The sequence below is a fragment of the Antechinus flavipes genome, chromosome X (genome assembly GCF_016432865.1).
Source record: "Antechinus flavipes isolate AdamAnt ecotype Samford, QLD, Australia chromosome X, AdamAnt_v2, whole genome shotgun sequence".
Lineage (NCBI taxonomy): Eukaryota > Metazoa > Chordata > Mammalia > Dasyuromorphia > Dasyuridae > Antechinus > Antechinus flavipes.
In genome coordinates this window covers 34,719,456-34,859,442 of record NC_067404.1, presented here as the reverse complement: position 1 = coordinate 34,859,442, position 139,987 = coordinate 34,719,456, and the positions used below count along the sequence as shown (strand labels likewise).

General features: G+C 43.1%; 1 protein-coding gene and 1 long non-coding RNA gene across 4 annotated transcripts; one reads left to right on the top strand and one right to left on the bottom strand.

The window, feature by feature from the left end:
* The first annotated feature begins 53,281 nt into the window (after window positions 1-53,281).
* LOC127542615 (uncharacterized) lies at window positions 53,282-66,594 on the top strand. The gene is made up of 3 exons (XR_007948764.1): window positions 53,282-53,409; window positions 63,722-63,868; window positions 66,367-66,594. It is a non-coding gene; the product is annotated as an uncharacterized LOC127542615 (long non-coding RNA).
* Window positions 66,595-69,569: 2,975 nt separating this feature from the next.
* Window positions 69,570-127,285, bottom strand: VSIG4 (V-set and immunoglobulin domain containing 4). Of its 3 annotated transcripts, XM_051968167.1 has the most exons (10): window positions 127,123-127,285; window positions 123,333-123,689; window positions 81,271-81,549; window positions 80,162-80,230; window positions 78,982-79,068; window positions 78,734-78,820; window positions 76,815-76,868; window positions 76,194-76,295; window positions 71,894-71,915; window positions 69,570-70,274 (listed from the first exon to the last, which is right to left on the bottom strand). In XM_051968167.1, exons 1-10 carry the CDS (start codon window positions 127,184-127,186, stop codon window positions 70,055-70,057), a joined length of 1,341 nt encoding a protein of 446 aa, XP_051824127.1. In that variant the 5' UTR covers window positions 127,187-127,285; the 3' UTR covers window positions 69,570-70,054. The 3 variants fall into 3 exon arrangements, with proteins under 3 accessions (XP_051824127.1, XP_051824128.1, XP_051824129.1); XM_051968168.1 differs by lacking the exon at window positions 78,734-78,820; XM_051968169.1 differs by lacking the exon at window positions 81,271-81,549 and having other exon boundaries at window positions 127,123-127,277.
* Between the last annotated feature and the right edge of the window lie 12,702 nt (window positions 127,286-139,987).

Below are 139,987 nucleotides of genomic sequence, written 5' to 3'. Positions count from 1 at the left end.
ACCCCCTGTTGCTAGAGAGCCCTCCAAGGGCCTGTACCTTTGGAGTGCTCTCACTCCTGTGCTGCCTGGTGGGAGCAGCTTTTAGGATCAGGATCAGAATACGGACTCCCATGCCTCTCACAAAGGAAGGTTATGTGGGTGCTGCCAAGCGGAAAGCCCATCTCCAGGCTCCAGAGGGTCTAAGATTAGGGGGCCCTAGGATAGCGGAGTTGGAAGGAACTTTGGAGATGACCTGTGGAATCTCAGAGAGAAGATGGGGCTTGTCCAAAGCCTCCCACTCTGGCTGATGGGATCAGCAGCAGGATTTTCCCATGACACACAGCACTCGGGGAACTTGAATAGGGCAGAAAGTGCTTGGGGGAGGGAAAGCTATGGCCCCAGGGGGCCCTGGGATTGGACCCCCTTCCCATACAACCTCCAGGCAAGGAACCACGGTTCTCAGGCATGGGTTCCTTGGGCAGTTGGACAGGGCCTCTCCCAGGAGCACACTGATCATTAGCTGGGCTTTACCCAGCTCCAAAGGGCTATGAAACCCCTGAGGGCAGCAGGGGTTTTCAGGCTGGTGAAGGCACCATGGGAAAATAAAACACATATTGGGGCTAGAAGGGAAAGAGAGTCAGAGGTTTGGGGTTCAAATCTTGCCTGTGCCGCTTCCTTTCTGTAGGATCGGGTATCATTTGTCCTCCAGGTCTTTGTTTCCTCCTAAATATCCAGCCTAAAGCTAGGGGCCCATGTCAGTAGACAAGGGGAGAGCCCAGAAAACACAGTGTGGGGTTCAGCAAATGCCTCATTTCTCACTGGCAAGGAGGCCCGTGGCAGGCTGCCCAAGCCCACCCTCCAGAGAGGGAGACTTTAGAGCTCATTTGGGCCAGTGCCCTCAGCGGCCCAACATTCTCTCTCGGGACTGTCTCAGACAAGTGGGATGGAAAGCAGGGGCAGCTGGGAAGGGCGTCTCCTTTTCTCTGTCAGCACCCTCAGGGGTCAGGTGGAGAACAGCAGGGCTGCTGTTACCCAGAATTCTAATTTCAAACCTCAACGTTCCACCACTAACCCCAGCTTGGCCATTCATTCTGTGTGACCCTGAACAAGCACACGCCCTCTCTGCCTACAGGAGGCTGGACAGGTGGTTCCGAACCCTTCCCAAGCCTTCCCTGGCTTTCTCAGAGACAGCCTAAATGGCCCATTGGAGAGTGGGACCTGAGGCCTGGAAGACTTGAGGTCACATCCAGCCCCAGGTGCCAGTCATGGAACCCTGGGCAAGTCTAACTGGCCAAACCAAGCTGAGTGAGCTGCGCAGTCACTGCCTCGGTTTCCTCAACTATCAAATGGGGATTATAATAGCACCTACCTCCTGGGGTGGCTGTGATGATCAAATGAGATATTTGGAAAGTGCTTAGTATAGGGTGGGCACTTAGTAGACACTTAATAAATGTTTCCTCTCTTCCTCCTCCCTCCCTCCTGGACTCCCTCTCATCTCCCCTACTTTCTCCCTTCTTTCCTTTTCCTTCTGTCCTTCCTTCCTTTCCTTCCCTTTCTTTCTTCTTCCTTCCTTTCCTTCCCTTTCTTCCTTCCTTTCCTTCCCTTTCTTCCTTCATTTCCTTCCCTTTCTTCCTTTCCTTCCCTTTCTTCCTTCCTTCCTTTCCTTCCCTTCCCTTTCTTCCTTCCTTCCTTCCTTTTCCTTCCCTTTCTTCCTTCCAGACCAGAGGCCCCTTTCTGCAGGAGGAGGCCTCTCTGGGCCCCCACCTGCTTTTGCCCCTCCTCTGAGCTTACTTTCCCCCTGTTCCATATATATTTTGTACTTTCCTGGTTGTGAACATATCTCAATTAGACCGTGAGCTGCATGAGGGCAGGGACCAGGTTTCTGTCTGTCTTTGGCTTCCCAGTTCCCGACACAGTTGACCAGCCTTTGAGGTCCCTTCTAGTTCTAGCTCTCTGATTCTATATGTGACCTCAGGCAAATCCCTGCTGGCTTCTCCCTGTGCCTCAACTTCCTCCTCTGTAAAAACAAGGAGACTGAACCATGCAGTTTCTAAGGCCCTTTTCAGCTCTGAATCCTATGAAATGAAGTAAACTCTCAACTCCAATATATATTAGCCGCTTGACCCGGACAAGTCACTTCTCCAACTCATTGTGCCTCCATTTTGTCACCTGTAAATTGGGTGTAATAATCCTGATTCTGTACAAGACCACATTCAAATGTTTGAACACAGCCTGGAGGTGAGCCCGGGTTCTCCAAGGCCGCCCCGATGGATCACAAGCCCGGGAAGTGTCCACCAGATTGGCAAGGCTCTCTGTGGGGCCCTGGCAGCACTCTCTGTTTGTCGAAGGCCAACCCTGTTAAGCCCAGAAAGTTTCATCACGGGTCGGCTAGTCACCTGGTATTGGGCCATGGCCACTTATAAAACAAAGAACAAAGTTCAGAATGATGCTAAGCCACGTAGCTCCCTTCCGCGGTGGCGATAGCAAGGTGGTGGGAAAGGGGTCAAGGGAGCTCAGAATATGCTTTCTAGATCATCTATTAATGAAAGGTAGTGTGGCACAGTGGACAGAGGGGAAAAATCATGCCCTGCCTCTAAAAGCTACTGACAGTATGACTCTGTGCTACCCGTGGTATGTGACCTCAGACAAGTCGTTTCCCTATCCAGTGCCTCAGTTTCCCCAGCTAGGAATTTCTGGGAAACTCTGAGCCTCAAACCTGCTCCTATATGTTGGAATTTTGTTGTTGGCGCGCTAAGCGCCTGCTGTTATACAAGGGCCACTCCTGGGGGAGGGGGGGCAATTCCCTAGATAAATGAAGCAGCTGAGCAGCTGAGCAGCGGGCAGGCTCCCAGGTTCTCCTCAGAAAAGTTTTGTTTGGTCAAGGGCAGCAAGAAGCAGATCACGGGATGCTTGACACATTTGGTTTCTGAGTGCTCACGAAAGCTTTTTTTCCCATTTGATTTGTTTATGAAATTTTCTTGCTGTCTTTTGGGTTTGTTTATTTTTTTTTTAACACCACATCTGTTTCCTTATTATACCCCGGAGAACTAAGGGAACCTTCCCTTGTAAAGAAAATCCACTAAAGCCAACCAACCGAGTCAACAGCTCTGGCGATGGCTGCTGCCCTCGGTAGCGGTACTCTCCCACCTCCTGGTCAAGAGCAATATCCGTGTTTGAGCATCATTCAGTGAGTCAGAAATGGCTTTTCCTTTGGACTGCAAAGGTCCAAACAAAAATGGCCAAGAGGGAGCTGAAATCAAAGGAAATTGTAAGAGAGCTTGTTATTGCTGTTCAGGCTCTTGCTGACTTCACAGGGTTGCATATTTTGGGTTTTTTTTGGTTTGCTGAGGCAATTGGGGTTAAGTGACTTGTCCAGGATTATACAACTAGGAAGTGTTGAGTCTCTGAGACCAGAATTGAACTCAGGTCCTCCTGACTTCAGTTAGTATCCACTACACCAACTAGCTGCCCCCCACTGGGCTTTTCTTGGCTTACATACTGAATTGGTTTCTGATTTCTTTCTCCAGTTCAATTTTCAGATGAGGAAACTGAGGCAAAGAGGATCACGTGACCTGCTAGGGTCACAGAGCTAGTCACTATACTTTGAATTTGAAGATTGTCTTCCTGACTCCAGGTCTAGCACTCTATCTACTATGGCATCTTGCCACACGAGGTCCCTCTCGAAGAGGACCAGAATGACATCACGACGTCAGAGTCAAATATGTCCGACTGTGGTTGATCAGACCAATACGAGCCTGGAAGGCTCTATCGCAGGCCAGGCACAAAGAATATTTTGAGGCGCTGCTCTAACTTTGTGCATTTCATTGTCCTTGAATGACTGACTGAATGCTTAAAGCGTTTATTAAGCACTTGCTGTGTGCAAAGCACTATTCTAGGCACTGGCAGTGCAAATAGAAAAGTCAGACTGTCCCACTCAGGAGCTGCCATTCTAACAGGGGAGACAATGCCAAGGGAAAGTTCCCCCAGCAACACATCAGATGGCAAGCTCTCACCATCTGTAGGGCATCAGCCAAGCAGATGGCCAGGCCGCCTCTTGGATGTCATTCCCATAGATAAAATCATGTCAGGACTGGACTGGGCCAAGGACTTTCTTTTCTAGGTCTTCAGTAACTGTGGTCATAGCACCTTAAGGAGCGTTGCTGGGCTACATCCCCACTGACCTGGGCTGTTTCCCAGGACGATGGCTGACAGCCCTAGGCGGGAGGCCTAGGAGACTTACTTTGGGAGTCCAAGGACATCAACTGGAGCTGAGGGGAGATAGTGGTCAAGGCAGTGATTATGGCCTGACAGACCTGACACATACATGCTGTCTTCCATCTCTCCGCAGGGTGCCTTCTCTGCCCCTCTGCAGGGTGCTTTCCTGCCCCTCCACAGAGTGCCTTCCTGCCCCTCCACAGGGTGCCTTCTCTGCCCCTGCCCCTCCACAGGGTGCCTTCCTGCCCCTGCCTCTCCACAGGGTGCCTTCCTGCCCCTGCCTCTCCACAGGTGGTTGCTAATTGAAGGGGATGGCTGGACCTTTCTCCCCAGAAGGTGCTTCCTCAGGGGATGGCTGTGGAGACTGAACTGGAAGCAGAACTGGCGGACTGTGAGATGCTGCCATTGCAAGCTCCCGGCGCCCACCCGTGGGAAGCTGGCGGTCAGTCCGCATTTGTCGTTAGTGGGGATAAGGTAGGTAGGCTACTTCAGAGCAATGGTTCCTTGCTTCAGTGAGGACCGCAGGCTCTGGGTTGGAAGAAGGTCTGAGGCCTTGTGCTGGTATTCCCAAAGCTCTAGCCGGGTCCCAGCCTGAGGGAAGGTTGTGATCTTGAGCCCGTCAAGCCATTGGGCCCAGACGAGTTATATCTTTAGACGGGAATAACTTTGAGGGGCCAGTTGGACTAGACGTCTGCTGAAGGCCCTTCCAGATGGCAGCTCTCCAATTTTGTGACCATGTTCAGCAGTCCTGGGATGGGGGAAATGGGGTCTCAACTTTATCAAGAGATAATCCACGAAGGAAAGGGAAGGGAATAAGCATGTGTAGAGTTCCATTATGTGCCAGACACCATACTGAGGACTTTTACAAATATTATCTCCATTGCACACAGAGTAGCTGTTGCTACTCTTAGAAGTAGGTCTTCGTAGAAGAGCTCTCCAATAGAGTACCCCAGGGAGTAGCTTGGCCCTAGGATTTTTAATATTTTAATCAACCAATTAGATAAAGATAGAGAGGGCACGCTCATTGAATTTGCAAATGACCCCATGGAGTGGGGTGGGATAACTAACACTGCACTGAATGACAAAGTCAGCATCCAAGCATTGATTGGGCTGAGTCAAATCAGATGGATTTCAATAGGAATCAATTTTCCTATCAACTATTTTCCTACGTCTGCCCCATTTATTTTCTTGTAGATTGGCTGTAAAGGGAATTCAATATTCTTTCACGTCTAAACAAATGAAGAGAGGCAGAGCGGGGTTTTGAAAAATGGGCGGCATTTTCACTTCTTTTGTTGTTGCATTTTATTTTCTTTCGCATTTTTTTCCTTTTTGATCTGATTGTTCTTGTGCAGCAAGATAATTGTATAAATAGGTATGTCTATTTTGGATTTCCATATTTTATTTATATATTTGCATATATTTTTACCACGTTTAATATATATTGAATTACTTGCCATTTAGGAGAGGGGGCAGAGGGAAGGAAGGGAAATTGGAACACAAGGTTTTGCAAGGATCAATGGTGAAAAATGATCATTGAGCATGTTTTGAAAATAAAAAGCTTCAATAAAAATAGAATAAATAATAATATTCAATAAATAAAAATAAGATAAAAAAGAATAAATAAAATTTAAATGAATCAAACCTAAAAAAAGTGGGCAGGTAGGTGGTGCAGTAGGCAGAGGCACCAGTCAGGAGGATCTGAGTTCAAATTTGACTTTAGACACTTAGTGCCTCTAAAAAATGTAACTGGGAAGTACTTAACATAAAAATACAAAAGAACATAGTGTGATGTGGTTTTAAAAAATTGTGTGATATGCAAAAATGTAGCAGCTTTTTGCAGTGGCAAGGAACTGGAAACTGAGTGGATGCCCACCAGTGGGGGAATGGCTGAATAAGTTAGGATATATGAATGTAATGGAATATTATTGTTCTATAAGAAAGGATCAGCAGGATGACTTTTAGAAAGGCCTGGAGAGAACTCATGCTAAGTGAAGTGAGCAGAACCAGGAGATCATTGTACATAGCAAAACCAAGATTATAAGATGATCAATTTGGAGGGACGTGGCTCTTTTCAACATTGATGTGATTTAGGCCAATTGCAATAGACTTGTGATGGAGAGAACCATCTGCACCCAGAGAGAGGGCTGTGGGGACTGAGTGGGGATCACAAGATAATATTTTACCTTTTTGTTGTTTGCTTGCATTTTTTCTTTTTCATTTTGTTTTATTTTTTTCCTTTTTGATCTGTTTTTTCTTACACAGCATGATCATTGTGGAAATATGTATGTCTATTTTGGATTTCCATATTTTATTTATATATTTGCATATATTTTTACCACGTTTAATATATATTGAATTACTTGCCATTTAGGAGAGGGGGCAGAGGGAAGGAAGGGAAATTGGAACACAAGGTTTTGCAAGGATCAATGGTGAAAAATGATCATTGAGCATGTTTTGAAAATAAAAAGCTTCAATAAAAATAGAATAAATAATAATATTCAATAAATAAAAATAAGATAAAAAAGAATAAATAAAATTTAAATGAATCAAACCTAAAAAAAGTGGGCAGGTAGGTGGTGCAGTAGGCAGAGGCACCAGTCAGGAGGATCTGAGTTCAAATTTGACTTTAGACACTTAGTGCCTCTAAAAAATGTAACTGGGAAGTACTTAACATAAAAATACAAAAGAACATAGTGTGATGTGGTTTTAAAAAATTGTGTGATATGCAAAAATGTAGCAGCTTTTTGCAGTGGCAAGGAACTGGAAACTGAGTGGATGCCCACCAGTGGGGGAATGGCTGAATAAGTTAGGATATATGAATGTAATGGAATATTATTGTTCTATAAGAAAGGATCAGCAGGATGACTTTTAGAAAGGCCTGGAGAGAACTCATGCTAAGTGAAGTGAGCAGAACCAGGAGATCATTGTACATAGCAAAACCAAGATTATAAGATGATCAATTTGGAGGGACGTGGCTCTTTTCAACATTGATGTGATTTAGGCCAATTGCAATAGACTTGTGATGGAGAGAACCATCTGCACCCAGAGAGAGGGCTGTGGGGACTGAGTGGGGATCACAAGATAATATTTTACCTTTTTGTTGTTTGCTTGCATTTTTTCTTTTTCATTTTGTTTTATTTTTTTCCCTTTTTGATCTGTTTTTTCTTACACAGCATGATCATTGTGGAAATATGTATGGAAGAACTGCAGAAGTTTAACATATATTGGATTACTTGCTGTCTGGAGGGAGAAAAATTTGGAACCCAAGATTTTTTTTGCAAGAGTGAGTATTGAAAGCTATCTGTATATATTTTCAAAATAAAAAGCTACAAAAACTAAATTAAAAATTGTGTTGATTAGAATATGAACTTCACAAGTATCAGGTAGGGGAGCATGGCAATATGATAGTTTATCTGAAAAAGATCTGGGAGTTGACATGAACCTCAAGCTCCATTTGAGTCAATGGTGTGATATGGTAACCAAGAAAATGAAGGTGCTCTTGAGGCCTGGTGCTGAGGAACAAGCAATTAGGTAGTTCCTCTGGAGGACCTCCTGCTCAGACTTGATCCAGTACCTGGGGCCCAGAGAGATAACCTTGCCTGACTTGGGTCTTGGTTTACTATGGGTCTATCATGTATATTTCCAGGCTTCATGGCCTAGGAAGGGCCCTGGTAAGCTGGAGAATGTCCAGAGGAGGGCATCCAGGATGGAAAAGGACATCAAATTTTTTGCCACGTGAGGATGCGATGAAAGAGGCCGGGATGGCGTCTGTCCCTTGTCATATCTTTGGAAAGAGAGCCTTCTGGAGGGAGGGAGGGAGTTGCCAAAAAGCCAATTCAATTCTAGGTCCAGAAAAACTTCCCGATGATTAGCATTGCCTCCAAATGGAACTGGTCATTTCTGAGGAAGATGGCGGGCTCCCCTTCAGTGACCACCTGGATAACCTCCAACAGGAAGATTGGAGAGGGGCCTCTTTATTGTCTCAAAGCTGAACTTGAAAGTCTCCAGTCTGATGACTTCATTCAGAGTAGAAAGGAGTAATTGGAGGAGTTCAAGGAAGAGGCTGGATGACCCTTTGTTGGCGATAACATCGGCATTATCACAATTATCGTTATTAGTAGAGGCCCCGTAGAGAGGTAAAAAATTGCTGAGTTTTAAGTCAGGAAGACTCGGGTTCAAATTTCCCCTCAGACACATTATGTCCGTGGCTCCAGGCGAGTTGCTTAATCCCTGGTGGCCTCAAACAATGCCCTGGGATTTATCTCCAGGTCACAGGCAGGCCAGGCCACCCATGCAGCAGTGAGGGGGGAATTCCCCCCTGTGGGCTTAGCCAGATGATGGAATCCTCAGTCTTTCCTGTAGGCCTCAATCATAATCCTGGCTATCTAGTGCTTTCAGGCCCAACAGGGCAGAAGAGACTTTGGCTATTCTGCGAGTTAGTCCAACTCACAGCATGACTCTGGGACTCTGTCTGGAGGTTCTCAGAGAAGCCCAACCATGTGGGGAAGGTGAAGTTGAGAGCCTCCCCCCACCTGGCTGCCATGTTGGGAAGCTGAAGAAATGCCCCATGAGGCCCCGGCACCCTCCCTGAGGGAAGTGGGCTTCTGGAGAAAGAACCCAGGCTTCTGTTATTGAAGGCCCCAGAAGAGGGGAAGGAAGGTTGGAGAAGGGGCAAGTGGGGTTAAGGGAGGGGGTGCTGATGAAAAGCTCAACTGTCACTCTTAAGCAACTGAGGTGGCCTGGAGTCTAGGCTGTGGTGAACAGGACTTCCCTCTGATCATGACTCTGCAAAGCCAGGCTGAGGGCTTGGGGTTTGTGAGAAGGCTATTTGGAAACACCATCACGGGAGGGAGGTGGTGTAAGATAAGCCATACATCCCAGGGCCCCCCAACCCCCCAAACCCAAGTCAGGCAAGGCTAAGGCTCTGGGCCCCAGGAGTGGCAGTGGTGATCTCATGGCCATGAAATCCCAGAATTCCCAGACCTCCCTAAAATGAGGGACCTCCTCTCTGACTGTGAAGTGATCCGAGCTTCTGCAGCTCATGTTCACAGCCATCATTTGGTTCTTTCTCTGGGCCGAGATGGCCAGGGATGTCCAGTTGCCACCAGAGGGGTCCAGAAGGAAGCAAGATCTGGTTCTTACCCTTGTATCTTTTACTGGGACGCAGGGCCTACAGATAGAACTAAAATAAACCAGAACATGGCAAGTACGTAAGAAAATCAGCAACTATATTCTAAGAATATATATTCTATATTCTGGGGGTGGGGGGAGGGTATAGGGACTAAATCAGGAAAAACTTCCTGGAAGAGGTAACCTTGGAACTGGAAGTCAAAGGAGCATCAAGGAGAAGTAGATTTTTCAAAGGCAGAGACAGAAAGGGAAAAGGAAAAGGGCCATTGATCTTGATGCCCCATAGTATTTTTCCTTTTTTGTTTTTGTTTGATTGCATTTTGTTCTCTTTCTCATTTTTTCCATTTTGATCAAATTTTTCTTGTGCAGCATGATCATCGTGGAAATACGTATCGCAGAATGGCCCATGTGTAACATAGATTAGATTACTTGCCAACTAAAGGAGGAGGGAGGGAAAAATTGGGGAGCATAAGGTTTTGCAAGGGTGAATGTTGAAAATTATCCATGCATATGTTTGAAAATAAAAAGCTTATTATTATGTGCAAAGCACTGTGCTCTTTACAATTTGTATCACTTCGGATCCTCACGGTCACCTTGGGAGGCCGACACTATCATTATCCCCATTTTACATATAGGGAAATCAAGACAGAAAGAGATACAATGACATGCCCAAGGTCCCACAGCTAGGTTAATATCCGAGGCCAGATTTGAACTCAGATCTTTCTGCCTCCAGACCCAGAGCTCTAGCCACTGCGCCTCTTTCCTCAGTGTCTAGCACGGTTCTTAGCTAATGGCAGTATTTAATAAATGCTTGCTGTTTGAGAGCTAGACATCAGAGAACCACAGCAGGGATCATCTTTATTCTAAGTTCATTGCTTTCATTTTATGCTTTTGCCCAACTAGGGATTCTTCACTTTCATCCAGCTTAGTACAAGCCCTTTCTCAGAATTGGATTTTCCAGTGATTAAAGGGAAAACTAAATTTCCCCTAGATGTTAGTGAAAATAAAGATACAAGGTTTTGTTTTTCCTGTCCAAGATCAGAGAACCTTGAAATCTAGCCACAGACCCCAGAGGAGCCCTGGTTAAGAATTCCCAGGCCGGAGCCCCAGGAGGACTGAGAACGTCTTATCCAAACCTTCCCTTGGGATCCCAGCACAGAACTCTGTGCACGCGAGGAAGTTGATGCAATGATTGTTGATTGGTTAAAGGAGTCCGTCCCATCTACTGTTGATGTTGGGAAAATCCAAACAGAAATCAAAATGGCTCCTAACCTCAAGTAGCTTACCTTCTAATGGGAGGGCCAGCATTATTTAGGAAGATATAAGATAGTTATAAGGTGAGCTTTTTTTTTTTTTCAAGAAAGTAGACACTAGCAACTGGGAAGGGTGCTCAGTAGGAGTCTCCTGTAGGAGATGGCATTTGAGCTAAGCGTTGAGGGGAGCCAGGGATCCTAAAGAGGCAGAGGTGAAGAAATGCAGCCTGTGGAAAGCCATGGAGGTGGGAAATGGAGAGCCATGGGTGACAGATCATAAGAGGCCATTTTGGCCAGTCATTAGCTTTCCACACCAAACGGGGGATTTAGTGAGTGAACGAGGGTACGGGACTATTGGAGCAGGGAGAGAGTAAAGAGAGAAAAGGAACAGTTAGATGGCACAAAGAATAGAGCACTGGTCCTAGGTTCAGGAGGGTCTGAGTTCAAATCCAGCCTCAGACACTTAATATTTCCTAGCTGTATGACTCCGGACAAGTCATTTAACTCCATTTGCCTAGTAAAAGAAAAAAAAATGATTAAAAAACGAGGAGAGAACAGTTCTGAGTCTGTTGTCATTAGTTTAGGAAGTTGGCCACAGGGGGCCTGATTTTTATTGATGTCAATGGGAGAGGGCAGAGAAGGGTATTATGGCAACTGAATGGTCAGGATTTGGTCATTGATTGGCCACAAAGAGTCAAGGAAGAGTCTATGTTAAAAAGTTGAAATGATGATGGCCATCAGTCACAGCCTCAGTCCGCACCCTGCTTTAGACACCAGCTGTGTGAGCCTGGCCAAGTCACTTCTTTTTCCTGAGCCTTAGGTTCCCCATGTATAAAATGAAGGGGTTGGTTTCTACGAGATCTTCTAGCCCAAGATCCCTTCATTTCCCTGGTCTCCCACTCTCCTCCTCTACAATGATGCGGTTAGATTAGCTGAATTTTTTCCTTTCTTCCGGCTCTAGATCTAGGATCTCATGACTCGAGGACCTGGGTTTGAATCATGATGCTCCTGTTTATTATCTCATAGGTAAAGGGAGACAAGGGACTCTGTGATCACCTCTGAATATGATGATTCCTCCTTCTTTCTCCTCCATCTTGGCAGGACTAGCTATCAAAACCCTAACCAACTAAAGGGAGAAGTATGGGGGAAGAGGGAGAGATTCTCTCTCCAGAACTGTATTGGGAGAGCTCAAGATGGAGAGCTGGCAGATGTCCACAGTAGCCATGACTGAACAAGCCTCTCCTCTCTAATACTCCCAGCCTCTTCTTGAAGACCTTGGTAAAGAGGAAGTTGCTAACTCTCAAGGAAGCCCTTTCTACTTTGGGCAAGGCAGCCCCAACGAAGGGGAAGCCATGGGGGGAGGAGAGGAGGATGTAAGACATCTGGTGTCCTCTCCGATAACTAACCCAGCTCTTCTTTTTGATGTCAACAAAGCTTTTCTTAGCTTTCGATAATTTAAGGAAGCAGAAAAAAACGGAAGCATCTTGTTTGAAAGGATAAATCCTGCTAAACATAGGGCCCCCAGGCCTGGCTTTGAGTCAAGATAGGAAATAGTGATCTCTTTTTTTTTTTTTTTTTTTTTTTTACCCAGAAGATGTCTGCCTTTCTAGCAGAGAACCAGTTGATGTCGAGTTAGAGGAGCCGAGATCATTAAAGATCCAGTGGATCTTTCCGACTTCATGGCGGAAAAGTAATGACTCCCTCACTCTATGGCCCGTCCAGACTGATCTTTCTGTTTGTCACATGTGGAATTCCATTTCCCCTCTCCATGCCTTTGCGGTGACTATTGCCACATGCCTGGAAAGCTCCCCCTCCTCACCTCTCTATCTTGTTGAATCCCTCTTTAAGATGCAGCTCAGGTCTCTTTTGTATGAAAACTTTTCTGACTTCTCCAAGTGCCAGAGTCCTCCCTTCCTGACTACCTTGAGCTTGACTCATTTGTATTTATTCTTGTTAAATTTATTATGCATCCATTCCCCATGAGAATGGAAAGTAGAGATTATTTCATTTTCTATCTTTATGTCTCTATCAGCCGGCACAGTCCATGGCACAAAGGAGGACCTGAATAAATGTCTTTTGCTTATTGATTGATTGGAGGAGCCCCAGAACATAGAACGTGGGTGATGTGGAGCTAGTTGATACAACCCCCTCTTTGTAGAAATGAGAAAACAAGGAGGTTCAATGATTGGTCAAATCATGGACCCCAAGGAACAGAGCCCAGGGCTTCTTACTTGCTTAAACCCTTTCCCTTTCTAGTTCTTGGTTTTCCTTCCACCCTGGCCCTATTCATTCCCCCACCTCACTAACTATGGATAAACAGAGCAGTGTCTTTGAGCACTTGGGGCAGAAAGCAGATTTGCTGGGATTCTGGGTAGGAGAGCAGTCTACCATCATGGACAAAGAAGGACCCAGGAGATCTGGATTGTAATCCTACTTCTAACATTTACTAGGTGTGTGACCTTGAGGAGTTACTAAACCTTCTTGAGCCTCAGTATCCTTCTTCATAAAACCATGATAATAATTTTTACCCTATCCACCAACCAGAGGATCGAAGTTCAAACCTGACCTTGCTACTTAAGTGACTCTGGGCAAGTCACTCCTTTCCCTGCACCTCAGTTTCTTTGCTATTGAATCATTATGGGAAAAACAACAGGGGCAGGAAATGCAGATTAGAATTCTCATTCTAATTCATTTCTCCTCCCTGCATCTCTGTTTCTCCCTCTGTAAAGTGAAGAAGTTGGACCAAATGGCCTCTAAGGTCTCTTCCATCTCTAGATCTAGGATCCTATGTGTTTCTTTATACAAGTCACTTCCATTCCCTGCACCTCAGTTTCTCCTTTCATAAAATGAAGATGAATTAGCTAGCTGGTTTCTGAAGCTCCCTTCTGGCTCTGACTCATTTAATATGTTTTTTTTTATGTATTTCTGTATTATGTATCTATTATGTAAATAATAATGTGTTTCTTTATACAAGTCACTTCTATTCCCTGTGTCTTGGTTTCTCCTTTTGTAAAATGAAGATAAACTAGCTAACTGGCTTCTGAGGCTCCCTTTTGGCTCCGACTCCTTTAATCCCATGCTATGTGTTTCTTTATACAAGTGACTTCCACTCCCTGTACCTCAGTTCTCAGTTTCTCCTGTAAAATAAGGAAGTCAAGAGTAGCTGGCTTTTGAGATTCCCTTTTGATTCTAATCCCTTCAATCCCACACTACATGTTTCTTTATTCACTTTTATTCCCTGTGCCTCAGTTTCTCTTTCTGTAAAATGAGGGAGTCAGAGTAGCTGGCTTTTGAGATTCCCTTTTGGCTCTAAGCCCTTTAATCCCAAACTGCATGTCTCTTTATTCAAGTCATTCTCATTCCCTGTGTTTCAGTTTCTTCTCTAAAATGAGGGAGTCAGAGTAGCTGGCTTTCAAGGTTCCCTTTTGGCTCCAACTCCTTTAATCCCATACTACATGTTTCTTTATTCACTTCCATTCCCTGCACCTCAGTTTCTCCTTCTGTAAAGTGAAGGAGGCAGACTAGCTGATTTTTGAGCTTCCCTTTTGGCTCTGGCCCCTTTAATCCCACCATCCCTAAGTCGAGAAAAGGCCATAGAAACCCTATGGGACATTTGCTGTTGTTGGAAATCAACGGCCGTCAACCCCGCTCTTCTCCTTCCTCCCCCATCCGCCTTCCAAAATGTTCTTCAAGGTCAAGGCTTTTCTTGTGAAACTGTACTTGAGGGTGATAAGAACCAAGCCTGTTAGTTATTAAGATCCTGAAATAGATGCCCACATCACAAATGAAGTGAGTTTGCAAAATTTCCTCCCTCCTCTGACTCGTCTCCTCCCCCCCAATGCGTTTCGTTCAGTCCAGCTCAACAAATGTATATTAAAAATCTATCAAAAAAAAATAAAAAATAAATATTCATTGGGCGGAAAAGGCCTGTACTCAATTTGGAGAATGCAAAGTCACAATTTGAGCCTCTGAGGTCTCTGTGACCTAGCACGGAGAAGAGGGAGACAAAGATTAGCATGAGTTAGAATGTTCTGAGTTGGCGGGAGTGGGTAAAGAAGAAATGAGAAATTGTGGGTCAGAGCGGGGAGGAGAATCACATAGTGGGGTGTGGGGGGGGGACCTGGACGCATCCATCAGCCCTTTGAGTCTGAGAGCGGAAAATTCCAGAGGCCTTAAGAAGGGAGATATGCTGGTGAATGATGATGAGAAGGAGAGAACTGCTTTCCTATCGCCTTTTTATGAAGCAAATTATAATATAATATATAACATAATATAATAAGCTCCAAATCACCCCCCGAACTAGGTAGATATCACAGGTTTTGTTATTCTCCTTTTACAGATGAAGAAACTGAGAACGAGAAGCAAATTGCCCATAGTCCATGACAAACAAGTCATAGGTTATGTTTTTGCTGTTGTTTCAACCACATCCAAGTTTTCCTGACCCCCTTTGGGGTTTTCTTGGCAAATAGAGTGGAGTGGTTTGTTGTTTTCTTCTCCGGTTCGTTTTATAGATGAGGAAACTGAGGCAAATAGGGTAAATTGACTTGCCCATGGTCCCACAAGCGTCTCCTGTTCTCAAAGAATCAACTTCAATGAATTTGTTCTAGCAGAGTCTCTTGAAGTCTTGTGTTCTTTTCAGTAAAATCCTTTATTGGACCTTAGAGTAATGATAATGTCTAGTCAAGGGGAGAGACTTGATTTTTCATCTCCCTCCTGTAACTTGGGCTGCTAGGGGACATTGCTGTGGATAGAGTGCTAGGGTCAGAATCAGGAAGGCCTGAGTTTGAATCCGGCCTCAGACACTCACTTAGTTCACGTTTAGAGGATCCCCAAATCCGGCCCTGGCAGACAACATACATTATCGTTCTTGGATACCAGATGGCCTTTATTTCATTAGCCAGAAAGTACGTAAACATTAAGGAATCGCAGGGGTCCGTGCCCAACACAAACTGGTCTATCATCAGCTCCCCAACACATCTCGACCCCATCCCTTGAAGGTAACTGACTTTGGTTTTGCTGTCAGGGCAACATTTTACCATTCTCCTGAGTTCTCTTTCCCACAGTCCTATGCAGTCTCCTCAAGACTCATAGCACCGTGTGGGGTAGACACCTCAAAGGCAAACATATTCCAGATCTCGCCAGAGAAGTGGGTTCCTTTTTAATCAGATTGGAGCTGAGGAACTCATTTGCTTTGCTCTTCTAATAAAACATGTCCAGGAACCACGGGACTCGCCTTCTTCTCCAAGGAGTGGAAAGTAGCAAAAAACTGGAACTCTCTGGATAATGGTGTCAATCTCAAATAAAAACAGCTTCCTGCAGGCCACATATTGACTAAGGAAACCGCAAATCAATATTACCTAGGTTGCATTTTTGTTTCTCAATTGCATTTTAATCTTGCTCCTACAAATAGGGAGTTTTACAGGCATTTGTGGCCTGTAGGCTGCAGGTTTTACCTCTAAGATGGTCGGTCTCTGTCATCTGTATTCCAACCACGATTACATCCTTTGGAACTGCTTCTCGTTTTTTACATTATTTTTTAAAATTAGTGGCAATTGGGGTTAAGTGACTTGCTTAGGTCACACAACTAGTAAGTGTTTGATGCTGGATTTGAACTCAGATCCATCCTTGATCCAGGGCAAATACTCTATCAACTGGGCTACCCAGCTGCCGTTTCTTACCCAGGCTTTCTAATGGGTGTTGCCTCAGACAAAGTGAGACCTGGGTAGTTTTAAAAAGGCCAAGGTCTCCCACTGCAACATTTCCAGGCATTCTGGTCTATGACTTGCCACTGGACTCCGATGCCTCTGCAGGAAAGAATGAGTCTGATGACTGCACATTTAAATCTTGCCTCGCTTAAATCCAACTCACTTGCAAGTCAACACATCAGCCTCCTGATATCATCAGTCCTCTTCAAGAACAGAGGCAGAAAGACAGTATCTTTGATATGAGCGATAATGCTCTCTTTGATTCACTGTGGAAAAGTCACGGAGAGATCAGAAAGTGATGGCAAGTTGGGAGTTGGGACCCAAGCTCCCAATGGTCCAAAATCCTTTCATTTTCTGTTCAGAATTGGGCTAGCCAGAGAGGCAAGGAGGCTAAGTACACATCTGGAGGTCCCGTGGAGACAGACTGGTTCCAGATTGACCGACACCATACAACAGAACTAATAGGGGATAACAGTGGCTCCTAGCCACAAACTACCATTGAGGTTTAGCAATTAGGTCTGGCTCCCCACCGTGTCAACATCAAACTCAGGTAAGAGCCCTAAGAGGAACCCCAAGGAACATAACATAGGAAATGGGCCCCACTCACCTTCCAACTTTCCCTCCACTCAAATATGCAGAAAACCCAAACCTGCCAAGCATTTTCAAGATCAAACTGAGTGAATCATAAAAAACATACAGACTTCAGGATAGAGATGTCTTCCTTCCTTCCTTCCTTCCTTCCTTCCTTTCTTTTTCTTTCTTTCTTTCTTTCTTTCTTTCTTTCTTTCTTTCTTTCTTTCTTTCTTTCTTTCTTTCTTTCTTTCTTTCTTTCTCTTTCTTTCTTTCTTTCTTTCTTTCTTTCTTTTTTTCTCTTTCTTTCTTCCTTTCTTTCTCCCTCTTTCTCTCTCTCTTTCTTTCTGTCTGTCTGTCTTTCTGTCTTTCTTCTTATTTAGGCTTGTTTTGACTTGAGGTTAATGCTAATTCCATGCTGTGTTTCACTAAAAATGACACAGATTCTGTATCTGTGGCTCTGGGCAGCTTTCCAGGGGTACAAATTAGCTTCAAGTTACACATACTGAATGAAAGAGGTTGAGTGAGTGGAAGAAAAGGGGGAGAAGGGGAGGGGGAGGGCAGGAGGACAATAAAGAAGGAAGCCTAAGCGGAGGCCTTTTAATCCCACCTTCAATACTAATCTGCTTTGAGGGGGAGCAAAAGTCGGCCAGGAGGTGAAGGCGAGGCTGGCTGAAGAGCCACCCCCAGCGCCCGCCTTTTCACCCACATCTCAGCCCTCTTGGGAAACTCTTTTTATAGCAAAACCGCTACAAAGAGCGTTCCAAGTCATCATGGAACGGCAAGCTAACACCCGATTGATTGGGAAGCACAGTCTCAAGTTGGGGTGAAGCCATTTGGGAAGGAAAAAGGTTCCTTCCTGGGTGCCGACCCTGGGCCCGAGACCCTGGCTCCTGAACTGGGCCACTGGCTCCTGAATTGGGCTACCAGCTCCTGGATGGAGCCAATGCTTCCTCTGGGCGTCTTGGCACATCTGGCCCCGAGACCATCCAGCCCTGAGACCATCCAGCCCCGAGCTTCCCAGAGCCCGGATGCAGCCCTGTAGGTCACCGGTGTTCTTTCCATCATAAAACCTCGGAGCCCACATTCAGCCCCACAAGTTGTTAGTAGCAGGGTGGGGAGAAGGGAGGAGAAGCGATCACCCTGGTCTCCAAGCCATCTGGTTCCTATTTCTCCCCCTGAAGAGCGGGACCCGAGCCAGCTCTGACAGGCGTTGGGCCCAAGGTCACACAGAAGATCCTAGAGCTGGAAGGGCCATTCCTTATCCCTTGACACATTTTACAGAGGAGGAAACTGAGATCTAAGAAGGTGATATGATTTACCTGGGATCACGTAACTAGTAAATGATTGAGGTGCTATTTGAACTTAGGGCTTCCTGAATCAAAACTCTGTGCTCTAACAACTTCACTAGAGGTATTAAACATGTCCTGCAGATCACATAAGGCTGACAACTTTCCTGAATGAAGCTGACCAAACCAACTTCAAATGTCATTGGGAAATATTTAATATAATTAAAAAGTACGATAAAACCGAGATAACATTACATTGTAAAATGTAGTCAACCTGCAGCCTACAGGGATCCTTAGGTCGGCTTTGATGGCCCCTCCCAGGCTCCATCTGAGTCTGCTACCACAGCACTGTCCCACTCTCTCTGTCTTGGGCTCCCCTAGGGTGGACTCAGGTTCCACTGAGGACCCCCTCCCCTCCCTTCCGGGTCGGATGGACAGAACCCCAAGGGCTGATGGCAGAAGCTGGATGAAGGGGGATGAAGGGGGGATGAGTGAGCCTCAAAGCAAGGCCTAACTATTTTGCAATGTCTGAGTCCTGCTGCCTGGCTCACTTATACCTCTAGGGGCCACTGGTAGGCTTCTGGCAGAGAGGAACTGAGAAGTATCTGTAAATAGGGAAGCAGAGAGGAGAAGAGGGGGAAAGGAGAGGATGAAAATGATCATCCTAACTGCCATTTCTTTGCTTTTTTTCCATTTCTGTAGCCCCTGAAGGCTTATGCCCAGGGCCTCCTGCGGTGAGCTTGGGGAAGTTCCCAGTGGCACGAGGGCAGTGACTCTCAGTTTTCTAAGGCTCTGCCACTGGAAAGAACAGCATGGCATTTTCTTTGCTTCTGAGTCTGGTCCTGGTAGCAGCTTGAGACCCAGGAGCCTGTCCACTGAGGCTCAGACTAAGGAAGCACAGAGGGCTCAGACCCAGCGGGCTGGCTATTGGGCAATGGAGTCTTTGGCCAGAGTGGCCCATGGAAAAAGGAATATCACAGGCCGGCCTTAGGGTTGTGATTGGCATTCTTCTGCCCACCTAGCCCCTTCCTAGTGATGGCAGCCACGTGTCAGAAAAGGAAACAGAAGGGTGTAAAAACACACAGTATTTCAACCATCTCTAAATATTAACTTGACCGATACTGCTGTGAATGTGAGACCTTTGTTCAATGCTCAATGAGTAGCTTTACTGCTGGGGAACTGAATTACATCAATGGCAGTATTCTCTCTAGACATGACACAGATATCTGAGACAAAGAACAATCCCCCCTTCGGGAATAAATGGTTATTATCATAAGTCTGGGGATATGAACAAACCGTTCCCAGCTAAGAACTGCAGACTGTTAATGCCCGTATGGATGAAAGCCCCAATCATCAACAGTGAGATAAATGTAAATCACCACAACGGTCCCAACATTTCACTTTATATGTAACAAATTGACAAAGATGAAAAAAAGAAGAATTCGTAAGTATAAGGGTCATTGAAAGATACTAATGCATTATTGGTGGAGCTGGGAATTGGCCCAAGCATTCTGGAAATCAATAGGGAATCATGGGAAGAAAGAGCCTAAAAGGTGTATACCCTTTAACTCAGAAATCCTAAGGTGGGCATGTATCTGAAGAAGGTGAAAAATAGAAAGAAAGCTCCCCATATATAACTCTCTTCCAAGCCACACTTTGTGTTTGTAACAAAGAACTAAAATCCACGCCCATTGGCTTGGCAATGGCTAAAGAAATGATGGCACATGAATGTAATTGTGTATTATTTATCTATGAAAAGCAATGAAGATGAAGAGTTCAGAGAAATATGAGAAGACTCATATGGACTGAGACAAAGTGAAATAAAAAGCAGTGAATCGTGCTATTTTCTATTTTCCTTTCTTTTTTTCTTTTCACTTGACTGAATACAAAATGATTAATATGGAAATGTTTTATATGATTGCACATATATAACCTGTATATGATTGCTGATTGTCTTATAGACGAAACCCCAAAAATGTTAAAAAAATTGTTTTAACATTTCATTGGAGGAGATATAAAATATGTTTTTAAAAAGAACTGAGAATATAATACAGGCGATGTCCACAGAAACATAAATGCAAAACAACAGCCTTGGGCTTGGGGGGGAAAAGAAAATATACCTCCTTGCCTTCTTTGCAGTAGCAGAGTTGGGGGAAGAGAGGAGGTATGGGTAACAATAACTGATACATCACCACAAGCAATTGATAGATTTGTTACTTTTGATAAACTGCTTTTCTTTTTCCTCTTTCAATCTTATTCTTTGTTGCAAGGTATAGCAGAGTAGGTAGTGGAATAGAGCAGGTTATACTTGGAAATGAAAGTGATACAAAAACTAAATAAAAGATAGCATTAAAATGTTTTTAAGTGAGAGAATGTGTTAAGAAAGTGACCAAGAGAACATCGGTAACCAATGGCCAATGCGGAGATTTCCTCACCCATAGAAAATGTTTAGGAGAATAATCTGGACATGTATAAGGCCGTTGTGGTTAATGACCGAATGGGCTTTGACAAGCAGGCATTTGATTGAGAGATGTCAAGAGCAGAAGTTCTCCCTGGGCTGACATTTGTATCAAAGTGACCAAAGTGGTAAAGCAAAACCTTGTCTTATTCCAAACTCTTCCAAGGAGACGCTTCCCAGGTACATGTCAAAATAAGCCAAGGAATGGAAACACGGAGATAACTTTGTTTAGCAACTAAGATATAAAATGGGGAGGTGTAGGCCTCCTGTTGCTGGATGGCACCGTACCCGTTGCAGCAAGTTAAAAAAGACTGCCAATTCTTTGGCACAAGACAACTAGTTATCCCACATCTTGACTTTCCCCATTATGGTTTTGATGTTTCCCTGGTCAGCATGAAAAATTAAATGGGAATTGGGGGGAGAGTTATGTGGAAGGTACAGATGACATAGAAAAAGTTTAAAAACTCAGAAATGCATAAATGATATGGAGAGTATTCTAGAATATCAACATTTTATTTCTTAATGCCATAATAGTCCAGACTTTTCTGGTATGAAGGGAAGGCCAAAATTTTATGCAGATGTTCCAGATTGGAGATTGGGATTTCTAACCCCAGTGATGCGGAAGGGAACACTGTATAGACTCAGGAAAAGCCGGACAGATAAAGACTACCTCTTATTACCTATTATTATTGCCTTTAAACAGATGGCTCACAGCGTCACCAGTAAGGATGTTTTAACATCTCGGACAGACGTTGCAAAAGGACCGTAAGTTAGAGCCTGAATTAAGTAGTAGAAGGAGACTGGACTGACTTGCCTTGGGGAAATTAGAAAGTTCTTTTAATAATGTTGAACTTCTCCTGGAAACCCAAGGCTCATCATTTTTTAATATAATTATTCGACCAATGTTGATTAGTGAATGTGAATCATGGAACATAACAATCTCAGAAGAACAAGGAGTTTCTGAGACATGGAGGACCTTAAACAGAATGTCAAGGTATGGAGCGACACGAGAACGAAGGACAGCGGGCCTAAGAAAGAACAGAGCACGTCATACACAAAAGGGACCTTGGAGCACAAAATGCCCTTGGGATGCGTCAGGTCAGGTCTTGGAGTACTCCCAGAAAATAAGATAGAAATAATTAAAATCAGAAAAATCATTTTTAGCTTCCTCATGACAAGCTCATGTTCTTGTAGAGAAAGAAACTGAGACCCAGAGAAAAAGACCTTTTTAATATATCCTATAGTTAAGGCATCAGAGCCAAAATTCTACCTCAACTTTGAGCCTCCAGTCCCATCCATAAACTGTGGGGAATAGAGTAAAGAAAGGAGAGAAAGCAGGCACTATGCTGCCTCCTTCTTCACTGTAAGGTAAGGCTAAATCTAGATGTTTTAGGCTCTATTCCTAAACCATGCATTTAGAGCTGGAAGGGACTCTGGGACCATTCATTCCAGTCCCTTCACCTTACAAAGAAGGAAACTGAGGTCTAAGGAAATGATAAGATCTGCCTGGGGTCACAACTAGTAAGGGACTGAGGTGATATTGGAACCTAGGGCTTGCTGAATCCAAAAATCCAGTGGCCTAGCCACTTCCTTAGAGGTATCAGAGTTTAAGTGTCATTGGAAAGTCTTTAACAGAATAAATAAAAATACAATAAAACCGAGATAACATTACATTGTAAAATGTAGTTAACCTGCAGCCTACAGGGATCCTTAGGTCGGCTTCAATGGCCCCTCCCAGGCTCCATCTGAGTCTGCTACCACAGCACTGTCCCACTCTCTCTGTCTTGGGCTCCCCTAGGGTGGACTCAGGTTCCACTGAGGACCCCCTCCCCTCCCTTCCGGGTCGGATGGACAGAACCCCAAGGGCTGATGGCAGAAGCTGGATGAGGGGGGATGAGTGAGCCTCAAAGCAAGGCCTATCTATTTTGCAATGTCTGAGTCCTGCTGCCTGGCTCACTTATACCTCTAGGGGCCACTGGTAGGCTTCTGGCAGAGAGGAACTGAGAAGTATCTGTAAATAGGGAAGCAGAGAGGAGAAGAGGGGAAAAGGAGAGGATGAAAATGATCATCCTAACTCTGCCATTTCTTTGCTTTTTTCCATTTCTGTAGCCCCCGAAGGCTTATGCCCAGGGCCTCCTGCGGTGAGCTTGGGGAAGTTCCCAGTGGCACGAGGGCAGTGACTCTCAGTTTTCTAAGGCTCTGCCACTGGAAAGAACAACATGGCACTTTCTTTGCTTCCGAGTCTGGTCCTGGTAGCAGCTTGAGACACAGGAGCCTGTCCACTGAGGCTTAGACTAAGGAAGCACAGAGGGCTCAGACCCAGCGGGCTGGCCATTAGTAAATCGGGGAACATCATCTCAGAAAAACAAGGAGCATCTGAGCTGTAAAGGAGCAGAGCAGCCCAGGGAAAAAGGAATATCACAGGCCGGCCTTAGGGTTGTGTTTGGCATCCTCCTGCCCACCTAACCCCTTCCTAGTGATGGCAGCTGCGTGTCAGAAAAGGAAACAGAAGAGGATAAAAACACACAGTATTTCAACCATCTCTAAATATTAACTTGATTGTTGCTGCTCTGAATGTGAGACCTTTGTTCAATGCTCAATCAGTAACTGTACTGCTGGAGAACAGTCTCCAAATCCCATGAGATGGCAGCTTTATAATTCTTTTATTTCTTGATTGCAATATGCTCAGCTATAAGCCTCAGCAATTAAATTCAACAAATATTTATTGATCTCCTACTGTGATACAATCTGATCTGTGCTTGAACAGAGGGTCACGTCTTCACCGTCACGTAACTGATTGAAATTCGTAGACAATCCAGGCTCCTATTCTGCTTTCTATTTGTTGATGTATACAAATCATTCTCCCAACAAGGTACCTTCCAGGCACATATCAAAATCATCTCAGGTTTCATAAGAGATGGAAAGAAACAGGAAAAAAACCTTATTTCATAATCCTTTGATTTTTCATTTTAAGCAAGGAATTAATCAGGGAGGTCTAGACTGCGCAAAGGTGTCCAGCTAGGACCCCTAATTTGGAAAGGGTTGCCCCTTTATGTGGTGAGGTCCTTGACATACCCCATCTGTGGGGGGCGGTCCAATTCAAGATATTTCCAGATCTTCCAGATACTTAAAGGCACTGATATAGATAGATAGATAACTATAGATATAGATATAGATATCTCAGTACAGACACAGGAAAAGGTAAATAGAGGAAGATTACCTATTACTGAGATGATTTAAACAATTTATCACACTCACTCCCCAGTGTATATTTTTATGTTTTGGACAGACGCTGCAAAATGGAGTACAAATTTGGGCCTGAATCAAACAGGAGAGGGAGACTGAGCTGAATTGCCTTTGGGGAATTCTGAAGTTCCTTTAATAATGTCAAACTTCTAGCAATCAAGGCTTATCTTTTTTTAATACAAATGTTCTGTTGGTATTGATGCTTAGCTATGAGTCATGGAGCATGAAATAGTCTCTAAAGAATTTAAGTTCAGCATCACTCACAGGGCTATGCAGAGGCTCATGGTGGGTGGGAGCAGGCTGCCACACAGAACAAATAAATTATTATGAAGAAGAAACGGGATCTAGGATGTAATCAAATAAATGTATGATTGAAAAGAAAACTATTCATATCTCTGGAGCTGCAAAGAGACCTTGATGATTAACTACTGCAATTTCTTCATTTCATAGATATGGAAAGTGAGGTCCAGAAAGTTGCACAGTGACTGGCCCAGGATCAAAATAGGCAGTAATCACTGGAGATGACATTTGAACCCAGTTCCCCTGATTTTTAAAATGCTACTTATTTATTTGCTTGCTTCATCCACCCCCAATTTCCTGCTAGAAATCTTTATTCAATATTCTGCATCCTTTCCTTCTGTACTGTGGATTAACTCTTTAGAATTACACAGTGGAGAACTGACAGCAGTAACCCTGAGAGGTGAGATTTAAACACAGTTCCCCTGATTTTATTTTTAAAATTTTGTTTATTTCTTTTTGCTGGTTCTCCTACCCCCTCTAATTTCCTGATAGAGATTTTAATTAAATATTCTGCATCCTTTCCTTCTCTACTGTGGATTAACTCCTTAGAATCATCCAGTACAGAGCTGACAACAGTAATCATTAGAGGTGAAATTTGAACCCACTTCCCTTGATTTGATTTTTAAAATTGGATTTCTTTATTTTTGACTTGCTTCCCTATCCCCCCTAATTTCCTGATAGAGATTTTTATTAAATATTCTTTACCCTTACCTAATCTACTGCGGATTAACTCCTTAGAATTAAACAGTAGGGAGTTGACATCAGTAACTATTAGAAGTGAGATTTGAACCCAGTTTCCCTGATTTCATTTTTAAATCATATTTATTTATTTATTTTACCCCTCCTAATTCCCTGATAGACATTTTTATTAAATATCCTGTACCTTTACCTTCTCCACTATGTATTAACTCTGTAGAATTACATAGCAGAGAGCTGACTGATCAGTATGTATTAGAGGTAAGATTTGAACCCACTTCGCCTGATTTTATTTTTTGAATTTTATTTGTTTATTTTTGGCTTGCTCCCCTCCCCCCTCTAATTTTATGATAGAGATTTTTATAAAATATCCTTTACCCTTACCTTCTCCACTGTATATTAATTCTGTAGAGTTACACAGTAGGGAGCTGACATCAGTAACCACTAGAGGTGAGATTTGAACCCACTTCCCTTGATTTTATTTTTTTAATTTTATTTATTTATTTATTTGTTTGTTTGCTCACCTCCCTCCCTAATTTCCTGAAAGAGATTTTTATTCAATATTCTGTATCTTTACCTTCTCTACTGTGGATTAACTCTGTAGAATTACACAGTAGGGAACTGACATCAGTAATCATTAGAGGTGAGATTTCAACCCAGTTCCCCTGATTTTATTTTTAAAATTCTATTCATTTAATTTTTGCTTGTTGCCCTCCCCCCCCCATATCCTAATAGAGATTTGTATTAAATATTCTGTACCTCTACCTTATCCACTGTGGATTAACTCAGCAGAATTACACAGTAGAGAGCTGACATCAGAAACCATTAGAGGGGAGATTTGAACCCAGTTCCCTGATTTTATCTTTAAAATTCTATTTGCATATTTTTTGCTTGCTCCCCACCCCCCACCCAACATCCTGATAGAGATTTCTTTAAATATTCTGTATCCTTACCTTCTCTACTGTGGATTAACTCTGTAGAATTACACAGTAGGGAACTGACATCAGTAACAATTAGAGGTGAGATTTCAACCCAGTTCCCCTGATTTTATTTTTAAAGTTTTATTTATTTATTTTTGATTGCTTTTTTCCCCTTCTAAACTCCTTATACAGATTTTTATTAAATATTCTGGATCTTTACTTTCTCTACTGTGGATTACCTCTTTAGAATTAGAGTAGGGAATTGATATCAGTAACTGTCAGAGTTGAGATATGAAACCAGTTCCTCTGGTTTTATTTTTAAAATTTTATTTATTTTTTTTCTTTGCCTTCCCCCCCCCCTAATTTTCTGATAGAGATTTATATTTAATATTCTGTATTTTTACCTTCTCCACTGTGGATTAACTGGAGAATTACACAGTAGGGAACTGACATCAGTAACAATTAGAGGTGAGATTTGAACCTTGTTCCCCTGATTTTATTTTTTTAATTGTATTTATTTATTTATTTGCCCCTCTTCCTCAATTTCCTGATATAGATTTTTATTAAATATTCTGTATCTTTACCTTCTCTATTGTAGATTGATTCTGTAGAATTACACAGTAGGGAGCTGAGATCAGGAAATATTAGAGGTGTGATTTCAACCCAATTCCCCTGATTTTATTTTTTAATTTTATTTATTTATTCATTTGTTGTTATTTCCCCTTCTTAATTTCCTGATATAGATTTTTATTAAATATTCTGTACCATTACCTTCTCCACAGTGGATTAACTCTGTAGAATTACACAGTAGGGAGCTGAGATTAGTAACTATTAAAGGTGAGATTTCAAAACAGTTCCCTTGATTTTATTTTTTAAATTTTATTTATTTATTTATTGTTTGGTTTTTCCCCTCCCAATTTTATGATGGAGATTTAAAAAAAATATTCTGTACCCTTACGTTCTGTACTGTGGATTAACTCTAGAATTTCACAGTAGGGAGCTGACATCAGTAACTATTAGAGGTGAACTTTGAACCCAGTTTCCCTGATTTCATTTTAAAATCATATTTATTTATTTGTTGTTGTTTTCCCCCTCACTAATTTCCTGATAAGAATTTTTATTAAATATTCTGGATCTTTACCTTCTTTACTGTAGATTAACTATGTAGAATTACAAAGTAGGGAACTGTCTTCAGGAACTATAAGAGGTGAGATTTGAACGCACTGCCCCTGATTTAAAATTTTAAATTATATTTACTTATTTGTTGTTTTTTCCCCTCCTAATTTCCTGATGCAGAATTTTATTAAGCATTCTGTATCTTTAGCTTCTCTATTTTAGAATAACCTTGTAGAATTAGGCAGTGGGGAGCTGAGATCACTACCTATTCCAGGTGAGATTTCAACCCAGTTCCCCTGATTTTATTTTTAAAGTTTTATTTATTTAGTTTTGATTGCTTTTTCGCTTATACAGATTTTTATTAAATATTCTGGATCTTTACCTTCTCTACTGTGGATTACCTCTTTAGAATTACAGAGTAGGGAACTGACATCAGTAATTTTTAGAGGTGAGATTTGAACTCAGTTCCCCTTATTCATTTTTAAAATCTTTATTTATTTATTTATTTGCTTGCTTCCCCTCCCCCTAATTTCCTCATAGAGATTTTTATTAAATTTTCTGTACCTTTACCCTTACCTTCTCCTCTGTGGATTTACTCTGTAGAATTACACAGTATGGAGCTGATATCAGTATTAGAGGTGAGATTTCAACCCAGTTCCCCTGATTTTATTTTTAAATTTGTATTTATTTATTTATTTTCTTACTTCCCTCCCCGCTAATTTCCTGAAAGAGATTTTTATTAAATATACTGTACCCTTAGTTTCTCTACTGTGGATTAACTCACTAGAATTACACAGTAGGGAGCTGACATCAGTACCCATTAGAGGTGTGATTTGAACCCAGTTCCCCTGATTTAACTTTTTAAATTTTATTTATTTATTTTTTAATTGCTTTCTTCCTCCTCCCCAATTTCCTGATAGAAATTTGTATTAAATATTCTGGATCTTTACCTTAGCTACTGTGGATTAACTCTAGAAATACAGTAGGGAGCTGAGATCACTGACTATTAGAGGTGAGATTTCAACCCAGTTCCCCTGATTTTATTTTTTAAATCTTATTTATTTATTTTTTGTTTGGTTTTTCCCCTCCCAATTTTCTGACAGAAATTTTTTTTTCAATATTTTGTACCCTTACATTCTCTACTGTTCATTAACTCAGTAGAATTACACAGTAGGGAACTGACATCAGTAACCACTAGAGGTGAGATTTGAACCCACTTCCCTTGAATTAATTTTTAAAATTTTATTTATTTATTTATTTGCTTGCTCACCTCCCTCCCTAATTTCCTGAAAGAGATTTTTATTCAATATTCTGTATCCTTACCTTCTCCACTGTGGATTAACTCAGCAGAATTATACAGTAGAGAGCTGACATCAGAAACCATTAGAGGTGAGATTTGAACCCAGTTCCCTGATTTTATCTTTAAAATTCTATTTTCATATTTTTTGCTTGCTCCCCACCCCCTACCCAACATCCTGATAGAAATTTTTATTGAATATTCTTTACCCTTACCTTCTCTACTGTGGATTAACTTTGTAGAATTACACAGTAGGAAACTGACATCAGTAACAATTAGAGGTGAGATTTCAACCCAGTTCCCCTGATTTTATTTTTTAAAGTTTTATTTATTTATTTTTGATTGCTTTTTTCCCCTTCTAAACTCCTTATACAGATTTTTATTAAATATTCTGGATCTTTACTTTCTCTACTGTGGATTACCTCTTTAGAATTACAGAGTAGGGTACTGACATCAGTAATCATCAGAGTTGAGATCTGAAACCAGTTCCCCTGGTTTTATTTTTTAAATTTTATTTATTTATTTTCTTTGCCTTTCCCCCCATAATTTTTTGACAGAGATTTATATTTAATATTCTGTATTTTTACCTTCTCCACTGTGGATTAACTCTGTAGAATTTCCCAGTAGGGAGATGAGATCAGTCACTATTAGAGATGAGATTTCAACCCAGTTCCCCTGATTTTATTTTTAAAGTTTTATTTATTTAGTTTTGATTGCTTTTTCGCTTATACAGATTTTTATTAAATATTCTGGATCTTTACCTTCTCTACTGTGGATTACCTCTTAGAATTACAGAGTAGGGAACTGACATCAGTAATTTTTAGAGGTGAGATTTGAACCCAGTTCCCCTTATTCATTTTTAAAATCTTTATTTATTTATTTATTTGCTTGCTTCCCCTCCCCCTAATTTCCTCATAGAGATTTTTATTAAATTTTCTGTACCTTTACCTTTACCTTCTCCTCTGTGGATTTACTCTGTAGAATTACACAGTATGGAGCTGATATCAGTAAGTATTAGAGGTGAGATTTCAACCCAGTTCCCCTGATTTTATTTTTAAATTTGTATTTATTTATTTATTTTCTTACTTCCCTCCCCGCTAATTTCCTGAAAGAGATTTTTGTTAAATATTCTGTACCCTTAGTTTCTCTACTGGGGATTAACTCACTAGAATTACACAGTAGGGAGCTGACATCAGTACCCATTAGAGGTGTGATTTGAACCCAGTTCCCCTGATTTAACTTTTTAAATTTTATTTATTTATTTTTTAATTGCTTTCTTCCTCCTCCCCAATTTCCTGATAGAAAATTTTATTAAATATTCTGGATGTTTACCTTAGCTACTGTGGATTAACTCTAGAAATACACAGTAGGGAGCTGAGATCACTGACTATTAGAGGTGAGATTTCAACCCAGTTCCCCTGATTTTATTTTTTAAATCTTATTTATTTATTTTTTGTTTGGTTTTTCCCCTCCCAATTTTCTGAGAGATTTTTTTTCAATATTTTGTACCCTTATATTCTCTACTGTGGATTAATTCAGTAGAATTACACAGTAGGGAACTGACATCAGTAACCTTAAGAGGTGAGATTTGAACCCAGATACCCTGATTTTATTTTTTAAATCTTCTTTATTTATTTTTTGTTTGGTTTTTCCCATCCCAATTTTCTAACAGAGATTTTTTTTTCAATATTCTGTACCCTTACATTCTCTACTGTGGATTAACTCAGTAGAATTACACAGTAGGGAACTGACATCAGTAACCCTTGGAGGTGAGATTTGAACACAGTTCCCCTGGTTTTATTTTATAATCTTATTTATTTATATATTTTGTTATTTGTTATTTTCCCCCCCTGAAATTTCCTGAAAGAGGTTTTTTGAAATATTCTATACCCTTACTTTCTCTACTGTGGATTAACTATGTTGAATTACACAGTAGGGGGCTGACAACAGAAACTATTAGAGGTGAGATTTGAACCCACTTCCCCTGATTTCATTTATTTATTTATTTTTTGTTTGGTTTTTCCCCTCCCAATTTTAAAAAATATTCTGTACCCTTACATTCTCTATTGTGGAATGACTCTGTGGAATTATACTGTAGGAAACTGACATCAATAACCCCTAGAGGTGAGATTTGAACACAGTTCCCCTGGTTTTATTTTACAATGTTATTTATATATTTAGTTATTTGTTGTTGTTCCCCGCCCCCGCCCCAATTTCCTGATAAAAAATTTTTATTAAGTATTCTGTATCCTTACCTTTTTTACTGTGGATTAACTCAGTAGAAGTTCACAGTAGGGAAATGGCATCAGTAACCATTAGAGGTGACATTTGAACCCAGCTTCCCTGATTTCATTTTTAAAATTTTATTTGTTTGTTTTTTATTGCTTTTCTTCCTTTTATTTCCTGTTAGAGATATTTATGAAATATTCTGTACCCTCAATTTCTACACTGTGGATTAACCCTGTAGAACTGCACTGTAACCATTAGAGGTGAGTTTTGAACCTAGTTTCCCTGATTTTATTTTATAATCTTATTTATTTATCTATCTATTTATTTATTTATTCATTCATCCATTTATTTATTTGTTTGTTATCTTTTTTCCCCTTCTAATTTCCTGATAGAAAAAATTTTTTAATTATAACTTTTTATTGACAGAACATGTGCATGGGTAATTTTTACAACATTGTCCCTTGCACTCACTTTTGTTCCAACTTTTTCCTTCTCTCCCTCCACCCTCTCCCCTATATGGCAGGCAGTCTCATACATGTTAAACATGTTATAGTATATCCTAGATACAATATATGTGTGCAGAACCGAACAGTTCTCTTGTTGCACAAGAAAAATCTGATTCAGAAGGTAAAAATAACCTGGGAAGAAAAACAAAAATGCAAGCAGCCCACATTCATTTCCCAGTGTTTCTTCTCTGGGTGTAGCTGATTCTGTCCATCATTGATCAATTGGAACTGAATTAGATCTTCTCTGTCGCAGATCTGATAGAGATTTTTTATTAAAAAATATCCTGTACCTTTACCTTCTCCACTATGCATTAACTCTGTAGAATTACACAGTAGAGAGAGCTGACATCAGTAATGCTTAGAGGTGAGATTTGAATCTAGTTCCCCTGATTTGATCTTATAATCTTATTTCTTTATATATTTTGTTATTTGTTGTTGTTTCACTTAATTTCCTGAAACAGATTTTTATTAAATATTCTGTACTCTTACCTTCTCTACTGTGGATTAACTCTCTGGAATTACACTGTAAGAAACTGACATCAGTAACTCTTAGAGGTGTGATAAGAACACACTTCCCCTGATTTTATTTTATAATCTCATTTGTATAATTAGTTATTTTTGTTGCTCCCCACCCCCCAATTTCCTGATAAAGATTTTTATGAAATATTCTGTAGCTTTACCTTCTTTACTGTGGTTTAACTCAGTAGAATTGCACAGTAGGGAAAATTACATCAGTAACCATTAGAGGTGAGATTTGAACCTAGCTTCCCTGATTTTATCTTATAATCTTATTTCTTTATATATTTTGTTATTTGTTGTTGTTTCCCTGCCCCTAATTTCCTGAAAGAGATTTTTATTAAATATTCTGCATCCTTACCTTCTCTACTGTGGATTAATTCTGTGGAATTACACTGTAGGGAACTGACATCAGTAAATCTTAGAGGTGAGAGTTGAACACAGTTCCCCTGATTTTATTTTATAATCTTATTTATATATTTAGTTATTTGTTGTTGCTTTCCCCCTAATTTCCTGATACAAATTTGTACTAAATTTTCTGTACATTTATCTTCTCTACTGTGGATTAACGCTTTAGAATTACACAGTAGGAACCTATTCAACATGTAAAGGACTGCTTGCCATCTGGGGGAGGGGGTGGAGGGAGGGAGGGGAAAAATTGGAACAGAAGTAAATGTAAGGGATAATGTTGTAAAAAATTACCCTGGCACGAGTTCTATCAATAAAAAGTTATTTAAAAAAAAGAATTACACAGTAGGGAGCTGACATCAGTAATGATTAGAGGTGAAATTTGAACCCAGTTCCCTTGATTTTATTTTATAATCTTAATTATTTATTTATTTATTGCTGGGTTTTTTCCCCCCTTCTAATTGTCTGATAGAAATTTTTATTAAATATCCTGTACCTTTACCTTCTTCACTGTGTATTAACTCTGTAGAATTATACAGCATAGTACTGACAGCAGTAACCAGTAGAGGTAAGATTTGAACCCAGTTCCCCTGATTTTTTTTTTTTAATTTTTATTTATTTATTTTTTGTTTAGTCCCCCCACTACAATTTTCTGATAGAGATTTTTATTAAATGTCCTGTACCCTTACCTTCTCTACTGTGGATTAGCTCTGTAGAATTACACAGTAGGGAACTGATATCAGTAAGGATTAGAGGTGAGATATGAATCTAATTCCCCTGATTTATTTTTAAATTTTTATTTATTTATTTATTCTTGCTTCCCCCCTACTGTGGATTAACTCTGTAGAATTACACAGTAGGGAAATGACATCAGTAACGATTAGAGGTGAAATTTGAACCCAGTTTCTCTGATTTTATTTTATAATCATATTTACTTACTTATTTATTTGTTGTTGCTTTCCCCCTAATTTCCTGATACAAATTTGTACTAAATTTTCTGTACCTTTATCTTCTCTACTGTGGATTAATGCTTTAGAATTACACAGTAGGAACCTATTCAACATGTAAAGGACTGCTTGCCATCTGGGGGAGGGGGTGGAGGGAGGGAGGGGAAAAATTGGAACAGAAGTAAATGTAAGGGATAATGTTGTAAAAAATTACCCTGGCATGAGTTCTATCAATAAAAAGTTATTAAAAAAAGAATTACACAGTAGGGAGCTGACATCAGTAATGATTAGAGGTGAAATTTGAACCCAGTTCCCTTGATTTTATTTTATAATCTTAATTATTTATTTATTTATTGCTGGGTTTTTTTTTCCCCCTTCTAATTGTCTGATAGAAATTTTTATTAAATATCCTGTATCTTTACCTTCTCCACTATGTATTAACTCTGTAGAATTACACAGCATAGTGCTGACAGCAGTAACCAGTAGAGGTAAGATTTGAACCCAGTTCCCCTGATTTTTTTTTTAATTTTTATTTATTTATTTTTTGTTTAGATCCCCCACTACAATTTTCTGATAGAGATTTTTATTAAATGTCCTGTACCCTTACCGTCTCTACTGTGGATTAGCTCTGTAGAATTACACAGTAGGGAACTGATATCAGTAAGGATTAGAGGTGAGATATGAATCTAATTCCTCTGATTTATTTTTAAATTTTTATTTATTTATTTATTCTTGCTTCCCCCCTACTGTGGATTAACTCTGTAGAATTACACAGTAGGGAAATGACATCAGTAACGATTAGAGGTGAAATTTGAACCCAGTTTCCCTGATTTTATTTTATAATCATATTTACTTACTTACTTATTTGTTTGTTTGTTCGTTGTTGTTTTTCCCCTTCTAATTTCCTGATAGAAATTTTTATTAAATATCCTGTACCTTTACCTTCTCCACTGTGGATTAACTCTGTAGAATTACTCAGTAGGGAAATGATATCAGTAATGATTAGAGGTGAGATTTGAACTCAGTTTCCCTGATTTTATCTTATAATCTTATTTATTTATATATTTAGTTATTTGTTGTTCCCCCCCCCCCCAGTTTTCTGATAGAGATTTTTATTAAATATTCTCTATCCTTACTTTTTCTCCTGTAGATTAACTCACTAGAATTACACAGTAGGGAAATAACATCAGTAAGGATTAGAGGTGAGATATGAATCTAATTCCCCTGATTTATTTTTAAATTTTTATTTATTTATTTATTCTTGCTTCCCCCCTACTGTGGATTAACTCTGTAGAATTACACAGTAGGGAAATGACATCAGTAACGATTAGAGGTGAAATTTGAACCCAGTTTCCCTGATTTTATTTTATAATCATATTTACTTACTTATTTGTTTGTTTGTTCGTTGTTGTTTTTCCCCTTCTAATTTCCTGATAGAAATTTTTATTAAATATCCTGTACCTTTACCTTCTCCACTGTGGATTAACTCTGTAGAATTACTCAATAGGGAAATGATATCAGTAATGATTAGAGGTGAGATTTGAACTCAGTTTCCCTGATTTTATCTTATAATCTTATTTATTTATATATTTAGTTATTTGTTGTCCCCCCCCCCCAGTTTTCTCATAGAGATTTTTATTAAATATTCTCTATCCTTACTTTTTCTCCTGTAGATTAACTCACTAGAATTACACAGTAGGGAAATAACATCAGTAACCACTAAAGGTGAGATTTGAACCCAATATTCCTGATTTTATTTTTAAAATTTTGTTTATTTTTTTATTGCTTTTCTCTCTCTAATTTCCTGATAGAGATTTTAATGAAATATTCTGCATCCTTACCTTCTCTACTGTGGATTAACTCTGTAGAATTACACAGTAGGGGACTGACATCAGTAACCTTTTAGAGGTAAGATTTGAATCTAGTTCCTCTGATCTTATTTTTAAATTTTTATTTATTTATTTATTTATTGCTTGCTGCCCCCCCCCCCAATATCCTGATAGAGATCGTTATTAAATATTGTGTACATTTACCTTCTACTATGGATTAAATATGTAGAAATACAAAGTAGAAAGCTGACATCAGTAACCATTAGACATGAGATTTGAAACCAGTTCCCCTGATTTTATTTTTTAAATTTTATTTATTTATTTTTTGCTTGCTTTTCCCACATTTAATTTCCTGATAAAGATTTTTATTAAATCTTCTGTCCCCTTAACTTTCTCCACTGTGGATTAATCCTATAGATTTACACAGTAAGGAAATGACATCAGTAACTATTAGAGGTTAGTTTTCAACCCAGTTTGCCTGATTTTATTTTTAAATTTTTATTTATTTAGTTATTTGTTTGTTTGTTTATTGCTTCCTGCCTTTCCCCCCTAATATCCTGATAGAGATCTTTATTAAATATTCTGTACTTTTACCTTCTCTACTGTGGATAAAATCTGTAGAAATATAAAGTAGAAAGCTGACATCAGTAACCATTAGACATGAGATTTAAACCTAGTTCCCCTGGTTTTATTTTTTAATTTTTATTTATTATTTTCCCTCTACTAACTTACTGATAGAGATTTTTATTAAATTTTCTGTACCTTTACCTTTTCTACTGTGGATTAACTCTATAGAATTACACAGTAGTGAACTGATATCACTAAGCATTAAAGGTGGGATATGAACCTAGTTCCCCCAATTTATTTTTAAAATTTTATTTATTTATTTATTGCTTGCCCCCCCCCCCACCTTATTTCCTGATAGAGATTTTTATTAAATATCCTATACCTTTACCTTCTCCACTGTGGATTAACTCTGTAGAATTATACAGTAGGGAGCTGACAACAGTAACTATTAGAGGTGAGATTTTAACCCAGTTTCCCTGATTTTATTTTATAATCTTATTTATTTATCTATTTATTTGTTTGTTGTTGTTTTTTTTTCCTTCTAATTTCCTGATATAAATTTTTATTAAATATCCTGTACCTTTACCTTCTCCACTGTGGATTAACTCTAGAATTACACAATAGGTAAATGACATAAATAACCATTAGAGGTGAGATTTGAACCCAATTTCCCTGATTTTATTTTTAATTTTTTCTTTTTTTTTATTGCTTTTCTTCCTCTAATTTCCTGATAGAATTTTTTATGAAATATTCTGCATATTTACCTTCTCTACTGTGGATTAACTCTCTAGAATTACACAGTTGGGAGCTGACATCAGTAACCATTAGAGGTGAGATTTGAAACCAGTTTCCCTGGTTTTATTTGATAATCTTATTTATTTATTTATTCATTCATTCATTCATTCATTCATTCATTCATTCATTTATTTATGTATTTATTTATTTATTTATTTTTTGTTGTTGTTGTTGTTTTCCCCTTCTAATTTCCTGATGGAAATTCTTATTAAATATCCTGGACCTTTACCTTCTCCATTGTGGATTACCTCTGTAGAATTACACAGTAGTTCCGGACATCAGTAACCATTAGAGGTGAGATTTGAACCCCGTTTCCCTGATTTTATTTTTAATTTTTTCTTTATTTTTTTTATTGCTTTTCTTCCTCTAATTTCCTGATAGAGATTTTTATGAAATATTCTGCATACTTACCTTCTCTACTGTGGATTAACTCTCTAGAATTACACAGTTGGGAGCTGACATCAGTACCCATTAGAGGTGAGATTTGAACCCCGTTTCCCTGATTTTATTTTTCTAATTTTATTTACTTATTTTTTCTTTCTTTCCCTTTTTCCTTCTAATTTTCTGCTAGGGATTTTTATTAAATATTCTGTATCTTTGCCTTCTCCACTGTAGATTAACTCATAGTACGGAGGTGACATCTGTAACCTTTAGAGGTAAGATTTTAATCTAGTTTCTCTGCTTTTATTTTTAAATTTTTTTTATTAATTTTCTTGCTTCCCCCACACACACCCCCTTAATTTCCTTATAGAGAGATTTATTAAACATTCTGTATCCTCACAGAGCTGACATCAAAGCCATGGAAACCTGGGTTCCCATTTTGCTTCAGCCACATGCTGGCTGCGTGACCCGGTACCCGTCCTAACCCTCTATGCTCTAGGTTAGGGTTTCTTAAGTTTTTCTCTTCGACACCCCTTTTTTTTATAGGAGAAATTTTTATATGACCCCTGTTCCTGATACATAAGTCTCTAAAATAGATATACAAATCATGCATTTCCAGATAATTGATTATAGCTTCGGGCCTGCCGCATTCAGTCCATCTGGGCTCACGGCCCACGTTTCAGAAGCTTTGCTCCAGCCACATCTGCGATTTTTAGTTGCAGAGAAGGTGCTGATCAGCATTAATAGAAGGACACCCTGCCTTTAAAGGTGATGAGACCGCAGAAGGTATTCCCACAGGTGAATAGCCTATGTGTGATGATGTCAGGAGAAAGCAAGGAAGTGACCTCCCACCCTGCCTCTGTGCACCAGGAGAACCCTCCCCATCCCCATCCACCCCCTGTTCCAATTATGGCAGGACACGGCCAGGGGTCTCTCAGGGCCCCGGGGCGCCAGATGTGCTTGGGCTTGTGGCATGCTGGATCCCTCCTCCCGTCCTTCCAGCTCCACTCCTTCCCTCTCCCTATTTGCCTCCAGCAGTGTCTCAGTTTCTCTTCTCCCCCCCCCACCCCGCCCCCATTCCTCAGCTTCGAGCATACTTATTTGCGTCTACACTGGTTTTCCAGCTCCTCGCATGTCCAATCTATCTCTCTATTTTCAATTTTCACACAGTGAACTTGTCTAAGTGGGTGTTTAATAAATGTTTCTTGGACTGATTGAAAGTTAGCTTATGTCTTCCTTATGCAAAGTTGGTCTTGGGGGGAGGGAGGAGAGAGTGGGGAGGCAGGGGTTGATGGGTAGCTACTTATGATCAAACATGCCAGCGTTCTACCAGGGACAAGGCACAGGTTTTTTCCTGCCAAGAAATTCATCTAATGGAGATGTATTTTGCTATTAGTCAAGTCCCATGTGTTCCAGTGAAGGCTCCCGGGAACAGCCGCACACAGATGGCTCCTCTGTCCTCACGCCCTTATGTTTTAGTCTTTATTAACTCATTTATGTAAATTATAAACAAACACTTCTGGAGTGCTTAAAGGGTTGCAAAATGGTTTTCTTTTAACAATACTGTAACTTAGGGAGCACAATGGGGCTTAGACGATGGAGAGCTAGAAGTCTTTAGAAACCATCTGGTTCAATCCAGTCATTTTAGAGAGGTAAGAAATGAGACCCAGAGGTGGGAGGTGGATTAGTGACTTGCTTTGGGACAGCCAGGTAATTGCCAGGGTGGTCATTTAAAGGCCAGCTCGTTCCACTACCTCATATGGCTTCGTTATTATCCCCATTTTACAGATCAGTAAATTGAGGCTCAAAGAATGAAGTGATGTGCCCTTGGGTCATTTAGGCGAATCTCTTGCCAACTCACACCTGACATTATAGATCCAAAGGACAATGTGATCTCCCAGTGATGTGACAACCATCTAAAAAGAATTAGTATGAGAGAAATTGGAGATTCAAAAAGGGGGCTTGAAAAAAAAGTGAATCTATACCTCTAAGATATGACAGGGACAGCCTCCTGGCTCATCTCCCTGTCTCTCCAGTATCTCCCCAATTTCATCCCACCTCCACGATCAGGTCTGTTGCCCTGCTGCCGCAAGAATCTTCCTAATGCACAGGTCTTGCCTCATGACTGTCTTCCTCAAAGGCTCCCCAAGGAGCCTTTGGCTCCTGGAGCTCCAAGGTCATGGCTCCCCAAGACCTTAAGGAACAAAGTGTTAATTTCTTGGGGGGGGGGGGAAGGAAGAGGGGAGGAGGAGTTCTTGAGACGATCAGATGAGATAATGTTTGTAAACAGCTTTGGAAAACTTCAAGTACTCTATGAATATTATTGTTATTAACTTTCTCATCTTATACTCCATGCCTTTACTTAACAATGTGCTGGATTTGAAGAAAGAGGATCAGTTTTTCTATTAGCTACTTTTATGACTTTGAACAAATCATTTCTCTCTCTGGGCCTTAGTTTCCTCATCTGTAAAGTAAGGGGTTTGGACTAGATGGGCTCTACTGTCCCTTCCAGATGTAGATTTTTTTTAAGTTTATTTTAATACACATTGCTTTATGAATTATATTGGGAAGAACCATGAGATAGATTTAAAAAAAAAAAGAAAAAGAAGTGAACCTAGAATGTGTTGATTTACATTCAGTCTCCTTGGTTCTTTCTCTGGTTGTAGAGGGCATTTTCTTTCCCAAGTCTATTGGGATTGCCTTGGATCACTGAAGCACTAAGAAGAACCAAGGTGATCATCTCACTTGCTTGCTGTTACTGTGTACTGGTTCTGCTTGTTTCATTCAGCATCAGTTCCTGTAAACCTTCCCAGGCCTTTCTAAAATCAGCTTGTTCATCATTTTTTATAGAACAATAATGTTTTTTTAACTTCATATACCCCAGCTTATTCAGCCCTTCAACAACTGATGGGTATCCATTCATTTTCTAATTCTTCGCTACCACAAAAAGAATTGCTACAAACATTTTTGTATATATGGGTCCTTTTCCCTTTTTAAAGATCTCTTTAGGATACAAGCCCAGTAGAAACACTGCTGGATCAAAGGGTATGCACATTTGATAGTCGTTTGGGCATAATTCCAGATTGCTCTCCAGAATGGCTGGATGCATTTACAATTCCACCAACAATGTATTAGTGTCCCAGTTTTCCCACATCCCCTCCAACATTCATCATTATCCTTTCCTGTCATCTTAGCCAATCTGAGAGGTGTGAGGTAGTGCCTCAGAGTGGTTTTAATTTGCATTTCTCTAGTCAATGTGATTTGGAGCATTTTTTCACATAACTATAAATGGCTTTAATGTCCTCATCTGAAAATCATCTGTTCATATCCTTTGACCATTCATCAATTGGGGAATGACCTGCAGTCTTTTAAATTTAACACATTTATATATTTTAGAAATGAGCCCCTTAGCAGAAACGCTGGCTGTAACAATTTTTCCCAGCTTTGTACTTCCCTTTTAATCTTGTTTCTGTTGGTTTTGTTTGTGCAAAACCTTTTTAATTTAATGTAATCAGAGTTGTCCATTTTCAGGCCTAGGTTTCTGACTCTGTGATCCTACCTCCCTTCTTTCAAGGCCCAAGGCAGGCCACAAAATCTTTCCTGGCTCTCCACCCATGCCCTCAGCCTTTAAAACCATATGATTGGACCTCTTCTTTGTATTGATCAACTTCTACCTTGTTTTATCATTATTTGGGCCTGTGATCCTCCATCTACCACTGTTCTTCGATGTATTCTCCATATATGTGTATCCATGTACATACAGGAAAATCTACAAGGCACTGACAGAGAATGTTTCCCCTGCTTAAGACCAGGGACTGTTTCCCATTTCTTCCTTGTTTCTAGCACAGCTCCTGGGTCATAGGGAGCTTGAAAAATCCTTTTTAATGATTAACCCGATCAGTTCCCTGTCTCCTCACCTCCTTCCTTTATTCTTCCCGAAAGCAGGATGTGAGTAACAGAGCTAGCATAATATCCCCTGGGGTCAGGACACGGTGTCTTGCACAAAGGAGATATTTAATGAATATTCATTCAATTGAACCACTAATGAAAACCCGCTTACCGTAACAGACTTAGTAACAGAACATTATAAACTTAGTGGGACTCGGGGCCTGACAATATGCTGAATGTCCTGTCCCCATTGTGCATCTGGGAAGACTGGTTTTAGAAATGGCTTGCTTAAGTTCATACAGATGCTAAGTGATTGCCCCCGCTCCTCCCTGTTGGAAGGGATCGACTGATTTGGTCCAATACATCCCCTCATTTTACAGAGGCAGCAACAGACCCAGAAAGGGGAAATCATTTACTCAAATTCCCACCTAAAGTCATGAATTTAGAGCTAGAAAGGATTTCTTTTTTGATAGAGGAGGAAACTGAGGCACACTGAAGTGACTTGGTCATCAAGTCCAATCTCCAGGTTTATAGAGGAGGAAACAGGCTCAGAGAGTGAAATCGATTCATCCAAGGCCACACACATAGCAAATATCTGAGGCGGGCCCACTGATGCCAAAGACTCTTCTACGGAACCATGCTGTTTCTGGGGCAGAGCAAGAACTCAAATCCAGCTCAAGGGGGCAGCCCCCTGCAATCAGACTACAGGAAGTTCTCCAAGCACGGGGTTGCATTGTCAGGAAATGGCGCTTGCAGTTTCACGGTCTTTGGTAGTCGCGAGATGGGATGTGTGGACATTGGCCTGTTGCAAAGGGAAGTGGGCTGAATCCGGCAATTGGCACAGAGGGCCCTCGCTTGCCTTGGCCTGGAGGGTGGGGAGATGAGAGCTGCCAAGTGCCAACTCTGGAGGAAGCTGAGGAGATCCTAGAACATGGCAGCCAATGGCTCCATGGGCCATGTTGACCGGCTCAGGCTGGGCGTAGAAGGCCCAAGGGTGGAACGGAACAAACGGGTCCAGACAATAACAGAAGAGTTAAAAAGTAGGAAGTCACAGCCAGAAAGTATCCTGGACTGTCAAACTTCTGAGATGATCCAGTCCAGCTGGGTTTTGTCTCATTCTGTGGGCCTTTTCACGTGAGAAAAGGCTCGGGAAGAATTTTCCACAAGAAGAATATAAATTATGAAATCCTGTCTGTATAAAATACTTATGTTGGTGATTTTTTTCAGTAGGAAAATAGGTTCATCTTTTTTTATTTTCCTCTAAAACAAACCTCTGGCCTCCTGTACCTGGGAGATACTCCATGCCCCCAGTCCCTTTAAGCAGCATTTATGGCTCCAACAAAAAATTATAAGCCCTGCCCCCCCCACCCCATCGTTGTTCTGGAGCCAACTGATATTGGGAAATATTAATCTAGACCAATTCCTTAACTTTAGAGAAGAGGAAACTGAGGCAATAGGAAGGACAAGTGACTCTCAAGCTCATAAGGTCCACCTAGAGAAATGATGTAGAAAAACCATCGAATCTGACACCAGAATAGACTCAAATACCACCACTGTTATTTGTATGACCCTATTGGCAAGTTACTTACAGGCTCAGCACCTCTCTGAAATGGATTCCATCTCCAGACTCCATGCTTTTTGCCTTGGCTGTGACCCTATGCCTAGAAAGCTCGCCCGTCTCATCCATACAGCCTGACTTCCCAAGTTTTCTTCAAGTCCTACTCTCTACAGGAAGCCTTTCTCAATCCCCTTTAATTCTAGTGCCTTCCCTCTAGTGATTACTTCTGATTTCTCCTGGATATAGTTTGCTAGGACACAGTTTTTTGTATACTGTCTTTTTACATTTGTCTTTCTTAGGGTCTCCAATGTAGGATGCCTGGCACACAGTAGGCTCTTCTTGCTTGCTGATAGACATGCTCTGACAGTCCATATTGTAAGGTCCCTTCCAGCTTTCCCATTATATAAAACTCCATCGGGGGTTAAATGACCCAAGATTATTATATGACTGCCATGTGTCCAAGCCAAGACTCAAGATACTAGCACCAGCTCACTTCCCAGCATACCTCACTACCTTTCCCTATAGTCAGGGTTTTCTGATTTAATGGTTCTCAAAGTGTGGTCCAGGGAATCCTGGGGGCCTCTGAAACCCTTTCAGACAATCTACAAATTCTAAATTAGTTTTTATTTCAAATATGGTAAATATCTATAAATATATCCCACATAAACAAAAACTCTTTGGACATATCCTCAATAATTTTAGCTTCCAAACTTCCAAGGCAAGACAAACATCCTAAGGCCACTGACCTTAGAAGACAAGATCATGAAAATCAGTCAATTCAATTCGGGAGTGTTTGATCTCTAAAAGGTTACCTCATCTGGGAGACAGGGCTTCCTCATCTAGGCACAAATATCTGGAGGTTTGTCCCAACTATCTATAGTTAGTATCCCTTAGGAGGTGCCTGAGACATTTGGAGATTCAGTGACTTACCCAAGATCACACAGCTAGTGAGTGTTCAAAGCGAAATGTGAACCCAGGACTTTCTGGCTCCAAGCCCAGTCTATTCCATGGTGCTCCTCTCACCTGTAAAAAAAAATATATACATATACATATATATATATGTGTAATAAGTTTTAAAGAACGCCATAGAGAAAAGCTGCTTAAACTGTGGGTCATGAACTCACATGGGGTTGCAAAAAAATTTGGCAGTAATAAAAAGTACCAAATATTCTACCAAGAATTAAAAAAGAATAAATAAATAAATGAATAAACAAATAAATAACAAAGAAGCACCATCTCATTAGTATGCAAATTTGCTTTCCTCTTTAATAAATAGTAAAATTATATGTATGGTAGAGAATTGTTTTAAAATAAATTTCTTTATGATTTGTGATTATGTTTGATTTGTACATTATTTTATGTGAGAAAACCTGGGGTTGCATAAAAATCTCGTGGACAAAAAGCGGAAAAAATTTAAGCAATCCTGGCATAGAGGGTTGACCTTGTACATGGGTTCAAATCTGGCCGGCAACACATCCCGGCTATAGGATGCCTGGCAACTTTCTGAGACTATCAGTGATGGGGCGTTTGCTGTTCTCCGATGGTAGAAGGAGCTTTCACACAGGGAGCTTCCTATACCAACAAAAGCCAGACACCCAACCCTGCCCCCCACATCTTTTCATGTTATCATGTCATGTTCTTGTTTTGTGAGAAAAACACTTTGCAAACTTTATAATACTCAAGAAATGGGAATTATTCTCATGTCTTTCTCTGATATTAAACTCTAAGCTCTCTAAAGGAAATATTTGCGTGAGATCCTGCCTTGTATCCCCAACGTCTAGCCGAGGGCTTTACCCATAGACAAGCCTTAATAGATGCTTGTCAGATTGAAAAATACACTTTGTCAGTTTTCAAATTCCCTAGAAATGTGAGTTATTAGTATTGTTGTTGACTTTTGACAACCTCGTTTCCACAAAGCCCCTGCTAAAAACTAAATACAGTATTTTACCTGGAAAGGGAGAGGAGGGAAGGGAAGCAAAGCTGGAGGGTAGATAGCTTATCTAATTCCCATCTCTAAGAAGGAAGGAGAGAATAGTGGTACTTAGACCTTCCTATTGGGAAAGTAAGTCCCTAGCAAAAAAAAAAAAAAAAAAACACCTCCCAGAAGCCTCCAGGGTTTAGTCAGGGGATCTAGTGAAACAGGAACCAATTCTGACCCAACATGGGGAGAGTGGCCAAGATAGGAGGGAACTAGAAAGCAGGCCGGCCATGTGAAAATCAGGTGAAGAAACTGGAGAGGTTTTGACTGAGCAAGAGAAGACTTAGATGATTGTCTTCAGGTCTTCAGATATCTGCAGGAGAGAGAAAGGGATTCATCTGGTTCTGTTTGGCACCAGAGGGCAGGTAGATCTCAGTTCAATTTAAAGGGAAAGAGCAATCCCCAAGCAAAATGTGCTGCTCCGGTGCCTTGGTTGGCCAAGTTGGCTGACCTCAGTCTGGGGATGTTGTAGTGGAGGGGATTCCTGCTCAGGACCCAAGGAGACTAGACACTTCAAGCTCCAAGGCCGGCCTGCTTTCTAGTTCCCTCCAGGAGGTAATGAGCTCCCTGCCCCTGGGAGACTTCAAGAAGTTGAAGGACTTTTTTTGAGAAAATTCTTTGGTGTGTGAACGGTCACTAATTTATAGCTTTCAAGCTAGAAGGGACCTTAGAGACCTTCTAGTCCAATGCTTTCATTTCATAGATGGGGAAAGCGAGTCCCATAGAAGGGAAGTGACTTGCCCAAAGTCATATCACTTTTCATTGGCAAGGCCGGGACTAGAACCCAGAGAGGGGGAGAAGCTGGATGCAAGGAGACACGTTAGGAAGTCATTGTAAATACAGTCAAGAAATGATGAGGGTCGTATGGCGGAGAAGGCACACGTGAGTTTCTAAGTTCCTCTCATCCTCTCACAACCAACTATTAAATTCAGCCTCAAAAATAGGGCTTGACTGTTAAAATTTACGAGGATTAGAAGCACACAACTCACCAGCCCACGATAATCTGGAAGATTGCCAGAGCAGGTTTGTCCTGAGGGGCCAGGAACAGACTAGAGTCCTGAGCAGACCAGGAGTGGGGCTGATCTCTGTGGCTAGAGAAATTATAGAGACGACTCTGCTATAGGCTAACTGAAGGCCTTGACTACAAAGCAGTAAACTGGCAGAGAAATTAAAGCCTAAAACAGAGGGTCCTCTAAAAAACGCCAGAACCTAACGAGATCTGGCTGTAAGCCCTCAAACCCGGAAGTGACTCGGGCAGACTTTACCGCAGCCCTGCGGCCATATCCTGCAGTTCGGGGCATTTGTGGGGGCAGTTACTAATCTGCACGGCAGGGCGGCACAGCCTGGGCAGCCTCTAATCTGCAGAGTGGGGGGCTCAGCCTGGGGCAATAGAACTTCCCCAGCAGATTGTGCTTCCGGGGCAGAGAGACACTTCCGGTCCCTGCAAGTCCATTTACTGCTCAGCCGCTAATACCCACTGTCCCAGGGCGGGCTTTGGCTTGGGGTAGTGAAGCTCTCACTGCTCAGTGTCTAGCCCCAGGGCAGTCGTTATCTCACACACAGTGGGGGTTCTTTACAGGGCACTTTCCCAGCACGGCCCTGCAGGCCTGAGTTACTTCCGGGTGGGGAACTCTTTCCCAGAGCACTCCAGTACCTCGCTGCTTTTTGTAGCCGGCTGGCAGGACAGCTACCGGTCCATACACCTTTCACTGCTCTGCAGAGGAAGCTGGTAACCTCCTGGCCCTGAAGGCAGACCTTACGGGCTTTAACAAAATGAGTAAAAAAAATCAAAAGGGCGATCGATAGCTTCTATACAGAAAGAAAGCAGTTTTTCAACCCCGAGGAGACTAACAGCAAACAGTCTCCAGACAATTGTTGGACCCCAACACAAAAGTCTCTCCTAGAAGAGACTATTAAAAACCTTAAAAGAGAACTAGAAGAAAAATGGGGAAAGGAAAGAGAAGCTATGCAAGAGAACAACAACTTCCTAAAATGTGAATTGGAAAAGGTAAAAAAAAAAAAAAAAAACTCCCAAGAAGTGCAGGGAAACAGAATTTGTGAACTGGAAAAAGAAAATAACTCACTAAAAAAAAAATTAGTGAAATGGAAAAAAATTCCATAGAGCAAAACAACTCATTTAAAAACTCAGTTGGACATATAGAAAAAAGAAGGTAAAAAAGCTAATGAAGAAAATAACTCACTAAAAATCAGAACGGAACAAATAGAAATGACTGATTCATTGAGACATCAAGAATCAGTCCAGCAAAACCAAAAAAATGAAAGATTGGGGAAAAAATGTCAAATATTTACATGGAAAAACAACAGACCTGGAAAATAGATCTAGGACAGATAACCTGAGGATCATTGGACTACCAGAAAATTATGATGAAACAAAGAGCCTAGATACTATTTTACAGGAAATCGTCAATGAGAACTGCCCAGAAGTAATAGAACCGGAAGGTAAAATAGGCGTTGAAAGAATTCATCGAACACCTTCTGAAAAAGACCCTAAAATAAAAACTCCAAGAAATATTGTGGCCAAATTTCAGAATTTTCAGACTAAAGAAAAAATAGTACAAGCAGCCAGGAAAAAACTATTCAAATACTGAGATGCCACAATAAGGGTCACTCAAGATCTGGCTGCCTCAACATTAAAGGATCGAAAGGCCTGGAATCAGATATTCCGAAAGGCAAAAGAACTTGGAATGCAGCCAAGAATAAACTACCCAGCTAAACTGAGCATTTTTTTTTCCCGTGGAAGAAGATGGACATTTAATGAAACAGAGGAATTCCATTTGTTTCTAAGGAAAAAACCAGAGTTAAACAAAAAATTTGATCTCTAACCATAGGACTCAAGAGAAGTAGAAAAAGGTAAAAGGAACTCTTGAGAACTGTATTTCTGTTGTGGATATACATAAAAACCACATGTATAATTTGATTTTACTGATATAACATTAAAAAAGGGAAGTAGAAACCACAAAATAAATAAGAAAGACGTCAAAGAGGTAAATAGAATACTAGAAAAGTTAGATATGATAGATCACTAGAGAAAACTAAATGGAGACAGAAAGGAGTATACTTTCTTCTCAGCAGTTCATGGAACCTATACAAAAATTGACCATATATTAGGACATAAAAACCTCAAACTCAAATGCAGGTAAATGCATCCTTTTCAGACCACAATGCAATGAAAATTATATTCAACAAAAAGCCAGGGGAAAATAAACCAAAAAATAATTGGAAACTAAATAATCTCATACTAAAGAATGATTGGGTGAAACAGCAAATCATAGACATAATTAATAACTTCACCCAAGAAAATGACAATAATGAGACATCATACCAAAATGTGTGGGATGCAGCCAAAGTGGTAATAAGGGAAAAATTCATATCTCTAGAGGCCTACTTGCATAAAATAGAGAAAGAGAAGGTCAGTGAATTGGGCTTGCAACTAAAAATGCTAGAAAAGGAACAAATTAAAAACCCCCAGTCAAACACTAAACTTGAAATTCTAAAAATAAAAGGAGAGATCAATAAAATTGAAATTTTAAAAAACCTATTGAATTAATTAATAAAACTAAGAGTTGGTTCTATGAAAAAAACTTAGTAAATCTGATTTGAAAAAAGGAAAGAGGAAAATCAAATTGTTAGTCTTAAAAATGGAAAGGGAGAACTTGCCACTAATGAAGAGGAAATTAGAGCAATAATTAGGAGTTATTTTGCCCAACTTTATGCCAATAAATTCAACAACTTGAAAGAAATAGAAGAATACCTCCAAAATATAGCTTGCCCAAACTAACAGAGGAAGAAGTAAATATCCTAAACAGTCCCATCTCAGAAAAAGAAATAGAACAAACTATCAATCAACTCCCTAAGAAAAAATCCCCAGGACCAGATGGATTTACATGTAAATTCTACCAAACGTTTAAAGAACAATTAACTCCAATTATATAAACTATTTGAAAAAATAGGGATTGAAGGAGTCCTACCAGATTCCTTTTACGACACAGACATGGTACTGATACCTAAACCAGGTAGGCTGAAAACAGAGAAAGAAAATTTTCGACCAATCTCCCTAATGAATATTGATGCTAAAATCTTAAATAAAATATTAGAAAAAAGATTACAGAAAATCGTCACTGGGATAATACACTATGACCAAGTAGGATTTATACCAGGAATGCAGGGCTGGTTCAATATTAGGAAAACTATTAGCATAATTGACTATATCAAAAACCAAATTAACAAAAACCATATGATCATCTCAATAGATGCAGAAAAAGCATTTGATAAAATCCAACATCCATTCCTAATAAAAACACTAGAGAGGATAGGAATAAATGGACTTTTCCTTAAAATAGTCAGGAGCATATATTTAAAACCATCAGTAAGCATCATATACAATGGGGAAAAACTGGAACTTTTCCCAGTAAGATCTGGAGTGAAGCAAGGTTGCCCACTATCACCATTATTATTCAATATTGTATTAGAAACGCTAGCCTTGGCAAAAAGAGTTGAGAAAGAGATTAAAGGAATTAGAATAGGCAATGAGGAAACAAACTATCACTCTTTGCAGATGATAGGATGGTATACTTAGAGAACCCCAGAGATTCTACTAAAAAGCTATTAGAAATAATGCATAACTTTAGCAAAGTTGCAGGATACAAAATAAATCCACATAAATCCTCAGCATTTTTATACATCACCAACAAAATCCAATGACAAGAGATACAAAGAGAAATTCCATTTAGAATAACTGTCGATAGCATAAAAAATATTTGGGAATCTATCTACCAAAAGAAAGTCAGTAATTATATGAGCAAAATTACAAAAAACTTTCCACACAAATAAAGTCAGATTTAAATAATTGGAAAAATATTAAGTGCTCCTGGATAGGCCCAGCGAATATAATAAAGATGACAATACTCCCTAAACTAATTTATTTATTTAGTTCTATACCAATCAGACTCCCAAAAAACTATTTTAATGATCTAGAAAAAATAACAACAAAATTAATGTGGAAGAACAAAAGGTCAAGAATCTCAAGGGAACTAATGAAAAAAAAAATCAAATGAAGATGGCCTAGCGTACCTGATCTAAAACTATATCATAAAGCAGCAGTCACCAAAACCATTTGGTATTGGCTAAGAAATAGATTAGTTGATCAGTGGAATAGGTTAGGTTCACAACACAGAATAGTCAACTATAACAATCTAGTGTTTAACAAACCCAAAGATCCTAACTTTTGGGATAAGAATTCATTATTTGACAAAAACTGCTGGGAAAACTGGAAATTAGTATGGCAGAAATTAGGCATGGACCCACACTTAACACCCTATACCAAGATAACATCAAAATGGGTCCATGATTTAGGCATAAAGAATGAGATTATAAATTAATTAGAGGAACATAGGATAGTTTATCTCTCAGACTTGTGGAGGAGGAAGAAATTTGTGACCAAAGATGAACTAGAGACCATTATTGATCACAAAATAAAAAATTTTGATTACATCAAATTAAAAAGCCTTTGTACAAACAAAACGAATGCAAACAAGATTAGAAGGGAAGCAACAAACTGGGAAAACATCTTCACAGTTAAAGGTTCTGATAAAGGCCTCATTTCCAAAATATATAGAGAATTGACTCAAATTTATAAGAAATCAAGCCATTCTCCAATTGATAAATGGTCAAAGGATATGAACAGACGATTTTTGGATGATGAAATTGAAACTATTTCCACTCATATGAAAGTGTTCCAAATCATTATTGATCAGAGAAATGCAAATTAAGACAACTCTGAGATACCACTACACACCTGTCAGATTGGCTATGATGACAGGAAAAAATAAAGATGATTGTTGAAGGGGATGTGGGAAAACTGGGACACTGATGCATTGTTGGTGGAGTTGTGAACGAATCCAACCATTCTGGAGAGCAATCTGGAATTATGCCCCAAAAGTTATCAAACTGTGCATACCCTTTGATCCAGCAGTGCTACTACTGGGCTTATACCCCAAAGAGATACTAAAGAAGGGAAAGGGACCTGTATGTGCCAAAATGTTTGTGGCAGCCCTGTTTGTAGTGGCTAGAAACTGGAAAATGAATGGGTGCCCATCAATTGGAGAATGGCTGGGTAAATTGTGGTATATGAATGTTATGGAATATTATTGCTCTGTAAGGAATGACCGGCAGGATGAATACAGAGAGGCCTGTAGAGATTTACATGAACTGATGCTAAGTGAAATGAGCAGAACCAAGAGATCATTATATACTTCAACAACGATACTGTATGAGGATGTATTCTGATGGAAGTGGATTTCTTTGACAAAGAGACCTAACTCAGTTTCAATTGATAAATGATGGACAGAAGCAGCTACACCCAAAGAAAGAACACTGGGAAATGAATGTAAACTGCTTGCATTTTTGTTTTTCTTCCAGGGTTATTTTTACCTTCTAAATCCAATTCTTCCTGTGCAACAAGAGAACTGATCAGTTTTGCACACATATACTGTATCTACGATATACTGTAACCTATTTAACATGTATAGGACTGCCTGCCATCTGGGGGAGGGGGTGGAGAGAGGGAGGGGAAAAGTTGGAACAGAAGTGAGTCCAAGGATAATGTTGTAAATAATTACCCTGGCATGGGTTCTGTCAATAAAAAGTTATAATTATTTAAAAAAGATAAAAGATGGAAAAAAAAATTGAAGGACCTTTTCTGAGAAAATTCTTTGGTGTGTGAACGGTCACTAATTTATAGCTTTCAAGCTAGAAGGGACCTTAGAGACCTTCTAGTCCAATGCTTTCATTTTATAGATGGGGAAAGCGAGTCCCATAGAAGGGAAGTGACTTGCCCAAAGTCATATCGCTTTTCATTGGCAAGGCTGGGACTAGAACCTAGAGAGGGGGAGAAACTGGATGCAAGGAGACACGTTAGGATGTCATTGTAAATAGAGGCAAGAAACAATGAGGGTTTGAACCAGAGTGGGAACCATGGAAGTACAGAGAAGGGACTTCATTGAGAGGTGTTATATTGGGCAACTGAGTGGGATGAGGAAGAGGGAAAACTAGGAAGGGATATGAGATCGTAAGTGTAGTGGCTGGGATCAGCCGGCGTTTATTAAGAGCCTACTGTGCACTGAACACTTGCTAGCATGTAGGCACATGGAAGCAAAAACCCAACAGTTCCCCCTCCTGAGAAGCTTATATTGTAATGGTGGTGTCCTGGACAGAAAAAGGGAAGTTGGCAGAAAGGGTGGTTCGGGGGGGTGTCGATTCAAAATGTCCAAGAGACAGTTGGTGGTGTGGAAGCAGAGCATGAGACTGCCCAGGGCTGAATAGATGGATGTGGAGTCATATGCAGTATGATGAGAATTCAATCCATGAGATAAATGATCCAGGCCACCGTGAGCCAATGGGGAGGTGGGGGAGAGGACCTCGCCAGGACAGATCCTGGAGAACAAACTCAGTGAAGGAGCAGCACATGGATGATGAAGGAACTGAGGAGGAGTAGTCTTACAGTTGGGGGGGGGGGAGACCTGGGAGGGAGAAATGTCACAAAATCCCAGAGAAGGAGGGGGCCATCAACAATGTTGAAGGCTAAGGGAAGTCAAGAAGCCTGAGGATGGTGCTGAGGCCATTGGATCGAACACTCGAGGGAGCGGCAGTGTCCTCAGAGAGAATGGTTTCTGTCCAGTGGTATGGTCAGAAGCCAGAGAGGGCACAGGGTGAGGAGGAGGAAAGATGAAGCCATGAAAGGAGACAGATTTTTCGAGGAGTTTGGTATGAAAGTAAAGGGAAACAAGATGATAGGGTCAAATACAGATTGTAAGGATTGTAGTGTGGCTGTGGGTCTCGGAGAGTGAAGCAGTGGCCCAGCAATTAGGGAGAGAGGAGAGATGAGGCAAGGGGAGCTTCTGGAGCAGGTGGAAGGTTGGAGGCTGAGGAGGGAGGGCCTGGAAAAAGGGAAGAGGGGACGGAGGAAGAGCGGGTCGGGGGCTGAGGGAAAGGGAAGCCTGTGGCTGACCTCCTCTCCTCCTTCTGAGCCTCTAGGGACCACAGACCCCTTGATTGGTCAGTATGGGGGGAGTCTATGGACTCCTCCCAATCATCTGAAATGCTTCCAATCAAATCTAGAGCCTTCCAGAGGAACCAGTTAGATGGAGGTATGGTCATAGAAAAAGTGGAAGAAAAGCAAGTTTGTGGATCCCAAGTTAAGAGCCGTTGAGTGCTGGAGTCATTATGGCACTGATGGAAAACCTGACTTTAAATTCCACTGTGGGCATTTGGGGACCCTGGCTAGGTCACTTAGCTGCTCCAGGCCTCAGTATCCTGATCTGTAAACACCTGGAAAACAGAGCCAACCTCAGAGGGATGTGGTGAGGAACAGGCAAGATTCCATATATGTGTGCATGTATATATATATATATATATATATATATAATATTTATATCTTTTACATAATGAGGCAACCTTCTGTCAACATACACAGAGCCATACACACATATGTATGTAGCTACAGAGAGGGCTGCCTCACTTTCCATAGATGCAGATATTCCTGTACATGTATGTGTGTGTATACATATATATATATATGGCTCCAGCCTTGGGAGCAGGGGAAACGGGACCTTGGAAATCCACAGTTGGGGGGGGGGTCCTCAGAAAGCAAGGAGGCCAATTCCTTTCAATGCAGGGATCCACTCTTCAACATGGCTGATGGGCGGGCAGTCATCTGTCTCTCCTTGGGGCCCTCTACATGGAGCAGAGCAGGTCTCTCCTGGCTTTGGAGATATAGCTCTTGGCTGAGAAGTGTTTCCTGACATGGCACCCCAATCCAGCCATCTGCTGGGACACCGCCTCCTCCATTTGAGTTCGCACCCCTCTTTTGGCCTCTACCACCCTGGCCTCCCAGGTGACAACCTAGCAGAAAAGAGGGTCTCAGGGCTTGGGGCTCATGGCCCGGGGGCTAGATTAAATCATTTTAAAGGTAGAATTGGGTTTAGGAATAGTACCAGAGATGGAAAGGCCCTCAAGATCCAACCCTCTCCTTTTTCAGAGGAGGAAACTGAGGCCCAGGGAGGGGGAGGGATTTGTCCAAGGTCAGCCAGAGACTCAACAAGAAAACTAGAATCGGATCCCAGATCCCCTGGCTCCAAGGCCATCCCCCTTTCCACCGTGCTCTGCTGTCTCTCATGATGCGAGTGCAGCTTGACTGAGAATTTTTCTGGGCTCCCAGGTTGCCACAGTGGGAACCCCTTCTGTTGTGGGCCGCTGGACTTCAAGCCTTGGACCTTAGGTAAGGGGGAGGAGCTGCCCCAGGGAGGCCAAAAGCCAGAGTCCCTGGTGGCTTTTGGAGCAGTGGGGAAGTGGGGCGGGGCGGGGGGAGAGGGACGTGGGGTATTTCACAACTGGGGAGTTTTGTCATGACCCATCCAGATTTCCGTTGGCCAACCTCAGCCTTATCTTCCTGCTTTGGGCTTCCTCTTGCAGAAGTCCAGGGGCCCTTCAAAACACCCAGCCTTCCTGCCTCTGGCCTCAGTGCTTAGCTCTCCCTGGTCCGCGGAGCTTCTCCTGGCGAGTTGGGAGCTATCCCCTACCCCCAGCTCCTACTTTCCTCATCCCTCACTACACCAGGTACAGTATTTGGCTGCATCTCCCAGACTGGGGCAGAGGAGGAAGATGGGAGATTGCAGAGGGGCAATCTTTTTTCTAGAGAATGTCCTTTGGAGTCCCGGATCTAGAGCTGGAAGGGACCTCAGAGGCCACCCAGTCCAAGCTCTTAATTTTACACGCAAGAGAAAACTGAGAGTCCAAAGAGGGGAAATTACTTGGTCAATATTGGGGAGCCATTAAGTGATCCAGGTGCCACGAGTCCTATGATTCCACCTGAGCTGCTCTCATCCTTTGTCTTGATCCTACCCGAGGTTTGCTGGGAGGGGAGGAGATGTAATGAGGCGAAGAGGCAGGAGAATGGCTCCCTTCTGTCTAAGGAGAGCTGGGGAAGGGGGCAATGCTTCCCACCAACCTGACCCCCTGGATTCTGTTTGGGGTTGCTCCCATGGGAGATTACAGGATAAAAAAGGTAGACCAAGTCCTCTATAGAGGGGGGAGCTCCCAGGGGACTGGAACCAAACCTTGCCCTGCTCGGCCCACCGAGGCCCCCCAGACTTCAATGCTAGAGACGAGGCAGTTGGTGGAGGGTGACGAGCGCTGGAGTCGGGAGCAGAGGTTGGGTTTCTGCTTTGCCATTTGCTATCCGTGGGATCGGAGGTAAGTCACAGCTTCCATGAATCTCGCTTTCTTCCTCTATGGGATGAGGGTTTTAGATCACAGGATCATAACTTTCAAGCTGGAAGGGACCTCAGATGGCATTGAGTCCAACCTCATCATTTTACAGATGGGAAAACTGAGGCCCAAAGAGGCTGACTGTATTATCTCTAAGGTCTCTTCTATCTTGAAACCCTACGAGCAACCATAGAGGTCACAACATTGCCCCTAGAAGGGACTTGTGGAAATACTGATATTCTCTGTGGGAGAGAAAAGATATGAAATAATCACCTACAAAGCCCTCTGAGATTGGATAACAGAGTGCAGGGCCCTGAAGGGCTCAGAGACTCAGGTTGGGAAGTTCTGAAAGGCAGAGGCAGTGTGGGAGGCAGGGGAGGGAGTCACAGAACAGGAGGGGGAGTTAGAGGGAGGGGACTCAGAGTACCTAGTTCGTGTCAAAGGGCAGTAGAAGGCCCAGAGAGCATATGCACAAGGTGGTGGAGGGAGTCAGGGCAGATTTTCCAGAAGAGAGCCTTGATGGCCCATGAAGTCCAGGGACAATTTCAGGGTAACTTTGGGCTCTGAGTGATTTTGCAAATTTTCAAATAATGTGGGGAGTAGGAGAGAGGATAGGATAAGCCCCGCTTCTGTTTGCCTGGTTTGCTGTTAATCAGTTCCTTCCTGAACCAGGACTTGAGTCCCCATCTCTGAAAACTTTTCATGGTCATGGAGGCTCCTCCCTTCTTCACCAGTTTTGGAGATGAGCAGGGCCTCCTCCCTCCCTGCCCTTTTTCCTCCACCCCCAGATGTCCCCAAGTCCCCATAGCTTGCCTCCAGCCAGTGACCTTGTGGCCCTGCCAGCCACTGGATGCCCAATCCCCCACCCCACCCCGGGGGGCCTCTTGGGCCAGCCCCAGGTGATCGGTCCCTGCCCTCCCCCCCAATTGGAAGTGGCTTGGACTGCTGCTGAGCCCCATCTTCTCCCGCGCCAACCCTGCTTCCCAGAGCCCACCAACGCCGTGAAGCTCTGGCCAAACATTTTCCCTTCTCTGGGCCCCAATATTTTCCTATAGAAATTGGAGGGGGCCAGACGGCGAGACCTCCAGCTTAACATTCCAGACTCTAAATGATATGAACGTGAATTTTAGAAGCCGAGTCTTACGACTGCGAGGGCTCTCCAAAGGTCAATTCGTTCATCCCCCTGCAGCAGGCTGAGTAGGTGGCAGCGCCTATATGTAGGCAGGGATTTACTCCTGGCTTTCAGGGTCCGGCAGAGCAAGAGAGGAGGCAGCTGGTCCCTTCCTGACGACCTGCGTTTCAGGCTACCTCCTAGCACTGACTTCAATTTCTCCCTTCTTCCCCCTTCTTCCCCCAGCCTTCCGTGGGCCTGGACAAATGGGTTTCTGGGGGAGGATAGAGAGGAAGGCCAAGGGGCTCTCAATCCCTCTCTGCTTTCCCTCCTTCCTTCTTTTTTTTCCCTCCCTCCCAGAGTCCTTCAGCACAGTAGCAAGCACCTCATTACAGTTCATAGTTAGAGAGGCAGGAAGCGGCACAATCAGTTGGAAGTACGGAACATCTGAGAGGAACCCCATTCTAGTTCCTCATCTCCACCCCCACCCCCATCAAACCCTACTTGGCAATCTCTGGAGAAGAAACTCCCCTCCTCGGTCACCACAGGCTGTCTTGGGGTCCCTCCCCCCATTCCCTCTGTTGCCCTTTCCCCCTGCCTCCTTGGTTTGGTCCTTCTCGATTTCTCTCTCCTACCTCCCAGGGCAGTGATGAATATCCAGTGGCTCATTGGGGGAGGCGGGGGGGGGCAGTGCTTTGGAAAATTAACCAAAGGATTGCAGGGTGGGACTTGAATCCCGGTTGTTTTATAGTTGGGGAAACTGAGGGGAAGGGACTTGTCCAAGGTTATTTCCAGGTGGTAGTCTATCCCCCATCTCTAGACTCACAGACTGTAAAGTCCCTTCCCTGGGCCTTGGTTTCCCCAACTATGACAGGAAGAGGTTGGCTAGCTGAGCCAACCATGTCCCAGATTCTGCAAGGTGCTTTCCTATGCCAAGAAGACTCCCTGGGCCCCTGAGAACAGTCTGGGAGGGCTGAAGGAGCAGAACTTCTTGGGGGCTCGGGGCGGAGGGCAAGCGGGGTTTACAAGGTTGCTGTCTTGGAAGATGCGGGCACAATCACACAAGATTCTTTCCATTGTCCAGAGGGGCCCACTGAGGCATGGAGCCGAGGATTCAAGGCCCAAGACCCATAAAGCTGCCCCCTTTCAGGAGAGACGGCTATTCAGCCGTACTGGAAGGCTGTACTCAGGCTAGAACACACAAATAACCCCCACTCTCTCCCTCACTCCCTTTCTCTCTTCTCTGATTCTCTTTCTTTCTTGTTCGCTCTTTCCTCTTTTGTTCTCTCTTATTCTTTCTCTCATTCTCTGTTTCTCTCTCACTCCCATTCTCTCTTATTCTCTCTGCATGCCCCCCTCCACCATGACCTCATCCCTAAGTTAACTTTTTCTCACTGAGCCTCAGTTTCCCCTTTTGTAAAATGAGGTTAGACTGGATCACTTCTGAGGTCCATTTCCACAATTCTATGACCCTCTGTTCTTTCTTTCTCCTCCCCTCCATCTCCTTCTCCTTCATCTCCTTTCTCTCTTTTTCCGTTCCTGTCTGTGTCTGCCTGTCCATCCGTGACCGGCTGTCCATCTGTGTCCGTCTGTCTCAGTCTTCCTGATCGCCCGTCCATTTGTGTCCGTCTGTCCATCTGCCCGTCCGTCTCTATGTCTCTCTTTCTCCTCCAGGGCTGCCCCTCGCCGCCAGCTCCCCGGCCTCCCTTCCGACGGCAGGCCTGCAGTGCCACACTCCGTGTATTTGACAAGCTGAGTCGGACACTCCGTGTGGTAGAGTGTCAGTTTGTCAAATACCCCAAGTGAGGCATTTGCCTAGCAACCCCGGACTGGGGCCGAGTGGGTGACCAGCGGACCGCCTCGCCAGCTTCGGATCTCCAGCCCTGACCTCCAGAAAGCAGACATCAACTCCATCAAGGGGGCAGCTGCGGGTGGTGCTCTCAGTTTGGCCAGGGCTGTTTGGGAAGTGGTTGGACACACAGAGAATGGAAGGGGAGGGGGAAGTAGGAAAGCTAAGCTTGAGTCCCAACTCTGCTACTTCCCAGCAGCAGGATCTTGAGTAAGTCCCTTCCCCTTCAGTTAACACATCCATTAAATGGGTTCCGGTGAGGAACCGGTGAGAAAATGTACATAAAGTGCTTCGTAAATCGTGGCGCACTGGATAAAAATTCGCTGTTAATAATACTGAGGCTTCGGAGGTCTTCTCCCATTCTAGGAATAGCCACTCTTCAACCTCGTGACCTGGCTCTGTGGGGCTGGGCCCAGCAGGCTATATAAAGGTCATCCAAGCCCTATGGTCCCCCGCGTTGGGATGAGGGAGAAGGAAGAACTGAAGTCACCTCCTTGGAGCCTGTGTTACCTTGCTAAAGTAATTTCTCTTTAAGGCACAACTTCTCCAAATGGAGACAATAATCCCTGCCTTGGCTACTCCTCAAGGTTGTTAGGAGAAGCAAATGATAGCCATGTGTATAAACTAGAAAGTGCTAGAGAGGTGGGAGTTAACATTACTCTGCTATTATCATTCCTGCTTATTCTCTGTTAGAATGGAAGCTCCTCGAAGCAGAGACTGTTTTGCTTTTGTTATTGTAGCTGAAATACAGCAGGCACTTAATAAATGCTTATTGATGGATTGCCCTGGGGTGCCAGAAAGCTACTGGTATTGTCTATGGACACGGTCACTCCTCTTCCTAAATCCCCTGTTGCTACTGAGAGGACAGTCATCTAAGTGTCATCCTGGCCTCCTGAGTCGCCCTCACCCTCTGTATCCATTCCTTTGCCAAGGCTTGTCCGCCACGCCTCACTTGGGCCCTACCCACCGTCCCTTACTCTGGCCCTACCCATCATCCTTCACCCGAGCCCTGGCCATCATCTCTCGTGGGCCCTGCCCAACATCCCTCAAAGTGGCTCACAAGCCATTTCTCGTCTCCTTTTACCTGGACCATCTCCACAAGCCTCCCGATCGGTCTTTTTGTCTCATGTCTTTCTCTGGATCCAACCCATGTTTCACATGATTGGCAGAGTGATGATCCCAAAGCCTGGGACTCACCATGTCACGCTTTTGTTAATAAACCCCAGTGACTCTCTAATGACTCTAAAATCTAGGGCAAACTCCTCTGACATTTAAAAGCCTTCAGGCTGGCTCCGGGTCTATTTCTCCAGGATCATTAGACATCACTGCCAGACAGATTGGTTGCCATGTCAGGGCATAACATCACTCCTCACTCAGGCCCTACCCATCATGCCTCACTTAAGCCCTACCCATCATCCTTCACTTGGGCCTACCCATCATCCCTCACTCAGGTCCTCCCCATCCTTTTTCACTTGAGCCCTACCCATAATCCTTCACTTGAGCCTTACCTCACTCGAGCCCTACCTATAATCTTGCATCTGAGCCCTACCCATAATCCTTCACTCCAGGCCTACCCATCATCCCTCACTTGAGGCCTACCCATAATCCTTCACTCAAGCCCTACCCATCATCCCTCACTCAAATCCTACCCACAATCCTTCATTCAAGCCCTGCCCATCATCCCTCACTCCTCCTTTCCTCTCCTTTACCTCTTAGAATTCTGAGTATCCTTCAAAGCTTAGCTTAAGTGCTACTTGATCATTCCAGCGTCTCATCCCTACCTCCCAAATCATCCTAGATTTATTTTTAGATATACCTTATAGATTCTCACGGATGCAGATTTTATATAGTATATATAAACCGCGTAACCCAGGACAAGTTGTTTAAACCTCCCCATGTCTTAAGCAGCTAAGCAACTAACTTGCAGCTTCCTGCCGGTCTGCCTTTGTAAAAGGAGTTTCCTCACCTGGGAGTCCTTTGTAGCTGTGCAGTCACAAGTCTAGTCCCTATAATCACATACACATATACATACATATTATCTCCTACAAGCACTTCGCTGATTGCTATGGAACTGTATTTCACTCACACCTGACTCTCCACGACCCCATGTGGGCTTTTCTTGGCAAAGATACTGGAGTGGTTCGCCATGCTTTCTCCAGCTCATTTTACAGATGGGGAAACAGGGAAACAGGATGAAGTGACTTGCCCAGGATCACTCAGGGAGATGAAGCTTCCTGCCTCTAGACCCAATGCTCTAGTTATTGTACCACCTAGCTACATGTAGCCTTTTTGAAAATTGTGTTTTATTAAAAATATATATAAAAAAAAGAAGAGCCGAAAAGGAATACAGAACAAAATGAAACAAAACAAAAGATAACATTGTCATGTGCTCAGCAGAACAGGGAGGATTCAAAATATGGAACAAGTAACAGTATATATAGTTGTAGAAAAATTATATTCACGAGGGTCCTTTTCTTTACTTCCTTGTAAATATTTCTTTTGTTCTCTGCTGCGTACCTTCTCACTATTTTTCCCCCTTTCATCCCCCTGCACAACCAAGCAGGCTATAAAAAAGAAAGGATATATTTATGTATATATATATATACGTGTGTGTGTGTGTGTGTATACTCTCCCTGCTGATTCTGTTTTAATTCTGCTCCTCCACTTGCCTTGCTGTTACTTAACCTCCCCCCACCCCTGGGTCCCTCTGTTGACTTCTTCCCTCCCCCTTTCCATCCCCCTTCATCCATCCCTCCTCCCTTATTTCTTTATAGATTTTAGAGGGTGCTGTACCCTTCGTAGTATTTACATAGTGTTGGGTTGCCTATTTAACCCACTCTCCATAGGAGAAGGTTTTCAGAACTCCAAGCCCCCCTCCTCCCCCTCTAATGCCTCTGTGTCTATTCTTCCTCTGCACCTCATCTCAATGATACAATTACTATTTTTACCTTGACTCTGCCCCAATCTTGCTTTTGAGCTGCCCTATTGTTGATGTCAATCTTATACATACGGTATATGTTTCCCAGGGGGGAAAAAATAAAACATAAACAATTTGCCACATGGAGTCTCTTGAAATTGATCTTCGACATTGGCTCTTACATGTTAAATTTTCCATTAAATTCAAGTTTGGTGGATAGAAAGTCCTGAAAATCTGCAAGTTCATTGAATGTCCATTTTTTCACATTTAATATTATAGATAATTTTGCTGGACAAGATATTTTTGGCCTTGGGCCTAGTTTTTTTGATTCTTGGTAGGTGCAAGTCCGGGGCCTACGGTCTTTTATTGTGACTGCTGATAAATCCTATATAATTCTAACTGTAGCTTCAGTGTATTTGAATATTTTTTTGTTTCTTGCAAAATTTTCTCTTTGATGTAGGGGTTTTGAAATCTGGTAATAATGTCCCTAGTGCTTTCCACAAAAGATCTCGTTGAGGTGATTTTTTCTATTTCTACTTTTCCCTCATGTTCGATCACTTCGGGATAATTTTCTCAAATAATTCTTGTGTTATTATATTGAGGTTCTTTTTTGGGGGGGAGGGGTCACAATTTTCAGGCAGTCCAATTATTCTTATATTTTCTCTTCTTGATCTGTTCTCCAGATCTGACATTTTTCTGATAATCACATCCTGTTCTATTTTCTCATTCTTTCTATCCTCTTTTGTTATTTCTTGGTCTCTCATAGCTTCACTGCCTTCCCCTTGCCTAATTTCAATTTTCAAAGAGTTATTTTCATCTTTGAGACTCTCTATGTACTTTTCTAGTTGGTTAACTTTTGTTTTCATAATCTTATTTTTTTCTCGGATGGTTTTTATTTTATTTTATTTTTTATTTTTTAATTTTTCCTCAATGTCTCTCATTTGAGTTCTAAATTCTTGAGTTCTGTAAATTCTCTCTCAACAGGGAGCCATTTCATGTTACTCTTTGGGGTAGAAGCTTTTTTTTTTTCCCTGAGGCAATTGGGGTTAAGTGACTTACCCAAGGTCACATAGGTGGGGGGGGAAGCTTTTTTTTTTTAAACCTCACTGTCCTCCATTGTACCATGTTATTACAGACCAAATTCATGGATCCATAGTCAATAAAGACCAGATGAGGGAATATATATCATTCATCCCACCTCAGAAACCTTGCTTTTCTTTGCCAAGGAGTCCCTGTTCATTTTTATTTTTAATATTCCTATGAATCCTAATAAACATCAGAGTCGGAAGGGACCCCTGAGATCATCATATATCTAAGGCAACTATTTTGTGGATAAGAAAACAGGTCTGGAGAGTGTCTCTCTCGGGGTCGTGGAACTTGGCCACAGTCGCACAGAGAAACTAAGATTTGAACCTGTGTCCTCTAACTCCAAATTGTTCTCCACTCTACTGTCCCTCTATACTTCCTTGCGGGCAGGGGTATACAAAGAGTCAGCGAACGTTCCCCCAAACTTGACCCCATTCTACTAGCTATGTTCTAGCTCTCGCCGCATGAGATGGGCCACTAGATGGCACTGCAGTAGATAGAATACGGGGCTTGGAGTCAGAAAGATCTGAGTTCCAATTTGGTCTCTGATACTTACCGGCTGGGTGATGCTGGGCAAGTCGTTTCCCCCTGTTTACCTGAGTTCCCTCGTCTGGAAAATGAGTTGGAGAAGGAAATAGCAAACCACTCCAAGTGTCTTTGCCAAGAAAACCGCAAATGGGATCATGGAAAATTGGACGTGACTGAAACGACTGAACAAAAAACAAGCCCTGGGCTTGGTCTTAATCTGCAATTCACTAAATGAAAATGAAATGGAATTTAAGGAAATTGAAGTCTCAAGATCTGGGATCAAACAGTTTGGTTATCTTGAGTAAGCTACATAACCTACGAGCCTTACTTTTCTCATCTATAAAATGGGTATAAGATCAGCAGTACCCATCTCACAGGGATGTTCTGAGGAAATCACTTCGTAACCCTCAAAGCACTTGTCAGAGAACAGATTAAATACTCCAAGGAGACATGTCACTGCTATGTAAGCAAAAAACAACCTTTGTTGCTCACTTGGCGACCTTCTGGAGGAAGCTCATCTTAATCAGTAGATTGCTATTGGTCATCGTTACTTCTCCACTTAAGTCTTCTCCCTATGTCTCCTGGAAATGACCCTAGGACTTCTGGGTTATAAAAACTGAAAAAGTAGCAGGTGTCACCACACTAGGGAAGCTAGTAGGTGTACCTATGTCAAGTACATCTTTTAAAGTGTTGAAGGAAATACTGTTAGTGGGCTTGTGCTCGTGTCTTCACAAATTTATCTGGACTCTGCAGTCAGATTATAAGTCCTTTGGGGTCAGGAATTGATCTTCTTCATCTTTGTGTCCCCCATCACACCTAAGGCAATCTCCCGGCATGGAAGGTGCTTAGGAAATGGGTGTCGACTGATGGGTTTTCCATTACACCCTGTATCTTTGGACCCTTCTCATCTCTGAGACTCAGTCACTTAAAAGGAAAGGAGTTGGGCCCATTTGCATCTGAAGTTCAGTGTTCCCAGCTCACAACAAACCCTAAGGACAGTCCCAGCTATGACCCCGGGTCACTCTTGGTTTCCATAGTCTTTGTTAGCAGGTCCCTTCCAGCCCCGATTTTCTCTGTTCTGAGGTCCCTCCCAGCTTAGTTCTCCTGTGACTCAAAGTTTCTCCCAGTTCTGACCTTCCATACTCCAAGTCTCCTTTTCCGCTCTGACATTCGATATTCTAAGTCTGTTCATGTTCTGACACTCTCAGTTTAATGTATTTCATGGCCCCAAACACTCTGTGTTCTTCGGAGACTGTGCCTCGCTCGGCGTGACTCATATCTATAAATCAACAGCAGCAGAACATCGAAAATTAAAAAAGATGAATCTCAGGTTTCCGAGAGAATTATTATCTTCATTAAAGAAATTAAAATTTCCTAAAGACAAGTCAGTCCGGTCTCCTTTTCCTATTTAATTAAGAACTCGACTCGTTCATTTGCAGTATCTGCCTAAGATGTAAAAATACATGCTTGGTGAATAGGATAAGCTGTCCATTTAGAGGCCCGTTATCACCTCAATAATAGGAATTCTTCATCTATCTGGCTTTCTCTGTATATGCGTTTAAGCCATATCCTTTAGGACTTTGGGATATAGAGCAGCGGGCCTCTCGTGGACATCACCACATTTATGGAAGCTCTCTCCTATTTGGACCCCACTATGACCGGATCTCCTCTATGACCATAGCAAGAAGCCTCGCACGGTCCATATCTCTCCATTTTATGCTCTGCTTGACATTGGGGGTCAGAGGGTTAGCGGGGTACCTCTGTGTTTGTGTCTTAAGAAACCCTGGCTAATCGTGCTGTGTGTCTGGAAGACGCCACGTTGGAAGTGTCTTTAAGACAAGGTTTTGTTTTACCAAGTCAGTCATTTGCTTTGAATGTAAACCCATTGGGAGCTTCCGCTCTTTACATCTTGAAATCACTTGTGTGATGGTAAGGCTGGGGCCCGCCGTGAAATATTGCTTGTCAAAAGCCATCCGGTCGTCATCTACAATGGCCCCCGCAAGGTTATTCCCCCGCACATTTTCTATGGACGGCGACATCATTGTGTTGGCGAATGATTGTTGATGTTCCCTTGGTCACCTTATTTTCAGAGGTTCTCTATTTTTCTAACTTTTAATGATACATTATCTGTAAATCATTTTCATTTCCAAATATCTCTCTTCCCCCCTAGAGGATCCGGAGAGCTCCTCCTTGTAATAAAGAGGAAAAAAAGAAAGAGAGGAAAGAGAGCAATTCAGCAAAACTAATCAACACCCATTGTTCCCCACCACTGCAAAGAACGGAGGGAGGTGCGTTTTCTCACCTCTTCGAGGTTGAGGTTAGTCATTATAAATACAGTTATTCCTTACACATAATGGCTTTCCCCGTGGTGGTTTTGCTTATATGGAGGATTGGCAGAAGAAATTAAATGGGAAATTTGGGGGAGTTTGGGGGGAGTTTGGAGGGAGCCACGGATGGCAAAGGCCAGCGGAGGACACAGAACAAGTTTCGAAACAGAGAAATGCATAAAATGCATGGGGAAGATCATATAATAGCAATATATTTTCTCCTTTAACACCATAATAATTCAGACTTCTTCTCTGGTATTCAGGAGGGCAGGGATTTTCTAGACTGGGGGTGGGGGGGGCTGTGGCCCTCACCCCCTCAATACGGAAGGGATAACTGTATAGAGAGTTCGGTTTCATGGCCTTTTTCTCTGTCTGTCTTTTTGTAGACATTGCATATATTGTGTTTTCGGTTCTTTTTTACTTCCACTTATACTCTTAAGACTTTAAGACTCGCTGCTACCTCCGGGCGCCCCAAAGTAGCTGGCTAGATGTCTTTTAACTCACCTTAAGCCCGAGCTTACTTAGCTATTACTGCCTTTAATCCTGGGCCCATTTTGCTCCTGTGAGACCGAGAGTCTGTCTGCACAGTAGAGGGAAGAGCACTGGATTTAGATTCAGCAAGATTTGGGTCCAAAAACCACCCAGACATTGACTAACTCCGTAACCCTCCACAGTCTAATAACTCTCTGTGCTTCAGTTTCCTGATAAAGGGACTTGGACTAAATGGTCTCAGCTGTCCTTTCTAGTTCTAGAATTTGATGTGTCATGGCCTTGGGGTTCAGTTTCCTCCTCTGTAAAATGGGTCAAGGGATAAGGAATGGCCCTTCCAGCTCTAGGATCTCCTGTGTGACCTTGGGCCCAGCATCTGTCAGAGCTGGCTCGGGTCCCGCTCTTCAGGGGGAGAAATAGGAACCAGATGGCTTGGAGACCAGGGTGATCGCTTCTCCTCCCTTCTCCCCACCCTGCTACTAACAACTTGTGGGGCTGAATGTGGGCTCCGAGGTTTTATGATGGAAAGAACACCGGTGACCTACAGGGCTGCATCCGGGCTCTGGGAAGCTCGGGGCTGGATGGTCTCAGGGCTGGATGGTCTCGGGGCCAGATGTGCCAAGACGCCCAGAGGAAGCATTGGCTCCATCCAGGAGCTGGTAGCCCAATTCAGGAGCCAGTGGCCCAGTTCAGGAGCCAGGGTCTCGGGCCCAGGGTCGGCACCCAGGAAGGAACCTTTTTCCTTCCCAAATGGCTTCACCTCAACTTGAGACTGCGCTTCCCAATCAATCGGGTGTTAGCTTGCCATTCCATGATGACTTGGAACGCTCTTTGTAGCGGTTTTGCTATAAAAAGAGTTTCCCAAGAGGGCTGAGATGTGGGTGAAAAGGCGGGCGCTGGGGGTGGCTCTTCAGCCAGCCTCGCCTTCACCTCCTGGCCGACTTTTGCTCCCCCTCAAAGCAGATTAGTATTGAAGGTGGGATTAAAAGGCCTCCGCTTAGGCTTCCTTCTTTATTGTCCTCCTGCCCTCCCCCTCCCCTTCTCCCCCTTTTCTTCCACTCACTCAACCTCTTTCATTCAGTATGTGTAACTTGAAGCTAATTTGTACCCCTGGAAAGCTGCCCAGAGCCACAGATACAGAATCTGTGTCATTCTTAATGAAACACAGCATGGAATTAGCATTAACCTCAAGTCAAAACAAACCTAAATAAGAAGAAAGACAGACAGACAGAGACAGAAGGAGGAGGGAGGGAGGGAGGGAGGGGAGAAAGAAGGAAAGAAAGAGATCAAAAGAAAGAAAAAGAGGGAAAGAGAAAGAAGGGATAAAGAGAGACAGAAAGAGAGAGGGAAAGAAAAGTAAAAGAAAGAAGAAAGGGAAAGAAAGGAAGGGAAAAGGAAGAAAAAGAAAGAAAGAAGGAAGGAGGGAGGGAAAGAAAGAAAAAAATCTGAGAGAAAAAGAGAGAGAGAAAGAAAGAGAAAAGGGAAGGAAGAAAGAGAGGGAGGGAAGGAGGGAGGGAGCAAAGAAAGCAGAATAAATGCTGAGCTAAGAAACAAAATACCTGGGTTTGGTTTTGTAGCCCTGGTACTTAGTAACTACATAAAATGATAGCCAAGTTCTTTTCTCCATCTTTGAAAAAATGTGGAGGATTACATTTGATGACCTCCCAGATGTTCTCCAGCTCTTCTATTGTACATTCTATCTTCCTGGGGCAGCTAGGTAAGACAGTGGATAGAGTACCAGGAAGATCTGAATTCAAATCTGGCCTCTGACACTAACTAGATGACCCTGGGCAAGTCACTTTCCCCCTATTCGCCTCACTTTCCTCATCTGTAAAAATGAGCCGAAGAAGAAAATGGCAAAACCACTCCAGAATCTTTTGCCAAGAAAAGCCCAGTTGGGCTCACGACGAATCAGACGAGACTGAAAGAATGACAAAGAAAGGGGCCTCCCCGCTCTGACCTTCCATGTTCTAAAATCCTATCTTTTCTCTGTCCCAAGGTCTCTCCCATATCTGTGTTCCAAGGTCACTCTCCATGCTGCCCTTGTGTTTGAAGACTCCTTCATTTATCACTGTATGGGCTGAGCTTCCCGCCCCCTCCAGCTCAGAAGTTCGGTATTATCAACTCCCCTGGAGCCCTCCTATTCTCCATCCTCAGATCTCTTCGCCCTCCGACATTGTTTAAGGCCCGATGCTGTGTTCTTCTGAGACTGTGCCTTCTGTGGCATTCAGCAATTAATATTGTCCTACTATTTGTATTACAAAAGGGGAGCCCTGAGTTTCCAGGAGAACTTTATATCATTAAAGGAACTTTTTTAATTTCCCAAAGGTGAGTCAGGCCAGTCTCTTTCTTCTACTTCTTTTTTCTCTCTTTCTTTCTCTCTCTCTTTCTCTTTGATTTTTTTTTCTTTCCTTCCCTCCTTCCTTCCTTCTTTCTGTCCCTTTCTTCCTTTTTCCCTTCCTTTCCTTCTCTTTCTATCCCTTTCTTCTTTCTTTTGCTTTTCTTTCCCTCTCTCTTTCTGTCTTTCTCTTTCTCCCTTCTTTCTCTTTCCCTCTTTTTCTTTCTTTTGATCTCTTTGATCTACTTCATTGTGGTCCGTGTGCCCAAGATGAGCATCTTGAGGATGTGTGTTCCTTGTCTCCCTGGCTGTCCTGGGTGTGTGGTTGGGTCACAGCCAAGAAGATCTTCTGGATCCCGTGCAGATTTTTAAACTCGGTCCGAGGAGTACAATTCCAACCACCCACAGGCCTCTCCTCTTTGGACTCCATGCTGGATCTCCTCTGGGACCACAGTGAGCTCCTTTACAGAGTCTACACCTCCATTTTATGCCACATTTTATCTCCATGTTTTGTTTGTTTGTTATTAAGCATCAGAAAATCGTTAAACAAGGTCACCTCTGTGTTTCCATCTCTTTTTTGCTGTCCGGGAGGCAGTTGGGGTTAAGTGACTTGCCCAGGGTCACACGGCCAGGAAGGGTTGAGTGTCTGAGGTGCCATTTGAACTCAGGTGCCCCTGACTTCAGGGCCGATGCTCTACCCACCGCATCGTCCAGCTGCCCCACACTGTGTTTCCATCTCTTAAGAAACCGTGGCTGATTTTGATCCGTGCTTGGGAGGCACTTCATTGGAAGAGTGCCTTTAAGGCTAGGCTTCCTTTTATTAAATCAATCACTCGAATAGAAATGTAAGCCCCGGGAGAGCTTCTGTTCTTTCCATCGTTCAATCAATTGTGTGACGGCAAGGCTGGGCCCGTTGGAGAATATTGTTTATCAGAGCCTGCCTGGTGGTTGAGGAGAGAGAAGCCCCTCTGGCCACCGTTCAGAAGAGATGGGAGGGCCGAGGCCCAGAGATCGCCGAGGGTGAACAACAGACTCATTCCAAAGGGACTAAAGGGCCAGACAGGGACCTTCTGCCTGACCCTCCTTCATCCCTCTGCTTTCCTGGTCTTCCTTCCCTCCCTCTCCACATCTACTTACCCTTCGGTCCATTCTGCCGGTCTTTTATCCTGTTCCTTCCCTCCCCACCATCCAGGTACAGAGAGTGTGCAGGTCAGCCCAGGAGGCTCTCACGGGAAGGTGGAGTGTAGGGGAAGCTCTAGCAGCTGACCCAGATGCAGACCCTGACCTCGTCTGTGACTTGAGCCCCTTTGGTCACCATCACAAGCTCACAGGCTTGAGATGGGAGAATTCTTAGAAATCTGGAGCCTGCCTTCCCCTCTTTCTTTTACAAAGGAGGAAACCAAGGCGACAGTGTGGTCATTAGGATCTCGCCCGAGCTGAGCTGGCGCATGCAGTCTGGGGCCTGTTTGGCGTGGCCGTGGTGTCTTCCCTTCTGATCCTTGCTTTGCTTCCCCTGTTCATCTCGGAGTTGACAGAGAAGAACACGGAGTCAGGAGGCCCTGAGTTCAAAACTGAACTCAGATGCTTGTTAGCTATGTGACTCTGGGAAAGTCACTTACCCTCTCTGTGCCTGTTTCCTCCTCTGGAAAATAATAGTACCTACCTCTCCTGATTGTCATGAGGATCAAGTGAACTCACATTTATAAAGTACTCTGCAGACTCTCCACAAATGCGCACTATCAGAATTACACGTGATCTAGCAGACAACATAAAGACACGTGCTGTAATGGAATGAGTACTGGAACGGTGCTTGGAAATCTGGGTTGGAATCCAAAACTCACTAGCTATGTCTTTACATCTGTGGACCTCAGTTTCCCTCTCTACAAAATGAGGGAGCTCAGCTAAATGACCTCTGAAGGACATTCTATAGGGTTCTTGAGGCAAAATCCTATATGTGCCTTTGGATAAGTCCCTCTTCTTGGGTCTCAGTTTCCTCACCTGTAAATCGAGAGGATTGGACTTTGGTGGTCCTGTCAAACTTTAAATTTCCACAGTCCTTTAATACCTGATATTCAGAGTAGGCAATAGTGTATCACCAATGACGCCTTCGAAACAAAAAGTCCCCTGTAAGACAGAATCCAAAAAATGTGGGATTGTGGGAAGGGAGGTGAGGCAGACACGATATAAGAGTGAGGGATGACAGCATCTGCCTCATGAGTGTCCTAGGTCCAAAGAGCCAGGGAAAGATGGATGCTCTTTGAAGGATTCATGGAAAAATATGGACCCTGGGGGCAGCTAGGTGGTGTAGTGGATAGAGCACCAGCCCTGAAGTCAGGAGGACCTGAGTTCAAATCTGGTCTCAGACACTTAACACTTCCTAGCTGTGTGACTCTGGGCAAGTTACTTAACCCTAATTGCCTCAGCAAAAAAAAAAAAAAAAAAAAAAAAGGAAAGAAAAAGAAAAGAAAAGAAAAGAAAGAAAGAAAGAAAGAAAGAAAGAAAGAAAAAAGAGAAAGAAAAGAAAGGAAGAAAAGAAAAGAAAGAAAGAAAGAAAGAAAGAAAGAAAGAGAAAGAAAGAAAGAAAGAAAGAAAGAAAGAAAGAAAGAAAGAAAGAAAGAAAGAAAGAAAGAAAGAAAGAAAGAAAAGAAGGAAAGAAGGAGAAAAGCAAAGATGGAAGAAAAGAGGGAAGGAAAAAGGAAGAAAGGAAGGAAAGAAAGAAAGAAAGAAAGAAAGGAAGGAAGGAAGAGAAAAATATGGAGCTAAGTTGCCCAGGGTGGGCAGGAATGGAGGAAGCCGTCCCCCACCCCATCACTGAGATTGCATATGGGAAGAAGGGAAGTAGTATATCACACTGGGAGAGATCGTGGCATTGACTGGGATTTCCAGTAATCTTTTATTGAGAAACAACACCATGCTGGACGTGGGCTCACAGAAGGCGACAGAGTCCATCTCCGCACAGTGTCCGAAACACTCTCTCCTCTAGGCCCAAAGAAATATGGAGAGATCCTCTATGGACCTAGCACCCCGGCCGCCAAACCTGGGACCAGTGGTTCTTTGCCTTGTCAGCACAGGGAGGCGGGGAGGCCGATGGCTGGGAGCAAAGCGGGGACCTACAACGGCAATTTTCCATGCTAAAGCTTATTTTTCCAGGAACATCCCGTCCCATCGGCCAGGAACCGAGGGGTTCGTGCCGGGAGGTGGGATGGGAGGCGATGGCAGGGGAGGGGATGCAGTGGGGTTATGGGCAGCATGGCTTGGGGAGGACCCCTCCTATCTCAGGGAGGAAGGAAGGGAAGGCGGGACGAGCCAGGCCAGTGGCCAGACCATCTGCCCCCCAGCCCCATCGTCTTTAGAGGTTGGGTTTTCCGTTATCTTGCATCTCTGATTCCGCCGAGTTGTTCCCACACAGCAGCCGGGCGTAGTCGCTGTTGGCCTGGGTGATGATCTGATAATCCTGGGTCCCAGAGGGGTCACTGTGATACTCATTCTCAAGGGCCCTGGACTCAGCCGCCACCTGGCTCGGGCTCCCAGAGTAGATGGAGACCCTGGGGCCGTCTCCCGTACTCATCCTGTAGCCAACAATACCCAAGATGGAGAAGGGAATATGGTGGGAGAAGGCGCTCAGGGAGAGCTAGGGAGGAATGAGAACAGGCCCCGGGAGCCCCCCCCACTTGGGCCTGCCCTGTCCCCTAGGAGGATAGAAACCAGGATGGAGGTTGAGGAGCCCCGCCTCTGGAAGAGAGACTGAGGCAGGGGGTGGACCTGAGACCTCACTGAAAGAGGGAATCCCTGCAGGAGGAAACTTCTGGCCTTCTAGTCACCTAGCTTCACGGTCTTAGTTATACTCAGCCCTCTCCTCTCCCTCACCTTCCATTTCCAACCCAGCATCACCCATCTGATCCCTCTAGGCCTTTCTTGGCCTTTTCTGCCGGCCCGGCTCAGATCCTCGTCACCTTTCCTTGTTACGGTTCTCCACCTCATCCCCATCCCCCTGACGTCCCCCACAGAGTTGCCAAATTTGCTCTTCCTAAAGCTCAGATCCAATCAGGTCACTCCTCTGTTCTACGAGCATCAGGAGCTCCTTTTTGCTTCTAGAATAAAGGCCTTTAAAGTCTCTTCATAATCTGGTTCCAGGTTAGGATTCTAGGTTGACACCTTCCTCTTCTTTATGCACTGTCCAGTCTGGGCCAACTGGCCCATCTGTGCTGCCATTTTCCCTCTCTTAATCTCTGTGATTGGCAACCCCTGCACTTCTTCCTCATAGAACTCTTCTCTTTCTGGGTCCATCTTAAGTCTCAGCTCCTACCAGGGGGCATCCCGCAGTTGCTGGTGCCCTCCTCCACTGGGGGAATGATTCTCTATTTTGTATAAACTCATCCCCCTTCCTCAGTAGGAGAGAAGCATCTCGATGGCAGGGCCTACTGACGTAGTAGGACTCTTTGGTCCCCTGATATTTGTGGGGGACCTGGGTCAGAAGATCCTGCATCTTCTGGTTCTGGCTTCCCACTCCTCCCTACCCTTAATTCACGTGGCCTTGGGAAACTCCTAAAATAATCCCTACCCTTAATTCATCTGGAAATTATTCCCTAGACCACCACCCTTGGTTCATCCGCTTCCTGGCTCTGGCCTACAGGAAACCAAATAAAATTAATCTCTGTCTCTCAATTCCCTGCTCCTTTCCCAATCAGGACCCTCGCTCACTGAGAACCCCTCAGTGTCAATAAATCCTCTTTGGCAAAACCGTAACTCGGAGACAGAGACTGCAAATTCTCACAAAGCCTGCGACACAGGCCTGGGGACCTCCCACCCAATTAGGGTGCCCCCCCCTCAACACTACGGCACTTTTGACTTAGTATCCCAAGTTGCCAGCGGCATGCCTGACGTATAGTAGCTACTTTAGACATAATGAGTGACCGAATGAAGCTGCCGGAGGTAGACTTTCCTCCTTAGTCCCAGAAGGGGAGCTGTGAGGCCTAGTTCCCAGCCTGGTCACTTCTGGGCTGCGGAATCCCTTGCGAACCACCGTGGACATGTCCACAAAACGAAGGCCTCGGCCCGTGTCGTCTCGAGTCCCTTCCGGTAGTAAGGCCCGTGACCCTTCGAACACTACCTAGGCCCATCTGCCCTAATGTCCGCCAGCCGGTTCCAAGGAGACTGATTTGGGTGTGGGGAAGGAGGGCAGTCTTACCTGGCCACTTCGTAGATGTGCCCTGCAAAAGAAGACAAAGGGTGAATCAAAATGGGGACACCTGGGTAGCAGCGGTACCTAGGGCCAGGCCTAATAGCAAGCAAGACTCGAGGGCCAAGTGCCGAGGGGAGTCCCGAGTGGGGAGGGGCTCAGGGGGCACCTGGGAGGATAAGTAAGCGGGGGATAGATCTGAGCCCTTGTGCCCCCCTGCCCAGCCAGCCCTGCCATTGGGGAATAGCTAGCACTCGGAAACTTTACAAAGGGCTCTCCTCGCATCGGAGAATTTGGCAGATGAGGAAAGAGGTTCTGGGAGGGAAAAGAGACACACAGCTGGGAAGTGGCACAATGTCTGCCTCTAAACCCGGTCCCCTTCCCACTCCATCAGGTTGTTTCAATCTTTCGGGGTCTCCCCTCGTCAAAGTGACCTGGAATAAGTCACTTTCCTTTAAGTCTCAGGCATAAGACAGGGCTAACTGTAGTTCTACTGCCGACCTCACAGAGTACTGGGCAGCTTAATTCAGCAGTGGAAGCTTTGAGAAGGGCAGCGGGACGCGAGCTTTTTAGTACTGTCATTGTCACTATTCTTAGAGCAAGCCTCGGTCTGCTCTAGGCTCTGCCTCATCTGTCCATGCTCAATCCTTCCAGGAGGGCCCCCCACAGCCATTCCCCGGCCCCTGGGTGTCCTTGAGGAGGGACCAGGAGTGAACAGCCCTTGGGTGGTTCCCCAAAATCCCAGGAGCTAGACAGTGAAAGCTTCCAGGGCCCCTTGATGGGGGACCAAAGAGTCATAGCCAATGGGGCGAAGGCGACCTGGTAATCCTAAGCCCTGGGCCAATGGCATCCACTTACAGGGAGGGCCCATTCATGGTGCCTCTCACCGTTCCTACCTCCTGCTATTTCTTGAGTCAAGTACACAGTAGACTATGTGACCTTGAGCACGGCACTTGACCTCCATAAAATGAGGTGATCGGACCAAGTCGTCCGAGTCTAAAATCCCGAGTTGGAAGGGACCTCAGAGGCCATCTCGTGCCATATCTGAGCAGGAACCCCCTTTAAAACATCCCTCTCAAGTAAGCTTCCACTTGAATATCTCTCATGATGGAGAACTCACTTCTTCCCAAGGCAGCCATTCCCCAGTCGGATACCTCTAACTCTTACGAAGCTCATCCTGGCACACTTGGCGTGGCGCCTGGCGCATAGTCAGAGCTCACTAAGTGCTCGTTGACTGGACAATTCTTATCAAGCCTTTCTCTGTCTCGTTGCTACCCCACGGGGTCAAGTAGAACACATTTTCACTGAGGGAGGGAGTGCCCATTAGGTATCAATAAAATCATTTTAATTCTAGGAGACCGAAGCCAAATTGGAGAACAAAGTAAATTTGGAGAGGAGAAAATCTAAGTGGGAGGCGAGGGGGAGTGGGAAAGAGCCGCTTCCCTGCGCCACTGACGGGTCCCTGTCCTGGGGAGAATCTAGTCTCGTTGGGGACCTAAGGCACACACCCGTCAACCACGCCAGCAACGCCCAAAGACGGTGAGAGCCGAGCCTTAGCAGGGGCCACGGGGAGGGGCGTAGGAAGAGCGAGAAATAGAACAGGCAGGAAAGGGGCCCGCCCGGGGTGGCTGAGTCCGGCCTTTCTCCAGAAAGTCTGAGTTCGGCCTTTCTCCTAGTTTCTCAAAGGGCATGTGCAAGTGAGCCCTGAGCATCATGGGGTGGGCCACAGAGTTGGCAATGTTATGCTACGGCAGGTAAAAGAAAACGGTATACATATTTAACATGTATGGGACTGCCTGCCATCTAGGGGAGAGGATGAGGGGAAGGAGGGGAAAAGTTGGAACAGAAGTGAGTGCAAGGGTCAAAGTTGAAAAATTACCTATGCATCTGTTTCGTTAAAAAAAAAAAGCTATAATAAAAAAAAATATTATAAACGAGTGCAGTTAATATACATCTGGCTGTCCCAGCACAGGCAGAATTTTAAGCAGAGTACTTGCAAGATCAATATAAGTCGCCGGTTACTCACACGCCCTACACACATGCACTAACCTCGAAACACAGCAGACCTTGAACTAGCAAAGAACTCAGCCAAAACAGCTGCTCTTTCTTAGGGAAGGGAAACTGCACACGAGGGAGGCTCCTGATCCTCCCCCGGAGCTGCCAACCCAAACATTCGGCGCCCCTCGCTGAAGGGCTTCAAGTCGAAGAATATTGAACCATGGGAAAGAACAAACTTGGGAAGCGCTGCACTTTTCTTGGGGGAGTCGCTAGGGATGGTTGACTTGGAGAAGGATCTGATGAAAAACAGTCTGCTTTAGGAAAGTCAACTGAGGAAAAGAACGCTGGGGGTGGTCGGGGGGGGGGTGAGGAAGGAGGGGTCGGGCCGGATTCGTGAGGAGAGAGGAACTAGAGAGAGAAGGAGAAGAAGAGAGCACTGGGGACCATTTGTGGGCAGACACCAGTCTGGCTCGAGTACGGGGTGCGGGAAGGGGACTGGGATGAGCAGAGTGGGAGTAGTTTTTTCTCTTTATCGATGGGGACTCTGTGGAAAGAACACTGGCTTTGGGGTTGGAGGATCTCTCCTTCCCTTACTCCCTCTATGACTTTGGGCGACCTCCCTCGGTCTCAGTTTCTTCCTCCGTAAAAGGAGGAGAGGTTAAGGTGGATTTCCCATCTAGGATGGTGGGAGAACACATGCTTCGGCTCCCACCCCCTCCCCAGGAGGCCTTTCCCCACCATGGAGGCGCTAGTGCCTTTGCCGCTCACGCCGCCTTCCAGCCGCTCCCATATATCTTGGATGTGCCCGATTATTGCCGTTGCCTCTTTCATTGGAAGCAGGGGAGGACCGTAGGTCATCCCTTCCCCAACGCGACTCCCCCTCACGGGCTCAGTAAGACATTAAGTGGGAACCGGGGTGGGGGTGGGGGAGTTTCGCAGGTCACGAATGGCCGGCAAAGACCAGCGGGTGACATGGAAAAGTTTAGAAGCTCCAAGATACAGAAAATACACGAACAGTATTCTATAAAGTCAACATATGTCATCTTTGAATGCCATACTTGTTTTTGGTACAAAGGGAGGGCTAAAACATTTCATGCAGATTTTCCAGATTGCGGGGCTGCTGTGCCCCTGACCTCCTGCCATGTGGAAGGGATAACTGTATTTTTTACCTTTCTTTGTATCTTCCGTGCTTAGCACAGTGCCTGGTATACAGTAAGCACTTACTAAGTGCTCGTTAATCATTGATGGTTTGGGAGCGAAGAGGGCCCGGGTTCAGATTCTTCCTTAATTATCTTTCTATCAGACACACTGACCTACATGTGCCTAGTGTGTGCTCATGGGTAAGTCATTTCACCTTTTGACCTCTATTTCTTCATTGATGAGACGAGATGACCTCCAAGATCCTTTTGGATCCTAAAACTATGATTCTCTGGCTTAGTAAGTGGCAAAGCCAGAACTGAAAGCCGGTACTATCCCTCCCGGACTCCAGATCTGGGCTCTTTCCACCCTACTGAGTTCTTCCCTTCCCTGACCTCCTAGAGGGCTCTCGTCCTCCCACGGAGCACTTGGGAGGGGATGTCAATTAAGTGATTCCCAAGGGGACTCCTAAGTGGACTGTGGGCACCTTGAGGCAATGCAGAAAGGCCTCTGGGTAAATCGTTCCCTTTTCTGAGGCTCAGTTTCCTTCTCTAGAAAATGAAGAGATGGCACTAGATGGTCCTCAAGGTCCTTCCCAGCTTTGACATTGGGTAGGGTCCATGAACACAGGAACTGGGTCTTCTCCGGGTGCGGGTCAGGAGGTTGTTGAGGGCGCAAATGGCCCGTTCGACAGCCCCGGCCCGGTCAGCCCGAGGCCTGTGTTCACTTCTGGGGCACGTCTGAGGGGCGGCGCTGACCAAGCCGAGGCGTCCAAAGGAGGACCGTTAAATGTCTGAGTCCCGGTCACCGAACAGGAGTGAAGGGAACTGGGGTGTTGAGCAGAGAGGAGACAACAGGAACCCTGGTGTGTGTCTCCAGGTACCGAGGGCTGGCCCATGTGTGTGCGGCAGAGGATTAGCCCTGTTCGGCTCTGCCCCATAAGGGTAGAACTGGGAGCAATAGTGGGTGTTAGAGTGAGGCAGATTGAGTCTGGATGTAAGGGGAAACTTCCTGCCAGTCGGAGCTGTCCCAGGGCAGAAGGTACTGGCTGGACAGTGAGTTCACTGTCACTGAAGGTCTCCAAGTGACAAAATGACTTCCCCTCTAGCTCTGAGACTGCCTGACGGCATAACTGAGGAAACAGGCCGTGCAAAGCCCCGCCCTCCTCACTCACCCTCTTGGGATCTTCTCCGACCCAGGCCAAAGGCCATGGCAAAGACCAGCAAGATGCAGACCAGGGAGATCAGGATGATGGCGTAGAGGGGCAGGCCCTGGGCTGCGGAAAGAGGACACATTCCCAGAGGGCCTTGGGGCGGGCCGGGGGCAATGGGCATTACCCCCTCCCCTCCCCAAGGCCGGGTCTCCCACTTTCCCCTTCTCCCAGGGGTCCCGTTCCCATATTGGTCAAGACAAGAACACGGTCCTAGAGCTAAGTGAGGATACTCCGGACACACTGGGATGCTTCCCTCTAGTCCCTGAAGACAGAGAGCTGGTGAAGGGCGGGGCCCAGGAGAGAAGGGAAGGGAGAGGAGAGGGGGAGAGGGGAAGGAAGGGAGAGGAGAGGAGGGGAAGAGGGAGGAGAGAGGAGGAAAGAGGAAGGGAGGGGCAGGGAGGAGAAAGGAGGGGAGGGGCTCAACACCTCCTTAGCTTTAGACTTGGTGCTGGGCTCTGAGCAGTGGGCCTGTCACTTGGCTGTCACCAAACACGCCCTCCCCAGGGGCCGCCCAGACACTGGCCGCCTTCCTTCAGGAGCACCGCCTCCGGCCCCTCCCTGCCTCCCCCAGCCCGCTCCTACCCGTTCTTTGGTCCACATTTCCCTGGTCCCTCAACGTAGCTCTTGAAGTGGGACCTGCGGAGGAGGAGGAACATGGGATGGTCTGTGGGCTTTGCGGGGTAGGGCAGAGCAATGGGCAGAGTCAGGGGAGCCGGATTGGAATCCTGCCCGTGCCACGGAGACACCGCGTGGCCTTGGACAAGTCTCTTCCCTCTCTGGACCTTTGTAACATGTAAGGGTTGGACCAGGCTGTGAGAATAGAGACCAGCTTTGGGCCGCGTTTCAAGGGGGGTTCAGGACCTTGACGGCCACGATCTCATGGGAGCTGAGTCTCCGAGGTCTCCCCTTGTTCCACCGTCCTGTGGTTCCCAAGACTGGACGGCAAAAGTTCCCGGGCTTCGAAGGTGCCCCTGTAGTCCATGTCTCACCCGGCCTAGTATCTCCCCTCCCCCTCCCCCCCCACCGTGAGTGGGGGATTGATGGTCGTCCTGCCCCTTGGAGCCAACCCGGGAGACCCCGGATGTGGCTCGAGGCCATGGGGGAAGAAGGGGACCCTTCCCAAGGGTCATGATGCCCACGGGGGTCCGATGACAGACAGCCTCGTTGCCCAATCAGCATTGGGGGCTGCTGGTTGAGGGCTGAGGACTTTTAAGTCTGGTGCTTTTTGAGACCCCCTGTATTGTGACAGCGTTTTAAAGACCCTCTCATTCTTGCTAGCACTGTTCTAGGTCCTTTTCTAGCTCTGAGATTTTTGTGTTCTGAGCCCCTCTCACTCTGACTCTTTTTTCTGTCGTGCTTTTCGCTGTTCCCCATGACTCTCAGCCACAGACAGAGATCAGCTTGAAGGAATTGGGGAGAAGCAGAAAGAACAAGTTCCCAAGGGGCAGCTAGGTGGTGCAGTGGCGCAGCGGATAGAACAGCAGCCCAGCGGATAGAGCTGCAGCCCTGAAGTCAGGAGGATCTCAGCTCCAATCTGCTCTCAGATCACTCACTCCCCTTCACCCACGGCCTCGAGCCACATCCGGGGTCTCCCGGCTTGGCTCCAAGGGGCAGGACGACCATCAGTCCCCCCACTCACGGTGGCTGTGTGATCCTAGACGAGTCACTTAACCCCAATTGCCTCAGCAAAAAAAAAAGGAAAAAAGGTCCTGAGGGGGGGAACACTAAAACTAAAAGGTTTGGAGTGGGTAACTCCGAACCCCCACCCGGTGGGGGAACACACACGGGCCTGCGCGGCTCAGCCTTTGGGGCCCAGAAGCAGAGCCTGGAAGAGCACAAGCCCGCATCCTGGAGAGGCTCCCATGCGGTATCGGAGGAAAGAATTTCTGGCCCAATGAGACCCGACCTGGGTTCCACCCTCCTCACTCCCTGCTGAGCCCTTCTCTTTCCTTGTCCCGGGGGAGGCCCCGTACTGCCGCCCACCGAAGGGAGTCGCGCCATCGGGCACCGGGATGAGTCATGCCGGCTGAAGAGGGCCTTAAGGCCTTGAATTCAAATCCAGCTGTGTGATCTTGGGCAAGTCCCTAACCTCTCTCTGCTCTGTTTCTTCATCTCTAAAGGGGGGGGGCGGGAAAAGCACTGACTACCCGGGGTTGGTGCGAAGAACAAAGAAAGTGGTCATTGTGAAGTGCTGGGCACAGCACCTGGCACAGTAAGGGCTCTGACAGACAAGGCCGACAGCCCAGGGGACCGAAGGATAAGGCCCTGAAGGGGCGGGACTAGGGTGCCAAGAGCTGCCGGGGCCGGGCTGGAGGAGGTGCCCCCCCCACGGGCCCAGGGTGGGGGTGGGTAAACAGGGAGCCTGCCATTCTCCTGTCATTAAAGCCCTCGGCTCTGAATCCCCTGGGGGAGGGAGAGAGTCCGCCCCCCGGATGCTTGAAGATCATTGGCTGAGCGCCGAGGGAGGATCTCCAGGCAGAAAGAAGGGCTGCTGAGCTTACCGGGCCCCTCACTTCTCCCTCCAGCGTGGCTGGTTTCCATGGTTGCCTGTTCCCCAGGTGACGTGTCTGGAGTAGCTGGATGCGTTGCTATGGCAACAGAGAACCGAGATGAAAGCCTCGTTCAGCGGGGAGCCGAGCCCTGGACGCAAGTGTGAGGCTATCATTACCCACCCCCAGCTCTGGCGTCTGGGAGCTCGGGCGAGGCGCCGGGGGCGCTCCGGAAGCAGGGGGAGCGGGCAGAGCCTTACCTGGCCCCACCGCGCTTGTCTCGGAGAAGCTTCCCGGGGCCGACGTCTGGTCTCTAGCCGGGGGCTCGGGGGTGGATGGGCGTAGCACTGGGCAAACAAGGAAACACGATCAGGGCAGTCCGGATGGGAGACTGCGGGGAGGAATACAGGGGACACTCACCTGGATACATATTAGGGCAGAAAAGACTCCGGGGTCAGACTGGACCCCGGCAGGGTCGTGCAGTGGAGATCACATGGCAGGAACGGGAAGCTTGGGTGTATGTCAAACATGTCCCAAGGAGACCCACTGGTTAAACTGATTAGACTTTCCCTCTGCCGGGTCATCACCGTGTTCAGCTAAGCTGCTGAGAACTTACCGAAAGGACAACTGAGGGGGCCTGAGGGGCCTCGAGTAATTAGTCTAATTACAGATGAGGAAACTGGGACTCAGAGGAAGGGAAAGCAATGACTTGCCCAAGGTCACCCGACTTCTACCTATAGAGTGGAAGAACTAAGATTTGAGCCCCGGTCATTTCCTTTTAGGGGGTCTATGTTATCTTGCAGTGAAGGCTACGGATTATACAATGACCAGATGGAGATGAGTTCTGAAAGCATTATTAGCTTTGTTTTACAAGTGAGGAAACCAAGGCCCAAAGAAGTTCATGGGACCTAACCATAGTCGCAAGGGCAATAAGTCCCACAGCTGAGACCCCGTCTCAGACCCGAGGACTTTTAAGTCTCGGGCTTTTTGCTGTTCCCTATGACTCTCATAGGCCCAAACAGAGATCAGCTTGAAGGATTTGGGGAGAAGTAGAAAAAAAAGGTCCTGAGGGGCAGCTAGGTGGTGAAGTGGTTAGAGCCCCAGCCCTGAAGTCAGGAGGCCCTGAGGTCAAATCTGCCTTCAGACATTAACACGTCCTGGCTGTGTGACCCTGGGCAGGTCACTTAACCCCAATTGCCTCCGCCCAAAAAAAGAAAAATCTTCTTTGAAGTTATGTAGTTCAGGGAGGGTTTTGCAGCCCAGTTTTGCCGGTGTGAGTCCCATGCCCAGGAAGTGGCAGAAGCCAAATCCCCGCTCCTCATACCCAGGTACTGCCACCCATGACGCCCCGGCACCATAGAGTGTGACTGGGACTCGGGAGTCTCCTCACGGTGCATCGGAGGTCCTGACCACTTCCCCTTGGTGGCCGGCAAGACTCACCTTCCGGGTAGGGGGTGCTGGCTGTCAACTTCCCAGGCTGCATCTGTGTTGTAGGCCTCTTAGAAGACTCTGTAAGGGGAGGGGAGGTACACGAGTGAGCGTCCCGTTCTTTCTCCCCTCCCCGGTGCCACGGCCAACCGCCGCGGGCCAAGGGTCTGGCCTAGACCGGTAAGGCCCGTTTGACCCGGACCCGATCCGTCTCTGCCCTCGGCCTCCGTCCCAGCAGGCCCCTTAACCTCGGCTTTGCCCTCCTTCCCCCCGACCAGCTTTGAGGTTCCCATTCGGCCGACTCTGATTCCCCACCAGCTCTGATCTCTGAAATCAGCGAGGGCCGGGTCAGTCATTGCCTCGGAGTTAGACGGTATTGATTGGACTCCCAGAGGGGTCCCTCTTCTCTGGGCCAGAATTTCCACATCTGTAAAGTGAGTCTAGAGGAGGACCAAAGTCTCATTTGGGGCTCGGCCCCTAGCGGGTTTCGGGTTCCAACCAGAACCAGATGGTTCCGGTTGATTCTGGCACGACTAGGAGGTTCTAGGTGCCTGCCTTCAAGCCTAGAAATGATCATTGAAGTTTCTTTTGGCCCGAGAGTGCTTTCTAGCCAATCCTCAAAACATCCTTGAGGAGCAGGTGGTACCGGTACCCTCATTCCCATGTTATGGAGGGGAAAACTGAGGCCCAGAGAAATAGTGACTTCTCATAAAAGTTGCGTGAGTGTCAGAAGCAAGATTCAAAGGTTAGTTCTGATTTTAGAATTAGTCCCAGCATTCACTGTCCCGGATGGAACCATTCCCAAGTCATTTGCTTAAAGGAAGGTCGGTTTGGGTCTTTTGACCCGAGTCTGGGTCCCGGTGCCCAGCACGCAGTAAATGCTTACTAAATGCTTGTCGATCGACCGACTGATTGACCATCAGCATCGCTTCCGTGAGTATCATGCTTAAGGCTGCCGCGCGGGTATTAGTAGCCCCATTTCCTGATGGCTAAGGCCGCTCAAAGGCTTTCAGGAGAACGGACTTGCCAGAATCACATGGCGAGCAAAGAGAGATCAAAGGCAGAACCCAGATTTTCCCAGAAACCTGAGCAACAAGCAGGTGAAGGAGATGGTAGCTCACCTGTGACCACAAAGTGGACAGGGTCACTCATCTGCTCAGGACCAACACGGGCCTTGGCTACGCAGAAGTATATCCCAGAGTCAGAGACCTGGGCGGGCTTAAAGAGCAGGGTGCCGAGGGAAGTCACCTGGGTCGGAGTACCATCTGGGGTCCCCTTGTACCACTTGTAGGTGATAGGAGGAGAGCCTCGCGCCCGGCACAAGAGACTGATTCTCATGCCGTGGGGCACCTTGAAACCATAGCCAGAGCCCGTGGTCACCAGGGGCTTCGAGACGGGGACTATGGCAGGGAGAGAGACAAAGGTTAGGAATGAGGAAGGATACGGGGAACGAGGGCAGGTCTCGGGGGGTATGTGTGGAAGGTGACACGAGGAGGGCTGGCATAGGGGGAAAGCAGCTGGGGGCACAGGCCTGGGAACCTGAAGGGACCAAAAAACAAAGAAAAGGAGACACTATCCTCCCACAGTACAAACAGGGAGGAAGAAGGGAGGAAGGGGAAAGGGAAACGCAGAGAGAAATTTGGCACCCACAGACGCAGAGACTCAAAGGAACCCAACAGAGAAAAGGGAAAGAACTTAGAACAGAGACGGTCGGAGATATCACGAATCTCAAAACACAGAATGTCAGATCTGGGAAGAAACGAGAAGTATATGAATGTCAAGGCTGGGAGGAAGCTTAGAATGAAGAACGGAAGGACTCCGAAGAGTTGGGAACCCAAAAAGCCAGAGCTGGGAGCAAACCTGGAAGAGAGAGACAGTTGAGTTGGAGGGATTTTAGAACACAGAATATCACAGCAGGGCCTGTTCGAGCACAAAGGAGCTTTAGAAAGGAGAATGTCAGTCTTGTCAAGGCATGTAAAAAAGACACAGTGTGAGAGGGGCCTTAGAACACAATATATCAGGGCTTAAAAAGTACCTAGAACAGGGATAGGTAGAATGAGAGGAGCTTTAAAACAGGGAGTATCAGAGTAGGGGCTCTCCTAAACTAGGGACAATCAAGGCTCCAAAGAGTCTCACAAGGCATAGGGTCAAAGGTGGAAAGGCCTTTAGAACAGAGAAATAGAGAAAGGCTCTAAGAACACAAAATGTCAGAGCTAGAAAAGGACCTAGAGAAACTCATTAGCAAGAATGAGAGGGTCTTTAAAACACTGTGTCACTACAGGGGGTCTCCTAACCTAAGAACATTGAGAGCTCACAAGACCCTTAGAAAGTAGAATGTTAGTGTTGTGAAGGCTTGAAAAAAAAACCAGTTTGAGAAAGGCCTTGGAACACAATATATTAGGGGTTAAAAATCACCTAGAACAGGGGGAGGTAGAATGAGAGGAGCTTTAAAACAGGGAGTGTCCGAGCAGGGGCTCTCCTAAACTAGGGACAATCAAGCCTCCAAAGAAAGTAAAGGGTCAAAGTTGGAAAGGCCTTTAGAACAGAGCAATAGAGACAGGGTCTAAGAACACAAAATCTCAGAGATAGAAAAGGACCTAGAACAGGGGTAGCAAGAATGAGAGGGTCTTTAAAACTCTGTTTCACTACAGGGGGTCTCCTAAGGTAAGAACATTGAGAGCTTCAAAGAGCCTTAGAAAGCAGAATGTTAGATTTGGCATGGCCTTTAGAAAGGAGAAGTGGAGAAAGTGTCTAACAACACAAAATTTCTTACCTAAAAAAGGACCAGAATATGGGTCCCAACAATGACAGGAGATTCAAAAAAAAAAAAAAAAAAGAGTGTCACTATGGGGGTCTTATCAACTAAGAACATTGAGAGCTCAAAGGACCCTTAGACATCTGAATGTCAGTCTTGTGATGGATTTTTAAAAAGAGACAGAGTGAGAGGGGACTTAGAACCCAAAATCTTAGGGCTAGAAAGGGACCTAGAACAGAAATAGCAAGAATGAGAGGGTCTTTAAAACACTGTGCCAAGACAGGGGTTCTTATAAGGTAGGAATATTGAGAGCTCAAAGGAGCCTTAGAAAGCAGAATATCAGTCTTGTAAAGGTTTGTAATAAGACACAGTGTGAGAGGGTTCTTAGATCACAATATATTAGAGCTTAAAAATCACCTAGAACAGGGATAGGTAGAATGAAAGGAGCTTTAAAACAGGGAGTGTCAGAGTAGGGGGTCTCATAAACTAAGGACAATAAAGGCTGCAAAGAGTCTCATAAAGCAAAGTGTAAAAGTTGGAATGGTCTTTAGAGTATTAGAGAAAGGGTCTAAGAACACAAAATGTCAGAGCTAGAAAAACACCTAGAACATGGGTCCCAACAACAAAAGGATCATTATAATACTGTGTCCCTACAGGGGTTCTCATCAACTAAGAAGATTGACAGCTTAAAGGAGCCTTAGAAATCTGAATGTCAGTCTTGTGATGGCTTTTTCAAAAGAGACAGAGTGAAAGGAGACTTAGTACACAACATCTCAGAGCTAGAAAAGGACCTAGAACAGGGGTAGCAAGAATGAGAGGGTCTTTAAAACACTTTGTCTCTACAGGGGGTCTCCTAAGGTAACAACATTGAGAGGTTAAAAGAGCTTTAGAAAGCGGAATGTCAGATTTGGGATGGGCTTTAGAAAAGAGAAATGGAGAAAGGGTCTAAGAACGCAAAATTTCATAGCTAGAAAAGGACCAGAATATGGGTTCCAACAATGACAAAGTCTTTAAAAAAAACTGTGTCACTACAGAGGGTCTCATTAATTAAGAACATTGAGAGCTCAAAGGAGCCTTAAAAGCCAGAATGACAGGCTTGGGATGGCTTGTAAAAATGAGACAGAGTGAGAGGGGGCTTAGAACACAAAATCTCAGAACTAGAAACGGACTTAGAATGGTGGTAGCAAGAATGAGAGGGTCTTTAAAACACTGTGTCACTACAGGGAATTTCATAAGGCAAAAACATTGAGAGCTCAAAGGAGCCTTAGAAAGGAGAATGTCAGTCTTGTCAAGGCATGTAAAAAAGACACAGTGTGAGAGGGGCCTTAGAACACAATATATCAGGGCTTAAAAATCACCTAGAACAGGGACAGGTAGAATGAGAGGAGCTTTAAAACAGGGAGTGTCCAAGTAGGGGCTCTCCTAAACTAGGCACAATCAAGGCTCCAAAGAGTCTCACAAAGCAAGGGGTCAAAGTTGGAAAGGCCTTTAGAACAGAGAAATAGAGAAAGGGTCTAGGAACACAAAATGTCAGATCTAGAAAAGGACCAAAAAAAGGGTAAGAAGAATGAAAAGGTCTTTAAAACATTGTGGCACTACAGGGGGTCTCAGAAGCCAGGAACATGGAGAGCTCACAGGAGCCTTAGATATCAGAGTGTCAGACTCGTGATGGCTTTCCCAAAAGAGACAGTGTGAGAGGGGGCTTAGAACAGAATATATTAGGACTTTAAAAGCACCTAGAACAAGGGTAGCCAGAAGTAGAGAGTCTTTCATAGACTTTGTCACTACAGGGGGTCTCCAAAGGTAAGACCATTGAGAGGTTCAAAGAGTCTTAGAAAGCAGACTGTCAGATTTGTGTTGGGGGTTATAAAACAGTCAGAGTGAGAGGGGGCTTAGAACACAAAATGTCAGAGGTATAAAGGGACCTAGAACAAGGGTAGCAAGAATAAGAGGGTCTGTAAAACACTATGTCACTACAGGGGGTCTCAAAAGCTAGGAACGTTGAGAGCTAAAAGGAGCCTTAGAAAGCAGAATGTTAGTCATGTGAAGGCTTTTAAAGAAAGACACAGTGTGAGAGGGGCCATAGAACACAATATCTCAGGGCTTAAAAATGACCTAGAACAGGGATAGGTAGAAGGAGAGGGGTTTTAAAACAGGAAGTGTCAAAGCAGCAAGTGTCCAAAAGTAGGGACAATTGAGACTTCAAAGAGTCTCGGAAAGCCAAGTATCAAAGTTGGGATGGCCTTTAAAAAAGAGAGAGTGACAGGGGGCTTAGAACACTAAATGTTAGAGTTTGGAAAGCCCCTAGACATGGGATAGTTTGAATGAGTGGGACCTTAAAATTCGTTATTGCATAGCAGGGAGCCCCATCTACCAAGGACTGTTAGAACACTCATGTGTTTTAGAAAGCAGAACAATAACATTGCAATAGCCTTTAGAAAAGAGTAATGGGGTAAGGGTCTTAGTACAAAAAATGTCAGAGCCAGAGAAGGACCTAGAACATGGGTAGCAAGAATGACAAATAAAACACTGTGTCACTACAGGGAGTCTCCTAAGGTAAGAACATTGAGAACTCAAAGGAGCCTTAGAAAGCAGAATGTCAGACTTGGAATGGGCTTTAGAAAAAAGACAGAGTGAGAGGGGGCTGAGAAGACAAAGTGTTAGAGATTGGAAAGCACCTAGAACAGGGAGAGTTAGAAAGAGAGGGACCTCAAAACAGGGAATGTCACAGCAAGGGGTCTCCTAAATTAGGAAGAATCAAGGTTCCAAAAAATCAAGGAAAGCCAAGTGTCAAAGTTGGGATGGCCTTTTGAAAAGAAATAGTGACAGGGGGCGTAGAACACTCAATGTTAGAGTTGGGAAAGCACCTACAACTGGGATAGTTTGAATGAGAGGGACCTCAAAACAGATTGTTGCACAGTAGGGAGCCACATATACCAGGGAATGTTAGAACACTCAGCAGTTTTAGAAAGCAGAACGATAACATTGGAATTGCCTTCAGAAAAAAGAAATAGTGAAAAGGTCTTAGAACACAAAATCTCAGAGCTAGAAAAGGACCTAGAACAGGGGTAGTAAGAATGAGAGGATTGTTAAAACACTGTGTCACTTCAGGGGGTCTCAAAACCTAAGAACAATGAGAGGTCAAAGGAGTCTTAGAAAGCTGAATGTCGCACTTGGGATGGGCTTTAGAAAAGAGAGAGAGTAAGAGGGGGCTGAGAAGACAAAGTGTTGGAGATTGGAAAGCACCTAGAACAGGGATAGGTAGAATGAGAGGAGCCTTAAACAGGGAGTGTTAGACCAGGGTTCTCCTAAACTAGAGGCAACCAAGGCTCCAAACAGGCTCAGAAAGCCACGTCTCAAAGTTGGGATGGTCTTCATTAAAGAAAGAGTGAAGGGGGCTTAGAACATGAAATGTTAGAGTTTGGAAAGCCCCAAGACATGGGATAGTTTGAATGAGAGGGACCTTAAAAAGTTGTTGCACAGCGGGGAGCAAACTTTACCAGGTTTCATTGAAACACTCAATGTTTTAGAAAGCACGACAACATTGGAATGGCCTTTAGAAAAGAGAAATAGAGAAAGCATCTTAGAACACAAAATATGAGAGCTAGAAAAGGACCTAGAACATGGGTAGCAAGAAGGAGAGTGTCTTTAAAACAGTGTGTCCCAAAGGGCATCTCACAAGCTAAGATGGGAAAACACCTAGAACAGGGATAGGTAGAAGGAGAGGGACCTTAAAACAGGTAATGTAACAGCAGTAGGTCTCTGAAACTAGGGACAATCAAGGCTCCAAAGAGTCTCCCAAAGCAAAGTGTAAACGTTGGAATGGCCTTTAGAACAGAGAAATAGAGAAAGGGTCTAAGAACACAAAATGTCAGAGGTAGGAAAGGACCTAGAACAAGGGTAGCAAGAATTAGAGGGTCTTTAAACTCTATTTCACTACAGGGGGTCTCATAAACTAAGAACATTGAGAGCTCAAAGGAGCCTTAGAAATCAGAATGTCAGTCTTGTGATGGCTTTTTTAAAAAGAGACAGTTTGGGGGGGGGCTTAGAACACAAAAATTCGGGGCTACAAAAGGATCTAGAAAAATTGTAGCAAGAATGAGAGGGTCTTGAAAACACTGTGTCACTACAGGGGATCTCCTAAGCTAAAAACATTGACAGCTCATAGGACCCTTAGAAAGTAGAATGTTAGTCTTGTGAAGGCTTGAAAAAAAAACACAGTTTGAGAAAGGTCTTCGAACACAATATATTAGGGATTAAAAATCACCTAGAACAGGGGGAGTTAGAATGAGAGGAGCTTTAAAACAGGGAATGTCAGAGCAGGGGGTCTCCTAAACAAGGAACAATCAAGGCTCCAAAGAGTCTCAGAAAGAAAAGTGTCAAAGTTGGAAAGGCCTTTAGAACAGAGAAATAGAGACAGGGTCTAAGAACACAAAATGTCAGCGCTAGAAATGGACCTAGAACAGGGGTAGCAAGAATTAGAGCATCTTTAAAACTCTATTTCATCAAAGGGGGTCTCATAAACTAAGAACATTGAGAGCTCAAAGGAGCCTTAGAAAGCAGAATGTCAGTCTTGTGATGGCTTTTTAAAAAAGAGACAGAGTTAGAGGGGGCTTAGAACACAAAAATTCGGGGCTAGAAAAGGATCTAGAACAATTGTAGCAAGAATGAGAGGGTCTTTAAAACACCGTGTCACTACAGGGGGTCTCATAAACTAGAAAAAGGGTAACAAGAAAGAGAGGGTCTTGAAAACACTGTGTCACTACAGGGGGTTTCCTATGGTAAAAATATTGTGAGCTCAATAGAGCCTTAGAAAGGACAATGTCAGACTTGGGATAGTCTTTAGAAAAGAGACAGAGTGAGAGGGGGCTTAGAACACAATATATCAGGGCTTAAAAAGTACCTAGAATAGGGATAGGTAGAATGAGAGGAGCTTTAAAACAGGGAGTGTCAGAGCAGGGGGTCTCCTAAACTAGTAACAATCAAGGCTCCAAAGAATCTCAAAAAGTAAAATGTCAAAGTTGGAAAGGCCTTTAGAACAGAGAAATAGAGACAGGGTCAAAGAACACAAAATATTGGAGCTAGAAAAGGACCTAGAACAGGGGTAGCAAGAATGAGAGCATCTTTAAGATACTGTGTCACTACAGGGGGTCTCCAGAGGTAAGAATATGGAGACCTCAAAGGAGCCTTAGCAATCAGAATATCAGTCATGTGATGGCTTTTGAAAAAGAGACAGTGTTACAGGAACCTTAGAACACAAAATCTCAGAGTGAGAAATGGACCTCGAAAAAGAGTAGCAAAAATGAGAGGGTCTTGAAAACACTGGGTCACTACAGGGGGTCTCCTAAGCTAAGAACATTGAGCGCTCAAAGGACCCTAAGAAAGTAGAATGTTAGTCTTGTGAAGGCTTGGGAAAAAAAACACAGTTTGAGAAAGGTCTTAGAACACAATATATTAGGGGTAAAAAATCACCTAGAACAGAGGGAGGTAGAATGAGAGGAGCTTTAAAACAGGGAATGTCAGAGCAGGGGGTCTCCTAAACTAGGGACAATCAAGGCTCGAAAGAGTCTCAGAAAGAAAAGTATCAAAGTTGGAAAGGCCTTTAGAACAGAGAAATAGAGACAGGGTCTAAGAACACAAAATGTCAGCGCTAGAAATGGACCTAGAACAGGGGTAGCAAGAATTAGAGCGTCTTTAAAACTCTATTTCACCAAAGGGGGTCTCATAAACTAAGAACATTGAGAGCTCAAAGGAGCCTTAGAAAGCAGAATGTCAGTCTTGTGATGGCTTTTTAAAAAAGAGATAGAGTTAGAGGGGGCTTAGAACACAAAAATTCGGGGCTAGAAAAGGATCTAGAACAATTGTAGCAAGAATGAGAGGGTCTTTAAAACACCGTGTCACTACAGGGGGTCTCATAAACTAGAAAAAGGGTAACAAGAAAGAGAGGGTCTTGAAAACACTGTGTCACTACAGGGGGTTTCCTATGGTAAAAATATTGCGAGCTCAATAGAGCCTTAGAAAGGACAATGTCAGACTTGGGATAGTCTTTAGAAAAGAGACAGAGTGAGATGGGGCTTAGAACACAATATATCAGGGCTTAAAAAGTACCTAGAATAGGGATAGGTAGAATGAGAGGAGCTTTAAAACAGGGAGTGTCAGAGCAGGGGGTCTCCTAAACTAGTAACAATCAAGGCTCCAAAGAGTCTCAAAAAGTAAAATGTCAAAGTTGGAAAGGCCTTTAGAACAGAGAAATAGAGACAGGGTCAAAGAACACAAAATATTGGAGCTAGAAAAGGACCTAGAACAGGGGTAGCAAGAATGAGAGCATCTTTTTTTTAATTTCTTTGAATTTAATAATTGGTTATGAATATAATAGAAAAAGTTTCTCTCAAGCTGCTATAGATATTTTTATACAAACATATACTTTCCCCTTTTCTTTGATCTCTTTAAGACACAGACCTAGTAATGGTACTGCTAGCTCAAAGGTTTTATAGAACTTTGAACACAGCTCTAAAATTGCTCTTCAGAATGTTCTCCAGAATGGTTGGATGAGTGAATGAGAGCATCTTTAAGATACTGTGTCACTACAGGGGGTCTCCAGAGGTAAGAATATGGAGACCTCAAAGGAGCCTTAGCAATCAGAATATCAGTCATGTGATGGATTTTGAAAAAGAGACAGTGTTACAGGAACCTTAGAACACAAAATCTCAGAGTGAGAAATGGACCTCGAAAAAGAGTAGCAAAAATGAGAGGGTCTTGAAAACACTGTGTCACTACAGGGGGTCTCCTAAGCTAAGAACATTGAGAGCTCAAAGGACCCTAAGAAAGTAAAATGTTAGTCTTGTGAAGGCTTTTAAAAAAGACACAGTGTGAGTGGAGCCTTAGAACACAATATATTAGGGGTAAAAAATCACCTAGAACAGAGGGAGGTAGAATGAGAGGAGCTTTAAAACAGGGAATGTCAGAGCAGGGGGTCTCCTAAACTAGGGACAATCAAGGCTTGAAAGAGTCTCAAAAATTAAAGTGTCAAAGTTGGAAAGGCCTTTAGAACAGAGAAATAGAGACAGGGTCTAAGAACACAAAATGTCAGCGCTAGAAATGGACCTAGAACAAGGGTAGCAAGAATGAGAGCATCTTTAAGATACTGTGTCACTATGGGGAGTCTCCTAAGATAAGAATATTGAGAGCTTAAAAGAGCCTTAGAAAGCAGAATCTCAGATTTGGCATGGGCTTTAAAAAAGAAACAGAGTGAGAGGGGGCTTAGAACACAAAATCTCAGAGCTAGAAAAGGACCTAGAACAGGGGTAGCAAGAATAAGATGGTCTTTAAAACACTGTGTCACTACAGGGGTTCTTATAAGCTAAGAACATTGAGAACTCAGAGGACCTTTAGAAAGTAGAATGTCAGTCTTGTGAAGGTTTGTAAAAAAGACATAGTGTGAGCAGAGCCTTAGAACACAATATATTAGCACTTAAAAAGCAACTAGAACAGGGGGAGGTAAAAGGAGAGGGACTTTAAAACCGAAAATGTCACAGCAGGAGGTCCCCTAAACTAGGGACAATCAAGGCTCCAAAGAATCTCAGAAAGCCAAGTGTCAAAGTGGGGATGGCCTTTAAAAAAGAGAGAGTGACAGAGGGCTTTGAACACTAAATGTTAGAGTTTGGAAAGCACCTAGATATGGGATAATTTGAATGAGTGGGACCTTAAAACACATTGTTGCAAAGCAGGGAACCATGTTTCCCAAGGACTGTTAGAAGCCTCAGGTGTTTTGGAAAGCAGAATGACAACCTTGGAATGGCCTTTAGAAAGAGAACTAGAGAAAGGGTCAGAGCTAGAAAAGGACCTAGAACATGGGATCCAAAAATGAGAGGGTCTTGAAAACACTGGGTCACTACAGGGGGTCTCATAAGCTAAGAATATTGAGAGCTCAAAGAAGTTTTAGAAAGCAGAATATAAGACTTGGGATGAGCATTAGAAAAGAGAGAGAGTGAGAGGGGGTTTGAACACTAAATGTTGGAGTTTCGAAAGCACCTAGACATGGGATAGTTAGGAGAGGTACCTTAAAACAGGGAATGTCACAGCAGGGGGTCTCCCCAACAAGGGACAATCAACGCTCCAAAGAGTCTGGGAAAGCCAAGTGTCAAAGTGGGGATGGCCTTTAGGAAAGAGAGAGTTACAGGGGGCTTAGAACACTAAATGTTGGAGTTTGGAAAGCCCCTAGACATGGGATAGTTTGAATGAGAGGGACCTTAAAACAGGTTGTTGCACAGCAGGGAGGCACATATACCAGGGACTGTTAGAAAACTCATGTGTTTTAGAAAGCAGAACAATAATATTGCAATAGCCTTTAGAAAAGAGTAGTGGAGTAAGAGTCTTAGAACAAAAAAATGTCAGAGCCAGAAAAGGACCTAGAACACGGGTAGCAAGAATGAAAAATAAAAGTGTGTCACTACAGGGAGTCTCCTAAGGTAAGAATATTGAGAACTCAAAGGAGCCTTAGAAAGCAGAATGTCAGTCTTGTGATGGCTTGTAAAAAAGAGACTGTGAGAGGGGGCTTAGAACACAAAATCTCAGAGCTAGAAAAAGACCTAGAAGAGGGGTAGCAAGAATTAGAGGGTCTTTAAAACTCTGTTTCACTACAGGAGGTCTCACAAACTAGGGACAGCCAAGGTTCCAAAGAGTTTCAGAAAAACAAGAGGCAAAGTTGGAATGGTCTTTAGATCAGAGAGAGCGATAGGGGTTTAGAACATAAAATGTTAGAGCTAGAAATGGATCTAGAACATGGGTAGCAAGAATGAGAGGGTCTTTAAAACACTTTGTCACTACAGAGGCTCTCCTAAGGTAAGAACATTGAGAGTTCAAAAGAGCAGAATGAAAGCAGAATGTCAGTCTTGGGGTGGGCTTTAGAAAAGAGACAGAGTGAGAGGGGGCAGAGAACACAAAATCCCACCGTTATAAAGGGACCTAGAATAGGGGTAGCAAGAATGAGAGGGTCTTTAAAATACTGTGCCACTACAGGGGGTCTCCCAAGGTAAGAACATTGAGAGCTTAAAAGAGCATTAGAAATCAGAATGTCATTCTTGTGATGCCTTTTAAAAAAGAGACAGAGAGAGAAGGTATTAGTGCTTTAAAAGCACCTAGAACAGGGATAGGTAGAAGGAGAGGAATCTTAAACAGGGGAGGTTAACCATAGGTGGACTGATAAGCTAAGAACATTGAGAACTCTAAGGAGCCTTAGAAAGCAGAACGTCAGACTTGACGTGGCTTGTTAAAATGAGGCAGTGTGATGGGGGCTTAGAACACATTATATGAAAACACTGTGTCCCAATATATTGGGGCTTAAAAAGCACCTAGAACAGGAAGAGGTAAAATGAGAGGAGCCTTAAAACAGGGAGAGTCATAGCAGGGACTCCCATCGATTAGTGATAGAGCAAACAGGTGCCTTACAAAGCAAAATGTCAGAATTGAGATGTCTTGTACAAAAGAGACAAGAGTGTGAAACAGCTTGGAATAGAAAATATTAGACCTGGGAAAGCACCTACAACAGGGAAAGTTAGAATGAGAGGGGATTCATAACACTAATTGTCATAGCAGAGAAGCCCATTGACAAGGGAGTGTTAGAGCCAAAGGAGCCCTAGAAAGTAGATTGTAAAATTGGCTTGCCTTTTGAAAAGCAACAGAGTGAGAGGGGGCTTAGAACACAAAATATCAGAGATAGAAAAGGACCTAGAACATGGCGAGTAAGAATGAGAGGGGCTTTAAAACACTGTGTCACTACAGGGGGTCTCATATACAAGGGATACTCAGAGCGGAAAGGAGTCTCAGAAAGCAAAAGGTCAAAGTGGGGAAGGCCTTTAGAAAAGTGACAGAGTGAGAGGAGGCTTAGAACATAACTTATTGGAGGTTGGAAAGCACCTAGAGCAGGGATACTTTAAAGGAGAGGGGCCTAAAAATAGGGAGTGTCACACCAGGGGCCCCATTGATAGGAACAGTTAGAACACGCTGGTTCCTTAAATAGCAGAATGACAAAGTTGTGATGAACTTTAGAAAACAGAAATAGTGAAAGGGGCTTAGAAGACAGAATGGCAGAGCTAGAAAAGGACCTAGAACATGGCTAGTAAGAATGAGAAGGGCTTAAAAGCAGGGAGAGTCACAGCAGGGACTCTCATAAATGGGAACACTCAGGACCCCAAGAAGCCTAAGAGAGAAAAATGTCAAAATTGGTAAAAAATGTCAGATTGGGAAGGCCTTTGGAAAAGAGAAATAGTAAGAAGGGTTTAGAACACAAAATATTAGGGCTTAAAAGGCTCCTAGAACAGGGATAGTTAGAATGAGAGGAGCCTTAAAACGGAGAATGTCACAGCAGGGAGGCTCATTGGCCTGGGACTATGAGAGCACACAGATACCTTAGGAAAGAGAATTTCAAAGTTGGGATGGCTTTTAGAAAAGAGACAGAGTGAGAAGGGACTGAGAACACAAAATGTCAGAGCTAGAAAAGGACCTAGAACATGGTTGGCAAGAATGAGAGGGTCCTTAAACACTCTCTCACTACAGGGGGTCTCATCAGCTAGGAACATTGAGAGCTCAAAGGAGCCTTAGAAATCAGAATGTAAGACTTGGAATGGGCTTTAGAAAAGAGACAGTGTGAGAAAGGGCTTAAAACACAAAGTGTTAGAGATTAGTAAGCACCTAGAACAGGAATAGTTAGAAAGAGAGGGACCTTAAAACAGGTTCTTGCACAGCAGGGAGGCACATTTCCAAAGGACTGTTAGAATACTCAGGCATTTTAGAAAGCAGAATGACAACATTGGAATGGTCTTTAGGAAAGAGAAATGGAGTAAGGGTCTTAGAACACAAAATCTCAGAGCTAGAAAAGGACCTAGAACAGGGGTATCAAAAATGAGAGGGTTTGAAAACACTGTGTCACTGCAGGAGTGTCTCAGAAGCGAAGAATAACGAGAGCTCAAAGGGGCCTTAGAAAGCAGAATGTCAGTCGTGTGATGGCTTTTTAAAAAAGAGACAGAGTGAGAGGGGACTTAGAACACAAAATCTCAGAAGTAGAAAAGGACCTAGAATGGGGGTAGCAAGAATCAGAGGTTCTTTAAAACACTGTGTCACTACAGGGGGTCTTATAAGCTAAAAATATTGAGAACTCACAGCAACCTTAGAAAGTTGAATGTCAGTCTTGTGAAGGCTTTTAAAAGGACATAGCTTGAGAAAGGGCTTAGAACACAATATATGAGAGGTTAAAAATCACCTAGAACATGGATAGGTAGAATGAGAGGAATTTTAAAGTGTGTCAAGGATTGTTAGAGCAAAGAGTCTCCTAAACTAGGGACACTCAAGGCTCCAAAGAGTCTCACAAAGCAAAGTGTAAAAGTTAGAATGGCCTTTAGAACAGAGGAATAGAGAAAGGGTCTAAGAACACAAAATGTCAGAGCTATGTTAGTCTTGTGAAGGCTTGAAATAAAAAACAGTTTGAGAAAGGCCTTAGAACACAATATATTAGGGGTTAAAATCACCTAGAACAGGGGGAGGTAGAATGAGAGGAGCTTTAATACAGGGAATGTCAGAGAAGGGGGTCTCCCAAACTAGGGACAATCAAGGCTCAAAAGAGCCTCAGAAAGTAAAGTGTCAAAGTTGGAAAGGCCTTTAGAACAGAAAAAGAGAGACAGGGTCTAAGAACACAAAATATTGGAGCTGGAAAAGGACCTAGAACAGGGGTAGCAAGAATGAGAAGGTCTTTAAGACACTGTGCACTACAGGGGGTCTCATAAGCTAATAATATTGAGAGCTCAAAGGAGCCTTAGAAATTAGAATGTCAGTCTTGTGATGGTTTTTTTTAAAAGAGACAGACACAAAAATTCGGAGCTAGAATAGGATCTAGAACAATTGTAGCAAGAATGAGAGGATCTTTAAAACACCGTGTCACTACAGGGGGTCTCATAAACAAGGGACAACCAAGGCTCCAGTTTCAGAAAAAACAAGTGGCAAAGTTGGAATGGCCTGTAGAACAGAGAGAGTGACAACAGTTTAGAACACAAAGTGTCAGAGCTATAAACGGACCTAGAACATGTGCAATAAGAATGAGAAGGTCTTTAAAACACTTTGTCACTACAGGGGGTCTCCTAAAGTAAGAACATTGAGAGCTCAAAAGAGCAGAATGAAAGTAGAATATCGGTTTTGTGAAGGCCTTAGAACACAGTATATCAGGGCTTAAAAATCACCTAGAACAGGGATAGGTAGAATGAGAGGAGCTTTAAAACAGGGAGTATCAGAGCAGGGGGTCTCCTAAACTAGGGACAATCAAGGCTCCAAAGAATCTCACAAGGCATAGGGTCAAAGGTGGAAAGGGCTTTAAAACAGAGAAATTGAGAAAGGGTCTAAGAACACAAAATGTCAGAGCTAGAAAAGGACCTAGAGAAACTGTAGCAAGAATGAGAGGGTCTTGAAAACACTGTGTCACTACAGGGGGTCTCCTAACCTAAGAACATTGAGAGCTCACAAGACCCTTAGAAAGTAGAATGTTAGTCTTGTGAAGGCTTGAAAAAAAAAACAGTTTGAGAAAGGCCTTGGAACACAATATATTAGGGGTTAAAAATCACCTAGAACAGGGGGAGGTAGAATGAGAGAAGCTTTAATACAGGGAATGTCCGAGCAGGGGGTCTCCTAAACTAGGGACAATCAAACCTCCAAAGAAAGTAAAGGGTCAAAGTTGGAAAGGCCTTTAGAACAGAGCAATAGAGACAGGGTCTAAGAACACAAAATCTCAGAGATAGAAAAGGACCTAGAACAGGGGTAGCAAGAATGAGAGGGTCTTTAAAACTCTGTTTCACTACAGGGGGTCTCCTAAGGTAAGAACATTGAGAGCTTCAAAGAGCCTTAGAAAGCAGAATGTTAGATTTGGCATGGCCTTTAGAAAGGAGAAGTGGAGAAAGTGTCTAACAACATAAAATTTCTTAGCTAAAAAAGGACCAGAATATGGGTCCCAACAATGACAGGAGATTCAAAAAAAAAATGTCACTACAGGGGGTCTTATCAACTAAGAACGTTGAGAGCTCAAAGGACCCTTAGACATCTGAATGTCAGTCTTGTGATGGATTTTTAAAAAGAGACAGAGTGAGAGGGGACTTAGAACCCAAAATCTTAGGGCTAGAAAAGGACCTAGAACAGAAATAGCAAGAATGAGAGGGTCTTTAAAACACTGTGCCAAGACAGGGGTTCTTATAAGGTAAGAATATTGAGAGCTCAAAGGAGCCTTAGAAAGGAGAATGTCAGTCTTGTCAAGGCATGTAAAAAAGACACAGTGTGAGGGGGACTCAGAACACAATATATCAGGGCTTAAAAAGTACCTAGAACAGGGACAGGTAGAATGAGAGGAGCTTTAAAACAGGGAGTGTCCAAGCAGGGGCTCTCCTAAACTAGGCACAATCAAGGCTCCAAAGAGTCTCACAAAGCAAGGGGTCAAAGTTGGAAAGGCCTTTAGAACAGAGAAATAGAGAAAGGATCTAAGAACACAAAATGTCAGATCTAGAAAAGGACCAAAAAAAGGGTAGGAAGAATGAAAAGGTCTTTAAAACATTGTGGCACTACAGGGGGTCTCAGAAGCCAGGAACATGGAGAGCTCACAGGAGCCTTAGATATCAGAGTGTCAGACTCGTGATGGCTTTCCCAAAAGAGACAGTGTGAGAGGGGGCTTAGAACAGAATATATTAGGACTGTAAAAGCACCTAGAACAAGGGTAGCCAGAAGTAGAGAGTCTTTCATAGACTTTGTCACTACAGGGGGTCTCCAAAGGTAAGAACATTGAGAGGTTAAAAGAGTCTTAGAAAGCAGACTGTCAGATTTGTGTTGGGGGTTATAAAACAGTCAGAGTGAGCCGGGGCTTAGAACACAAAATCTCAGAATTAGAAAAGCACCTAGAACAAGGGTAGCAAGAATTATAGGGCCTTGAAAACACTGTGTCACTACAGGGGGTCTCCTATGGTAAAAATATTGGGAGCCTAAAAAGCCTTAGAAAGGAGAATGTCAGACTTGGTATGGCCTTTAGAAAACAGACAGAGTGAGAGGGGGCTGAGAACACAAAATGTCAGAGGTATAAAGGGACCTAGAACAGGGGTAGCAAAAATGAGACAGTCTGTAAAACACTATGTCATTACAGGGGGTCTCAAAAGCTAGGAACATTCAGAGCTAAAAGGAGCCTTAGAAAGTAGAATGTTAGTCATGTGAAGGCTTTTAAAAAAAGACACTGTGTGAGAGGGGCCATAGAACACAATATCTCAGGGCTTAAAAATGACCTAGAACAGGGATAGGTAGAAGGAGAGGGGTTTTAAAACAGGGAATGTCAAAGCAGCAAGTGTCCAAAAGTTGGGACAATCAAGGCTTCAAAGAGTCTCGGAAAGCCAAGTTGGGCTTGGCCTTTAAAAAAGTTGGGATGGCCTTTAAAAAAGAGAGACTTACAGGGGGCATAGAACACTAAATGTTAGAGTTTGGAAAGCCCCTAGACATGGGATAGTTTGAATGAGTGGGACCTTAAAATTGGTTGTTGCACAGCAGAGAGCCCCATCTACCAAGGACTGTTAGAACACTCATGTGTTTTAGAAAGCAGAACAATAACATTGCAAAAGCCTTTAGAAAAGAGTAATGGGGTAAGAGTCTTAGTACAAAAAATGTCAGAGCCAGAGAAGGACCTAGAACATGGGTAGCAAGAATGACAAATAAAACACTGTGTCACTACAGGGAGTCTCCTAAGGTAAGAACAATGAGAACACAAAGGAGCCTTAGAAAGCAGAATGTCAGACTTGGAATGGGCTTTAGAAAAAAGACAGAGTGAGAGGGGGCTTAAAACACAAAGTGTTAGAGATTAGTAAGCACCTAGAACAGGGATAGTTAGAAAGAGAGGGACCTCAAAACAGGGAATGTCAGAGCAGGGAGGCCCAATGACCAGGGACAGTTAAAGTCACAGGTGCCCTAGAAAGCAGATTGTCACTGTTGGGATGGCCTGCAGAGAAGAGACTAGTGAGAGGGGGCTTGCAACAGAAAACATTAGAGCTTGGAAAGCACCTAGAACAGATATAGTTTGAATCAGAGCGGAGTGTCACAGCAGGGAGTCTTATTGACAAGGGACTGTTAGAACATACTGGTGCCCAAAAAGGCAGGTTCTCAGTGTGGGGATGGCTTTCTGAAAAAAGACAGAGTGAGAGGGGGCTGAGAAGACAAAGTGTTAGAGATTGGAAAGCACCTAGAACAGGGATAGGCAGAAGGAGGGGGACCTTACAACAGGGAATGTCACAGCAGGGGGTCTTCTAAACTAAAGACAATTAAGGCTCCAGGGTCTGGGAAAGCCAAGTGTCAAAGATGGGATGGTCTTCACAAAAGAGAGTGAAAGAGGGCTTAGAACACTAAATGTTAGAGTTGGAAAGACACCTAGACATGGGATTCTTTGAATTAGAGGGACCCTAAAACAGATTGTTGCACAGCAGGGAGCCACATTTACCAAAAACTGTTAGAACCCTCAGGTGTTTTAGAAAGCAGAATGACAACATTGGAATGGTCGTTAGAAAAGACAAATAGAATAAGTGTCTCAGAACAAAAAACGTCAGAGCGAGAAAAGGACCTAGAACATGGGTAGCAAGAATGAGAGGGTCTTTTAAACACTATGTCACTACAAGGGGTCTCAAAACCTAAGAACATTGAGAGCTCAAAGGGGTCTTAGAAATCAGAATGTCAGTCTTGTGATGGCTTTTTAAAAAAGAGACAGAGTGAGAGGGGTCTTAGAACAGAATATATTTGGACTTAAAAAGCACCTAGAATAAAGATACATAGAATGAGAGGAGCTTTAAAATAGGGAATGTCGGAGCAGGGGGTCTCCTAAACTAGGGACAATCAAGGCTCCAAAGAGTTTCAGAAAGTAAAAGGTCAAAGTTGGAAAGGCCTTTAGAACAGAGAAATAGAGACAGGGTCTAAGAACACAAAATATTGGAGCTAGAAAAGGACCTAGAATGGGGGTAGCAAAAAAGAGAGGGTCTTTAAAACACCGTGTCACTACAAGGGATCTTATAAGCTAAGAACACTGGGAATTCACAAGACCTTTAGAAAGTAGTATGTCAGTCTTGTGAAGGTTTTGAAAAGCCCATAGACATGGGATAGTTTGAAGGAGAGGGACCTTAAAACAAGGAATGTCACAGCAAGGGGTCTCCTAAATTAGGAAGAATCAAGGTTCCAAAAAATCCAGGAAAGCCAAGTGTCAAAGTTGGGATGGCCTTTTGAAAAGAAATAGTGACAGGGGGCATAGAACACTCAATGTTAGAGTTGGGAAAGCACCTACAACTGGGATAGTTTGAATGAGAGGGACCTCAAAACAGATTGTTGCACAGTAGGGAGCCACATATACCAGGGAATGTTAGAACACTCAGCAGGTTTAGAAAGCAGAACGATAACATTGGAATTGCCTTCAGAAAAAAGAAATAGTGAAAAGGTCTTAGAACACAAAATCTCAGAGCTAGAAAAGGACCTAGAACAGGGGTAGTAAGAATGAGAGGATTGTTAAAACACTGTGTCACTTCAGGGGGGTCTCAAAACCTAAGAACAATGAGAGGTCAAAGGAACCTTAGAAAGCAGAATGTGAGACTTGGGGTGGGCTTTACAAAAGAGAGAGAGTAAGAGGGGGCTGAGAAGACAAAGTGTTAGAGATTGGAAAGCACCTAGAACAGGGATAGGTAGAATGAGAGGAGCCTTAAACAGGGAGTGTTAGACCGGGGTTCTCCTAAACTAGAGGCAACCAAGGCTCCAAACAGGCTCAGAAAGCCAAGTCTCAAAGTTGGGATGGTCTTCATTAAAGAAAGAATGAAGGGGGCTTAGAACATGAAATGTTAGAGTTTGGAAAGCCCCGAGACATGGGATAGTTTGAATGAGAGGGACCTTAAAAAGTTGTTGCACAGCAGGGAGAAAACTTTACCAGGTTTCATTGAAACACTCAAGGTTTTAGAAAGCATGATAACATTGGACTGGCCTTTAGAAAAGAGAAATAGAGAAAGCATCTTAGAACACAAAATATGAGAGCTAGAAAAAGACCTAGAACATGGGTATAAAGAATGAGAGTGGTTTTAAAACAGTGGGTCCCAAAGGGCATCTCACAAGCTAAGATGGGAAAACACCTAGAACAGGGATAGGTAGAAGGAGAGGGACCTTAAAACAGGTAATGTAACAGCAGTAGGTCTCTGAAACTAGGGACACTCAAGGCTCCAAAGAGTCTCCCAAAGCAAAGTGTAAACGTTGGAATGGCCTTTAGAACAGAGAAATAGAGAAAGGGTCTAAGAACACAAAATGTCAGAGGTAGAAAAGGACCTAGAACAAGAGTAGCAAGAATTAGAGGGTCTTTAAAACTCTATTTCACTACAGGGGGTCTCATAAACTAAGAACATTGAGAGCTCAAAGGAGCCTTAGAAAGCAGAATGTCAGTCTTGTGATGGCTTTTTAAAAAAGAGACAGAGTTAGAGGGGGCTTAGAACCCAAAATTCGGAGCTAGAAAAGGATCTAGAACAATTGTACCAAGAATGAGAGGGTCTTTAAAACACTGTGTCACTACAGGGGTCTCCTAAGCTAAGAACATTGAGAGCCCAAAGGAACCTTAGAAATCAGAATGTCATTCTTGTGATGGCTTTTAAAAAAGAGACAGTGTGACAGGAACCTTAGAACACAAAATCTCAGAGCGAGAAAAGGACCTTGAAAAAGAGTAGCAAAAATGAGAGGGTCTTGAAAACACTGTGTCACTACAGGGGGTCTCCTAAGCTAATATCATTGAGAGCTCATAGGACTCTTAGAAAGTAGAATGTTAGTCTTGTGAAGGCTTGAAAAAAAAAACAGTTTGAGAAAGGTCTTAGAACACAATATATTAGGGGTTATATATATATATGGAGGTAGAATGAAAGGAGCTTTAAAACAGGGAATGTCAGAGCAGGGGGTCTCCTAAACTAGGGACAATCAAGGCTTGAAAGAGTCTCAGAAATTAAAGTGTCAAAGTTGGAAAGGCCTTTAGAACAGAGAAATAGAGACAGGGTCTAAAAAGAGAAAATGTCAGCGCTAGAAATGGACCTAGAACAAGGGTAGCAAGAATGAGAGGGTCTTTAAAACTCTATTTCACTACAGGGGGTCTCATAAACTAAGACCATTGAGAGCTCAAAGGAGCCTTAGAAATCAGAATGTCAGTCTTGTGATGGCTTTTTAAAAAACAGACAGAGTTAGAGGGGGCTTAGAACACAAAAATTCGGAGCTAGAAAAGGATCTAGAACAATTGTAACAAGAATGAGAGGGTCTTTAAAACACTGTGTCACTACAGGGGGTCTCATAAACTAGGGACAACCAAGGCTCCAAACAGTTTCACAAAAACAAGTGGCAAATTTGGAATGGCCTGTAGAACAGAGAGAGTGACAGGTATTTAGAACACAAAGTGTCAGAGAGAGAAACGGACCTAGAACATGTGTAGGAAGAATGAGAAGGTCTTTAAAACACTTTGTCACTACAGGGGGTCTCCTAAGGTAAGACCATTGAGAGCTCAAAAGGGCAGAATGAAAGCACAATGCCAGTCTTGTGAAGTTTTGTAAAAATGACACAGTGTGAGAGGGGCCTTGGAACACAGTATATCAGGGCTTAAAAATCACCTAGAACAGGGATAGGTAGAATGAGAGGAGATTTAAAACAGAGAGTGTCAGAGTAGGGGGTCTCCTAAACTAGGGAAAATCAAGGCTCCAAAGGGTCTCATAAGGCATAGGGTCAAAAGTGGAAAGGCCTTTAGAACAGAGAAATTGAGAAAGGGTCTAAGAACACAAAATGTCAGAGCTAGAAAAGGACCTAGAGAAACTGTAGCAAAAATGAGAGGGTCTTTAAAACACTGTGTCACTACAGGGGGTCTCATCAACTAAGGCAATTGAGAGGTGAAAGGTGCCTTAGAAATCAGAATGTCAGTCTTGTGATGGCTTTTAAAAAAGAGTGTGAGAGGAACCTTAGAACTCAAAATCTCAGAGCTAGAAAAAGACCTAGAACAAGGGTAAGAAGAAAGAGAGGGTCTTGAAAACACTTTGTCACTACAGGGGGTTTCCTATGGTAAAAATATTGCGAGCTCAATAGAGCCTTAGAAAGGACAATGTCAGCCTTGGGATAGTCTTTAGAAAAGAAACAGAGTGAGAGGGGGCTTAGAACACAATATATCAGGGCTTAAAAATCACCTAGAATAGGGATAGGTAGAATAAGAGGAGCTTTAAAACAGGGAATGTCAGAGCAGGGGGTCTCCTAAACTAGGGACAATCAAGGCTCCAAAGAGTCTCAGAAAGTAAAATGTCAAAGTTGGAAAGGCCTTTAGAACAGAGAAATAAAGAAAGGGTCTAAAAACACAAAATGTCAGAGCTAGAAAAGGACCAAAACAAGGGTAGGTAAAATGACAGGGTCTTAAAAACACTGTGTCACTACAGGGGGTCTCCTAGGCTAAGAACATTGAGAGCTCACAAGATCCTTAGAAAGTAGAATGTTAGTCTTGTGAAGGCTTGAAATAAAACAACAGTTTGAGAAAGGCCTTAGAACACAATATATTAGGGGTTAAAATCACCTAGAACAGGGGGAGGTAGAATGAGAGGAGCTTTACAACAGGGAATGTCAGAGCAGGGGGTCTCCCAAACTAGGGACAATCAAGGCTCGAAAGAGTCTCAGAAAGTAAAGTGCCAAAGTTGGAAAGGCCTTTAGCACAGAGAAATAGAGACAGGGTCTAAGAACAGAAAATATTGGAGCTAGAAAAGGACCTAGAACAGGGTAGCAAGAATGAGAGGGTCTTTAAGACACTGTGTCACTACAGGGGGTCTCCTAAGGTAAGAACATTGAGAACCCAAAGAGCCTTAGAAAGCAAAATGTCAGATTTGGGATGGGCTTTAGAAAAGAGACAGAGTGAGATGGGGCTTATAACACAATATCTCAGAACTAGAAAAGAACCTAGAACAGGGGTAACAAAAATGCGAGGGTCTTTAAAACACTGTGTCATTATAGGGGTTCTTTTAATCTAAGAATATTGGGAACTCAGAGGACCTTGAGAAAGTAGAATGTCAGTCTTGTGAAGGCTTGTAAAAAAGACACAGTGTCAGCGGAGCTTTAGAACACACTATATTAATGGGCTTAAAAAGCAACTAGAACAGGGATAGGTAGAATGAGAGGAGCCTTAAAACAGGGAGTGTCACAGCAAGGAGGATCATTGGCCTGGGACTATGAGAGCACACAGATACCTTAGGAAAGAGAATTTCTAAGTTGGGATGGCTTTTCGAAAAGAGTCAGAGTGAGAAGGGACTGAGAACACAAAATGTCAGAGCTAGAAAAGGACCTAGAACTTGGTTGGCAAGAATGAGAGGGTCTTCAAAACACTCTCTCACTACAGGGGGTCTCATCAGCTAGGAACATTGAGAGCTCAAAGGAGCCTTAGAAATCAGAATGTAAGACTTGGAATGGGCTTTAGAAAACAGACAGAGTGAGAGGGGGTTGAGAACACAAAGTGATAAAGATTGGAAAACACCTAGAACAGGGATAGTTAGAAGGAGAGGGACCTCAAAACAGGGAATGTCAGAGCAGGGAGGCCCAATGACCAGGGACAATTAGAGTCACAGGTGCCCTAGAAAGCAGATTGTCACTGTTGGGATGGCCTGCAGAGAAGAGACTAGTGAGAGGGGGCTTGCAACAGAAAACATTAGAGCTTGGAAAGCACCTAGAACAGATATAGTTTGAATCAGAGGGGAGTGTCACAGCAGGGAGTCTTATTGACAAGGGACTGTTAGAACATACTGGTGCCCAAAAAGGCAGGTTCTCCGTGTGGGGATGGCTTTTGGAAAAAAGACAGAGTGAGAGGGGGCTGAGAAGACAAAGTGTTAGAGATTGGAAAGCACCTAGAACAGGGATAGGCAGAAGGAGGGGGACCTTACAACAGGGAATGTCACAGCAGAGGGTCTTCTAAACTAAAGACAATTAAGGCTCCAGAGTCTGGGAAAGCCAAGTGTCAAAGTTGGGAAGGCCTTTAAAAAAGAGAGAGTGACAGGGGGCTTAGAACACTAAATGTTAGAGTTTGGAAAGCCCCTAGACATGGGATAGTTTGAATGAGCGGGACCTTAAAACAGGTTGTTTCACAACAGGGAGCCACATTTACCAAAAACTGTTAGAACCCTCAAGTGTTTTAGAAAGCAGAACGGTAACTTTGGAATGGCCGTTAGAAAAGAGAAATAGAATTATTGTCTTAGAACAAAAAACGTCAGAGCGAGAAAAGAACCTAGAACATGGGTAGCAAGAATGAGAGGGTCTTTAAAATACTGTGTCACTGCACGGGGTCTCATAAGCTAAGAACATTGAGAGCTCAAAGGGGTCTTAGAAAGCAGAATGTCAGTCTTGTGATGGTTTTTTTAAAAAAGAGACAGAGTGAGAGGGGATTTAGAACACAAAATCTCGGAAGTAGAAATGGACCTAGAACAGGGGTGGCAAGAATGAGAGGGTCTTTAAAACACTGTCACTACAGGGGTCTTATAAGCTAAGAACATTGAGAACTCACAGCACCCTCAGAAGTTGAATGTCAGTTTTGTGAAAGCTTGTAAAAAGACATCGCTTGAGAAAGGCCTTAGAACACAATATATTAGAGGATAAAAATTACCTAGAACAGGGATAGGTAGAATGAGAGGAGTTTTAAAGTGTGTCAAGGACTGTCAGAGCAAAGAGTCTCCTAAACTAGGGACATTCAAGGCTCCAAAGAGTCTCACAAAGCAAAGTATAGAAGTTGGAATGGCCTTTAGAACAGAGGAATAAAGAAAGGGTCTAAGAACAGAAAATATTGGAGCTAGAAAAGGAACAAAACAACGGTAGGTAAAATGACAGGTCTTGAAAACACTGTGTCACTACAGGGGGTCTCCTATGCTAAAAACATTGTGAGCTCAAAAGAGCCTTAGAAAGGAGAATGTCAGACTTAGGATTGGCTTTAGAAAGATGCAGACTGAGAGAGGGCTTAAAACACAAAATCCCAGAATTATAAAGGGACCTAGAACAGGGGTAGCAAGAAAGAGAGGGTCTTGAAAACACTTTGTCACTACAGGGGGTCTCATAATATAAGAACATTGAGAGGTCAAAGGAGCCTTAGAAAGCAGAATGTCAGTTTTGTGAAGGTTTGTAAAAAAGCCACAGTGTGAGGGGGACTCAAAACATAATATATTAAGGCTTAAAAAGCAACTAGAACAGGGATAGGTAGAATGAGAGGATCTTTAATACAGGGAGTATCAGAGCAGGGAGTCTCCTAAACTAGGGACAATCAAGGCTTTAAAGAGTCTCACAAAGCAAAGTGTTAAATCTGTAATGGCTTTTAGAACAGAGAAATAGCGAAAAGGTCTAAGAACACAAAACGTCAGAGCTAGAAAAAGACCTAGAAGATGGGTCCCAACAATGAGAGTGTCTTTAAAACACTGTGTCACTACAGGGGGTCTCATCAACTAAGAAAATTAAGAGCTGAAAGGAACCTTAGAAATCTGAATGTCAATGCACTGAAGGCTTTAAAAAAGAGACAGAGTGAGAGGGGCCTTAGGACTCAAAATCTCAGAGCTAGAATAGGACGTAGAACAGGGGTAGCAAGAATGAGAGGGTTTTAAAACACTGTGTCACTACAAGGGGTCTTATAAGCTAAGAACATTGAGAGCTCATAGGAGTCTTAGAAAGTAGAATGTCAGTCTTGTGAAGGCTTGAAAAAAAACACAGTTTGAGAAAGGCCTTGGAACACAATATATTAGGGGTTAAAAATCACCTAGAACAGGGGGAGGTAGAATGAGAAGAGTTTTAAAACAGGGAATGTCACAGCAGGGGGTCTCCCCAACAAGGGACAATCAAGGCTTCAAAGAGTATGGGAAAGCCAAGTGTTAAAGTTGGGATGGCCTTTAAAAAAGAGAGAGTGACAGAGGGCTTTGAACACTGAGTGGGACCTTAAAACACATTGTTGCACAGCAGGGAACCATGTCTCCCAAGGACTGTTAGAAGCCTCAGGTGTTTTGGGAAGCAGAATGACAACCTTGGAATGGCCTTTAGAAAAGAGAACTAGAGAAAGGGTCAGAGCTAGAAAAGGACCTAGAACATGGGACCCAAAAATGAGAGGGTCTTGAAAACACTGTGTCACTACAGGGGGTCTCAGAAGGTAAGAATATTGAGAGCTCAAAGGTGTTTTAGAAAGGAGAATATAAGACTTGGGATGAGCATTAGAAAAGAGACCGAGTGAGAGGGGGTTTGAACACTAAATGTTGGAGTTTGGAAAGCACCTAGACATGGGATAGTTTGAAGGAGAGGGACCTTAAAATAAGGAATGTCACAGCAAGGGGTCTCCCAAATTAGGAAGAATCAAGGGTCCAAATAGTCAAGGAAAGCCAAGTGTCAAAGTGGGGATGGCCTTTTGAAAAGAAACAGTGACAGGGGCCTTAGACCACTAAATGTTAGACTTTGGAAAGCCCCTAGAACTGGGATAGTTTGAATGAGAGGGACCTCAAAACAGATTGTTGCACAGTAGGGAGCCACATATACCAGGGAATGTTAGAACACTCAGCAGGTTTAGAAAGCAGAACGATAACATTGGAATTGCCTTCAGAAAAGAGAAATAGTGAAAAGGTCTTAGAACACAAACTGTCAGAGCTAGAAAAGGACCTAGAACAGGGGTAGTAAGAATGAGAGGATTCTTAAAACACTGTGTCACTACAGGGGGTCTTAAAAACCTAAGAACAATGAGAGGTCAAAGGAGCTTTAGAAAGCAGAATGTGAGACTTGGGATGGGCTTTAGAAAAGAGACAGTGTGAGAAGGGGCTTAAAACACAAAGTGTTAGAGATTAGTAAGCACCTAGAACAGATAATTAGGAGAGGGACCTTACAAAGGGAATGTCACAGCAGGGGCCTCCTAAACTTTGGACAATCAAGGCTCCAAAGAGTCTCAGAAAGCAAAGTGTCAAAGTTGGAATGGTCTTTTGAAAAGAGAGTACCAAGGGAGCTTAGAACACTAAATATTAGAGTTTGGAAAGCACCTAGACACAAGATTATTTCAATGAGAGGGACCTTAAAACAGGTTGTTGCACAGCAGGGAGCCACATTTGCAAAGGACTGTTAGAATACTCAGGCATTTTAGGAAGCAGAATGACAACATTGGAATGGTCTTTAGAAAAGAAAAATGGAGCAAGGGTCTTAGAACACAAAATCTCAGAGCAAAAAAGGACCTAGAACTGGGGTAGCAAGAATGAGAGGGTTTTAAAACACTGTGTGTGTCACTGCAGGGGGTCTCATAAGCTAAGAACATTGAGACTTCAAAGGATCCTTAGAAAGTGGAATGTCAGACTTGGGATGGGCTTTAGAAAAAAGATAGAGTGAGAAGGGGCTGAGAAGACAAAGTGTTGGAGATTGGAAAGCACCTAGAACAGGGATAGGTAGAATGAGAGGAGCCTTAAACAGGGAGTGTTAGACCAGGGGGTCTCCTAACCTTGAGGCAACCAAGGCTCCAAACAGGCTCAGAAAGCCAAGTCTCAAAGTTGGGATGGTTTTCATTAAAGAAAGAGTGAAGGGGGTTTAGAACATGAAATGTTAGAGTTTGGAAAGCCCCGAGACATGGGATAGTTTGAATGAGAGGGACCTTAAAAAGTTGTTGCACAGCAGGGAGCAATCTTTACCAGGTTTCATTGAAACACTCAAGGTTTTAGAAAGCATGACAACATTGGAATGGCCTTTAGAAAAGAGAAATAGAGAAAGGGTCTGAGAACAGACCTAGAAAAGGACCTAGAACAGGGTAGCAAGAATTATTGTGTCTTTAAAACAGTGTGTCCCAAAGGGCGTCTCACAAGCTAAGATTGGAAAACACTTAGAATAGGGATAGTGAGGAGAGGGATCTTAAAACAGGGAATGTCACAGCAGTAGGTCTCCTAAACTAGAGACAATCAAGGCTCCAAAGGGTCTCACAAAGCAAAGTGTCAAAGTTGGACAGGTCTTTAGAACAGAGAAATATAGAAAGTGTTTAAGAACAGAAAATGTCAGAGCTAGAAAAGGACCTAGAACAAGGGTAACAGGAATTAGACGGTCTTTAAAACTCTGTTTCACCAAAGGGGGTCTCATAAACTAAGAACATTGAGAACTCAAAGGATCCTTAGAAATCAGAATGTCAGTCTTGTGATGGCTTTTTAAAAAAGAGACAGAGTTAGAGGGGGCTTAGAACAAAAAAATCTGGAGCTAGAAAAGGATCTAGAACAATTGTAGCAAGAATGAGAGGGTCTTTAAAACACTTTGTCACTACAGGGGGTCTGATAAGGTAAGAGCATTGAGAGCTCAAAAGAGCCTTAGAAAGCACAATGTCAGTCTTGTGAAGGTTTGTAAAAACAACACAGTGTGAGAAGGGCATTAGAACACGGTATATCAGGGCTTAAAAATCACCTAGAACAGGGATTGGTAGAATGAGAGGAGATTTAAAACAGAGAGTGTCAGAGTAGGGGGTCTCCTAAACTAGGGACAATCAAGGCTGCAAAGGGTCTCACAAGGCAAAGGGTCAAAGGTGTAAAGGCCTTTAGAACAGAGAAATAGAGAAAGGGACTAAGAACACAAATGTCAGAGCTAGAAATGGACCTAGAGAAACTGTAGCAAGAATGAGAGGGTCTTTAAAACACTGTGTCACTACAGGGGTTCTTATAAGCTAAGAAAATTGAGAGCTGAAAGGAGCCATAGAAATCAGAATATCAGTCTTGTGATGGCTTTTAAAAAAGAGTGTGAGAGGAAGCTTAGAACACAAAATCTCAGAGCTAGAAAAGGACCTAGGACAATGGTAGCAAGAAAGAGAGGGTCTTGAAAACACTTTGTCACTACAGGGAGTTTCCTATGGTAAAAATATTGCTAGCTCAATAGAACCTTAGAAAGCATAATGTCAGTCATGTGAAGGAATGTAAAAAAGACAGTGTGAGAGGAGCCTTAGAACACAATATATCAGGGCTTAAAAAGTACCTAGAATAGGGACAGGTAGAATGAGAGGAGCTTTAAAACAGGGAGTGTCAGAGCAGGGGGTCTCCTAAGGTAGCGACAATCAAGGGTCCAAAGAGTATCAGAAAGTAAAATGTCAAAGTTGGAAAGGCCTTTAGAACAGAGAAATAGAGAAAGGGTCTAAGACCAAAAAATGTCAGAGCTAGAAAAGGACCTAGAACAGGTGTAGCAAGAATGAGAGCATCTTTAAGATACTGTGTCACTACAGGGGGTCTCCTAAGGTAACAACATTGAGAGGTTAAAAGAGCTTTAGAAAGCGGAATGTCAGATTTGGGATGGGCTTTAGAAAAGAGATTTGGAGAAAGGGTCTAAGAACACAAAATTTCATAGCTAGAAAAGGATCTAGAATATAAGTCCCAACAATGACAAAGTCTTTAAAAAAAACTGTGTCACTACAGGGGGTCTCATTAACTAAGAACATTGAGAGCTCAAAGGAGCCTTAAAAGCCAGAATGACAGGCTTGGGATGGCTTGTAAAAATGAGACAGAGTGAGAGGGGGCTTAGAACACAAAATCTCAGAACTAGAAACGGACTTAGAATGGTGGTAGCAAGAATGAGAGGGTCTTTAAAACACTGTGTCACTACAGGGAATTTCATAAGGCAAAAACATTGAGAGCTCAAAGGAGCCTTAGAAAGGAGAATGTCAGTCTTGTCAAGGCATGTAAAAAAGACACAGTGTGAGAGGAGCCTTAGAACACAATATATTTGGGCTTAAAAAGTACCTAGAACAGGGATAGGTAGAATGAGAGGAGCTTTAAAACAGAGAGTGTCAGAGTAGGGGGTCTCCTAAACTAGGCACAATCAAGGCTCCAAAGAGTCTCACAAAGCAAGGGGTCAAAGTTGGAAAGGCCTTTAGAACAGAGAAATAGAGAAAGGGTCTAAGAACACAAAATGTCAGATCTAGAAAAGGACCAAAAAAAGGGTAGGAAGAATGAAAAGGTCTTTAAAACATTGTGTCACTACAGGGGTTCTCATAAACTGAAACATTGAGAGCTCACAGGAGCCTTAGATATCAGAAATTCAGATCTGTGATGGCTTTCCCAAAAGAGACAGTGTGAGAGGGAGCTTAGAACAGAATATATTAGGACTGTAAAAGCACCTAGAACAAGGGTAGCCAGAATTAGAGAGTCTTTCATAGACTTTGTCACTACAGGGGGTCTCCAAAGGTAAGAACATTGAGAGGTTAAAAGTCTTTTAAAGCAGAATGTCAGATTTGCGTTGGGGGTTATAAAACAGTCAGAGTGAGCCGGGGCTTAGAACACAAAATCTCAGAATTAGAAAAGCACCTAGAACAAGGGTAGCAAGAATTATAGGGCCTTGAAAACACTGTGTCACTACAGGGGGTCTACTATGGTAAAAATATTGGGAGCCCAAAAAGCCTTAGAAAGGAGAATGTCAGACTTGGTATGGCCTTTAGAAAACAGACAGAGTGAGAGGGGGCTGAGAACACAAAATGTCAGAGGTATAAAGGGACCTAGAACAGGGGTAACAAGAAAAAGAGGGTCTTTAAAACACTATATCACTACAGGGAGTCTCAAAAGCTAGGAACATTGAGAGCTAAAAGGAGCCTTACAAAGCCAAATTTTAGTCGTGTGAAGGCTTTTTAAAAAGACAGTGTGAGAGGAGCCATATAACACAATATATTAGGGCTTAAAAATGACCTAGAACAGGGATAGGTAGAAGGAGAGGGGTTTTAAAACAGGGAGTGTCAAAGCAGCAAGTGTCCAAAAGTTGGGACAATCGAGGCTTCAAAGAGTCTTGGAAAGCCAAGTGTCAAAGTTGGGATGGCCTTTAAAAAAGAGAGAGTGACAGGGGGAGTTTGATAGAGTTTGGAAAGCCCCTAGACATGGGCTAATTTCAATGAGTGGGACCTTAAAACACATTATTGCAAAGCAGGGAGCCACATTTACCAAGGACTCCTAGAAGCCTCAGGTGTTTTGGAAAGCAGAATGACAACATTGGAATGGCCTTTAGAAAAGAGAAATAGAGAAAGGGTCTTAGAACATCTATGTCTGAGCTAGAAAAGGACCTAGAGAAACTGTAGCAAGAATGAGAGGGTCTTTAAAACAGGGAGTGTCAGAGCAGGGGGTCTCCTAAACTAGTAACAATCAAGGCTCCAAAGAGTCTCAGAAAGGAAAGTGTCGAAGTTGGAAAGGCCTTTAGAACAGAGAAATAGAGACAGGGTCTAAGAACACAAAATGTCAGCGCTAGAAATGGACCTAGAACAGGGGTAGCAAGAATGAGAGTGTCTTTAAAACATTGTGTCACCACAGGGGGTCTCATAAGCTAAGAATATTGAGAGCTCAAAGGAGCCTTAGAAAGCAGAATGTCAGTCTTGTGATGAGCATTAGAAAAGAGAGAGAGTGAGAGGGGGCTTAGAATACTAAATGGTGGAGTTTTGAAAGCACCTAGACATGGGATTATTTCAATGAGAGGGACCTTAAAACGGGGAATGTCACAGCAGGGGGTATTCTCAACAAGGGACAATCAAGGCTCCAAAAAAGTATGGGAAAGCTGAGTGTCAAAGTGGGGATGGCCTTTAAAAAAGAGAGAGTGACAGGGGGCTTAGAACACTAAATGTTAGAGTTTGGAAAGCCCGGATACATGGGATAGTTTGAATGAGAGGGACCTTAAAACATGTTGCACAGCAGGGAGCCACGTTTACCAAGGGCTATTAGAAGCCTCAGGTATTTTGGGAAGCAGAATGACAACCTTGGAATGGCCTTTAGAAAAGAGAACTAGAGAAAGGGCCAGAGCTAGAAAAGGACCTAGAACATGGGTCCCAAAAATGAGATGATCTTTAAAACACTGGGTCACTATAAGGGGTCTCATAAGGTAAAAATATTGAGAGCTCAAAAGAGCCTTAGAATGGAGAATATAAGACTTGGGATGAGCATTAGAACAGAGACAGAGTGAGAAGGGGCTTAGAACATTAAATGTTGGAGTTGGGAAAGCACTAAGAACCAGGATAGTTTGAATAAGTGGGACCTCAAAACAGGTTGTTGCACAGCAGGGAGACACATATACCAGGGACTGTTAGAATCTTCAGCAGTTTTAGAAAGCAGAATGACAACATATCCAGGTCTTTAGAAAAGAGAAATAGTGAAAAAGTCTTAGAACACAAAATCTCAGAGCTAGAAAAGGACCTAGAAAAGGGGTAGTAATAATGAGAGGATGGTTAAACCACTGTGTCACTACAGGTCTCAAAACCTAAGAACAATGAGAGGTCAAAGGAGCCTTAGAAAGCAGAATGTCAGACTTGGGATGGGCTTTAGAAAAGAGACAGAGTGAGAGGGGGCTGAGAAGACAAAGTGTTGGAGATTAGAAAGCACCTAGAACAGAGATAGGTCTAGGAAGAGGGATCTTAAAACAGGTAATGTAACAGTAATAGGTTTCTGAAACGAGGGATAATCAAGGCTCCAAAGAGTCTCACAAAGCAAAGTGTAAAAGTTGGAATGCCCTTTAGAACAAAGAAATAGAGAAAGCCTCTAAGAACACAAAATGTCAGAGCTAGAAAAGGACCTAGAACAAGGGTAGCAGGAATTAGAGGGTCTTTAAAACTCTGTTTCCATACATAAACTAAGAACACTGAGAACTCAAAGGAGCCTTAGAAATCAGAATGTCAGTCTTGTGATGGCTTTTTTAAAAAGAGACAGAGTTAGAGGGGGCTTAGAACACAAAAATCTGGAGCTAGAAAAGGATCTAGAACAATTGTAGCAAGAATGAGAGCGGCTTTAATAGACTGTGTCACTACAGGGGGTCTCATAATCTAGGGACAACCAAGATTCCAGAGTTTCAGAAAAACAAGTGGCACATTTGAAATGGCCTGTAGAACAGAGAGAGTGACAGTGGTTTAGAACACAAAGTGTCAGAGCTATAAACAGACATAGAACATGTGTAGCAAGAATGAGAAGGTCTTTAAAACACTGTGTCACTACAGGGGGTCTCCTGAGCTAAGAACATTGAGAGCTCATAGGACCCTTAGAAAGTAGAATGTTAGTCTTGTGAAGGCTTGAAAAAAAAAACACAGTTTGAAAAATATATTAGGGGTTAAAAATCACATAGAACAGGGGGAGGTAGAATGAGAGGAGCTTTAAAGCAGGGAATGTCAGAGCAGGGGGTCTCCTAAACTAGGGACAATCAAGGCTCGAAAGAGTCTCAGAAAGTAAAGTGTCAAAATTGGAAAGGCCTTTAGAACAGAGAAATGGAGACGGTCTAAGAACATAAAATCTCAGAGATATAAAAGGACCTAGAACAGGGGTAGCAAGAATGAGAAGATCTTTAAGACACTGTGGCACTACAGGGGGTCTCCTAATGTAAGAACATTGAGAGCTCAAAAGAGCCTTAGAAAGCAGAATGTCACTTTTGGGATGGGCTTTAGAAAAGAGACAGAGTGAGAGGGGGCTGAGAACACAATATATCAGGGCTTAAAAAGTACCTAGAACAGGGATAGGTGGAATGAGAGGGGCCTTAAACAGGGAGTGTCAGGTCAGGGGGTCTCTGAAACTAGGGACAATGAAGGATCCAAAGAATCTCAGAAAGTAAAGTGTCAAAATTGGAAAGGCCTTTAGAATAGAGAAATAAAGAACAGGTCTAAGGACACAAAATGCTGTAGCTAGAAAAGGACCTAGAACAGTGGTAGCAAGAATGAGAGAGTCTTTAAAACACTGAGTCACTACAGAGGTCTCATTACTAATAACATTGAGAGCTCAAAAGTGCCTTAAAAATCTGAATGTCAGTCTTTTGAAGGCTTTAAAAAAGAGACAGAGTGAGATGGTGCTTAGAACATAAAATCTCTGCTTGCCATCTGGGGAGGGGGTGGAGGGAGGGAGGGGAAAAATCAGACCAGAAGTGAGTGCAAGGGATAATGTTGTAAAAAATTACCCTGGCATGGGTTCTGTCAATAAAAAGTTATTTGAAAAAAACACATAAAATCTCAATGGTAGAAAAGGACCTAAAGAAACAGTAGCAAGAATGAGAGGGTCTCTAAAACACTGTGTCACTACAGGAGGTCTCATAAACTGAGAACATTTAGAACTCAAAGGAGTTTTAGAAATCAGAATGTCAGTCTTGTTATGGCTTGTAAAAAAGAGAGAGTGTTACAGAGGGCATAGAACACAAAATCTCTGAGTTGGAAAAAACACCTAGAACAAGGGTAGCAAGAATGAGAGAATCTTAAAAATACTGTGTTATCACAGGGGGTCTCATAAGGTAAGAACATTTAGAGCTTAAAAGAGCTGTAGAAAGTAGAATGTCAGACTTGGGATGGGCTTTAGAAAAGAGACAGACTGAGAGCAGGCTTAGAACAAAAAATCTCAGAGCTAGAAAAGGACCTAGAACAGGGGTAGCAAGAATGAGAGGAGCCTTAAAACAGGGAGTTCACTACAGGTGATCTGATAAGCTAAGAACATTGAGAACTCAAAGGAGTCTTAAAAACCAGAAAGACAGACTTGACATGGCTTGTAAAAATGAGACAGTTTGAGTGGGAGCTTACACCACAATATATAAAAACACTGTGTCCCAATATATCAGGGCTTAAAAAGCAACTAGAACAGGGAGAGGTAGAAGGAGAGGAGCCTTAAAACAGGGAGTGTCAGAGCAGGGGGTCTCCTAAACTAGTGACAATCAAGGCTCCAAAGAGTTCCAGAAAGCAATGTCAAAGTGAGAATGGCCCTTAGAACATAAAATTAGAGAAAGGGTCGAAGAAAACAAAATGTCAGTTAGAAAAAACCTAGAACATGGGTCCCAACAATGAGAGAGTCCATAAAATTCTGTATCATGACAGGGGATCTCATCAACTAAGATCATTGAGAACGCAAAGGTGTCTTAGAAATCTGAATGTCAGTTTTGTGATGGATTTTTAAAAAGAGACAGACTGAGAGGGGCCTTAGAACACAATATATTAGAGCTTAGAAAGCACCTACAACAAGGATTTTTAGAAAGAGAGGGGCCTTAAAACAGGGAGTTGCACAGTAGGGAGGCCCATTGAACAGTGACTGTTAGAGCACAGGTGTTTTAGAAAGCAGAATCACAACATTGGGATGAATCTTAGGAAATAGAAATAGTGAGAGGGACTTAGAACACAAAATGTCAGAGACAGAAAAGGACTTAGAACATGGCGAGTAAGAAAGAGAGGGGCTTTAAAACACTGTGTCACTACAGGGGGTCTCATATACAAGGGATACTCAGAGCGGAAAGGAGTCTCAGAAAGCAAAAGGTCAAAGTGGGGAAGGCCTTTAGAAAAGTGACAGAGTGAGAGGAGGCTTAGAACATAACATATTGGAGGTTGGAAAGCACCTAGAACAGGGATACTTTAAAGGAGAGGGGCCTAAAAATAGGGAGTGTCACACCAGGGGCCCCATTGATAGGAACAGTTAGAACAGGTTGGTTCCTTAGATAGCAGAATGACAAAGTTGTGATGAACTTTAGAAAACAGAAATAGTGAAAGGGGCTTAGAAGACAGAATGGCAGAGCTAGAAAAGGACCTAGAACAGGGGTAGCAAGAATGAGAGGGTCTTTAAAACACTTTGTCTCTACAGGGGGTCTCCTAAGGTAACAACATTGAGAGCTTCAAAGAGCTTTACAAAGCAGAATATCAGATTTGGCATGGGCTTTAGAAAAGAGAAATGGAGAAAGGGTCTAAGAACACAAAATTTCTTAGCTATAAAAGGACCAGAATATGGGTCCCAACAATGCCAGGGTCTTTAAAAAAAAGAGTGTCACTACAGGGGTCTTATCAATTAAGAACATTGCGAGCTCAAAGGAGCCTTAGAAATCTCAATGTCAGTCTTGTGATGGATTTTTAAAAAGAGACAGAGTGAGAGGGGACTTAGAACCCAAAATCTTAGGGCTAGAAAAGGACCTAGAACAGAAATAGCAAGAATGAGAGGGTCTTTAAAACACTGTGTCACGACAGGGGTTCTTATAAGGTAAGAATATTGAGAGCTCAAAGGAGCCTTAGAAAGCAGAATATCAGTCTTGTAAAGGTTTGTAATAAGACACAGTGTGAGAGGGTCCTTAGAACACGATATATTAGAGCTTAAACATCACCTAGAACAGGGATAGGTAGAATGAAAGGAGCTTTAAAACAGGGAGTATCAGAGTAGGGGGTCTCATAAACTAAGGACAATAAAGGCTGCAAAGAGTCTCATAAAGCAAAGTGTAAAAGTTGGAATGGCTTTTAGAACAGAGAAATAGAGACACGGTCTAAGGACACAAAATACTGGAGCTAGAAAAGAACCTAGAAAAAGGGTCCCAACAATGAGAGGATCTTTATAACACTGTGTCACTACAGGGGTTCTCATCAAATAAGAACATAGAGAGCTCAAAGGTGCCTTAGAAATCAGAATGTCAGTCTTGTGATGGCTTTTTAAAAACAGTGAAAGGGGACACAACATCTCAGAGCTAGAAAAGAACCTAGAACAGGGGTAGCAAGAATGAGAGGGTCTTTAAGACACTTTGTCTCTACAGGGGGTCTCCTAAGGTAACAACATTGAGAGGTTAAAAGAGCTTTAGAAAGCAGAATGTCAGATTTGGGATGGGCTTTAGAAAAGAGAGTGAGAGGAGGGCTTAGAATACAACATATTAGTGGTTAAAAAGCACCTAGAACAGGGATAGGTAGAATGAGGAGAGCCTTAAAGATGGGAGGCTCACTACAGGTGGTCTGATCAAGGATAGGCACAATGACAGAGGTCTGAAAAATGGAGTGTCGGAGCAGGGGGTCTCTTTAACTAGGGACAATTAAGGCTACAAAGAGTTTGAGAAAGCAAAGTATTAACATTGGAAGGGCCTTTAGAACAGAGAAATAGAGAAAGGGTCAAAGAACACAAAATCTCAGCGCTAGAAAAGGACCTAGAACAGCGGTAGCAACAATGAGTGGGTCTTAAAAACACTGTCACTACAAGGGGTCTCATAAGCTAAGAACATTGAGAGCTAAAAGGACCCTAAGAAAGTAGAATGTTAGTCTTGTGAAGGCTTTTAAAAAAGACACAGTGTGAGTGGAGGCTTAGAACACAATATATTAATGGGCTTAAAAAGCAACTAGAACAGGGGGAGGTAGAATGAGAGGAGCTTTAAAACAGGAAATGTCAGAGCAGGGGGTCTCCTAAACTAGGGACAATCAAACCTCCAAAGATTCTCAGAAAGAAAAGTGTCAAAGTTGGAAAGGCCTTTAGAACAGAGAAATAGAGACAGGGTCTAAGAACACAAAATGTCAGCGCTAGAAATGGACCTAGAACAGGGGTAGCAAGAATGAGAGCATCTTTAAGATACTGTGTCACTACAGGGGGTCTCCAGAGGTAAGAATATGGAGAACTCAAAGGAGCCTTAGCAATCAGAATGTCAGTCATGTGATGGCTTTAAAAAAAGAGTGTGACAGGAAGCTTAGAACATAAAATCTCTCTCTCTTTTTTTTTTGATCAAACAATAAACATTTATTAGATGTGTACTATGTGTCAAGCATTGTGCTAAACACTGGGGACATAAAAATAAGCAAAAAGCCCTTAAGATGTTTACAAGCTTATGGGGACCGAAATGCCATGCATCAGAATAATAGCTAAGAAAACAGAGGGTGAGTGTGTTGAGTCCACAACAATGCAAGAAGAAAACTAGAAATTGTGTGAGATGGGGTAGGATTTTTATCAATAAATTTATTGAACGAAAAAAATAAAAATGTGGAAAACTAAGTAACAAATTTTAAAAGCACCTAGAAATGTATGTTCATTCCCAAATCCTACCAAAATCACAAGCTACCACAAAAAATACTGAAATTGGGGTCTGTTGGCAATTATCTTCATCAGAGCTATCAAACTTGTAGTATGCTGGCAAAGCATTCTCAAGTATGACCTGAACCAGATTAAAATGTAATTGGGAGACGTTTAACAAAATAAATAAAAATATAATACAACATAGATTATGTTAGTTTATGGTTTTATATGTGACCCATAGGTATCTGTTAGAACAAAAAATCTCAGAACTAGAAAAGGACCTAGAACAAGGGTCGCAAGGAAGAGAGGGTCTTGAAAACATTGTGTCACTACAGGGGGTCTCCTAAGCTAAGAACAACGAGAGCTCAAAGGGGCCTTAGAAAGCAGAATGTCAGTCTTGTGATGGCTTTTTTAAAAAGAGACAGAGTGAGAGGGTGCTTAGAACACAAACTCTCAGAGCTAGAAAAGACCCTAGAACAGGGGTAGCAAGAATGAGATGGTCTTTAAAACACTGTCACTACAGGGGGTCTCATAAGCTAAGAACATTGAGAGCTCACAAGACCCTTAGAAAGGAGAATGTCAAACCTGGGATTGGCTTTAGAAAGATACAGACTGAGAGAGGGCTTAGAACACAAAATCCCAGAGTTATAAAAGGACCTAGAACAGGGGTAGCAAGAAAGAGAGGGCCTTGAAAACACTTTATCACTATAGGGGGTCTCCTAATGTAAGAACCTTGAGAGCTCAAAAGAGTCTTAGAAAGCATAATGTCAGTCATGTGAAGGAATGTAAAAAAGACAGTGTGAGAGGGGCCTTAGAACACAATATATCAGGGCTTAACAAGTACCTAGAACAGGGATAAGTAGAATGAGAGGAGCTTTAATACATGGAATGTCAGAGCAGGGAGTCTCCTAAACTAGGGAGAATCAAGGCTCGAAAGAGTCTCAGAAAGTAAAGGGTGAAAGTTGGAAAGGCCTTTAGAACAGAGAAATAGAGACAGGGTCTAAGAACAGAAAGTATTGGAGCTAGAAAAGGACCTAGAAGAAGGGTAGAAAGAATGAGAGGGTCTTTAAGACACTATGTTACCACAGGGCATCTCCTCAGGTAAGAACATTGAGAGCTCAAAAGAGCCTTAGAAATCTGAATGACAGTGTAGTGAAGGCTTTAAAAAAGAGACAGAGTAAGAGGGGGCTTAGAATACAAAATCTCAGAGCTAGGAAAGAACCTAGAACAGAGGTAGTAAAAATGAGAAGTCTTTAAAACACTGCATCACTACAGGGGGTCTCCTAAGGGAAGAATATTGAGAGCTTAAAAGGGCCTTAGAAAGCAGAATGTCAGATTTGGCATGGGCTTTAGAAAAGACAAGTGGAGAAAGTGTCTAACAACATAAAATTTCTTAGTTATAAAAGGACCAGAATATGGGTTCCAACGATGACAGGGTCTTTAAAAAAAAAGTGTGTCACTACAGGGGGTCTTATCAACTAAGAACATTGAGAGCTCAAAGGACCTTTAGACATCTGAATGTCAGTCTTGTGATGGATTTTTAAAAAGAGACAGAGTGAGAGGGGACTTAGAACCCAAAATCTTAGGGCTAGAAAAGGACCTAGAACAGAAATAGCAAGAATGAGAGGGTCTTTAAAACACTGTGTCACAACAGGGGTTCTTATAAGGTAAGAATATTGAGAGCTCAAAGTAGCCTTGGAAAGCAGAATATCAGTCTTGTAAAGGTTTGTAATAAGACACAGTGTGAGAGGGTCCTTAGAACAGAATATATTAGAGCTTAAAAATCACCTAGAACAGGGATAGGTAGAATGAGAGGATCTTTAATACAGGGAACGTCAGAGCAGGGGGTCTCCTAAACTAGGGATAATCAAGGCTCGAAAGAGTGTCAGAAAGTAAAGGGTCAAAGTTGGAAAGGCCTTTAGAACAGAGCAATAGAGACAGGGTCGAAGAACACAAAATATCGGAGCTAGAAAAGGACCTAGAACAAGAGTAGTAAGAATGAGAGGGTCTTTAAGACACTGTGTCACTACAGGGGGTCTCCTAAGGTAAGAACATCGAGAGCTCAATGTAGCATTTAAAAGGAGAATGTCAGACTTGGGATGGGCTTTAGAAAAGAGACAGAGGGAGATGGGACTGAGAACACAACATATTAGTGCTTAAACAGCATCTAGAACAGGAACAGGTAGAATGAGAGCAGCCTTAAAATAGGGAGGGTCACTAAAGGTTGTCTGATAAGCTAAGAATTCAAAGGAGCCTTAGAAAGCATAATGTCAGTTATGTGAAGGAATGTAAAAAAGACAGTGTGAGAGGGGCCTTAGAACACAATATATCAGGGCTTAAAAAGTACCTAGAACAGGGACAGGTAGAATGAGAGGAGCTTTAAAACAGGGAATGTCAGAGCAGGGGGTCTCCTAAACTAGGGACAATCAAGGCTCCAAAGAGTCTCAGAAAGTAAAATGTCAAAGTTGGAAAGGCCTTTAGAACAGAGAAATAGAGACAGGGTCTAAGAACACAAAATATCAGAGATAGAAAAGGACCTAGAACAAGGGTAGCAAGAATGAGAGGGTCTTTAAGACACTGTGTCACTACAGGAGGTCTCATCAACTGAGAAAATTAAGAGCTGAAAGGAGCCTTAGATATCTCAATGTCAATGCAGTGAAGGCTTTCAAAAAGAGACAGAGTGAGAGGGGCCTTAGAACACAAAATCTCAGTGCTAGAAAAGGACCTAGAACAGGGATAGCAACAATGAGGGGGTCTTGAACACACTGTGTCACTACAGGGGGTCTCCTAAGGTAAGACCATTGAGAGCTTAAAAGAGCCTTGGAAAGCAGAATGTCAGATTTGGGATGGGCTTTAGAAAAGAGACAATGTGAGAGGGGCCTTAGAACACAGAATCTTAGAGGTAGAAAGGGACAAAGAACAGAGTCAGCAAGAAATAGACGCTCTTTTAAACACTGTGTCCCTACAGGTGTTCTTATAAGCTAAGAACATTGAGAACTCATAGGAGTCTTAGAAAGTAGAATGTCAGAATTGTGAAGGCTTGTAAAAAAGACACAGTTTGATAAAGGCCTTAGAATACAATATATTAAGGGTTAAAAATCACCTACAACAGGGATAGGTAGAATGAGAGGAGTTTTAAAACAAGGAGTGCCAGAGCAGGGGGTCTCCTAAACTAGGGACAATCAAGGCTCCAAAGAGTCTCAGAAAGGAAAGTCTCAAAGTTGGAATGGCCTTTAGAACAGAGAAATATAGAAAGGGTCTAAGAACAGAAAATGTCAGAGCTAGAAAACACCTAGAACATGAGTCCTAACAATGAGAAGGTCTTTAATACACTGTGTCACTACAGAGGGATCTCTTCAACTAAGAAAATTGAGAGTGCAAAGGTGCCTTAGAAATCAGAATGTCAGTCTTGTGATGGCTTTTAAAAAAGAGACAGAGGGAGAAGGGACTTAGAACACAAAATCTCAGAAGTAGAAAAGGACCTAGAAAAGGGGTAGCAAGAAAGAGAGGGTCTTAAAAACACTGTGTCACTACAGGGGTTCTTATAAGCTAAGAATAGTGAGAACTCACAGGACCCTTAAAAGTAGAATGTCAGTCTTGTGAAGGCTTGTAAAAAAGACGCAGTTTGAGAAAGGCCTTTGAACACAATATATTAGGGGGTAAAAATCATCTAGAACAGGGATAGGTAGAATGAGAGGAGTTTTAAAACATGAAGTGTCCAAGCAGTAGGTGTTCAGAAGTAGGGACAATCAAGAATTCAAGGAGTCTCAGAAAGCAAAGTGACAAAGTTGGAATGGCCTTTGGAACAGAGAAATAAAGGGTCTAAGAACACAAAATATCAGAAGTAGAAAAGGACCTAGAAAAAGGGTAACAAGAATGAGAGGGTCTTTAAAACCCAAAGGAGCCTTAGTAATCTGAATGTCTCTCTTGTGATGGCTTGTAAAAAAGAGCCAGACTGAGAGGATGAGTAGAAAACAAAATCTCAGAGCTAGAGAACGACCCTAGAACAGGGTTAGTAAGAATGAGAGGGTCTTGAAAACACTGTGTCACTATAGGGGGTCTCACAAGGCAAGAACATTGAGAGCTCAAAGCTGCCTTAGAAAGCAGAATGTCAGTTTTGTGAGGTTTGTAAAAAAGACACAGTGTGAGGGGGACTCAAAACATAATATATTAAGGCTTAAAAAGCAACTAGAACAGGGATAGGTAGAATGAGAGGAGGCTTAAAACAGGGAATGTTGGAGTAGGGGGTCTCCTAAACTAGGGACAATCAAGCCTCCAAAGAGTCTCATAAAGCAAAGTGTCAAAGTTGGAATGGCCTTTAGAACAGAGAAATAGAGACAGGGTCTAAGAACACAAAATGTCAGAGCTAGAAAAAGACCTAGAACATGGATCCCAACAATTAGAGGGTCTTTAAAACATTGTGTCACTACAGGGGGGGGGTCTCATCAACTAAGAACATTGAGAGCCGAATGGAGCCTTAGAAATCGGAATGTCAGTGTTGTGATGGCTTTTTAAAAAGAGACAGAGAGAGAGTGGGCTTTGAAAACAAAATCTCAGAGCTGTAAAACCACCTAGAACAAGGGCAGCAAGAATGAGAGCGTCTTTAAAACCCTGTCATTGCAGGGAGTCTCATAAGCTAGGAACATTAAGCGTTCAAAGGAGCCTTAGAAAGCAGAATGTCAGATTTGGAATGGGCTTTAGAAAAGAGAAAGACTGAGAGGGGACTTAGAACACAACACATTAGTCCTTAAAAAGCACCTAGAACAGGGATGGGTAGAATGAGTGGAGCCTTAAAACAGGGAGGATCACAGCAAGGAGGCCCATTTTCCAGGCACTGATAGAGCACACAGGTGCCTCAGAAAGGAGTAATTCTCTGTTGGAATGGCTTTAAAAAAGAGACAGCGAGAGAACAAGCTTAGAACATAAAATATTAATGCTAAGAAGGGACCTAGAACAGGGATAGTTAGAATGAGAGGGGTTTTAAAACTTTAAGTGTCACAACAGGGTGTCTCATAAACTAGGGACACTGAGAGCTCAGTGGAACCTTAGAAAGAAGAATGTCAGACTTGGGATGGGCTTTAGAAAAGAGACAGAGAGAGTGAGCAGGTGCTTAGAACACAAAATCTCAGAACTAGAAAAGGACCTAGAACAGGGATAGTTGGAATGAGAGTTGCCTTAAACAGGGTGTGTCACAGCAGGGAGGCCCATTGATTAGGGCTAGTTATAGCAAACAGGTGCCTTAGAACGCAAAATGTCAGTTTCAGATATCTTGTAGTAAGGAGACGAGTTACAGGGGGCTTAGAACACAAAATGTCAGAGGTAGGAAGGGAACTAGAACATGGTTAGTAAGAATGAGAAGCGGCTTAGGACAGAAAATGTTAGAACTGGGAAAGCACCTAGAAAAGGGATAGTTAAAATGAGAGGGGCCTTAAAACGGAATGTCTCAGCAGGGAGCCTCATTGGCCAGGGACTGTTAGAGCCACAGGTGCCCTAGAAAACAGATTGTCAGAGTTGGGATGGACTTCAAAAAGAGACAGAGTGAGAGGGGGCTTAGAACACAAAATGGTCAAGTCGGCAGTGCTCTTAGAACAGATAATAGAAAGTGTCAGTACAAGAAGAGACTTTAAACCCTCCACTCTAGAGTGTGCATGCTCCCTCGCTATTCCCTCTAGAAACTCACGTTTCTGGATTTGAAGCTCTGTTGTGTGCTCTCTCATCACCTGGTCACCATTAGCGAGCTTCCAGGTCACTTGGCACACATATTGACCTCTGTCATCCATCTCCAAATTGTCCAGGAACAGGGACACATCTCCCAGGGTGTCTTTGGTCACCTCCAGTCGACCTCGGTACTTGGTCTGCTGAATGTGGTCTCCGGTTCCATCCCGGACAAAGATGGTGACTGGGTCATTATTCTGCCGAACCAACCACTTCATTTGGTGCTCTTTGTAACCTTCCATGGGGCGGTAGGTGCAGTTGATGTTGACATTCCCCTTCCAGGGACCAATTACCTTTTTAGGCCCTTCTAACGTGGGGGTAGCTAGGAGATGAATTGTAGAAATGATTACAATAATACTACCTCTCATTTCTCTAATTCAACATTCCCTGTTCCCTGGCAGTAAAAATCTCTTGGTGATGGGTAGTATTTTCTCATCTACATTTTGTAAATGGAGACACTGAAGACTAGAGAGAGCATGATCCCGGCCCATCTCGCACAGCTAAGGAGGGTCAGAGCTGAGAGTCCGCCCAGTCTTTTTCTACTTCGCCATGTTGCTTTATAGTTTTCCCATTATTCTCTCAGGAAGTAGGAAACTCCAGGCAGGAACTTTAGATAACTCTCTCCTGTCTTCAGGCTTTCTATTTTCTCTTCCCTCCCCCAGTCTTCAAAGTCTCTCTGTGATGGCTAGAGAGAACTGAGAATCAGTAGTCCAAGTCCTGAAGGTAACGACTTTTCGAAAGTGGCCAAGAGAGGGGGTAAATGTTAGCCGTAAAGACAAGAGTTTGGGATAGTCCAGCTGAGGTGAACTGTAATGGAGATAATGTTTCTCACTGTTCTCTTCACCCTCATCCTCACCACGGCCTTCTCCATTTTAACTGTTCCTCCCCCCATTCTAACCATTCCTCACCATGCACACTGTCTTCAATAGCCAATATGCTTCTCTCCTGGCTATCACCAAGTGCAAAGGTCATAATGGCCAAGATTGGGATTCACCCCCTCTAATTTTACAGGGTCAATAGAGCTGGAAGGAACCTCAGATGCTATGTAGTGTGACCCTTCCTTTTACAGAGGGGGAAACGAAGGCCCGGGAAAGGGAAGGGATTTCCACGGGGATTCTCACTTTGGCCTTAGAGCCGGGGCTCTGTCCTTTGTGCTACTCTTCTCTGGTAGCACAGTATGGGTGCACTATGAAGGTTTGGTGATTAAGGGGAAGATGGCAGGACAGTCTGAACACCTTGTGGCAAACAACCCCTGGTTCTGCAAAGGGCACTTTCTTCCCCAGATCAATCAATCAACAATCATTTAATGAGCAACTACCATGGATCCGGCACTGTCCTAGGTGCTGGAGATACAAAATCTAGACATGGAACCTTTTCTGGGACAGGTAACCTGGAACCAGGACTGAACTGCCCCTTCTCCACCCCTGAGCTAGGGAGCTAGGATTAAGCAATGCCCCTGACCTTACTGGAAATGTGGGCAGGATAAAACCATTGCAGGGAAATAGCCACGAGCCTCTGCCTCTTACATGCCCTTAATCTCAAGTCCATGACCCTATGTTCTAAGGCTTCTGCTTCTGCTCTTCCCTCTACAATCTAAGGTCCCAGTGCTGATATTCAATGTTCTATCCCAATGTTCTAGGGGCTCTAAAGCCCCATCTGCCCCGACAGTTTGTGTTCCAAAGTCCTTCTCAGATCTGATATTCTATCCTCTAAAGCCCCTCTCGGCACTAGGGCTCTTCTACCAAAACTATATGAGAAGAAAGCACAGTTTAATGAGAAGTGAATTTGGAAAGTGGCAGCCCCTTCATTCTCCCTGGAGGGCTTGGGCCTCCTTCTCCGCAGGTCCCCGCACTCTGGAGACCCCTCCGGGTCAATCACTGGCTCACGGCAGGACCTTTCCCCAGAACGGGCCCAGGCAAAGGCAAGAAGAGACAGCCTCAGAGACAGCGAAGGGTGGCTAAAAGGCCCCCGTTCCCAGGAGAGGGAATGAAGCCACGTCTGCTCTTTCACTACTTTGCCCTGGAAGTGGAATCCTAGATTTCAATGAAAGACCAATAATAAGAGGGCAAAGAACAAGTGATGGGCCCCACAAGCTCCAGGCTCGGTGTATGTGTCTGGACCTGGCTTGTAAAATGTAGATAATAATCCCGCCATTCCCGACCGCACAAATTTGCTCTGGGGAGGTCCTAGAGCAATGGGTAGGCTCTTTGACCTGGGACTAACATTTCCTGGACAATTGTTAGCATGGGAAAAGGGAGAAGCCTTGAGGGTCCATCACTCCCCAGCAAGCCAGAAGAACCCAGTCATGGCAGAAGAGAGAAATGTGTCTTCTGCTTGAGCCAGTCTCCTCCTTGTTCGCTCTAGCCCACCACCCGATGGAACCCCACGAGCTTCACAACAGCTCCGAAATGCTGTACTGTTTCCTCCTTCTCAAAATCTCTACTCCCAATTACAGATGATGGTGTGTCAAAACTAGGAAGGACCTTAGAACATGGGATGTCAGCCCTGGGGGTGGGGGCACTTGGAACAGAGAGTGCCCAATGTCAGATCTGGAAGATACCTCGTGGACCCACCCGTCCTAATGAGGTCCTCTACAGAGAATTTTACACATCAGGAAACTGAAGCACAGAGGGACCTTGTCCAAGTTCAAAGTGGTCATTAAAAGCAGAGCTGGAACTATAACCTAAAGTCTCCTGACCCCTCCCCCCAGTTAGGCTATAGAATTCATTACCATTTGTGTGTCAGTGATAACAGCTATCAGATCCTGTTGGAGTTTATTTTTTTTTAACAGGGATCCTACCCTTTGTTCAAGGGAGGAGGCTACAACGGACAGTTTACCACATTAAGAACAAGCAGAGGCGGAGAGAGCTTCAGAATTCCCATTAGGGAGCCTCAGTAGGCTCAAGTCCCATCTTCAATTCTTCCTGACATTTAGTGACCCTGGACAAAATAGTGAACCTCCCTATGTGCAGGCAACTGCAGAAGACTCAGAGTTTCAGAGAAGGTGCTGACTTGCTTTAGTGGAAGGAGCTTCCTCTCCTGGGAGTTCCCTATTGCTCCTCGGAGTACGGCTGAGCAAGAAGGGTTCTTGGGGGCCACCGAGTCCAAGATTCTCTTTTTATAGATGAAGAAACAGAACCGGGATGACTTGGCCAGCATCACACAGCTAGCCACATGGTGTCCAAGGCAGAATTCAAATTCGGGTCTGACTCTAAGTCTCAGGTCTCGGTTCTATCCCTAAGGGCTCATTCAGTCTACTGAAGAATAATAGTCTTAATAATGTTCAGAGGAGGAAACTGAAGCCGGGGGAAGCAAGGGACAGCTAATGAGCAGAAAAGCTGAACTTTCACTGGAAGGCTTCTGACCCCATATCTGAAGCTTCCATGGGCAGCTCCGGCTCTGACTTAGAACAAGTCATTATCAAAATTACCAGCTGACCCTGTGGCGGGAGGGAGCCAGAACAAATGCTATCCTCCCGTTTTCTCAATAGAAAAGCAGCTAAGTGGCCAGGAAGGCTCGTGGCCCCTGAGATCCCATTTCCTGGCACCCAGTGTGGCTCTCTTTGCCCTAAACTATATCCCCAGGAGGCATTCTTTTTTCAAGGTGGCCCTGTGGCTATTTGGTGCTCTCTTCCCTTTCCAGAGGATTCCCTCTACAAAAGACCCGGCTCAATGAGAGCAGAATTCCCCTACCCCTGGATCCCACTTGGTCACCCAGTGCTGTCAGGCCCAAGGGAGGCCCGGAGCAGCTCTTACCGTTCAGATGGACCAAGAGGTGGGCCAGGAGAACCATCTCCAGGAACAGCGCCATAGCAAACATCGCTCGCTGCTGCCGTCTCCCTCCTGATGCCGATGAACCCGGAGCCAGCTCTGGTACCTTGCCAGTTCCCCTTCCTTCCCTATTATCTCTCACTCAATTCGCAGCCCCACTGGCTATCTTCCTTCCTTATTTTAGGTTGAGTCATAAGGGTGTGTGTGGGGGAGCTCATTAGCGCTGGGCTTGGGGTTGAGGCAATCCCCTCCCACCTCCCCCTCCTGGGGTATTGACTTTTTCTGAAACAAATCTCAGTAGTCTTTGAACTCCTAGGCCAATGGGTCGATGCTCGCTCCGGGGCCCAGGCCGGGGCCCAGGAGGCGGCACTTGACCTGAGTTAGGAAAGAACCTGCAGAATTTGGGGGGTGAGGAATAATAGGGGTTGGGGTAGGGTAGGGAAGGGGTTAGTCTAGATGGTCAAATGGAGAAGGAACAGGAGTGAAACTTCTGCTATCACAGGGCTACCTTTCTTATCAGCACTAACCCCCATGGGCCTGGCCCATGGCCCCGCTCCCCAGCCCCCACTGGGAGAGTATGGACCTCTGCATTTTAGAATCTCTCTCCCTTCACCTAAATCCTGGCGGCTCTTTCAAAATTCGCTTAAAAAGGCCAAAGTCTCCCTCCGCATCCAGGCTCATCTCCAGTCATCCTCATCTATGTCTTACCACTGGATCCAGATGGCTCCAGTGAGGCAGGTGACTTCACGCAACTGTCCCTCACTTAAATCCAGTTCACTTGTAGGTGGAGACATCACCCTCTTGACATCATTGGTCCTCTTCAGGAAAGGTAGGTGGCACAGCAGATACAACGGATAGAGCACCAGCCCTGAAGTTAGGAGGACCTGAGTTCAAACGTGACCTCAGACACTTAATACTTCTTAGCCCTGTGATCCTGAGCAAGTCACTTAACCCCAATTGCCTCAGGGGAAAAAAAAAGAATGAAGCACAAACAATTTCAAAGGCAACTTCCTCCTCCTTTGACTAAATAACAATGAAGATTTATAAAAAGAATAATAAGGCTAGAGACTGAGCTTGGGCTTTCACTGATATGGGGAATTACCAGAGGAGGAGGAATAGAGAATGAGTCCCTCTATCTTCTCCCAGGCACTGAGGAGTAAAGAGACTTAGCCAGGGTCACCCAGCCAGTATGTGTCAGAGGCAAGATGGGAATCCTTTTCTCCCTGATCCTGAAACCAGCTCTCTCCCATCGTGATAAGAAACTTATTTTCCACAATGATGATAACTTGATATGATAATGACGATTACATGCATATGTTTTGAAAAGAAAAAGCTTTAAAAAGAAAAAAAGAAGAAAAGACCTCAAGATAGCGAGCGTTCCTGTTAGAAATCCAAACCAAGTGAGAACAGGAAAAGGCCAGTCTCACTCCCATAGTCCTCCTTCTCCAGGGGTTGCTAGTCTTTTATCTTTGTATTGGTAGGATTTATCACAGTGCTCGGCACATAGTAGGTGCTTACTGTTACCGACTGACTGATTGTCCAAGATACTTTCTGCCAGTCTACCAAAAACGGATCTGCATCCTAATGCTGTTTTAAAATTCTTAAAAAAAAACCCAGTGATTTTCCCTCCACTTCATGAGACTGCCAAACACTGACCATTCGAGAATAGTAGGGCTCCGATAGACTCTGGACAGAAAATGCCGTTTGCTTTCAGAAAAAGTAAGGAGATTGTAAATTAACACAAGCTAGGTTCACTTCTTTTTTTTTAATCTCTCCCATGGCTTTTCCCTTTTGCTCTGATTTTTTTTTTCCTCCCAAGATGATCCTTAAAGCAACGTGTATTAAAAATAAACTTACTACAATTAAAAACAGAAACAAAATATAATAACAGGGCTACAACTCATCACGGACCTGTTTGAATAAAGATGAAGACTCCTTCTTGTCCATTTTAAAAATGCTGTGAAAACGGTGAAGGAATGAAAACAATCATAACGATAATGGCCAGCATTTCTATAGCACCTTAAAATTCACAAAATGCCCTAACGTCCCATTTGCGTGTCCCAACGGTCCTGTGGTAGACACTCCAGGCCTCAAGTGCCCTCTTTACAGAGGAGAAAACTGGAGCTCAGAGAGCTTAAGTGCTTTCCCTGTGGTCACAAAACTGCTTAGTTGCTGTCCTTCATTTTCAGATAGGTCCAAAATGACATCACTAAGTTAGAGTCGAGAATGGTGCCATCTTTTGAGTTGTGCGTAAATTGGGTTTAAGTGAGCCAGACTTGCACAAACTCATCAGACTCACTCTCTGTCCAGTGCAGGCCAGAGTCAAGATGACCCGGGATGACTCAAGATGCAGAAGATGACCTTGACATCTTCGATTCTGAACAAGCTTTCAGCACTCCACAGCACCGGCTTCAGCCACCTACATGGAACCGCCGTTGGAACAAATTGTTCTTTCTCATCCGCCCTTTCCACCAGGGGAAAGTCTTTACATGCTCCAGAAAAACTTCTCCCTAATTCACTGACAGATTTGAGGCCTGTCAGTTAGCCCAGGTCTGGTCTGCCAATAACATTTACTGGGGTATGGCCACTATTTCTCGGAGCCACAGGTGAAAGCTAGGTGGACCCCAAACAGGAAAGCAGCCCTGGAAAGGACCCGGGAGCCTTCACAACTAGTCTTCCCTGAAAATGCTCTAATAAGCACCTGAAGGGAAGATGTCAAAGTCTTACTGTTTACTAGCTATGAGATCTTGGCCAGAAGAAAGGATGCTGACTCTGAAATCCTAAGACGTGGGATTATGCTGGTTATGATGCTCATGACTAGGGGACCCTGGGCAAGTCACTTCCTCTCTGGGTCTCAGTTTCTCATCTATAAAATAATAATAATAGCTAACATTTCCATAATAACATTTATTTCTATAAAATAATGACAATAACTAACATTTCTATAATATTTATTTCTATAAACTAATGACAATAGCTAACATTTCTATAATAGCACTTATTTTTATAAAATTACAATAGCTAACATTTATATAATTTTTATTTTTATAAAATAATGACAATAGCTAACATTTCTATAATAACATTTATTTCTATAAAATAATGACAATAACTAACATTTCTATAATATTTATTTCTATAAACTAATGACAATAGCTAACATTTCTATAATAACATTTATTTCTATAAAATAATGACAATAACTAACATTTCTATAATATTTATTTCTATAAACTAATGACAATAGCTAACATTTCTATAATAACATTTATTTCTATAAAATAATGACAATAACTAACATTTCTATAATATTTATTTCTATAAACTAATGACAATAGCTAACATTTCTATAATAGCATTTATTTCTATAAAATAATGACAGTAACGAACATTTCTATAATATTTATTTCTATAAATTAATGACAATAGCTAACATTTCTATGATAGCATTTATTTTTATAAAATGACAATAGCTAACATTTATATAATTTTTATTTTTATAAAATAATGACAATAGCTAACATTTCTATGATAGCATTTATTTCTATAAAATAATGGCAATAGCTAACATTTCTATAATATTTATTTCTATAAAATAATAATAGCTAATATTTCTATAACATTTATTTCTATAAAATAATAATAACTAACATTCTATAATAATATTTGTTTCTATAAAATAATGATTATAGCTGACATTACTATGTTTTAGGCACTATGTTAAGTACTTAATGAACAATTATCTCATTTGATCCTCATAATCCCAGGAGGTGGGTGCTATTATTATCCCCATTTTGCAGTTGTGGACACTGGGGCAAATAAAGGTGATTAAATGATTTGCTTAGAGTTGTACAGATACTAAGGGGGTTGAGGCTGGATTTAAACTCATTTCACCTTGACTCCAAGTCCAGTGCTCTCATCATTGTGAAACCTAGCTGCCCCATAAATAGGATATTGCATTAGCTGGGAGTTCCATGTACTGATAACTTCCCAGATCTGGGCCCTATCCCTTACCTTATTATGAAAATAAAGTGAGATGATGGCTATCTCATGATCTTTTTATCTTGGAAGGGGAGATCTGGTTTGGGACTTGGAGAAAAATCTCATATCATGAGAGTGTCATGCCCACTGGCATTTCAGTGAGAGATCTAGGGGCATCTCCTGAAGGATCAGTCTGGAAGTTCCCTTATATGTTCGGTGAGCAGATTGGGAGATGAACCTTTCCCTGGGATTTTGGACTCTATCTTCTTGTAGAAGATATGGATGTGCTTTTTGATACCTCCTAGAGGATAAGTCTCAGTAGCCCCCTTTCCCCATTGGAAAAAGGACAGATCAGCTCATGTCAGAGAAGAGGTCCTGGGTACTGGAGGAGGTATTTGGTTACCTTAAAAGTTCCCCCCCTTAACAGTCATCAGTGATTTCCTGGGGTGGAAGGGGGAGGAAAAGCTCATGAAAACTCTCCATGTGCACTAACCTAGGCGGCTCCTGGCCTCAGCCTTGGAGAAGTGTTGGAGTAATCCTTTTTTTTTTTTTAATAATATTTTATTTTTCCAAATACATGCAAAGATAGTTTTCAACATTCACTTTTTTTAAAATTTTTTTTTATTTTATTATTTTTTTAAATTTTATTTTATTTAATAATAACTTTGTATTGACAGAATCCATGCCAGGGTAATTTTTTACAACATTATCCCTTGCACTCGCTTATGTTTCATTTTTTCCCCTCCTTCCCTCCACTCCCCCCCCCACGATGGCAAGCAGTCCTATATATGTTAAATATGTTGCAGTATATCCTAGATATAATACATATTTGCAGAACCAAACAGTTCTCCTTCAACATTCACTTTTGCAAAACTTAGTGTTCTATTTTTTTTCCTCCTTCTCTCTCTCCCTTCTTTCTCCCCAAGACAGCAAGCTATCCTATATAGGTTAAACATGTGCAGTTCTTCTAAACATATTTCCATATTCCTCATGCTTGCACAAGAAAAATCAGATCAAAAGGGAAAAACCACGAGAAAGGAAAAAAAATTACTACAACAAAAAAGGTGAAAATATTATGCTTTGAACCATATTCAGTTGGTGGAGTAACTTTTCTACCTCTTTCCCATGGAGAGGAGAACTAATTTTTTTTTATTAAAGCTTTTTATTTTTCAAAACATGAGTGGACAATTCTTCACCATTAGCCCTTACAAAATCTCGTGTTCCAATTTTCCGCCTCTTCTCCCACTCCCTCCCCTAGATGCCAAGTAGTCCAATATATGGTAAACGTGATAGAAATATATGCTAAATCCAATATGTGCATACAAATTTATACAACTATTGTGCTGCACAAGAAAAATCAAATCAAACTGGTAAAAAAAGAGAAACAAAATAAACTGTAAGCAAACAACAAAAAGAGTGAAAATGCTATGTTGTGAACCGCACTCAGTTCCCACGGTTCTCTCTCTGAATGTAGATGGCTCGAGGAGAAATATTTTGAGAGATAGTATGATAGAGTGAATAGGGCCCTGAACTTGGAGATGTGAAGATCTGGATTCAAACCCTGCCCTTTTTACAGACTCCCCAGCTGTAACCTCTACATGTCTCAGTTTCCTCCTCTGTAAGGCCACAATCTGTAAGATTCTACTCAGCTCTAAATTTATGATCTTGATAGCCAGAGTGGTGAGAGTTCTTAAATCCCAGTCATCTTGAAGAAAGGGGGAGGTCCCAGATAGTGCCACACTTGGGTTTCTTGCTTAGCCCTCCCTGCATAGCACAAGAGTTTGGGATCTAATCTTCTACCAAGCAAAGGGGAATTCCTTGGAAGCCCCAAGTTCTTGGAGAAAGAATGGTCCTTGATGCTCTGGGATCAGCCATCCTACAGGGGAGGAAAACACTGAACGAAGTCCTCTGCCGTCACCATATAGTGTTTGGACAATAAATGTCCAGTGGGAGAAAGAGGGTTTCCTTTCTAGAAACCCCCAAGTTTATTTCCTGGGGGAGCATGAATCCAAATCCCTTAGTGTAGTACCATCTCCTTGGACGTCATGATGGCCTCTAGATCTGAAAGTGAACAGGTACATCAGGAAGTTGTCTCTCTCACAATAGGAAGTACATTTCTCTTGTAGGGGGAGTCCACTTCCTAGGGGACCCCCAAAGGACTGAATGCTTGGCTGGGGCTTAAAGAGGTACTCTGCAGCCTTAACCCCAAATCTGTTTTTCTTCTACAAAGAGTCTGCCCATAGGGTAGGGCTATGATTCTTCAGGTTCTTCAGGACCTTGGGGGAAGGTGGGATTCACCATAATTCTGTTGATTGTGATTGATGTAGATTTGTATTTTCCACAGGGCAGAATGAATATAGTCCAATGGCACTTATTCATTCCTTTTTTACTGTGAATGGTTACAGGAGAGCTGAATACCCTTTTACCCACATCTGGGACTCAGAGCCATATTTGAGCTAGATTCTGCGATTTCCCAGAGTAAACTCTGGGTGGGGGCGGTACAAACCCCAACATTGTTGATTTCAGGGTAGTTCCTAAGATTAAACCTGGTTCCTGTAAGCCAGGGGTTCTTAACCTAGAGTCCATGAACTTGGTTTTCAAAAGGGATTTTGTTAACTGTATTTCAAGTAAAATTGATGACTTTGGGCAACCCATGCATGTTCTTTTATGAGTTTAAAAACCTGATTCTTTAAAAAAAAAAACCAACCTGATTCTTGATTTCTGCATTAGTCTGGGAGCAATTTGAGAGAGCATGGAATAGCTTATAGTTCTTCATATTTCCAGTGCATCACAGAGCCTGGAACATAATAAATAAGCAGCTTAAAAATGTGTCTGTTGATTGGCCCCTGTTTCCCCTGATGTAGCTTCCTGGTGCTCTTAGGGCATAAAAGTCCCCCACTGGGCAGTCAAGACCTCCGAACATGGTGGAGTTGTAAAGGCCATTCAAGTCTTTAAACTCTTCTCCGACACTCTGCTTTGATAACCAGTTGTGGGTCTATATGGAGACGAGAGGGGCCGTGTCCAGAGAAGCTGTGTTACTATATCATTGTTGTATTTCTATGTTGGGTCACTCAAAGTAAACCTGCTGCTGTCAACTATCAAAAAATAAAAATGAACAAAAATACAAATCTGATTCTGAGGAGTTCATAGACTTCCCCAGATTGTCAAAGAAAAGAAACAGGGTAAGAGTAGCCCCAAAGAGTGTGAAGGCTTGACGACAGCCCCCCGAGCAGCGAACGGGGCCACACAGATTATCAGATATTGGCCAAAAAGTCCCTTCTTAACTATCAAGTGATGGAGAAATGTGAGTGGTGATTACAAGGAAATCGATATCTTTGCCTTGTACTTAAGAGCCCACAATGAGGAAAGTATTGTTTTGGCTCCTTTATCTGTGAGGACATTGAGGCTCAAAGGGAGACCATAGACTTGCCCAGGGTCTCACTGCCAGGGTGTATCAGAGACAGGATTTGAACCTAAGAACTAAGTCTTCCTAGAAAGTTGGCATCCAAACTCAAGTCATCAGAAATCAGGATGGATGGGTGTCTATGGGAAAGGTGGCCCGATTTTTTCCATGATATCTCAGCTTTTTACTTGTCCCTATAAGAGATTCCTGGGGGTAGGTGTGTGTTGGGGTTAATGCCAGTGCCCTATGGCTTCCTGATCCAAAATCAATGGATTATGAGAAGGAATATGTGGGTGAATTCAGCCACGTTAGAAGCTGGCAAGTCTCAGGGGCATAGCGACAATGGCTGCCAATGAACTCCATCAGGACAGCCGATTGCTATCAATCACTTCCATTTGATTCAATAAATATTTCTTGTGTATGAGACTCTGTGCCAGCCCTGGGGGAGGCAAAGATGACTGAGCCTGGGCCCTTACTCTTATGGAGCTCATCATTTTGGAGGCAAGATGGCATGGAACACAGACATGGGATCAGTGCTCCAAATATTGGCTGTTAAAAAGGAGATATCTTTGGAAAGAAAGAAAGATAGTGGATAAAGTCATTCCTGAGCTCGGGAGTCAGGAAGTCGAGTCGTCCAGCACGTACTTGTTGGGTGACCTTGGGCACATCACTTACATACTCTGTGCTCTTGGAAGCCCTCTAAAACCATGTAGACAAAGGTGCTGACCCGTAGGCCTAAAGAACACTCAGTGATCAGAAGGAGTAGAATAGGCCTCTATTAGTAAAGGGAGTTTCCATACCAGGAGGAACAATGAAAGCACAATGAATTATCTCAAGAAAATGAATCTGCCAAAGAGATCATAAAAAGGTGGAAAGGACCCACAGGTGCAAAAATGTTTGTGGCAGCCCTTTTTGTAGTGGCCAGAAACTGGAAACTGAGTGGATGCCCATCACTTGGAGAATGGCTGAATAAATTGCGGTATATGAATGTTATGGAATATTATTGTTCTGTAAGAAACGATCAGCAGGATGGTTTCAGAAAGGCCTAGAGAGACTTACAGGAACTGATGCTGAGGGAAATGAGCAGAACCAGGAGATAGTTATACACGGCAACAGCAAGATTATACAATGATCTATTCTGATGGACTTGGCTCTTCTCAACAATGAGACTTGGGATGAAAAGAGCCATCTGCATCCAGAGAGAGGATTATGGGGACTGAATGTGGATCAGAACATGGTATTTTCACCTTTTTTGTTGCTGTTGTTTGTTTGTTTTTTCTTTCTCATATTTTATCCATCTTTATCTGATTTTTTTCTTGTGCAGCATGATAAATATGGAAATATGTTTAGAAGAATTGCAAGTTTAACCTACATTAGATTACCGATAGTCTAGGAGAGGGGGGAGGGAGAGAGGAAGAAAAATTTGGACTACAAACTTTTGCAAGGTTGAATGTTGACAACTATCTTTGCATGGATTTTGAAAAAAAAAAGTTATTGTTAAAAAAAAAGAAAATGAATCTGCCAGTGAGTGTAGAATGTGAAGGGTTGGAGTCCATGAGACTGAAGGCTGGAGACAATACAAATGAGCCTTTGGAAACAATGTAGGAATGAGTCAATGAGTGTGTATACTTGGGCGGGGACACTGGGAGTAGAGAGAAGGGGAGGGAGATATGCTAGAAATAGTGGTGATCTAGAATTGCTATGACTTAGCCATTGAATATAGGCAGCATGATATTATGGGAAAGGATGAGAGTTTGAGGCAAAGGCCATGGGTTGACATACCAGCTCTTCCACTTACATTGCTGCTGTCCAGTTGTTTCAGTTGTTCAACTCGTTATGATCCCATTTGGGGTTTTCTTGGCAAAGATACTGGAGTGGTTGGCCATTGCATTCTTCAGTTTATTTTACAGATGAGGAAACTGAGGCAAACAGGATGAAATGACTTGTTCAAGATCACACAGCTAGGAAATGGCTGAAGTCAGACTTGAACTCAGGAAAATAAATCTTCCTGATTCCAAGCCCATGCTCCATTCACTGCAGCACCACCTAGCTGCCCTTCCCACTTATTATTTGCATGATATTAGATATGTTGTTTCACCTCCGGGCTTCAGTTTCCTTTCCTGTAAAAAAAAATGGACTAGATGATCTCTAAGGTCCCTCCCAGCTTGAGGATTAGGCTCCTATGACTAGTTGATGTTTAAACATGACCAAAGGCTACAAGATAGCTCTGAAGCTCTAAGGTGAAATGATTGGGAAGGATGAGAGGGAGACTGAAGAAGAAACTGGTTTGGTCAAGGAAAGGTAGTGAGTTATGTTGGGAACATTGAGTTGGATAGGATGGAATGTCCAAAGGGAGACGCCTAGAAGGCATGATATATGAATATGAAATTTAGGAGACAGGAAAAATTCAGATAACACAGAAATTGACTGAAGGAAACACCTCCTTAAAATAAATATTTGATGAAATGGAAAAAATATATTGATGAAAACAACTTCTTAAAGATAGAGTTGACGAAATGGAAAAAGAAAACAACTCGTTGAAAAATAAAATTGGTGAAATGGAAAAAGAGAACAACTCTTTAAAAAATATAATTGGTGAAATGGGGGGAACAATCCAATGAACAAAACAATTCCATTAAAAGTACAACTGGCCAAATACAAAAGGAGGTAAAAATGCCAACTGAATAAAAGAATTCACAAAAAATTAAAACTGAATAAATAGAAGTGAATGACTCAAAAAGATATCAAGAATCAAACAAAACTTAAAATATGAAAAAAATAGAAAAAAATATAAAATACCTCATTGGAAAAACAACTGACTTGGAAAATAGATTCAAGGGAGACAATATAAGAATTATTGGACTAACCGAAAACCACAATGAAAAAAAAAGAGCCTGAACAACACCTTTCAAGAAATCATCCAGGAAAACTTCCCTGATATAGAGGATATATAGCTATATAGATGACAAAATAGTCATTGAAAAAAGCCATCGATCACCCCCTGAAAGAGACCCCAAATAAAAAAAAATGAATATTGTAGCTGAATTCCAGAATTATAAATTCAAGGAGAAAATACTGAAAGCAGTCAGAAAGAAACAATTCAAATATCAAGGAGCCATTATCAGGATTACCCAGGACACAGCAGCTTCTATCTTAAAGGATAAAAGTGCCTATAATATGATATTCTGGAGGGTAAAGGAGCTTGGACTGTAGCCAAGAATCAACTACCCAGCAACACTAAGCATTATCTTTCAGGGGAAAGATAGGCATTCAATGAAATAGGGGATTTTCAATTATTTTTGATGAAAAGACCAGAGCTGAACAGAAAATATGATCTTCAAATATAGAATTCAAGTGAAGCATAAGAAGGTAAAAAGGAAGAAAAAAGCCTGTTTTTTAAAGGTTAAAATGTTTACATCCCTATATAGGAAGGTGATATATGTTAACTCTTGAGAACTGTATCTTAGTCAGGGGTATACTTAGAAGGTGTGGGTATAAATTGACTTTAACATGATGATAAAGAAAGAAACTTAGGGTGAAAAAGGGATTAAACTGGAAGAAGAGGAAAGGGGAGGTAAAATGGGGTAAATTACATCACATGAAGAGGGCAAAAAAGGTCCTAGTTGAGGGAAAGAAGGAAAGAGGATGAGCATTGTTTGAATCTCAGTCTCATCAGATTTGGCTCAAAGAGGAAATATCATACATACTTAGCTTGTTATAAAAACTTGTCTTACTCCGTAGGGAAGTAGGAGGGGGAAAGGAAAAGGAAAGGGGGCGGCTAATAGAAAGGAGGGCAGAAGTAGAAGGGAAAAAGGATAAGAAAGGGAGGAGAGTTATAAAAAGGGGAAGACATTGAGGGAAGTGGTGGTCAGAAGCAAAACACTAGGGAGGAAGGAAAGGGGGAAAGGAAAGAGAAAAGTATAATTTGGGGAAAATAAGATGGTGGGAAATATGGAATTAGTCATTTTAAATAGAAATGTGTATTAGATGAACCCTCTTATAAAACAAAAACAGATAACAGACTGGATTAAAAGCCAGAATCTTACAATATGTTGTTTACAAGAAACATAGTTGAAGCAGAGAAATATAGACAGAGTAAAGGTAAAAGCCTGGTGTAGAATCTATTATGCTTCAAGTGAAGTAAAAGAAAGCAGGGGTAGTGATCATGATCTTAGATCAAGCAAAAGCAAAAATACATACACCATTTGAAACTATGCTCAAAGGGCCATGAAACTATGCATATCCTTTGGTCCAGCAGTGTCTCTACTGGGCATGTACCCCAAAGAGATCTTAAAGGAGAGAAAGGGATCCACGTGTGTGAAAATGTTTGTGGCAGCCCTCTTTGTAGTGGCAAGGAACTGGAAGCTGAGTGGAAATCATTGGGAAATGGCTGAATAAGTTATGGTGTATGAATGTTATGGAATATTATTGTTCTGTAAGAAATGACCAGCAGGATGATTTCAGAGAGACTTGGAGACTTACATGAACTGGTGCTGAGTGAAATGAGCTGAACCAGGAGATCATTTTACATGGAAACAAGATTACATGATCATCAATTCTGATAGACGGGATTCTCTTCAACAATGAGATGATTCAGGCCAGTTCCATTGGTTTTGTGATGGAGAGAGCCATCTACACCCAGAGAGAGGACTGTGGGAACTGAGTGTGTATCACAACATAGTGTTTTCACTCTTTGTTGTTGTTTGCTTGCTTTTTTGGTTTTTTTCCTCTTTTTTTTTCCTTTTTGATCTGATATTTCTTGTGCAGCATGATAATTGTGGAAATATGTATAAAAGAAGTACATGTTTAACCTATATTGGATTACTTGCTGTCTCAGGGAGGCAGGGAAGGAGGGAGAAATTTTGAAAAATAAAAAAAGTTATCATTATAAAAAAAAGAAAGATTGAAAAAGACTAGTGAAGGATGCAAGTATGAGGATGTAATATGATACTCCCAGACATCAACCAACTGCCACTGTATTCCTTCTTCACCTGGCTCTGTGGACTCACCACCTTCTAAGGACATAAATGAGCCTAAATAGATTTTAGAGGATGCTCTACCAATGACTTGTGTTATGTAGAACCACTCACCTGTTATCGCTGCTTCTCAGTTTTGAACATCCATCTGTCACCAGGATCAGCATCAGGTCAATACCAAATCATAAAAGTAATGAAAATGGTGAGCCTTCATGCTTAAGAGCCATAACAACAAAGAACAAAAACATTGTGGTAAGGCCTCTGCTTCCTGGCCTATGGCTTGACTTGTCAAGAATAGGAAGTAGAAGTATTAAACACACACACACACACACACACACACACACACACACACACAGAGTTAAAGTAAGGGGCTGGAACAGAACATATACTTCAAATCCAAAAAACAGGGATTTTCTTCTTCTATCTTAAAGGATAAATCACCCGATCATGATCTCAGATAAAGTAATGGCAAAAATAGATATAATTAAAA

Excerpts from the sequence above, each read along its gene's own strand:
- VSIG4 (XM_051968167.1), bottom strand. The coding sequence starts at position 127,186 with ATGTTTGCTATGGCGCTGTTCCTGGAGATGGTTCTCCTGGCCCACCTC. Across the intron at positions 78,821-78,981 it reads GACAAGCGCGGTGGGGCCAG|CAACGCATCCAGCTACTCCA; the intron begins GTAAGGCTCTGC and ends CTGTTGCCATAG. Across the intron at positions 76,296-76,814 it reads AAATGTGGACCAAAGAACGG|CCCAGGGCCTGCCCCTCTAC; the intron begins GTAGGAGCGGGC and ends CTCTTTCCGCAG.